Source organism: Salmo salar, chromosome 09, assembly GCF_965601325.2.
Source record: "Salmo salar chromosome 09, fSalSal1, whole genome shotgun sequence".
NCBI classification, from domain to species: domain Eukaryota; kingdom Metazoa; phylum Chordata; class Actinopteri; order Salmoniformes; family Salmonidae; genus Salmo; species Salmo salar.
Window position 1 is genome coordinate 92,662,007 of NC_138299.1, and position 144,179 is coordinate 92,806,185.

The window sequence follows — 144,179 nt, forward strand, 5'->3', positions numbered from 1 at the left end:
TACTGGGTATGTCATGTTCAGTTATAATTAATAGATTTTGTTTAACTGATTGAACACACTTTTGTTTTGTACTCATATATTTGTGGTGTGGTTTTCATATTAGCCCATTTGGTCTTCCAACCTCACCTGCATACTGTTTTTATCAGTTTTTCATCTGCACTGTTTTGTCATTCACTTCTTTCCTTTGCAAATAAATAAAACCTAAAACCCTAGAGAGAGGTCTCAAATATCACTTTCATTTGTATCCCCTGTAGCTTTACAATTGCAAAGTTAGTTGCTGTTTCAGTCATGTCTTTGGCCATGTTCCTGTGGGTTATACAAAATCCCCCTATAGATTGGTTGACATATAATTCCACCCACAATGCAGGTGATGGCTGCATGGTGCAGTTGGTGAGAAGCAACTGCAGCGACTTCATCAAAACACATGATTTCTGTAAAGTTCATGCAGTCAGCATGTATCCTCACATTTTCTTCCACCCCAATTAGTAGTTATAGTCTTGTCCCATCACTGCAACTCCCATACGGACTCAAAGGTTGAGAGCCGTGCATCCTCCGAAACACAAACCCACACTGCCCGCTTAACCTGGAAGGCAGCCCCACCAATGTGTTGGAGGAAACACAGTACAGCTGGCAACTGAAGTCAGCATACCTGCACTGGAACCCACTACAAAGAGTTGCTAGAGCACAATGCGACAAGGACATCCTGGAACGCCAAACCCTTTCCTAACCCAGATGACATGGCCTGGGATTGAACCCAGGCCTGAAGTGATGCCTCTAGCACTGCAATGCAGTGCCTTCAACCTCTGCGCCACTCAAGAGGCCCTGTATTCTGACATTTTTATATCCATAATACAACACACTTTGAAAGGCGGTGACCATCAACTTGACAAAAGTGATCTGCTTAAACACACCCTATAGTGCATTGAAGCCAAATTAAGTTGGTTAAGATGTCCTTTCACGGATACATTCGCAGTTTGAGCTACTCCAATAAGTGAAGTTGCAGGCTAGCTCAGTGCTGCCCCCTCTCATTAATAAGTAACTCAAGTTGAAGACCGACCAGGGTACTCCAGGCCGCTATTAGCAACTCAATTATTCGTATAAATCAAATCAAATTTTATTAGTCACATGCGCCAAGTACAACAGGTGTAGATCTTACAGTCAAATGCTTACTTACGAGCACCTAACCAACAAATACGGATAAGAATAAGAAATAAAAGTAACAAGTAATTAAAGAACTGGAGTAAAATAACAATAGCGAGACTATATACAGGGGGGTACCAGTACATAGTCAATAGTACATCGTTGAGGTAATATGTACATGTAGGTAGAATTAATAAAGTGCCTATGCATTGATGATAATAACAGAGAGTAGCAGCAGTGCAGAAGCCTCTTGGACCTAGACTTGGCGTGCCGGTACCGCTTGCCGTGCGGTAGCAGAGAGATCAGTCTATGGGGTGACTGGGGTCTTTGACAATTTTTAGGCCCTTCCTATGTCACCGCCTGGTATAGAGGTTCTGGATGGCAGGAAGCTTGGCCCCAGTGATGTACTGGGCCATTTGCACTACCCTCTGTAGTACCTTGCGGTCGGAGGCCGAACAGTTGCCACATCAGGCAGTGATGCAACCAGTCAGGACGCTCTCGATGGTGCAGCTGTAGAACCTTTTGAGGATCTGAGGACCCATGCCAAGTCTTTTCAGTCTCCTGAGGGGGAATAGGTTTTGTTGTGCGCTCTTCACGACTATCTTGGTGTGCTTGGACCATGTTAGTTTGTTGGTGATGTGGACACCAAGGAACTTGAAGCTCTCAACCTGCTCCACTGCAGCCCCGTTGATGAGAATGGGGGCGTGCTCAGTCCTCTTTTTCCTGTAGTCCACAATCATCTCCTTTGTCTTGATCATGTTGAGGGAGAGGTTGTTGTCCTGGCACCACACAGCCAGGTCTCTGACCTCCTCCTTATAGGCTGTCCCAGTACTCCTCAATGCCATCGGAAGAATCCCAGAACATATTCCAGTCTGTGCTAGCAAAACTGTCTTGTAGCTTAGCATCTACTTTATCTGACCACTTTTTTATTGATCTAGTCACTGACCCTTCCTGCTTTCATTTTCGCTTGTAAGCAGGAATCAGGAGAATAGAATTATGGTCAGATTTGCCAAATGGAGGGCGATGGAGAGCTTTGTATGCGTCTCTGTGTGTCATGGGCGTCGTAAGGATTGGACCAAGGCGCAGCGGGTAAAGTGCTCATCTTCTTAATTTATTTAAAGAAAAAACACTTAAACAAAATAAACAAAACGACGAAACAGTTCCGTAAGGCAACACAGGCTATACAGGAAAACAACCACCCACAAAACACAAGTGAAACAAACCCCAACTAAATATGGCCTCCAATTAGAGGCAATGACAACCAACTGCCTCTAATTGGAATTCCTACCAAAACCCCAACATAGAAATAGAAAACTTGATTTAAACATAAAAATAGAAATCATAGAACCTAAACCAAAAACACCGAAACAAACAAAACAAACACCCCCTGCCACGCCCTGACCAAACTACAATGACAAATAACCCCTTTTACTGGTCAGGACGTGACACTGTGTGTGGAGTAAAGGTGGTCCAGAGTTGCTTTTCCCTCTGGTTGCACATTTAACATGCTGATAGAAATTTGGTAAAACAGATTTAAGTTTCCCCTGCATTAAAGTCCCCGGCTACTAGGAGCGCCGCTTCTGGGTGAGCGTTTTATTGTTTGCTTTTGGCGGAATACAGCTCATTCAGTGCTGTCTTAGTGCCAGCCTCTGACTGTGATGGTATGTAAATAGCTATCAAAAATACAGAAGAAAACTCTCTAGGTAGGTAGTGTGGTCTACAGTTTATCATGAGATACTCAACCTCAGGCGAGCAATATCTCGAGACTTCCTTAGATATCGTGCACCAGCTGTTATTTACAAAAATGCAAAGTCCGCCGCCCCTTGTCTTACCAGACACCGCAGTTCTATCCTGCCGGTACAGTGTATCACCAGCCAGCTGTATGTTGATACTGTCGTCGTTCAGCCACGTCTCCGTGAAGCATAAAATATGCTATGCTTTGCTAGCAGAATGAAAGTGTCACGGCAGAGGGGGTTTATTCGATCGCCTACGAATTCTCAGAAGGCAGCCTGCCCTCCGGCCCCTTTTCTCTGCCTCCTCTTCACGCAAATCATGGGGATCTGGGCCTGTTCCCGAGAAAGCAGTATATCGTTCGCGTCGGCCTCGTCAGGCTTGTTAAAGGAAAAAAAGGATTCTGCCAGTCCGTGGTGGGTAATCGCAGTCCTCGGTCATAAGAGACGGTAGCAGCAACATCATGTACAAAATTAGTAACAAAATAAGTTACAAACAACACAAATAAACAAACAAAAAAACACAATCGGTTGGGGGCACATAAAACGTCTGCCTTCTTCTCCGGCACCTTCTCCGGCACCATCTTCTGTGTGCGATTTTAAAATAAGTTTTTCAATGACAAACATCTGGTGTATTAGAAGCAATTATTGGTACCATGATTGTCCTCAAAATATATTTTTTATTTCCTCAAAGATTGACATTTTTACATTCACTATAGGGGATCCTGTTTTCTTCAAACAATGTCTGCAGTACCACGGTCGGCCTTCAAATTCCATGGCTTCAATAAGAGGGGGCAGTCATTCTCCCCTGCAAGCAAGTCTGTTTACTTGGTTAGCAAGGCAACTACTGTACTTTAGACAGTGTTTGCCCTAGGGGAAAAAAAACAAAAAAACGGAAATGTTTGTAAAACAAGAAATTAATTACAAGAAGTAATGTGGTATATTTCTTATTCATTTCATTTTTGTGACCTGTGTCTTTTAACCAATGTATTTTAAAATAAATAATTTACATAACATAGTAAAAACAAATAAACAGTTTTACAACTGAACATCACTAATCAACAAAGTGCCTGCCCTGGCACAAAATGTGTGAACTATATTATTATAGTTCAGGGCTCCAGGCTGACATTTTTTACAAGGAGTACATAATTTCCTACTCAGTATAAATGTAAAATCACAGAAGTACATCTAGGGGCACAATGGAAGCATTTCATTTCATTGATGAATTAATGACATTTTTTTGTGTTCCATGTTCAATCAAGCACAATGTAGGCTACCCTTAAAGAGTAACTTTTATGATTATTATTATTATAATGTACATTTTTTATTAGTTAGAGTGAAACACGTCAATTATGGTCTTTCTGTTGACAGTTCATTACAAAAGGGATGTATTATAGTCTTTTAGTATTAAATCTAGCTGTTTTCACACCTAGCGGTTCAACTCTACCATTGAAATCGTGATGTAAAGGCATCTCAAGGGAGGGGTTCGGTATGAAATACACTCCCTTCTAGATGTGCTGGGTGGTACCACCGCAAGGCTTACTATAAAAGCAGGTGACAGTGTACCTTATTTGGCAATGGTCTTGGTAAGTGGAGTGTGCCAATATATTTAGCATGATGCTTCCTTGACCAGACTACTGACGTTACACAACATTCAAAAGGCAGTAAGGCACATTTCCGCATATGAACAAATTCAACATTTTTGTTTACCATTTCATACATATATAATGTTTGTGCTTTTACGAAGAAAAATGACATGTAGGCTATGAGGATTATATGTTTATATTCATAGCCACAGCCATTGTAACAAGAACTAGATGACAATGGTGGTCATATCAACTCATATTTATTCCTGTTATGGCTGATTAGCGTAGCAGTCTGTTAAAGCAGTTGGCTCATAGTTAAATGGCTGTGAGCTCTAATCCCACATGGGCCACATATTATTATTATTATATTTTTATATATTTTATTTACAACATTCATCCTGTGCTCACACACTTCCAATTCTGAAAAGTGAAAGTGTACCTGTGAGAGGGTTCACCCTGGTAGTAGTTGTAGGTTTTTATACAGTACCCAATGAGCAATCTGTGAGTTCATTTGACCATTGGAAAAATACCTACTGCATAAAGACTGCAATGCGGGTTGGATTGAATTGAGCCCCTAATATTCATTTTCAAGATGATGAATGCACTTTTCTTCCCAACACAATACCTCAATAAATGTGAGTCCGCATTTCAGACTTTTTTTGGAGGGTTTTGAATTTTCACTGCAAGTGGTAATAGATGTCAGGAACTCAACACCTTACCACTGTCAACTGTCCAGAGCCATATTTACTCACGATGCACAACATTTTATTATCAGAGCGTGCCAGTGGACTTCTGCTAAGTATGCTTTAGTGAGAAAGTGTTGGGATCAGGTACAACTACGTTTACCCACCCACAACCTCTCACCTGAATGCATTTTTTTTTTACTTGAAAGGATTGGGGAAAGGCTGAAATTGGGGTTGAGATTTATCCTTTAACAGTTGAGTCATTAGCTGAGACAAAAATGTTAAACTGCCCCCTGCTAGTGAAATGTACCCACCTATGACAAAATCTACCCGCATTTGGTGGGTGTTCATTTCCCACCCTGGTCCAGACCCATAGTGTTTAAGGTATCTAACTAATGTCACATGACACTCTTGTCCCAACACATAGAGCCTTCTGGTGCAGGTAGGATCCAGACATGAACACATAGAGCCTTCTGGTGCAGGTAGGATCCAGACATGAACACATAGAGCCTTCTGGTGCAGGTAGGATCCAGACATGAACACATAGAGCCTTCTGGTGCAGGTAGGATACAGACATGAACACATAGAGCCTTCTGGTGCAGGTAGGATCCAGACAGAGCTTTTACAGCAGCGGAAAGAAGCTTTCAGCCTCAACGACTTAACAGTGTCAACTAGCGCCAGGTTAAGGCAATGCACATTACAGTAAACATAGAAAGCATGTTTAGCCTCTCCCTTATTCTGGCTGCCTCTCATCACTGATGATCCATCATAACCTTGCCAAACAAGATGGGGTCTTTACTCTAGGCCATGTCTTTCCAGGCAGTGGATTATTTCTTCTGTTAGTCCTTCTGCATCTAAACGGGTGGCTTGTTGGAAGCCTAGGAAGCTTTCATGCACGGACCCATTGTAGTAGTACCTTAGTACCAATAATAGCTGCTCCTTCCTTTGGTTTCTTCAGCATTGACTGAGAACACTCTTGTCTTGTATAGGTGGTGTGTTTTACATTACCTGTTGCTTAAAATGTTTTCATTACCACTGGGTCATGCTTTGTGATCTCTGCTAAAAAGGTTCCCCTTATTAACGGACTCCTCTGTCTCACTGTGACCCCTTTGTGCAATATTTTGCGTTGCCGTCAAGAGAAGTACTTCAGCCTCTGTTGTTATGTACATGTGATTCTGTTTGACTTTTATCTGGTACTCCTCCTCTATGGAATCAAACAGGATTTCTGGAAATATTTCCTTCTTATGCTCAGTCCATGCAAACGTGGCGTTGACATGACTCTCTGACTTCTCCTGTACTTTAAACCCAGTGTCTTTGTACACTGCGACATTTTGAAGGCAGATTCTGGGGCATTTGGCAGGGAGAAATGTCTACATGCAAAACACTCTGGTGCCAAGAGTCATTGAATGGCTTCCTCCGGTTACCTTGCATAGTTATTGGAAAGCCCTTAAACTGAGGATGTGCTGGACCTGCTGCTCTGGACTGTGAAACATCTGCAAATTATACATGATCACGATTAGTAAAGTACAAGGCCAGGTTGTGCTTATAGGCTTTAGACCACCTGCAGGGAAAGTGTGTTTGTGTGTGTGTGTGTGTGTGTGTGTGTGTGTGTGTGTGTGTGTGTGTGTGTGTGTGTGTGTGTGTGTGTGTGTGTGTGTGTGTGTGTGTGTGTGTGTGTGTGTGTGTGTGTGTGTGTGTGTGTGTGTGTGCGCATGTGTAGGACATGCAGTGAAGTGTGCTCTTGTGTCAAGCGTGCATTGCGCCCATTGTCTTCTGAACTGAAAACAGGAAACTCCTCTTCATGAGGGCAGGAGGGTTCTGCACCGGCATATTCTCCTCGCCAGTGTGTATACGGGATAATCAACGAGGGGCTATTCGTTCTCTGGAAAATAATGCACAACGTGAAAGCATTATTTTACAGAGAACGCATAGAGCCCTGAGTTGATTATTCTGCTTATACCACGGCTATAATTGAACACATTTGCCGCTAGAAATGTGTTTGTTTGCTTGTTGGAATGCACTGAGGTAACTACAGAAGCTAGCAACTTTACTATAATCAGCTGAATGAGAGACAATGAGAACCCTCCAACAGGGTCTGCATATCAGGGCATGTCAAGTGGCGACAGTGACGATGACCGGGAGGCTCATTATAGAAGTAAATGACCTTATATGATTTGGGATTGCTGATTGGACGGTTAGTGGGTTAACATAATAAACAAATATATTGCCAAGGTGTAGAGCAGGGATGTCTTGTGCCCACAGCAATCGTAGGGGGGGTTGAAGTTTTGTGGCTCTGAGAGATTGAAAGGAGAGAAAGAGAGAGAGAAAGAAAGACGAAGAAAGTGAGAGAGAGAGAGAGAGAGAGAGAGAGAAAGAAAGAAAGAAAGATGAAGAAAGTGAGAGAGACAGAGAGAGAGAGAAAGGCGCCTCTCTACATCCGTCTATTGTCTTGTTTCCTCTCCGCTCTGTTATGGACTTGGCTTCCTCTCTCCGCTTCACTCAGAACAAAACACAACACAGCCCAGACTCTGTCATGTTACTGTTACTATAGGTTAACACAACACAGTCCAGACTCTGTCATGTTACTGTTACTATAGGTTAACACAACACAGTCCAGACTCTGTCATGTTACTGTTACTATAGGTTAACACAACACAGTCCAGACTCTGTCATGTTACTGTTACTATATATTAACACAACACAGTCCAGACTCTGTCATGTTACTGTTACTATATATTAACACAACACAGTCCAGACTCTGTCATGTTACTGTTACTACAGGTTAACACAACACAGCCAGACTCTGTCATGTTACTGTTACTATAGGTTAACACAACACACCCAGACTCTGTCATGTTACTGTTACTATAGGTTAACACAACACAGTCCAGACTCTGTCATGTTACTGTTACTATAGGTTAACACAACACAGTCCAGACTCTGTCATGTTACTGTTACTATAGGTTAACACAACACAGTCCAGACTCTGTCATGTTACTGTTACTACAGGTTAACACAACACAGTCCAGACTCTGTCATGTTACTGTTACTATAGGTTAACACAACACAGTCCAGACTCTGTCATGTTACTGTTACTATAGGTTAACACAACACAGTCCAGACTCTGTCATGTTACTGTTACTATAGGTTAACACAACACAGTCCAGACTCTGTCATGTTACTGTTACTACAGGTTAACACAACACACCCAGACTCTGTCATGTTACTGTTACTATAGGTTAACACAACACAGTCCAGACTCTGTCATGTTACTGTTACTACAGGTTAACACAACACAGTCCAGACTCTGTCATGTTACTGTTACTACAGGTTAACACAACACAGTCCAGACTCTGTCATGTTACTGTTACTATAGGTTAACACAACACAGTCCAGACTCTGTCATGTTACTGTTACTACAGGTTAACACAACACAGTCCAGACTCTGTCATGTTACTGTTACTATAGGTTAACACAACACAGTCCAGACTCTGTCATGTTACTGTTACTACAGGTTAACACAACACAGTCCAGACTCTGTCATGTTACTGTTACTACAGGTTAACACAACACAGTCCAGACTCTGTCATGTTACTGTTACTACAGGTTAACACAACACAGTCCAGACTCTGTCATGTTACTGTTACTACAGGTTAACACAACACAGTCCAGACTCTGTCATGTTACTGTTACTACAGGTTAACACAACACAGTCCAGACTCTGTCATGTTACTGTTACTATAGGTTAACACAACACAGTCCAGACTCTGTCATGTTACTGTTACTACAGGTTAACACAACACAGTCCAGACTCTGTCATGTTACTGTTACTATAGGTTAACACAACACAGTCCAGACTCTGTCATGTTACTGTTACTATAGGTTAACACAACACAGTCCAGACTCTGTCATGTTACTGTTACTATAGGTTAACACAACACACCCAGACTCTGTCATGTTACTGTTACTGTAGGTTAGCTCAACACACACACCCCACACACACACACACACACACACACACACACACACACACACACACACACACACACACACACACACACACACACACACACACACACACACACACACACACACACACACACACACACACACACACACTCAGGGTTACACACACACAGGGTTACACACACACAGAGAGCTTTGTTTTTGTGAAATTTCAGGACTTTTTGGGGAGTAAGAAACCCTACCTGTAACCCTTATCCTAACCTAACCCTAAACTTAACTTAACCCAAACCTTAAAACTTGGCAGCACATTCGGGTGAATTGTTAGGTTATTGGGGTCCTGATATTGTAGGAAACCACATACACACACACGCATACACACCCACGCATACACACACACCCACGCATACACACACACACACACACACACACACACACACACACACACACCCACACACACACACACACACACACACACACACACACACACACACACACACACACACACACACACACACACACCGTGGCCTGCACAGCCAATCCTGAATTCTGTGGTCACATGTTCAGTGTGTTATTCTTTCTCAGGGTGACTTTGTCAAGGCTCACTGGGACCAGGGATACACAATCAGGTCCAGAGTTTATATTTAACCAAGCTATCAGGGGGAAAACACAGAGAAACACAGTCACACACTCACTCACACTCACCCACACAGACACACGCACACACACATACATGCACACACACAACGAAGAATACACAGCAGTGGGTTTATAATTTGTCTACAGAGAAAGCTCAGAAAGTGATAGAGTAAATGGTTGAGAAAGAGAGAGAGAGAGACAGTGAAATAAAACAGAGGAGAGAGAAGAGAGAGAGAGAGAGAGACAGAGAGACAGAGAAAGAAAACAGAGGAGAGAGAAGAGAGAGAGAGGGAGAGAGAGAGCGAGAGTGAAGAGAAAGATGAGATACAGAGAGAGAGAAGAGAGAGCATGAGAGGACAGAGAGAGAGAATCAGTGGTTCATGGTTGTGAGTTCTGTGGTCCACTCATCAACCAAGAGTTCACAAAATAGGACAAACACCAAATTGAGACTCCGCATAAAACACCAAATAAAGCATATAAAGCAAAATTAGGCCGATATTATCAAAATCCAGAAAAGCCATCACCTACAGAGAGATGAACCTGGAGAAGAGTCTCCTAAGCAAGCTGGTCCCGGGGCTCTGTTCACAAACACAAACAGACCCCACAGAGCCCCAGAACAGCAACACATTTAGACCCAACCAAATCATGAGAAAACAAAAAGATAATTACTTGACACATTGGAAAGAATTAACAAAAAAAGAAAGCAAATGAATGCTATTTGGCCCTAAACAGAGAGTACACAGTGGCAGAATACCTGACCACTGTGACTGACCCAAACTGAAGGAAAGCTTTGACTATGTACAGACTCAGTGAGCATAGCCTTGGCATTGACAAAGGCTGCTGTAGGCAGACCTGGCTCTCAAGAGAAGACAGGCTATGTGCACACTGCCCACAAAATGAGGTGGAAACTGAGCTGCACTTCCTAACCTCCTGCCAAATGTATGACCATATTAGAGGCACATATTTCCCTCAGATTACACAGATCCACAGGGAATTCGAATGAACAAACCCAATTTTGTTAAACTCCCATATCTACTGGGTGAAATACCACAGTGTGACATCACAGCAGCAAGATTTGTGACTTGTTGCCACAAGAAAAGGGCAACCAGTGAAGAACAAACACCATTGTAAATACAACCCATATTCATGCTTATTTATTTTCCCTTTTGTACTTGAACTATTTGCACATAATATGACATCTGAAATGTGTTTATTATTTTGGAACTTCTTTGAGTGTAATGCTTACTGTTAATTTTTATTGTTTATTTCACTTTTGTTTAATATCTACTTCACTTGCTTTGGCAATGTTATCATATGTTTCCCATGCCAATAAAACTCTTAAATTGAGAAAAAGAGAGAGAGAGCTGTCTCTGTCCCGTGATCATCACCAGAGTCGTGGACTCGAGTCACAAATTTGCTGACTTTAGACTCAACTTGATAGAAAATAAAATAACTTGAGACTTGACTTGGACATGGTGCCTCAAGACTTCGGGACTCGACTTTGACTTGAGACCGATGACATGAAATTATCTGGCCAGGTTTTGTAACTTTTTGTGGCATAGAGTCTTGGTGGATTACACTCCACGCAGCCTGAGACAGTAACCGCAGCATGTGTCGTAAGACTCATCACTAGTTAACACACCAACAGTCATAATTATGGCTAAACCCTGCCCAATTCTACAATTTCTCCTGTTAAAATTGTATTTTGAATCTAACCTTAACCTTAAAACTAACCTTAACCACACTGCTAACATTAACCCTAACCTTAACCACACTGCTAACCTTATGCCTAACCCTAACCTTAAATTAAGTAGATTTGTTTCCCAAATGTTTCTGTTGTTGCCAGTTTTGATGTTGTGACCGTGGAATCTGAGTTTATTGCTGTTATCTAGTGGAAACCCTGTCCCATAGAAGTTGGAGGGGGAGGAGTTTCAGTACTTCCTCAGTTGTCAGAGTCATGCTGCCCCTGACATACACACAGTCTCTTCTCACAAACATACTCTGTTCTCACACACTGTCACACACTCTTTCTCACACACTGTCAGACACTCTCTCACGGCTGAAATCACTGCTGTCCATTGCTCTATCCAAACACAGGAACAGGGACAGGAGCAGAATGACTGTGCTTTAGCCTGGCGGATGGGAAAGTTTCCCTCACTGGGCAGTGAACAGACTGAGGACACACTGGGACTACTGTACTGGACTACTGTACCAATACCACCCTCATGAGGAATGAAGTGACAGGAGAGAACAGACAGCAGGACAGAGGTGAGACACTCTTCTCTCTAACTATCTGTCTGTATTCATTGAGTATGTTTAAGTTCCACTTTGTCTTGAACTTATACTGTGTGTGTGTGTTTGTCCTACTCTCTCTCAATTCAACTTAATTCAGTTCAAAGGGCTTTATTGGCATGGGAAATATGTTTACATTGCCAAAGCAAGTGAAATAGGTAATAAACAGTGAAATAAATAATAAAAAATGAACATTAAACATTACACTCACAAAAGTTCCTAAGGAATAGAGACATTTCAAATGTCATATTATGGCTTCATACAATTACAGTGGTCTCTTTCCTCTCCTCTCTCCTCTCTCTCTCTCTCTCTCTCTCTCTCTCTATCTGTCGCTCTCTCGCTCTCTCTCTAAAATGTTTACTGAGTGTGTATCACTGGTGTGCAATTGGAGTGTGTGTGTTTTGTGAATGTTTATTAAACTACTTTCACCCCTACTCTTCAAGAGGGAAAAAAATGTAGACTGGACTCTCTCTCTCTCTCTCTCTCTGTCTCTCTCACTGTCTCTCTCTCTCTCGCTCACTCTCTGTCTCTCTCTCTCACTCTGTCTCTCTCTCCTTGCCATCTGAGGACATAGGCAATAAAAGAGATCAATGGATAATGTGTGATCGTTAGACTATGATTTGCAGTAGATAAGTGTGTGTGTTTCTCTGTGTTAGCCACTGTACTGTAGTGAGGGGATATCTCAGCTGTAGTTCAGTCACAGACACACAGGCGTGTGTTGTTCCAGGGGGTTAGGCTAAACTTAGAGCCCCCTGTCTGTCTCATATTACCCCTGTCCCTCACTGACATCCATTTCATACACGCTTTCCCCACAGCCATACAGTTGAACCCATAGCCCAGCTATATAGGTTTGAGGTTTATGAAGGTTCTTAGGCTTCATATTGGCATCAAAAGTTCTGTAACAATGATATTCTATTGATCTAGAATCCCAATTAGAATAATTGTGCTAACATGGAGGGAAGTTTAAAAGAAATCTGTCAGTTTTTCTGACTCTGCTCTTCTCCATTGCTCCTCATTGACATCCATGAACTGTTAACCTCTTGAGTAGTTTAGAATGTTAACTGTTCTGCTGGCAGCAACGTTCATTACAGAATGCCACGGAATGAGAATGAGTTAGCGTGTCATTGTGATGTCATCAAATTGAATGCATTAGAACATTCCGCAACGTACGGATGACATTTCCTGATCATGATTCCCTACTACGGGACTGAAAACACCTTACATAAATGCGGAAGCATTTCTGCAAATGTATCTTTGAATGTAACAACGTCTAGCTAGATCAACAGCAGCCAAGGTGTTTGGAGGGCATTGTGACTTAGTCTACATTAGAATCAGATGATTGATTTGTCTGTGACATGATGATGAAGATATGGGTATAAATCCTCTGTTGGACAACAGTTTGTCGTTTCAACATGCTGTGCTCCAGCCTGTGTAATAAGGAGCTCAGGAGCCTGCCTTCCTGGGGCCTCTCTATTCCCTATAGTGTAGTGTACTACTTTTGGTCAGGGCCGATAGGGCTTTTGACCAGATAGAGCTCTGGTCTAAAGTAGTGCACTACATAGGGAATAGGGTACCATTTGGGAGTCAACCTGCTCTATTAGATCTCTCTGTAATGTGTCTGTCGGTGTCTGGAAACAGAGTGTTGTTTCTCCTGTAAAGAGCCTCAGGCTGTTTACAGCTGTCTGACTCACAAGACACACTGATTCAATCAGGACATGGCCTTCGTCCTAAATTGCACCTTATTCCCTATATAGTGCACTACTTTTGACCAGGACCCATAAGGCTCTGGCCAAAAGTAGTGCACTACATAGGGAATAGGGAGCAATTTGGGACTCAACCGTGGATGCCTCAATGGAGTGACCGGTGTTGTTTCTAGAGAAAGAGCATTTTCATCCTCGTTTTCTTGACTTTAGCATGGAAATAATGGATGACAGAGAGAGGGAGAGAGAAGTGGAAAGTAGGCAATGAGGGTTTGATTAGTTATGCCCTACCTACCCCATTCCTTACCCCTACACTGTTAAAATAGAAAGACTCAAAACACCATCATTGAGTACTGAAACCATGAAAAGTAGTGCACCTAAGCTGAGGTCTTTGAATTGAAACCCCACTGTGTGTTGATACATACAGTAGAATGTGGTTTAAAACAGAATGGAAGTACTCTGAAACAGTACTGCGGCAGACATTTGAATTAATCACAAGGTACACTCTGGTAACATTGGTGTTTTTTAAGAGAGAGTTGGGAACTTGTGAAAACACCTTTTGGGGGTTTCAGAACATGTAAAAGGCAGCATCCAAATCACACAAAATTATTTTTCAGACTGTCTCTCTCATACATTCATTTCCAGTGACACATTTTATAAATGTATTGAGATTAATAGACAGAGCTATCATATTTGTCCACAGTTTGCTGAAATATGTTCAAATGTTAAAGAGGACACGGGAAATTGAATACTTTTCCTAGGGTAGGCAATGGCAGTAATTAATACTACATCTGCCAGGCTCATTGTGAGGTTATAAATTATGTTACATTCAAAATGTTTAGGATTATGTAAGGTAACATATAGCAGAGATAACATGTTCAATTTATGGCAGAGATAAAATGTCCAACTTATAGCAGAGATAAAATGTTCAACTTATAGCAGAGATAACATGTTAAACTTATGGTAGAGATAAAATGTTCAACTTATAGCAGAGATAACATGTCCAACTTATAGCAGAGACATGTTCAACTTATAGCAGAGATAACATGTCCAACTTATAGCAGAGACATGTTCAACTTATAGCAGAGATAACATGTCCAACTTATAGCAGAGACATGTCCAACTTATAGCAGAGATAACATGTCCAACTTATAGCAGAGATAACATGTCCAACTTATAGCAGAGATAACATGTCCAACTTATGGCAGAGATCATATGCTCAACTTATAGCAGAGATAACATGTCCAACTTATAGCAGAGATAACATGTCCAACTTATAGCAGAGACATGTCCAACTTATAGCAGAGATAACATGTCCAACTTATAGCAGAGATAACATGTCCAACTTATAGCAGAGACATGTCCAACTTATATCAGAGATAACATGTCCAACTTATAGCAGAGATAACATGTCCAACTTATAGCAGAGACATGTCCAACTTATAGCAGAGACATGTCCAACTTATAGCTGAGATAACATGTCCAACTTATAGCAGAGACATATCCAACTTATATCAGAGATAACATGTCCAACTTATAGCAGAGATAACATGTCCAACTTATAGCAGAGACATGCCCTGCGGCGCCAACTTATAGCAGAGACGTCCAACTTATATCAGAGACGTCCAACTTATAGCAGAGACAGTCCAACATGCGGCGTCCAACTTATAGCAGAGACATGTCCAACTTATAGCAGAGATAACATGTCCAACTTATAGCGAGCAGCCACATGCGGCATCCAACTTATAGCAGAGATAACATGTCCAACTTATAGCAGAGATAACATGTCCAACTTATAGCAGAGATAACATGTCCAACTTATAGCAGAGATAACATGTCCAACTTATAGCAGAGATAACATGTCCAACTTATAGCAGAGATAACATGTCCAACTTATAGCAGAGACATATCCAACTTATAGCAGAGATAACATGTCCAACTTATAGCAGAGACATATCCAACTTATAGCAGAGATAACATGTCCAACTTATAGCAGAGATAACATTTACAGCATAAAGCTGGTATGTGCGTGACAATATGAATTTGAACCCGGGTCTCCTGCTTGTCAAAACACTGTCCAAAACACTGACTCAGCCAGTCTTCAGACTTAACTGTTGTGATGAACCACCGTTGTTACACTGAGCACATGGGGCCCTATTCAGACTTGTGATATACAGACTTAACATGGACTTGAGTCTATAAAACATGGCCTTTTTTTTTTTACATAAGTCCATATTAAGTCAACAGATCTCAAGTCTGAATAAGATTCCAACTTTATTTTCAATGCTTTATTTAGACAGAAAAAGGAATTCACTCAACAAGAACGTGTGTTTTGTGTAGCATTTCAGACGCTAATGGGTGCTATGCTAGAAGCCAAGGCAAGCTGCAATTTTCATTCAATTATCATTTATTTGTTTTTGTTGCAAATGAAGGCCTGCTTTTTCATTAATACTGCATGCTTGAGTTTATCAACAGGCCATATAAGAGAAGGGAATTTAACAATTAGAGAAGGGAATAAACAATTAGAGAAGGGAATAAACAATATGAAAAGGGAATAAACAACAAGAGAAGGGAATAAACAACAAGAGAAGGGAATAAACATCAAGAGAAGGGAATAAACAATTAGAGAAGGGAATAAACAATATGAAAAGGGAATAAACAACAAGCGAAGGGAATAAACAACAAGAGAAGGGAATAAACATCAAGAGAAGGGAATAAACAATTAGAGAAGGGAATAAACAATATGAAAAGGGAATAAACAACAAGCGAAGGGAATAAACAACAAGAGAAGGGAATAAACATCAAGAGAAGGGAATAAACAATTAGAGAAGGGAATAAACAATATGAAAAGGGAATAAACAACAAGAGAAGGGAATAAACATCAAGAGAAGGGAATAAACATCAAGAGAAGGGAATAAACAACAAGAGAAGGGAATAAACAACAAGAGAAGGGTTATAAACATCAAGAGAAGGGAATAAACAACAAGAGAAGGGAATAAACAACAAGAGAAGGGAATAAACAACAAGAGAAGGGAATAAACAACAAGAGAAGGGAATAAACAACAAGAGAAGGGAATAAACAAGAAGAGAAGGGAATAAACAACAAGAGAAGGGAATAAACAACAAGAGAAGGGAATAAACAACAAGAGAATGGAATAAACAACAAGAGAAGGGAATAAACAACAAGAGAAGGGAATAAACAACAAGGGATCCAGAGGGAATAAACAACAAGAGAAGGGAATAAACAACAAGAGAAGGGAATAAACAACAAGAGAAGGGAATAAACAAGAAGAGAAGGGAATAAACAACAATAGAAGGGAATAAACAACAAGAGAAGGGAATAAACAACAAGAGAAGGGAATAAACAACAAGAGAAGGGAATAAACAACAAGAGAAGGGAATAAACAACAAGAGAAGGGAATAAACAACAAGAGAAGGGAATAAACAACAAGAGAAGGGAATAAACAACAAGGGATCCGAAGGGAATAAACAACAAGAGAAGGGAATAAACAACAAGAGAAGGGAATAAACAACAAGAGAAGGGAATAAACAACAAGAGAAGGGAATAAACAACAAGAGAAGGGAATAAACAACAAGAGAAGTGAATCCCATTTACAGGAATTGGAAACTCGAAACACCATAATAGTTTTTTAAACCTTTCTGTTAGTGCTCCCTGTCCGTGGCATGGTGTTGCCCAACTCTTGATTAAGTAGTGTTACAACACACCATGTCATGTTTCAAAACATCTCAGGATGATGTTTCAATACTCTAAGTTTGTGCAGCTCAGTTGCCACTAGTTTTGTGTTTCAAAGCGTTTTATTTGAACACCGTAGCATCCTCCCACAATGTACAGCACTCAAGCTTTCGGCCAATCAGAACTCCCCATCTGATCCCAGTCCCTGTCCCTATGGGCGGGTATTAACGATGCATCTGAGTAGTAGAGCTGATCTAGGATCAGGTTCCCCCTGTCTATAAAATCGTATTCATTATGATCTGAAAGACTAAACTGATCCTCAGTCAGCACTCCTAGATCAGCACCGCTTTGTGACCTTGCAGAGAGTAGGATGGTGTTTCCCCTGATCATGGGAAAGGTTTGTTTTGTGTTGTCCCCTCTACTGGTTATGAGTGGGGGAGGGTAAGCTGATCTTAGACCTGTGCCCAGTAACCTCTTGTAGAGTGACCTTGTAGCCTGCTGCACTCTGCTGGCATTCTCTTACAGTTGGTCAGCACTACTCTGTCTCAGCAGCACAAACAGTGGGGTCTCTCTCTCTCTCTCTCTCTCACACACACACACACACACACACACACACACACACACACACACACACACACACACACACACACACACACACACACACACACACACACACACACACACACACACACACACACACACACACACACACACATACACACACACACACACACATTCTCTCTCACTAACCACCCCACTCACACATGCCATCAGAAAAGAGTGCTTTGTGTATTCACAGACTGGGCAGCCGCGAGAGAGAGAGAGAGAGAGAGAGAGGGAGAGAGAGGTGTGTGGGTGGTGGAGGGGGGAGAGAGGGAGAGATGAATTTCCAGAGAAAGAGGAGAGAGAGAGAGAGAGAGAGAGAGAGGATTGTAGTAGAGGATAGACGGGGTTAGAGAGATACAGGAAGAAGCTCTAAAGAGACTTAACTGGAGAGAGAACGAAAGTGACAGATCAGACATCCAACACAGGAGAGAGAGAGAGATCAGAAAAAGAGAAAGTGAGAAAGAGAGATCAGAGCAGGAAAGAGAGAGAGAGATCAGAACGAGAGAGAGAGAGATCAGAGCAGGAGAGAAAAAGAGAGAGCTGTCTCTGAGGACAGACAGAGCCAGACCACCAGACAGTCAGTCTGAATGCTTAGTAGCTGAGAGCTGTGCTGAGAGCTGCGGCTGTTGGCAGCATTGATTTCTGGGAGCTGTAAGCTGCTGGTACACATGGCGTGGTGCTGTTGCACTCCTCTCCGGGCCTCCTCGTCCTCCTGCTGCTCTCCGCTTCTCAAACGCTGCCCTCTCTTCCCAGGTTGGTTCCACTTCACCCTGCCGTCTGTACCCACAGCCTGTAGCTGAGGCTAGTCGGTCACTGACATGAGAAGACAGAGAGCAGTAAACTCTCTCGTTCAGACAGATACTGCTGCTGTAGGTATATCTATATGATATGGGTAACAGGCTATCCCATGAAGGTATAGTATAGTACAGGGCATGGTGTGTCAGTGTGACGCTGTGTTAGGTGGTGTTTGATTGTGCTTGTTGTGTGTACTGTAGTTGCAGTCCTGTCACTCATATTGTTACTAAACTGTATAGTTTGTTGTGTTCTGTGTCTCAGGGCAGGATAACGGACCAGTCAATCATTGTGTATTGTCTTGTCTTCATGCTTTGTCCTGTGTAGAGAGTCTCTCTGCTATGTTGGGTAATATTACCACTATTACGACAAGGTCAAAAAGCATGAAGACAATTTTGACATTGACTGTCAGCTGGAGCTTACCAATACAGTTTTGTATACAATACACAAAGGCTTACCGTTGTTTTGTTCCATTTACAGGGCATGCTTGTCCTCGTCTGAGTGTGTTCTAGTCTGAATGTTCTCTCGTCTTGCTGAGCTGTTGTTTCATTGGTAACGTTCAGTGTTGTGTGGGGTTTTGGCTGATGATGTCAGTGCAGATGTTTGTCTGTGGGTCATTGTGTGACCTATCTGCTTCTTGCCATTGTGTTTCCCATCCCCTGTCAACCCTTACCACAGCGTTTCCCAATCCTGGTCCCTGGACCCCAGGGGGTGCACGTTTTGGATTTTGCCCTAGCACCACACATCTACATCTAATAATCAACTCATCATCAAGCTTTGATTATTTGAACCAGGTGTGTAGTGCTAGTATCTGTCTGTAGACCAGGGTGGCTGGTAAGGCCATAGTGTTAGTATCTGTCTCTAGATCAGGGTGGCTGGTGAGGCCATAGTGTTAGTATCTGTCTCTAGATCAGGGTGGCTGGTAAGGCCATAGTGCTAGTATCTGTCTCTAGATCAGGGTGGCTGGTAAGGCCATAGTGTTAGTATCTGTCTCTAGATCAGGGTGGCTGGTAAGGCCATAGTGTTAGTATCTGTCTCTAGATCAGGGTGGCTGGTAAGGCCATAGTGTTAGTATCTGTCTCTAGATCAGGGTGGCTGGTAAGGCCATAGTGTTAGTATCTGTCTCTAGATCAGGGTGGCTGGTAAGGCCATACTGCTAGTATCTGTCTCTAGATCAGGGTGGCTGGTGAGGCCATAGTGTTAGTATCTGTCTCTAGATCAGGGTGGCTGGTGAGACCATAGTGTTAGTATCTGTCTCTAGATCAGGGTGGCTGGTAAGGCCATAGTGCTAGTATCTGTCTCTAGATCAGGGTGGCTGGTGAGGCCATAGTGTTAGTATCTGTCTCTAGATCAGGGTGGCTGGTGAGGCCATAGTGTTAGTATCTGTCTCTAGATCAGGGTGGCTGGTAAGGCCATAGTGTTAGTATCTGTCTGTAGCTCAGGGTGTCTGGTGAGGCCATAGTGTTAGTATCTGTCTCTAGATCAGGGTGGCTGGTAGGCCATAGTGCTAGTATCTGTCTCTAGATCAGGGTGGCTGGTAGGCTAGTATCTGTCTCTAGATCAGGGTGGCTGGTAAGGCCATACTGCTAGTATCTGTCTCTAGATCAGGGTGGCTGGTGAGGCCATAGTGTTAGTATCTGTCTCTAGATCAGGGTGGCTGGTGAGGCCATAGTGTTAGTATCTGTCTCTAGATCAGGGTGGCTGGTAAGGCCATAGTGTTAGTATCTGTCTGTAGATCAGGGTGTCTGGTGAGGCCATAGTGTTAGTATCTGTCTCTAGATCAGGGTGGCTGGTAAGGCCATAGTGCTAGTATCTGTCTCTAGATCAGGGTGGCTGGTAAGGCCATAGTGTTAGTATCTGTCTCTAGATCAGGGTGGCTGGTAAGGCCATAGTGTTAGTATCTGTCTCTAGATCAGGGTGGCTGGTGAGACCATAGTGTTAGTATCTGTCTCTAGATCAGGGTGGCTGGTAAGGCCATAGTGTTAGTATCTGTCTCTAGATCAGGGTGGCTGGTAAGGCCATAGTGTTAGTATCTGTCTCTAGATCAGGGTGGCTGGTGAGGCCATAGTGTTAGTATCTGTCTCTAGATCAGGGTGGCTGGTAAGGCCATAGTGCTAGTATCTGTCTCTAGATCAGGGTGGCTGGTAAGGCCATAGTGTTAGTATCTGTCTCTAGATCAGGGTGGCTGGTAAGGCCATAGTGTTAGTATCTGTCTCTAGATCAGGGTGGCTGGTAAGGCCATAGTGTTGTTAGTATCTGTCTGTAGACCAGGGTGTCTGGTGAGGCCATAGTGTTAGTATCTGTCTCTAGATCAGGGTGGCTGGTGAGGCCATAGTGTTAGTATCTGTCTCTAGATCAGGGTGGCTGGTGAGACCATAGTGTTAGTATCTGTCTCTAGATCAGGGTGGCTGGTAAGGCCATAGTGTTAGTATCTGTCTCTAGATCAGGGTGGCTGGTAAGGCCATAGTGCTACTATCTGTCTCTAGATCAGGGTGGCTGGTGAGGCCATAGTGCTAGTATCTGTCTCTAGATCAGGGTGGCTGGTGAGGCCATAGTGTTAGTATCTGTCTGTAGACCAGGGTGGCTGGTAAGGCCATACTGCTATGGCAAAAACAAACATTTGCAACCTTTGGGCTCCCCAGGACCAGGATTGGGAAGCGCTATCAAACGATGTCTGATGGCTAGCTGCTTTTCTTGTAAAGACGATACATGTCTGTTTACTATTTGCTGTTTGACATGTTTGTGATACAACATTTTCAACCAACACAATTTTCCTTCAGGACTAGTAAATCTATCCTTCCTGGTATCCTTCCCCTCATCAGACTATTGATGGAGATATAAGGAGAGGAATCCACTTTAGACAATTGACATGCACCCCTTGATGGTGTTTACTACTTTGTGTTACACTAATCTCCTTCCCCCTCCCAGACATTTACAGATGTATGTTAAACTAATCTCCTGGATAGGTACTTTATCAGCTAACCACATCATAATCTATAGCAATCTGGTGCCCGACGGCACAGTCGATGACGTGGCGTGCAACCATTGGTTGATGCATGCAACGTCTGATCAGGGGAAAGCGACCATATACTGATGTGTGTCACACTTATCTCCTTCCCCCCTCCCAGACATCTCCCCTGCTGAGCTGGATGCACTATGGAGGGAACCACCGTACACGCTAGCGGGAACCAATGAGCACTTCACAGGAAATGATGTTACGAATCGAGGTAGAGTACAGTAAAAAAGCCTTCGATGACCTTCACAAAACATCCAGCTGATTCTATCCCAATTATGTTCCTCCTTCCCATGTCCTGCATGAGCTATATTGCCCAGACTAATTTGGAGTTTGAATGCTTCTGGATTTGTACTGTAGCAAACAATGAAACATTGTATTACGCTGTAGCCTAAACAACATAACAGTGGTCATTTAAGTGGGAGGATTCTTTCTGGCTGCTCGAGAGTATTCTTTCAGGCTGTTGTGTCATGCCACCGGTCACCGGTCAGTCCCAGATTGAGGATGTGTTTGGGACATCCTCTCTGTACAATGGGACAACAACATGGGGAAGCCAGCCCAGCCGCTCATAAAGCCTTTGTGTGTGTGTGTGTTTCTGTGTTTGTGTGTCGGGGGGGTGTGTCTGTGCTGTGTGTGTGTGTGTGTGTCTGTGTTTGTTTGTCGTGTGTGTGTGTGTGTGTGTGTGTGTGTGTGTGTGTGTGTGTGTGTGTGTGTGTGTGTGTGTGTGTGTGTGTGTGTGTGTGTGTGTGGTGGGTGTGTGCGTGTGTGTGTGTGAACACGTGTGTGTGAAGCCGTCACCGGTCACAAAGCCCTGTCAGGACAACCAGAGCAGGTCATTATATTGTAATAGACCATCTGGGAGCTGTAGTACGGTAATAGATGTGTGGGCTATGATAGACTCTTCATGTCCTGTTGATGTTCTGGAGAAACAAACTCAGCACTATTGAAACCCTCATCAGCTGGATCAAAGAATATACTGTACACCAGCAGATATGCAACTTTAGTGTGCATGTTCTCTCATAAGTAACATAGACAAACTACCAATTCTGTCACTTTGTCTCGTTACCTTGACTGGTTTGCATTCCAGAAGGATAGACAATGAAGCAATGTGGACACTAAATGATGGTAAATGCTGGTGTCACAGTTGTCTAAAGGATCGGACCAAAGTGCAGCATGGTTGTAGTTCCACATATGTATTTAATCCGTGAACCTATACAATACATCAAATAACTGAAATATACAAAAACAACAAACCGTGACGCAGAGGAGAAACAAACACTACTCACAAATAATCACCCACAAAAACAGGTGGGACAAACATCACCTTAAATATGACCTCCAATTAGAGACAACGATGACCAGCTGCCTCTAATTGGAGATCATACCAAACAAAACCAACATATAAATACAACACTAGAAACTGAACATAGAAATACAAAACATAGACAAACACCCCCTGTCACGCCCTGACCTACTCTACCATAGAAAATAACCACTTACTATGGTCAGGACGTGACTGCTAGGGTTGTTTTGTAGACATGTCCACTATTTGGTCTCCATCCCCCTTCATAGTTGTCACACAACAAGGTTGATGGATGATCTTGAACTTGCTTACAGAGCACATGTTGCTGAAAGTCTTTTTTTTAAATCAACCCCCAAACAACTGTATCACCCCCTTCCTTCCTGAGGGATCCTCTGACCTGACCTCTGTGTCCTGGTTTCTCCAGGGGAGGAGGAGGGTCCGGGGGTGGAGTCTGGAGAAGGGGAGGTGGAGCTGGACAGTTACTGGACAAGGAAGGAGGCGTTCACCAGAGGAAGCACCGTGTCACTGGCCATGGGAGAGAGGTTCTCCTCAGGTACTGTTCTACTCACAGATACTCTGTACGGATGTGTTCCAAATGGCACCCGATTACCTATAGGTGCTACTTTTGACCCATACGATGCTATTTGGGACAGCCAGGGTGTTTATCTCTCTATTCCTGCTAGGGATGTGCTAACTGCTAATGTAGTGTTAACAGCTGCTGGTCATGGCTGTGAGGTGGGATGCTTATTGTGGATATGTTGGTGTTGATGCTATCACAGCATCTCTACTGTATCCTGTCTCTATTCTATTCAGTCGTCTAGATCATTACTTTATCATTCATGTTGTCTGTTTGTATGTCAGAATCCTGCAAGAAAACTGATGACTCTTCATCTTCCCTTAACGTTAATGTTGCAGTAGACACAGCTACTTAGCTACTCTATGATAATCTGTGACTTTCCTCCAGCAGGTTCCTGTCTAGCTCTCTCCTAAATGGACCTAATGTTAAACGGTCCCTTTTAAACGTCCACTAAGAGTCACTCAAGGCTGTAATAGATCTGTTATTCCTTGTCTAACACTGAGACACTCAATGAGCTCACTGAGCTCTGTAATACACTCCCTGAGAATGGCTCTGTAATACACTCACTGAGAATGGCTCTGTAATACACTCCCTGAGAATGGCTCTGTAATACACTCCCTGAGAATGGCTCTGTAATACACTCACTGAGAATGGCTCTGTAATACACTCACTGAGAATGGCTCTGTAATACACTCACTGAGAATGGCTCTGTAATACACTCACTGAGAATGGCTCTGTAATACACTCCCTGAGAATGGCTCTGTAATACACTCCCTGAGAATGGCTCTGTAATACACTCCCTGAGAATGGCTCTGTAATACACTCACTGAGAATGGCTCTGTAATACACTCACTGAGAATGGCTCTGTAATACACTCCCTGAGAATGGCTCTGTAATACACTCCCTGAGAATGGCTCTGTAATACACTCACTGAGAATGGCTCTGTAATACACTCACTGAGAATGGCTCTGTAATACACTCACTGAGAATGGCTCTGTAATACACTCACTGAGAATGGCTCTGTAATACACTCACTGAGAATGGCTCTGTAATACACTCACTGAGAATGGCTCTGTAATACACTCACTAAGAATGGCTCTGTAATACACTCACTTACCTTTATCGAAAAGTCACATAAACAGCTTTACCTCTGCATATTGACCTCTACATGACAATATCACAGTATTAGTCAATACGCCTACCGGTGATGTCGAGACTGACAGTGTGTGTGTGTGCACGTGTGCATATGTGCGTGTGTACATGCGTTTGTGTGTGTGTGTTGTGTGTGTGTTTGTGTGTATGTAGACGTGGTTCTAGTGTTCAGCGGTCGGCGGTGCTCAGGTGTAATACCTGACTCTGAACTACAGGAAGCGCTCCGTACCAGACTCAGGGTCGTCGAGAGCAACAGTCAGGACGTCATCCAACTCTTCAAGGTTAGTCACAGGTCATAGGTCAGGGGTTAGAAGTTAGAGGTCAAGGCATGCCGAAACAGATGACCTCACCTAGACCAAAGGTGCAGTCCCAACCAGTGTCCTGCTAAAAGTATTTTCTCCCTGATGTAGGGGCCAGGAATCGGTTTAACATAAAGGTGACCTCTGCATCCTCTCTGCTCCTTCATCAATGTCTTTGGTTCTTCTGCCTCCGTACAGGACCTGTCTGCCCGTCTGCTGTCTGTCCACGCTGAGAAGGACAGCTTTGTCATCACCTTCAAGACTGTAGAGGAGATGTGGAAGTTCTCTACCTACCTGGCTCTGGGTATGCTGTACTATCCTAGTCTACCTGACCTGGATGAAACTCTCATTAACATAGTCTGATAGCTGATTATTATGTCCAGCCTGGTTAGAAGTTGCCAATAGGCACAGATCTAGGATCAGCGTCCCCGCACCCAATCCTAATGAATCGACCTGGAAAAAACAGGCCTTACATAAGGATGAAGGGACAACTTCCTCTTACTTTGTTGTTTGTCTAGGCTATGTGGCGTGGTGAAACGTATGAACACCATATGCCATGTTATAAATACCTTATGACATGTTATGAACATATTATGTGTATTTTGTATGTCCAGGCTATGTGGCGCGGTGCCTGGAGAATTTCCTATGTGACCAGTCATTCTGGCTGGACACTGAGCTACTGAGGGACCTGGAGATCACTGTGACTGTTGACGAGGAACACCTGGCCACACTCTACCTGGGACTGCTGCTGCAGGAGGGTGAACGAACACCTTATGAACTCTTTATAAACACCCTATGAACACCTTATGAACACCTTATGACATATTATAACCATATTATGAACAACACCTGGCCACACTACCTGGGACTGCTGCTGCAGAAGGGTTGGGATAGACACTTGAACTCCTTATGACAGGTTATGAACACCATATCAGCATCTTATGAAGTCTTTATAGACATCACTCCAGTGTTAATTTGCTAAATTGTAATTACTTTGCTACTATGGCCTATTTATTGCCTTACCTCCTCACGCCATTTGCACACAATGTATATAGACTTTCTTTTTTTTCTATTGTGTTATTGACTGTACGCTTGTTATTCCCATGTGTAACTCTGTGTTGTTGTTTGTGTCGCACTGCTTTGCTTTATCTTGGCCAGGTCGCAGTTGTAAATGAGAACTTGTTCTCAACTAGCCTACCTGGTTAAATAAAGGTGAAATAAAAAATAATTAAAAACATCTAATGAACAGTTTACAAACTACTAATGGACACGTTATGAAGACATTATACACTCTACGAACTCCTTATGGACACGTTATGAAGACATTATACACTCTACGAACTCCTTATGGACACGTTATGAAGACATTATACACTCTACGAACTCCTTATGGACACGTTATGAAGACATTATACACTCTACGAACTCCTTATGGAACAGAAAAACAACCACAGTGCCCTTTTTCACTATACAGTTTGTCAGCCATTAACTTAAAATACTTTAGAGAGCTATTTTCCTACCCTGCATTTCCATTTCCATTGTAGGCATACTGTTTTAAGAGGAAGCACTGTTCTCCCTAATGGCTGAGAGGAATCAATAGCCAGTGACAGGAAGGCGTGTGTATGATGAGAATGGATTTTTAAAACAGTATTCTGTGACGTAGGACAGAGCCTCAGTTCCATGAAAAGATCCTTTAGTTCTGTCGAATGTTAATTCTTTACAGAAACCTGCATCTGGTGTGGTGTTCCTTTGCATGTTATTCACCTGTATGTATCTCTCTCCCCTAGGTTCGTTCTTTGCCAAGGCGCTGGTGAGCAGTGGTGAGCATAGTGATGAGGAAGAGGAGCTGTGTTTCAGACGTAACGACTTGCTCATGGTTAGAGACACGGGGCAGGACAGTCACTGGGAGGGCACCCTTCTCTCCACCGGGCAACATGGACTAGTGCCTGTCAACACCATGCAGCCGCTGCCATACCCCTTCTACCAGTGAGTTACCTAGTCTCTATCCCCTAAATTATACCCCTTCTACCAGTGAGTTACCTAGTCTCTACCCCCTAACTTATACCCCTTCTACCAGTGAGTTACCTAGTCTCTATCCCCTAACTTATACCCCTTCTACCAGTGAGTTACCTAGTCTCTACCCCTAACTTCTACCCCTTCTACCAGTGAGTTACCTAGTCTCTACCCCCTAACCCATACCCCTTCTACCAGTGAGTTACCTAGTCTCTATCCCCTAACTTATACCCCTTCTACCAGTGAGTTACCTAGTCTCTATCCCCTAACTTATACCCCTTCTACCAGTGAGTTACCTAGTCTCTATCCCCTAACTTCTACCCCTTCTACCAGTGAGTTACCTAGTCTCTATCCCCTAACCCATACCCCTTCTACCAGTGAGTTACCTAGTCTCTATCCCCTAACTTCTACCCCTTCTACCAGTGAGTTACCTAGTCTCTATCCCCTAACTTATACCCCTTCTACCAGTGAGTTACCTAGTCTCTACCCCTAACTTCTACCCCTTCTACCAGTGAGTTACCTAGTCTCTACCCCTAACCCATACCCCTTCTACCAGTGAGTTACCTAGTCTCTACCCCCTAACCCATACCCCTTCTACCAGTGAGTTACCTAGTCTCTATCCCCCCTACTACCTAGTCCTACCTACCCCCCCTTCTACCAGTGAGTTACCTAGTCTCTACCCCCTAACCCATACCCCTTCTACCAGTGAGTTACCTAGTCCTACCCCTAACCTACCCTTCTACCAGTGAGTTACCTAGTCCTACCCCTAACTACCCTTCTACCAGTGAGTTACCTAGTCTCTATCCCCTAACTTATACCCCTTCTACCAGTGAGTTACCTAGTCTCTACCCCCTAAACCTTCATACCCCTTCTACCAGTGAGTTACCTAGTCTCTACCCCCTAACTTATACCCCTTCTACCAGTGAGTTACCTAGTCTCTACCCCCTAACCCATACCCCTTCTACCAGTGAGTTACCTAGTCTCTATCCCCTAACTTATACCCCTTCTACCAGTGAGTTACCTAGTCTCTATCCCCTAACTTCTACCCCTTCTACCAGTGAGTTACCTAGTCTCTACCCCTAACCCATACCCCTTCTACCAGTGAGTTACCTAGTCTCTATCCCCTAACTTCTACCCCTTCTACCAGTGAGTTACCTAGTCTCTACCCCCTAACCCATACCCCTTCTACCAGTGAGTTACCTAGTCTCTATCCCCTAACTTCTACCCCTTCTACCAGTGAGTTACCTAGTCTCTATCCCCTAACTTATACCCCTTCTACCAGTGAGTTACCTAGTCTCTATCCCCTAACTTCTACCCCTTCTACCAGTGAGTTACCTAGTCTCTACCCCTAACTTCTACCCCTTCTACCAGTGAGTTACCTAGTCTCTATCCCCTAACTTATACCCCTTCTACCAGTGAGTTACCTAGTCTCTACCCCTAACTTCTACCCCTTCTACCAGTGAGTTACCTAGTCTCTACCCCCTAACCCATACCCCTTCTACCAGTGAGTTACCTAGTCTCTATCCCCTAACTTATACCCCTTCTACCAGTGAGTTACCTAGTCTCTATCCCCTAACTTATACCCCTTCTACCAGTGAGTTACCTAGTCTCTATCCCCTAACTTCTACCCCTTCTACCAGTGAGTTACCTAGTCTCTATCCCCTAACTTATACCCCTTCTACCAGTGAGTTACCTAGTCTCTATCCCCTAACTTATACCCCTTCTACCAGTGAGTTACCTAGTCTCTATCCCCTAACTTCTACCCCTTCTACCAGTGAGTTACCTAGTCTCTACCCCCTAACCCATACCCCTTCTACCAGTGAGTTACCTAGTCTCTACCCCTAACCCATACCCCTTCTACCAGTGAGTTACCTAGTCTCTATCCCCTAACTTATACCCCTTCTACCAGTGAGTTACCTAGTCTCTACCCCCTAACCCATACCCCTTCTACCAGTGAGTTACCTAGTCTCTATCCCCTAACTTATACCCCTTCTACCAGTGAGTTACCTAGTCTCTATCCCCTAACTTCATACCCCTTCTACCAGTGAGTTACCTAGTCTCTATCCCCCTAACACTTCATACCCCTTCTACCAGTGAGTTACCTAGTCTCTATCCCCTAACTTATACCCCTTCTACCAGTGAGTTACCTAGTCTCTACCCCTAACCCATACCCCTTCTACCAGTGAGTTACCTAGTCTCTACCCCTAACCCATATCCCTTCTACCAGTGAGTTACCTAGTCTCTATCCCCTAACTTATACCCCTTCTACCAGTGAGTTACCTAGTCTCTACCCCCTAACTTCTACCCCTTCTACCAGTGAGTTACCTAGTCTCTACCCCTAACCCATACCCCTTCTACCAGTGAGTTACCTAGTCTCTACCCTAACTCCCCCTCCAGTGAGTTACCTAGTCTCTACCCCTAACCCCCTTCTACCAGTGAGTTACCTAGTCTCTATCCCCTAACTTATACCCCTTCTACCAGTGAGTTACCTAGTCTCTATCCCCTAACTTCTACCCCTTCTACCAGTGAGTTACCTAGTCTCTATCCCCTAACTTCTACCCCTTCTACCAGTGAGTTACCTAGTCTCTATCCCCTAACTTATACCCCTTCTACCAGTGAGTTACCTAGTCTCTATCCCCTAACTTCTACCCCTTCTACCAGTGAGTTACCTAGTCTCTATCCCCCTAAACCTTCATACTCCCTTCTACCAGTGAGTTACCTAGTCTCTATCCCCTAACTTATACCCCTTCTACCAGTGAGTTACCTAGTCTCTATCCCCTAACTTATACCCCTTCTACCAGTGAGTTACCTAGTCTCTATCCCCTAACTTATACCCCTTCTACCAGTGAGTTACCTAGTCTCTATCCCCTAACTTCTACCCCTTCTACCAGTGAGTTACCTAGTCTCTACCCCTAACTTCTACCCCTTCTACCAGTGAGTTACCTAGTCTCTATCCCCTAACTTATACCCCTTCTACCAGTGAGTTACCTAGTCTCTACCCCTAACTCTACCCCTTCTACCAGTGAGTTACCTAGTCTCTACCCCTAACTTCTACCCCTTCTACCAGTGAGTTACCTAGTCTCTATCCCCTAACTTCTACCCCTTCTACCAGTGAGTTACCTAGTCTCTACCCCCTAACCCATACCCCTTCTACCAGTGAGTTACCTAGTCTCTACCCCTAACCCATATCCCTTCTACCAGTGAGTTACCTAGTCTCTATCCCCTAACTTATACCCCTTCTACCAGTGAGTTACCTAGTCTCTACCCCCTAACCCATACCCCTTCTACCAGTGAGTTACCTAGTCTCTACCCCCTAACCCATACCCCTTCTACCAGTGAGTTACCTAGTCTCTATCCCCTAACTTATACCCCTTCTACCAGTGAGTTACCTAGTCTCTATCCCCTAACTTATACCCCTTCTACCAGTGAGTTACCTAGTCTCTACCCCTAACCCATACCCCTTCTACCAGTGAGTTACCTAGTCTCTACCCCTAACCCATACCCCTTCTACCAGTGAGTTACCTAGTCTCTATCCCCTAACCTTCATACCCCTTCTACCAGTGAGTTACCTAGTCTCTACCCCCTAACCTCATACCCCTTCTACCAGTGAGTTACCTAGTCTCTACCCCCTAACCCATACCCCTTCTACCAGTGAGTTACCTAGTCTCTATCCCCTAACTTCTACCCCTTCTACCAGTGAGTTACCTAGTCTCTACCCCCTAACCCATACCCCTTCTACCAGTGAGTTACCTAGTCTCTACCCCCTAACTTCTACCCCTTCTACCAGTGAGTTACCTAGTCTCTACCCCTAACATACCCCTTCTACCAGTGAGTTACCTAGTCTCTACCCCCTAACCTGTACCCCTTCTACCAGTGAGTTACCTAGTCTCTATCCCCTAACTTCTACCCCTTCTACCAGTGAGTTACCTAGTCTCTACCCCCTAACCCATACCCCTTCTACCAGTGAGTTACCTAGTCTCTATCCCCTAACTTATACCCCTTCTACCAGTGAGTTACCTAGTCTCTACCCCTAACTTATACCCCTTCTACCAGTGAGTTACCTAGTCTCTATCCCCTAACTTCTACCCCTTCTACCAGTGAGTTACCTAGTCTCTACCCCTAACCCATACCCCTTCTACCAGTGAGTTACCTAGTCTCTACCCCTAACCCATACCCCTTCTACCAGTGAGTTACCTAGTCTCTACCCCCTAACCCATACCCCTTCTACCAGTGAGTTACCTAGTCTCTACCCCCTAACCTCATACCCCTTCTACCAGTGAGTTACCTAGTCTCTACCCCTAACCCATACCCCTTCTACCAGTGAGTTACCTAGTCTCTATCCCCCTAACCTTCATACCCCTTCTACCAGTGAGTTACCTAGTCTCTACCCCCTAACTTCTACCCCTTCTACCAGTGAGTTACCTAGTCTCTATCCCCTAACCCATACCCCTTCTACCAGTGAGTTACCTAGTCTCTACCCCCTAACTTATACCCCTTCTACCAGTGAGTTACCTAGTCTCTATCCCCTAACCCATACCCCTTCTACCAGTGAGTTACCTAGTCTCTACCCCCTAACCCATACCCCTTCTACCAGTGAGTTACCTAGTCTCTACCCCCTAACCCATACCCCTTCTACCAGTGAGTTACCTAGTCTCTATCCCCTAACTTCTACCCCTTCTACCAGTGAGTTACCTAGTCTCTACCCCTAACCCATACCCCTTCTACCAGTGAGTTACCTAGTCTCTACCCCTAACCCATACCCCTTCTACCAGTGAGTTACCTAGTCTCTACCCCCTAACCCATACCCCTTCTACCAGTGAGTTACCTAGTCTCTATCCCCTAACCCATACCCCTTCTACCAGTGAGTTACCTAGTCTCTATCCCCTAACTTATACCCCTTCTACCAGTGAGTTACCTAGTCTCTACCCCCTAACCCATACCCCTTCTACCAGTGAGTTACCTAGTCTCTATCCCCTAACCCATACCCCTTCTACCAGTGAGTTACCTAGTCTCTACCCCCTAACCCATACCCCTTCTACCAGTGAGTTACCTATTCCCTAACCCCTAACCCATACCACCATCTACCAGTGAGTCACATTACATCCTATGCTGTATGTACACCTTATAACATGACACAGTGACATACTCAGTCACACTATAAGCTATCAACCTCTATCCTTCATTTTCACACTTGTATTTCCTCTTGCCTCAAATTTTGTAGGGAAATATGGCAGCCATTTTGTCCCAAGCTGATGTGTTTCCTGTTTGTGTAGGTGGTTCCTGAGGAAGCACTCTGACTGTGCCGGATGCTCCCCTTCAGAGAGAGGACAATTTGACCACCCTATAGGTGAGGCCCTTACCCTAAACCTAAGCCTAAACCTAACCCTAAACCTAACCCTAAACCTAACCCTTCAGAGAGAGAACAGTTTGACAACCCTATAGGTGAGGCCCTTACCCTAAACCTAAGCCTAAACCTAACCCTAAACCTAACCCTAAACCTAACCCTAAACCTAACCCTTCAGAGAGAGGACAGTTTGATCACCCTATAGGTGAGGCCCTTACCCTAAACCTAACCCTAAACCTAACCCTAAACCTAACCCTAAACCTAACCCTTCAGAGAGAGGACAGTTTGATCACCCTATAGGTGAGGCCCTTACCCTAACCCTAAACCTAACCCTAAACCTAACCCTAAACCTAACCCTTCAGAGAGAGGACAGTTTGATCACCCTATAGGTGAGGCCCTTACCCTAAACCTAACCCTAAACCTAACCCTAAACCTAACCCTAAACCTAACCCTTCAGAGAGAGGACAGTTTGATCACCCTATAGGTGAGGCCCTTACCCTAACCCTAAACCTAACCCTAAACCTAACCCTAAACCTAACCCTTCAGAGAGAGGACAGTTTTATCACCCTATAGGTGAGGCCCTTACCCTAAACCTAACCCTAAACCTAACCCTAAACCTAACCCTAAACCTAACCCTTCAGAGAGAGGACAGTTTGATCACCCTATAGGTGAGGCCCTTACCCTAAACCTAACCCTAAACCTAACCCTAAACCTAACCGTAAACCTAACCCTTCAGAGAGAGGACAGTTTGATCACCCTATAGGTGAGGCCCTTACCCTAAACCTAACCCTAAACCTAACCCTAAACCTAACCCTTCAGAGAGAGGACAGTTTGATCACCCTATAGGTGAGGCCCTTACCCTAAACCTAACCCTAAACCTAACCCTAAACCTAACCCTTCAGAGAGAGGACAGTTTGATCACCCTATAGGTGAGGGCAGGAACCTTCTATATACACCACACCACACTCATGCCATGGCCAGTGTTCAATACAAATACTAGATATTTCCTCCAACCGCCTCCTCTCTCCCCTCCCCCTGCAGTAACCGGATCCTGTGAGGCTGTAGTGGACCACAACCCAGTAGGTTCTGATGAGCTCCAGCTGAGTCAAGGTGACCTGATTGAAATAGAGGGGATGCTACTCCGAGGTCTGGACCTGTTCATAGGAACACACTGCTCTACAGGAAACACCGGCTTCGTACACAAGGCTCACGTCAAGCCACTCAATGCCAAACCACTGTAAGAGCAATACATTTCAATTTAAAATGTTTAGTCATTTAGTAGACACTCTTATCCAGAGCGACTTGCAGTTAGTGCATTCATCTTCAGATAGCTAGGTGAGACAACCACATATCACAGGCCTATTAACACACTTTTCCTCAATAAAGTAGCTGTCAGCAAAGTCAGAGCTAGAAGTGGGGGGTCGAGGTGAGGAGGGGGATTATTTAAGATACTCTTTGAAGAGGCAGGGTTTCAGGGGGTTTCGGAAGATGGGCAGGGACTGTTGTCCTAGCTTCAGGGGGAAGCTGGTTTCACCAACACGGTGCCAAGACAGAGAAGAGCTTGGACTGGGCTAAGCGGGAGCTGCCCTCCCGTAGAGGTGGAAGGGCCAAGAGATCAGATGCAGCAGAACGAAGAGCTTGGGTTAGGGTGTAGGGTTTGAGCATAGGGAGGGGCAGTTCCTCTTGCTGTTCTGTAGGTAAGCACCATGGTCTTGTAGTGGATGCGAGCTTCGACTGGAAGCCAGTGGAATGTGCGAAGGAGCGGGGTGACATGGGAGAACTTGAGAAGGTTGAAAACCAGGCGGGCTGCAGCGTTCTGGATAAGTTGCATGGGTTTGATGGAATAACAACATTACAATACCAAACCACTGTAAGAGCAATACATGCTGTAACAGCATTTCAATACCAAACCACTGTGAGGGCAATACATAACAGCATTTCAATACCAAACCACTGTGAGGGCTATAGATAACAGCATTACAATACCAAACCACTGTGAGGGCAATACATAACAGCATTTCAATACCAAACCACTGTGAGGGCAATACATAACAGCATTTCAATACCAAACCACTGTGAGGGCAATACATAACAGCATTTCAATACCAAACCACTGTGAGGGCAATACATAACAGCATTTCAATACCAAACCACTGTGAGGGCAATAGATAACAGCATTACAATACCAAACCACTGTGAGGGCAATACATAACAGCATTACAATACCAAACCACTGTGAGGGCTATAGATAACAGCATTTCAATACCAAACCACTGTGATGGCTATAGATAACAGCATTTCAATACCAAACCACTGTGAGGGCAATACATAACAGCATTTCAATACCAAACCACTGTGAGGGCTATAGATAACAGCATTACAATACCAAACCACTGTGAGGGCTATAGATAACACCATTACAATACCAAAACACTGTGAGGGCTATAGATAACAGCATTACAATACCAAACCACTGTGAGGGCTATAGATAACAGCATTACAATACCAAACCACTGTGAGGGCTATAGATAACAGCATTACAATACCAAACCACTGTGAGGGCTATAGATAACAGCATTACAATACCAAACCACTGTGAGGGCTATAGATAACAGCATTACAATACCAAACCACTGTGAGGGCTATAGATAACAGCATTACAATACCAAACCACTGTGAGGGCTATAGATAACAGCATTACAATACCAAACCACTGTGAGGGCTATAGATAACAGCATTACAATACCAAACCACTGTGAGGGCTATAGATAACAGCATTACAATACCAAACCACTGTGATGGCTATAGATAACAGCATTACAATACCAAACCACTGTGAGGGCTATAGATAACAGCATTACAATACCAAACCACTGTGAGGGCTATAGATAACAGCATTACAATACCAAACCACTGTGAGGGCAATAGATAACAGCATTACAATACCAAACCACTGCGAATAATATTATGAACTTATCATCTTTTTGCTGTGAACAGTTATTTTTAACACAAAGACTTTTTGTTTCCACAATTATGTGTTCACAAATTATTTGTGCACAATCTAATTTTCTAAATATCAATTTTCTTTCAGAACATGTATTTATTCACCCCTCAACTGTTCTCAGTCTTCTAGGAACAGTTAGGACAGTGGACAACGTGTCATGTTTTCTTATTCTGTTCACATTTACCTGGTCTATCTGTTTATCTGTTGTCAATAGTAGTGGCTTCAGGTGGCGGGATGGAGTGATGGCAGGATGGAGGAGTAGAGAGATGGAGAGGGCAGGGATGGAAGGATTTATGGTTGCAGAGGGGTGTAGGGGTAAAGGGAGGGAGGTGTAGAGAGATGGAGGGGTGGGGGGATGGAAGGATGGAGGGTTGGATAGAGGGATGGAAGGGTGGAGGGATGGAGGGGTGGTTGAGAGCAGTCATGTGGGTGATAATGCTTTCTTTGTCTCTCTCCCCCTCCTTCTCTCTGCTCTCTCACTGTCGCTCTCTCTCCCTCCTTCTCAGAGACGGACAACTGGTGTTTCTGAGTGAGGAGGAACGTGCGTCAATGGCCCAGATTAACCCCTGCAGTAGTGAACCCAGAGACAGCGGCCTCCTAGAGAGACTCTTCTCCTCTGACATCAGTACTGTCTACAGACTAGGTAGGAGAGGATCCCTTAGTCTATACAGTATAGAGAATTACTGAGTACTTTCACACTACTGTAGGCAGGGAACCACTGTGTTATACTGAGGACTGTCAGACTATTATAGGTAAGGAACCACTGTGTTATACTGAGTACTTTCACACTACTGTAGGCAGGGAACCACTGTGTTATACTGAGGACTGTCAGACTATTATAGGTAAGGAACCACTGTGTTATACTGAGTACTTTCACACTACTGTAGGCAGGGAACCACTGTGTTATACTGAGTACTGTCAGACTATTGTCGGTAAGGAACCACTGTGTTATACTGAGTACTTTCACACTACTGTAGGCAGGGAACCACTGTGTTATACTGAGTACTGTCAGACTATTATAGGTAAGGAACCACTGTGTTATACTGAGTACTTTCACACTACTGTAGGCAGGGAACCACTATGTTATACTGAGTACTGTCAGACTATTATCGGTAAGGAACCACTGTGTTATACTGAGTACTTTCACACTACTGTAGGTAGGGAACCACTTTGTTATACCATTCCTGAATTAAATCGCTTTAGCTGGCATGTTGCGGTTTATTCATTGTTTAATTATTCAAGGCTCCCTTTGTTATTTCATTTTGTAACTAAAATGCTTGACTGTATTTAAAGACCTGTACTGTCTGCTTTGCCAATAGGTAAGTTATGCTAAAATAGCTACAGTACACAGGACCCTTAGGCCTACAGCCCCATTTCATTTCAATAACTTAGCTTCACAAAGATGCCCTCTGCTGGTCAAACTAGCATCAACTAGCATAAATGGAAACAATGGCTGACAGTTAAATAATGTGCCATAGAATTCTGCATGAGCCCGCAAGCTGTGCTACATTACGAAGCAACATTTAAAGGAAGAACCACTGTATGTGAAACACTAGTTAAATATATATTTCTTCCCACAGATAGACTGGATCAGTCTGATTTTACATACATCAGAAACCAACCAAAACAAGGTTAGTAATACGTTATCTATTAACAAGGTAATAAGATATTTATCAAAGTTAATACTTTGTTTATCAGATTGTTAATACAACCTCAGCTGAATGGTAGAAGATTGTTTAGAGGTCAATATATCCTTCTGTCTCAGTCAAAGCCAATATTTTTTTTTCTCTGACAGCTGTAGATGTTTTGGAAACAACAGAATAAGTAGGCCAGAACACTAAAAGGGGAACTCTATACATAGTCAAACTCTTTACTTTTCTTCCCTGAGGAGAGAAGGAAACTAATAATGTTTCAGTTTTTGCTTACATTTCATTTTACAAGGGACAGGGGCGTAACTTTCACTGGGGATGCCCATTCCGAAATTGCATTTTTATCATTGGAATGTGATACAAAATGAGGCAACAGTGTGCTTTAGGACCATGCAGACTCCCCTGAGCAGTAGGGTAGGCTGTTTGGAGTGTTTATCCGACTGGATAAAATTAAAAAAAACGTATAAAACCAAAGTTGCGCCCATGACAAGGGAGATAATATTTTATTATTTTGTTGAATTGGCACATATTGCAGCACCAAGCTGAACTGCAAGTACAAGCTTCCTTGACTGCTAGGACAGTCAAGGAAGTTTCATAGCTACATTTCTAATGTACAGTACATGGGGTTTCACATACAGTGTACCTAAACCTTTATATTCAGTGTTCATATCTTTCTCTCTCAGAGCATAAGCCCCCCGCCAGCGCCCGGCAGTCCATCATCTCAGAGAAGAGTGACGCTACACCCCCCTACCACTCCTCCCCCCGCCCCTCCCTCTCTCACTCCTCGCCCCGCCCCTCCTTCTACGCCTCCCAGAATGCTTTGGGGCGTGGCGGTGACGGGGAGTTGCTGTCCTTCAGTCTGGACGACACCTTCAGAGAGATGAATGAGTTCCAGGAAGACCCGGCCCTTTTCCTGGAGGAGGGGAGCTGGGAGGGGGTGGAGTCAGAGGTCTGTGACCCAACCCTGACTCTGCTCAACATGCATCACTTCCAGGTGAGAGGTCAAAGGACCACTGTTTTGTAATTTAAGAGATTTAGGGGTTTGTGTCTGGTTTGTATAGTTGTGTTTGTTTGTTCATTCACTGTTGATTGGCAATAAAGTAGTCTATTATATTCATTTTCCATCCTCCTCTCCTCTCCTCTCCTCTCCTCTCCTCTCCTCTCCTCTCCTCTCCTCTCCTCTCCTCTCCTCTCCTCTCCTCTCCTCTCCTCTCCTCCTCTCCTCTCCTCTCCTCCTCTCCTCTCCTCCAGGAGGACTTCCTGCCCCTCTATGACCTAAACCACTCCTTCCTGTGGCTGACGTTCTCAGGACAGAGTGAGGATGAGCTACTGGGCCATCTGGAGGTTGTCAGGGAGGGGGCCAAGAGAACGGGCATGGCCTGGGCACACCGACGGGCATGCTTCCTACTGGGGAGGCTCTGCGCCAAGAAGCTCAAGTACTCCCAGGTAAGGCAGAAGGGAGGAACACTGGAGTATGTACACATATGGACACAGCACATGCACACACACATTTATGCATACACACACAAACACACATGTATAATATGTTAATTTAAGAGCACATAAGAGCACAGTTAATTTAAGAGCACACATATTATGAGTGTGCTCTTAAATGAACTGAAATGTTAATCTCCCACCCCTCTCTCCCAGGCCCGTGTGTATTACGAGGAAGCCCTTGGCGTCTCTGTTGACGGTTTCTCTGACCTCCCTCTCCTCATCGCCCTGTACACCAACCTCACAGCCATCTACCTCAAACAGAAGATGGCCGACAAGCTGCCCCCGACCCTGGAGAAGGCCAGTGCTCTGCTCCTCTGTCTCCCCAGACACACCTTCACCTCCCTGGATGAGTTTGAGCTGCTGAAGCTGGTGCTGCGGAGGTCTGTGGTGGAAGGGGACAAACACCTGGAGGCACGGGTCTGCTACCTCACTGCCAGCCTCTTCCTCCTCCTTAGGTTGGTGTTGTCTGTGTTGTCAAAGCTCCCAAATGGAATCCTATAGCCTATATAGTGCAATTCTTTTAACCAGGTCCCATAGTGCTCTTGTCAAAAATAGTGCATTATATAGTGAATAGGGTGCCATATTGGACACACTCTATGTCCTTTGTTTCGATATATCTGTGAAAAGTTTGTTATAAATCAAATATATAGTTATTATTTTTACGATTATGAACATAGAAAGATAGATGACGCCCTGCCCTTCGTGGAGCGTCTCCAGTTCCTTACTGTTACCCTGTCTGCTGAGGAGGGACGCCCCATCGCCCCCCTGGACCTCAACTGGCTCCTGTCCCGGCTCTACCACCGTAAATACATGCCCTACCTGGCCCTGGCATCACTCAGCCTGGACTCTGGACAGGACCACTCACTACAGGACGCCTTCCACAGGATAGAACTGTTCAGCAGGAACTCGGTAGGCTATGGTTTGTTTGTTAGGCCATCACATTCTAATATTCCAAAAACAAATGACATATTGATACAAAGTATACAACAGACACACTGGAAATATCCAACACAACCAAAAAATTATAAATAACATATGACTCTTTAAATGTTTTACATGTACATTTTCCATAGGTGCGTCTGAATCCGCGATGGAAAGAGGGGACGTCCCTTCTCCCCGCCCAGATCGTGGTGTATCTTCAGCAGGCTCTGGCCATTGCAGAGCGTGGTGAGGACCTTAAGACCCAGAGAGACCTGTGTCTGGGCTTGGCCTGTGTGTACCAGCAACACGGCGCCCTGGTGAAGGCCCTGCCCTGTGCCCAGCAGGCTGTACAGACCGGGGGAGGTATCAACGAGGAGGAGGGGTTCGAGGCTTCAGTACTGTTGGGATGGTTGTTAGTCCTGACGGGACAGCCTGAGAGGGCACAGAACACCCTACAGCCACTACTGCAGTCTCTACAGGTAACTACAGTCTCTATAGGTAACTGCAGTCTCTACAGGTAACTACAGTCTCTACAGTTGACTGCAGTCTCTACAGGTAACTACAGTCTCTACAGGGAACTGCAGTCTCTACAGGTAACTACAGTCTCTACAGGTAACTACAGTCTCTACAGCTAACTGCAGTCTCTACAGGTAACTGCAGTCTCTACAGGTAACTGCAGTCTCTAAGGGTAACTGCAGTCTCTACAGGTAACTACAGTCTCTACAGGTAACTGCAGTCTCTACAGGTAACTACAGTCTCTACAGGTAACTGCAGTCTCTACAGGTAACTGCTGTCTCTACAGGTAACTACAGTCTCTACAGGTAACTGCAGTCTCTATAGGTAACTACAGTCTCTACAGGTAACTACAGTCTCTACAGGTAACTGCAGTCTCTACAGGTAACTACAGTCTCTACAGGTAACTGCAGTCTCTACAGGTAACTACAGTCTCTATAGGTAACTACAGTCTCTACAGGTAACTACAGTCTCTACAGGTAACTGCAGTCTCTACAGGTAACTGCAGTCTCTACAGGTAACTGCAGTCTCTACAGGTAACTACAGTCTCTACAGGTAACTACTAAAGGTAACTAACTACATTACAGATATCTCTAAACTATTGTGAGTATCATTACCATAGTCAACATTGACCCCTAGTCCCTATCCGCTGCACATTTGCTTAGCTCTGAAAGAACTGGTCAGATTTAAGGAACAAGGTAGCAGCTCTGCCTTGCCACCTGCTCGTGTTACAGTAGTTTTTAACAGGAGTAGTAAAGATCTTGTAATCAATGAATAAATCAAACCTCTATCTCCTCTCTTCTCTTTCAGGGAACCGACAGCCCGACCCAGGTGGGAGTGGTCCACAACCTGCTGGCTCTGTGTCTGCGGCGGCAGGGTCACATCCCAGAGGCCGGCAGCCACCTCCACCACGCCCTCACCATCTCCAGGGAGAGTGGCAACCAGAGGAACCAGGCCCTGGCCCTCGCCAACCTGGGCTGCCTGGCACTGGGCGTGGGGGCACCCACACTGGCAGAAGGATTCCTATTTAGGTCAGCAAGGAGGGAGTGTGTGTGTGTGTGTGTGTGTGTGTGTGTGTGTGTGTGTGTGTGTGTGTGTGTGTGTGTGTGTGTGTGTGTGTGTGTGTGTGTGTGTGTGTGTGTGTGTGTGTGTGTGTGTGTGTGTGTGTGTGTGTGTACAGTAGGTGGATGCTTACATCCGTGAGTGTTATGGTTGTAAAATGATTAATCCTTTACAGGTTGTGTTAGAATGTTAGTGTCTGTATCTCTACATGGTTGTAACCTGCTGAGTGGGACTGGTCTGTATCTCTACATGGTTGTAACCTGCTGAGTGGGACTGGTCTGTATCTCTACATGGTTGTAACCTGCTGAGTGGGACTGGTCTGTATCTCTACATGGTTGTAACCTGCTGAGTGGGACTGGTCTGTATCTCTACATGGTTGTAACCTGCTGAGTGGGACTGGTCTGTATCTCTACATGGTTGTAACCTGCTGAGTGGGACTGGTCTGTATCTCTACATGGTTGTAACCTGCTGAGTGGGACTGGTCTGTATCTCTACATGGTTGTATCCTGCTGAGTGGGACAGGTCTGTATCTTTACATGGTTGTAACCTGCTGAGTGGGACTGGTCTGTATCTCTACATGGTTGTAACCTGCTGAGTGGGACTGGTCTGTATCTCTACATGGTTGTAGCCTGCTGAGTGGGACTGGTCTGTATCTCTACATGGTTGTAACCTGCTGAGTGGGACTGGTCTGTATCTCTACATGGTTGTAACCTGCTGAGTGGGACTGGTCTGTATCTCTACATGGTTGTAACCTGCTGAGTGGGACTGGTCTGTATCTCTACATGGTTGTAGCCTGCTGAGTGGGACTGGTCTGTATCTCTACATGGTTGTAACCTGCTGAGTGGGACTGGTCTGTATCTCTACATGGTTGTAGCCTGCTGAGTGGGACTGGTCTGTATCTCTACATGGTTGTAGCCTGCTGAGTGGGACTGGTCTGTATCTCTACATGGTTGTAACCTGCTGAGTGGGACTGGTCTGTATCTCTACATGGTTGTAGCCTGTTGAGTGAGTGGAACTGTTTCCTACTATATTTCCCTCAGGTCTCTGTGGTTGTTCCTGGAGATCTGGGAGAGTCCCGTTGACGAGGAGCACGTCCAGACCTACCTATGGCTGGGGCGGAGCTACAAGGACAGGGGGAGGAGCCAGGACGTCAGGCTGTGTTATGAGATGGGCCTCCTCATATCCCTCCAGGCCAGGAACCTCCACAGTGAGTTACCTTAACCCTAACCCTCCACACCAGGAACCTCCACAGTGAGTTACCTTAACCCTAACCCTCCACACCAGGAACCTACCCAGTCAGTTACCTTAACCCTAACCCTCCACACCAGGAACCTACCCAGTGAGTTACCTTAACCCTAACCCTCCACACCAGGAACCTACCCAGTGAGTTACCTTAACCCTAACCCTCCACACCAGGAACCTACCCAGTGAGTTACCTTAACCATAACGCTCCACACCAGGAACCTACACGTTAATTACTGTCCGAACCCTAACCCTCCACACCAGGAACCTACACGTTTAATAATACTGTCAAAACGAACCCTAACCCTCCACACCAGGAACCTACACGTTTAATAATACTGTCAAAACGAACCCTAACCCTCCACACCAGGAACCTACACGTTTAATAATACTGTCAAAACGAACCCTAACCCTCCACACCAGGAACCTACACGTTTAATAATACTGTCAAAACGAACCCTAATCCTCCACACCAGGAACCTACACGTTTAATAATACTGTCAAAACGAACCCTAATCCTCCACACCAGGAACCTACACGTTTAATAATACTGTCAAAACGAACCCTAAGCCTCCACACCAGGAACCTACACGTTTAATAATACTGTCAAAACGAACCCTAATCCTCCACACCAGGAACCTACACGTTTAATAATACTGTCAAAACGAACCCTAACCCTCCACACCAGGAACCTACACGTTTAATAATACTGTCAAAACGAACCCTAACCCTCCACACCAGGAACCTACACGTTTAATAATACTGTCAAAACGAACCCTAACCCTCCACACCAGGAACCTACACGTTTAATAATACTGTCAAAACGAACCCTAACCCTCCACACCAGGAACCTACACGTTTAATAATACTGTCAAAACGAACCCTAACCCTCCACACCAGGAACCTACACGTTTAATAATACTGTCAAAACGAACCCTAACCCTCCACACCAGGAACCTACACGTTTAATAATACTGTCAAAACGAACCCTAACCCTCCACACCAGGAACCTACACGTTTAATAATACTGTCAAAACGAACCCTAACCCTCCACACCAGGAACCTACACGTTTAATAATACTGTCAAAACGAACCCTAACCCTCCACACCAGGAACCTACACGTTTAATAATACTGTCAAAACGAACCCTAACCCTCCACACCAGGAACCTACACGTTTAATAATACTGTCAAAACGAACCCTAACCCTCCACACCAGGAACCTACACGTTTAATAATACTGTCAAAACGAACCCTAATCCTCCACACCAGGAACCTACACGTTTAATAATACTGTCAAAACGAACCCTAACCCTCCACACCAGGAACCTACACGTTTAATAATACTGTCAAAACGAACCCTAACCCTCCACACCAGGAACCTACACGTTTAATAATACTGTCAAAACGAACCCTAACCCTCCACACCAGGAACCTACACGTTTAATAATACTGTCAAAACGAACCCTAACCCTCCACACCAGGAACCTACACGTTTAATAATACTGTCAAAACGAACCCTAATCCTCCACACCAGGAACCTACACGTTTAATAATACTGTCAAAACGAACCCTAACCCTCCACACCAGGAACCTACACGTTTAATAATACTGTCAAAACGAACCCTAATCCTCCACACCAGGAACCTACACGTTTAATAATACTGTCAAATCGAACCCTAATCCTCCACACCAGGAACCTACACGTTTAATAATACTGTCAAAACGAACCCTAATCCTCCACACCAGGAACCTACACTTTTAATAATACTGTCAAAACGAACCCTAACCCTCCACAACAGGAACCTACACGTTTAATAATACTGTCAAAACGAACCCTAACCCTCCACACCAGGAACCTACACGTTTAATAATACTGTCAAAACGAACCCTAACCCCCTCCACACCAGGAACCTACACGTTTAATAATACTGTCAAAACTAACCCTAACCCTCCACACCAGGAACCTACACGTTTAATAATACTGTCAAAACGAACCCTAACCCTCCACACCAGGAACCTACACGTTTAATAATACTGTCAAAACGAACCCTAATCCTCCACACCAGGAACCTACACGTTTAATAATACTGTCAAAACGAACCCTAACCCTCCACACCAGGAACCTACACGTTTAATAATACTGTCAAAACTAACCCTAACCCTCCACACCAGGTACCTACACGTTTAATAATACTGTCAAAACGAACCCTAACCCTCCACACCAGCAACCTACACGTTTAATAATACTGTCAAAACGAACCTTAACCCTCCACACCAGGAACCTACACGTTTAATAATACTGTCAAAACGAACCCTAACCCTCCACACCAGGAACCTACACGTTTAATAATACTGTCAAAACGAACCCTAACCCCCTCCACACCAGGAACCTACACGTTTAATAATACTGTCAAAACTAACCCTAACCCTCCACACCAGGAACCTACACGTTTAATAATACTGTCAAAACTAACTCTAACCCTCCACACCAGGAACCTACACGTTTAATATTTCTGTCAAAATGAACCCTAATCCTCCACACCAGGAACCTACACGTTTAATAATACTGTCAAAACGAACCCTAACCCTCCACACCAGGAACCTACACGTTTAATAATACTGTCAAAACGAACCCTAAACCTCCACACCAGGAACCTACACGTTTAATAATACTGTCAAAACGAACCCTAACCCTTCACACCAGGAACCTACACGTTTAATAATACTGTCAAAACGAACCCTAATCCTCCACACCAGGAACCTACACGTTTAATAATACTGTCAAAACGAACCCTAACCCTCCACACCAGGAACCTACACGTTTAATAATACTGTCAAAACGAACCCTAACCCTCCACACCAGGAACCTACACGTTTAATAATACTGTCAAAACGAACCCTAACCCTCCACACCAGGAACCTACACGTTTAATAATACTGTCAAAACGAACCCTAACCCTCCACACCAGGAACCTACACGTTTAATAATACTGTCAAAACGAACCCTAACCCTCCACACCAGGAACCTACACGTTTAATAATACTGTCAAAACGAACCCTAACCCTCCACACCAGGAACCTACACGTTTAATAATACTGTCAAAACGAACCCTAATCCTCCACACCAGGAACCTACACGTTTAATAATACTGTCAAAACGAACCCTAACCCTCCACACCAGCAACCTACACGTTTAATAATACTGTCAAAACGAACCCTAACCCTCCACACCAGGAACCTGCACGTTTAATAATACTGTCAAAACGAACCCTAACCCTCCACACCAGGAACCTACACGTTTAATAATACTGTCAAAACGAACCCTAATCCTCCACACCAGGAACCTACACGTTTAATAATACTGTCAAAACGAACCCTAACCCCCTCCACACCAGGAACCTACACGTTTAATAATACTGTCAAAACTAACCCTAACCCTCCACACCAGGAACCTACACGTTTAATAATACTGTCAAAACTAACCCTAACCCTCCACACCAGGAACCTACACGTTTAATATTTCTGTCAAAATGAACCCTAATCCTCCACACCAGGAACCTACACGTTTAATAATACTGTCAAAACGAACCCTAACCCTCCACACCAGGAACCTACACGTTTAATAATACTGTCAAAACGAACCCTAACCCTCCACACCAGGAACCTACACGTTTAATAATACTGTCAAAACGAACCCTAATCCTCCACACCAGGAACCTACACGTTTAATAATACTGTCAAAACGAACCCTAATCCTCCACACCAGGAACCTACACGTTTAATAATACTGTCAAAACGAACCCTAACCCTCCACACCAGGAACCTACACGTTTAATAATACTGTCAAAACGAACCCTAACCCTCCACACCAGGAACCTACACGTTTAATAATACTGTCAAAACGAACCCTAATCCTCCACACCAGGAACCTACACGTTTAATAATACTGTCAAAACGAACCCTAACCCTCCACACCAGGAACCTACACGTTTAATAATACTGTCAAAACGAACCCTAACCCTCCACACCAGGAACCTACACGTTTAATAATACTGTCAAAACGAACCCTAATCCTCCACACCAGGAACCTACACGTTTAATAATACTGTCAAAACGAACCCTAACCCTCCACACCAGGAACCTACACGTTTAATAATACTGTCAAAACGAACCCTAACCCTCCACACCAGGAACCTACACGTTTAATAATACTGTCAAAACGAACCCTAACCCTCCACACCAGGAACCTACACGTTTAATAATACTGTCAAAACGAACCCTAACCCTTCACACCAGGAACCTACACGTTTAATAATACTGTCAAAACGAACCCTAATCCTCCACACCAGGAACCTACACGTTTAATAATACTGTCAAAACGAACCCTAACCCTCGACACCAGGAACCTACACGTTTAATAATACTGTCAAAACGAACCCTAACCCTCCACACCAGGAACCTACACGTTTAATAATACTGTCAAAACGAACCCTAACCCTCCACACCAGGAACCTACACGTTTAATAATACTGTCAAAACGAACCCTAACCCTCCACACCAGGAACCTACACGTTTAATAATACTGTCAAAACGAACCCTAACCCTCCACACCAGGAACCTACACGTTTAATAATACTGTCAAAACGAACCCTAATCCTCCACACCAGGAACCTACACGTTTAATAATACTGTCAAAACGAACCCTAACCCTCCACACCAGGAACCTACACGTTTAATAATACTGTCAAAACGAACCCTAACCCTCCACACCAGGAACCTACACGTTTAATAATACTGTCAAAACGAACCCTAACCCTCCACACCTGGAACCTACACGTTTAATAATACTGTCAAAACGAACCCTAACCCTCCACACCAGGAACCTACACGTTTAATAATACTGTCAAAACGAACCCTAACCCTCCACACCAGGAACCTACACGTTTAATAATACTGTCAAAACGAACCCTAACCCTCCACACCAGGAACCTACACGTTTAATAATACTGTCAAAACGAACCCTAACCCTCCACACCAGGAACCTACACGTTTAATAATACCGTCAAAACGAACCCTAACCCTCCACACCAGGAACCTACACGTTTAATAATACTGTCAAAACGAACCCTAACCCTCCACACCAGGAACCTACACGTTTAATAATACTGTCAAAACGAACCCTAACCCTCCACACCAGGAACCTACACGTTTAATAATACTGTCAAAACGAACCCTAACCCTCCACACCAGGAACCTACACGTTTAATAATACTGTCAAAACGAACCCTAACCCTCCACACCAGGAACCTACACGTTTAATAATACTGTCAAAACGAACCCTAACCCTCCACACCAGGAACCTACACGTTTAATAATACTGTCAAAACGAACCCTAACCCTCCACACCAGGAACCTACACGTTTAATAATACTGTCAAAACGAACCCTAAACCTCAACACCAGGAAACTACACGTTTAATAATACTGTCAAAACGAACCCTAACCCTCCACACCAGGAACCTACACGTTTAATAATACTGTCAAAACGAACCCTAACCCTCCACACCAGGAACCTACAAGTGTAATAATACTGTCAAAACGAACCCTAACCCTCCACACCAGGAACCTACACGTTTAATAATACTGTCAAAACGAACCCTAATCCTCCACACCAGGAACCTACACGTTTAATAATACTGTCAAAACGAACCCTAACCCTCCACACCAGGAACCTACACGTTTAATAATACTGTCAAAACGAACCCTAACCCTCCACACCAGGAACCTACACGTTTAATAATACTGTCAAAACGAACCCTAACCCTCCACACCAGGAACCTACACGTTTAATAATACTGTCAAAACGAACCCTAACCCTCCACACCAGGAACCTACACGTTTAATAATACTGTCAAAACGAACCCTAACCCTCCACACCAGGAACCTACACGTTTAATAATACTGTCAAAACGAACCCTAATCCTCCACACCAGGAACCTACACGTTTAATAATACTGTCAAAACTAACCCTAACCCTCCACACCAGGAACCTACACGTTTAATAATACTGTCAAAACGAACCCTAACCCTCCACACCAGGAACCTACACGTTTAATAATACTGTCAAAACGAACCCTAACCCTCCACACCAGGAACCTACACGTTTAATAATACTGTCAAAACGAACCCTAACCCTCCACACCAGGAACCTACACGTTTAATAATACTGTCAAAACTAACCCTAACCCTCCACACCAGGAACCTACACGTTTAATAATACTGTCAAAACGAACCCTAACCCTCCACACCAGGAACCTACACGTTTAATAATACTGTCAAAACGAACCCTAACCCTCCACACCAGGAACCTACACGTTTAATAATACTGTCAAAACGAACCCTAACCCTCAACACCAGGAAACTACACGTTTAATAATACTGTCAAAACGAACCCTAACCCTCCACACCAGGAACCTACACGTTTAATAATACTGTCAAAACGAACCCTAATCCTCCACACCAGGAACCTACACGTTTAATAATACTGTCAAAACGAACCCTAACCCTCCACACCAGGAACCTACACGTTTAATAATACTGTCAAAACGAACCCTAACCCTCCACACCAGGAACCTACACGTTTAATAATACTGTCAAAACGAACCCTAATCCTCCACACCAGGAACCTACACGTTTAATAATACTGTCAAAACGAACCCTAATCCTCCACACCAGGAACCTACACGTTTAATAATACTGTCAAAACGAACCCTAATCCTCCACACCAGGAACCTACACGTTTAATAATACTGTCAAAACGAACCCTAACCCTCCACACCAGGAACCTACACGTTTAATAATACTGTCAAAACGAACCCTAATCCAAAACCTAACATTAACGCTAGTTCAACTAAACTAAGAAAGACAACAACCAATGACGATTATTGCATGTAAATCAAAAGTAGCCACTATCAGTCCTCTGTCCTCTCTCTCTCTCTCTAGGTCAGATGGTGGTGGCTAAAGTCCTGAGTCGTCACTATGCTGACATGCTGCTGTATGGACAGAGTATCCTCTACTATGAGCACTGTGTGTCTGTGTCCAGGGACCTGAAGGACAAGAGACTAGAGGGAGAATATCTAGAGATCCTCAGCAGCCTCTACCTCTCCCTCAATACTGAGAAGTAGGTTTATATATCTGTCTGTCTGTCTCTACCTCTCCCTCAATACTGAGAAGTAGGTTTATATATCTCTGTCTGTCTCTACCTCTCCCTCAATACTGAGAAGTAGGTTTATATATCTCTGTCTGTCTCTACCTCTCCCTCAATACTGAGAAGTAGGTTTATATATCTGTCTGTCTGTCTCTACCTCTCCCTCAATACTGAGAAGTAGGTTTATATATCTCTGTCTGTCTCTACCTCTCCTCAATACTGAGAAGTAGGTTTATATATCTGTCTGTCTGTCTCTAACTCTCCCTCAATACTGAGAAGTAGGTTTATATATCTCTGTCTGTCTCTACCTCTCCCTCAATACTGAGAAGTAGGTTTATATATCTGTCTGTCTCTACCTCTCCCTCAATACTGAGAAGTAGGTTTATATATCTGTCTGTCTGTCTCTACCTCTCCCTCAATACTGAGAAGTAGGTTTATATATCTGTCTGTCCCTCAATACTGAGAAGTAGGTTTATATCTCTGTCTGTCTCTACCTCTCCCTCAATACTGAGAAGTAGGTTTATATATCTGTCTGTCTGTCTCTACCTCTCCCTCAATACTGAGAAGTAGGTTTATATATCTGTCTGTCTCTACCTCTCCCTCAATACTGAGAAGTAGGTTTATATATCTCTGTCTGTCTCTACCTCTCCCTCAATAATGAGAAGTAGGTTTATATATCTCTGTCTGTCTCTACCTCTCCCTCAATACTGAGAAGTAGGTTTATATATCTGTCTGTCTGTCTCTACCTCTCCCTCAATACTGAGAAGTAGGTTTATATATCTCTGTCTCTCTCTACCTCTCCCTCAATACTGAGAAGTAGGTTTAAATATCTATCTGTCTGTCTCTACCTCTCCCTAAATACTGAGAAGTAGGTTTATATATCTGTCTGTCTGTCTCTACCTCTCCCTCAATACTGAGAAGTAGGTTTATATAGCTCTGTCTGTCTCTACCTCTCCCTCAATACTGAGAAGTAGGTTTATATATCTGTCTGTCTCTACCTCTTCCTCAATACTGAGAAGTAGGTTTATATATCTGTCTGTCTGTCTCTACCTCTCCCTCAATACTGAGAAGTAGGTTTATATATCTCTGTCTGTCTCTACCTCTCCCTCAGTACTGAGAAGTAGGTTTATATATCTGTCTGTCTGTCTCTACCTCTCCCTCAATAGTGTGAAGTAGGTTTATATATCTGTCTGTCCCTCAATACTGAGAAGTAGGTTTATATATCTGTCTGTCCCTCAATACTTTGAAGTAGGTTTATATATCTCTGTCTGTCTCTACATCTCCCTCAATACTGAGAAGTAGGTTTATATATCTCTGTCTGTCTCTACCTCTCCCTCAATAATGAGAAGTAGGTTTATATATCTCTGTCTGTCTCTACCTCTCCCTCAATACTGAGAAGTAGGTTTGTATATCTGTCTGTCTGTCTCTACCTCTCCCTCAATACTGAGAAGTAGGTTTATATATCTGTCTGTCTGTCTCTACCTCTCCCTCAATACTGAGAAGTAGGTTTAAATATCTGTCTGTCTGTCTCTACCTCTCCCTCAATACTGAGAAGTAGGTTTATATATCTGTCTGTCTCTACCTCTCCCTCAATACTGAGAAGTAGGTTTATATATCTCTGTCTGTCTCTACCTCTCCCTCAATACTGAGAAGTAGGTTTATATATCTCTGTCTGTCTCTACCTCTCCCTCAATACTGAGAAGTAGGTTTAAATATCTGTCTGTCTGTCTCTACCTCTCCCTAAATACTGAGAAGTAGGTTTATATATCTGTCTGTCTGTCTCTACCTCTCCCTCAATACTGAGAAGTAGGTTTATATATCTGTCTGTCTCTACCTCTCCCTCAATACTGAGAAGTAGGTTTATATATCTGTCTGTCTGTCTCTACCTCTCCCTCAATACTGAGAAGTAGGTTTATATATCTGTCTGTCTGTCTCTACCTCTCCCTCAATACTGAGAAGTAGGTTTATATATCTCTGTCTGTCTCTACCTCTCCCTCAATACTGAGAAGTAGGTTTATATATCTGTCTGTCTGTCTCTACCTCTCCCTCAATACTGAGAAGTAGGTTTATATATCTGTCTGTCTGTCTCTACCTCTCCCTCCATACTGAGAAGTAGGTTTATATATCTCTGTCTGTCTCTACCTCTCCCTCAATACTGAGAAGTAGGTTTATATATCTCTGTCTGTCTCTACCTCTCCCTCAATACTGAGAAGTAGGTTTATATATCTGTCTGTCCCTCAATACTGTGAAGTAGGTTTATATATCTGTCTGTCTCTACCTCTCCCTCAATACTGAGAAGTAGGTTTATATATCTCTGTCTGTCTCTACCTCTCCCTCAATACTGAGAAGTAGGTTTATATATCTGTCTGTCTGTCTCTATCTCTCCCTCAATACTGAGAAGTAGGTTTATATATCTCTGTCTGTCTCTACCTCTCCCTCAATACTGAGAAGTAGGTTTATATATCTGTCTGTCTGTCTCTACCTCTCCCTCAATACTGAGAAGTAGGTTTATATATCTGTCTGTCCCTCAATACTGAGAAGTAGGTTTATATATCTGTCTGTCTGTCTCTACCTCTCCCTCAATACTGAGAAGTAGGTTTACATATCTGTCTGTCTGTCTCTACCTCTCCCTCAATACTGAGAAGTAGGTTTATATATCTGTCTGTCTGTCTCTACCTCTCCCTCAATACTGAGAAGTAGGTTTATATATCTCTGTCTGTCTCTACCTCTCCTCAATACTGAGAAGTAGGTTTATATATCTGTCTGTCTCTACCTCTCCCTCAATACTGAGAAGTAGGTTTATATATCTGTCTGTCTGTCTCTACCTCTCCCTCAATACTGAGAAGTAGGTTTATATATCTGTCTGTCCCTCAATACTGAGAAGTAGGTTTATATCTCTGTCTGTCTCTACCTCTCCCTCAATACTGAGAAGTAGGTTTATATATCTGTCTGTCTGTCTCTACCTCTCCCTCAATACTGAGAAGTAGGTTTATATATCTGTCTGTCTCTACCTCTCCCTCAATACTGAGAAGTAGGTTTATATATCTCTGTCTGTCTCTACCTCTCCCTCAATACTGAGAAGTAGGTTTATATATCTGTCTGTCTCTACCTCTCCCTCAATACTGAGAAGTAGGTTTATATCTCTGTCTGTCTGTCTCTACCTCTCCCTCAATACTGAGAAGTAGGTTTATATATCTCTGTCTGTCTCTACCTCTCCCTCAATACTGAGAAGTAGGTTTATATATCTGTCTGTCTGTCTCTACCTCTCCCTCAATACTGAGAAGTAGGTTTATATATCTGTCTGTCTGTCTCTACCTCTCCCTCAATACTGAGAAGTAGGTTTATATATCTCTGTCTGTCTCTACCTCTCCCTCAATACTGAGAAGTAGGTTTATATATCTCTGTCTGTCTCTACCTCTCCCTCAATACTGAGAAGTAGGTTTATATATCTGTCTGTCCCTCAATACTGTGAAGTAGGTTTATATATCTGTCTGTCTGTCTCTACCTCTCCCTCAATACTGAGAAGTAGGTTTATATATCTCTGTCTGTCTCTACCTCTCCCTCAATACTGAGAAGTAGGTTTATATATCTGTCTGTCTGTCTCTATCTCTCCCTCAATACTGAGAAGTAGGTTTATATATCTCTGTCTGTCTCTACCTCTCCCTCAATACTGAGAAGTAGGTTTATATATCTGTCTGTCTGTCTCTACCTCTCCCTCAATACTGAGAAGTAGGTTTATATATCTGTCTGTCCCTCAATACTGAGAAGTAGGTTTATATATCTGTCTGTCTGTCTCTACCTCTCCCTCAATACTGAGAAGTAGGTTTATATATCTGTCTGTCTGTCTCTACCTCTCCCTCAATACTGAGAAGTAGGTTTATATATCTGTCTGTCTGTCTCTACCTCTCCCTCAATACTGAGAAGTAGGTTTATATATCTCTGTCTGTCTCTACCTCTCCCTCAATACTGAGAAGTAGGTTTATATATCTCTGTCTGTCTCTACCTCTCCCTCAATACTGAGAAGTAGGTTTATATATCTCTGTCTGTCTCTACCTCTCCCTCAATACTGAGAAGTAGGTTTATATATCTGTCTGTCTGTCTCTACCTCTCCCTCAATACTGAGAAGTAGGTTTATATATCTGTCTGTCTGTCTCTACCTCTCCCTCAATACTGAGAAGTAGGTTTATATATCTGTCTGTCTCTACCTCTCCCTCAATACTGAGAAGTAGGTTTATATATCTGTCTGTCTGTCTCTACCTCTCCCTCAATACTGAGAAGTAGGTTTATATATCTGTCTGTCCATCAATACTGAGAAGTATGTTTATATCTCTGTCTGTCTCTACCTCTCCCTCAATACTGAGAAGTAGGTTTATATATCTGTCTGTCTGTCTCTACCTCTCCCTCAATACTGAGAAGTAGGTTTATATATCTGTCTGTCTCTACCTCTCCCTCAATACTGAGAAGTAGGTTTATATATCTCTGTCTGTCTCTACCTCTCCCTCAATACTGAGAAGTAGGTTTATATATCTGTCTGTCTCTACCTCTCCCTCAATACTGAGAAGTAGGTTTATATATCTCTGTCTGTCTCTACCTCTCCCTCAATACTGAGAAGTAGGTTTATATATCTGTCTGTCTGTCTCTACCTCTCCCTCAATACTGAGAAGTAGGTTTATATATCTCTGTCTGTCTCTACCTCTCCCTCAATACTGAGAAGTAGGTTTATATATCTGTCTGTCTGTCTCTATCTCTCCCTCAATACTGAGAAGTAGGTTTATATATCTCTGTCTGTCTCTACCTCTCCCTCAATACTGAGAAGTAGGTTTATATATCTGTCTGTCTGTCTCTACCTCTCCCTCAATACTGAGAAGTAGGTTTATATATCTGTCTGTCCCTCAATACTGAGAAGTAGGTTTATATATCTGTCTGTCTGTCTCTACCTCTCCCTCAATACTGAGAAGTAGGTTTATATATCTGTCTGTCTGTCTCTACCTCTCCCTCAATACTGAGAAGTAGGTTTATATATCTGTCTGTCTGTCTCTACCTCTCCCTCAATACTGAGAAGTAGGTTTATATATCTCTGTCTGTCTCTACCTCTCCTCAATACTGAGAAGTAGGTTTATATATCTGTCTGTCTCTACCTCTCCCTCAATACTGAGAAGTAGGTTTATATATCTGTCTGTCTGTCTCTACCTCTCCCTCAATACTGAGAAGTAGGTTTATATATCTGTCTGTCCCTCAATACTGAGAAGTAGGTTTATATCTCTGTCTGTCTCTACCTCTCCCTCAATACTGAGAAGTAGGTTTATATATCTGTCTGTCTGTCTCTACCTCTCCCTCAATACTGAGAAGTAGGTTTATATATCTGTCTGTCTCTACCTCTCCCTCAATACTGAGAAGTAGGTTTATATATCTCTGTCTGTCTCTACCTCTCCCTCAATACTGAGAAGTAGGTTTATATATCTGTCTGTCTCTACCTCTCCCTCAATACTGAGAAGTAGGTTTATATCTCTGTCTGTCTGTCTCTACCTCTCCCTCAATACTGAGAAGTAGGTTTATATATCTCTGTCTGTCTCTACCTCTCCCTCAATACTGAGAAGTAGGTTTATATATCTGTCTGTCTGTCTCTACCTCTCCCTCAATACTGAGAAGTAGGTTTATATATCTGTCTGTCTGTCTCTACCTCTCCCTCAATACTGAGAAGTAGGTTTATATATCTGTCTGTCTGTCTCTATCTCTCCCTCAATACTGAGAAGTAGGTTTGTATATCTCTGTCTGTCTCTACCTCTCCCTCAATACTGAGAAGTAGGTTTATATATCTGTCTGTCTGTCTCTACCTCTCCCTCAATACTGAGAAGTAGGTTTATATATCTGTCTGTCCCTCAATACTGAGAAGTAGGTTTATATATCTGTCTGTCTGTCTCTACCTCTCCCTCAATACTGAGAAGTAGGTTTATATATCTGTCTGTCTGTCTCTACCTCTCCCTCAATACTGAGAAGTAGGTTTATATATCTGTCTGTCTGTCTCTACCTCTCCCTCAATACTGAGAAGTAGGTTTATATATCTCTGTCTGTCTCTACCTCTCCTCAATACTGAGAAGTAGGTTTATATATCTGTCTGTCTCTACCTCTCCCTCAATACTGAGAAGTAGGTTTATATATCTGTCTGTCTGTCTCTACCTCTCCCTCAATACTGAGAAGTAGGTTTATATATCTGTCTGTCCCTCAATACTGAGAAGTAGGTTTATATCTCTGTGTGTCTCTACCTCTCCCTCAATACTGAGAAGTAGGTTTATATATCTGTCTGTCTGTCTCTACCTCTCCCTCAATACTGAGAAGTAGGTTTATATATCTGTCTGTCTCTACCTCTCCCTCAATACTGAGAAGTAGGTTTATATATCTCTGTCTGTCTCTACCTCTCCCTCAATACTGAGAAGTAGGTTTATATATCTGTCTGTCTCTACCTCTCCCTCAATACTGAGAAGTAGGTTTATATCTCTGTCTGTCTGTCTCTACCTCTCCCTCAATACTGAGAAGTAGGTTTATATATCTCTGTCTGTCTCTACCTCTCCCTCAATACTGAGAAGTAGGTTTATATATCTGTCTGTCTGTCTCTACCTCTCCCTCAATACTGAGAAGTAGGTTTATATATCTGTCTGTCTGTCTCTACCTCTCCCTCAATACTGAGAAGTAGGTTTATATATCTCTGTCTGTCTCTACCTCTCCCTCAATACTGAGAAGTAGGTTTATATATCTCTGTCTGTCTCTACCTCTCCCTCAATACTGAGAAGTAGGTTTATATATCTGTCTGTCTGTCTCTATCTCTCCCTCAATACTGAGAAGTAGGTTTATATATCTCTGTCTGTCTCTACCTCTCCCTCAATACTGAGAAGTAGGTTTATATATCTGTCTGTCTGTCTCTACCTCTCCCTCAATACTGAGAAGTAGGTTTATATATCTGTCTGTCCCTCAATACTGAGAAGTAGGTTTATATATCTGTCTGTCTGTCTCTACCTCTCCCTCAATACTGAGAAGTAGGTTTATATATCTGTCTGTCCATCAATACTGAGAAGTATGTTTATATCTCTGTCTGTCTCTACCTCTCCCTCAATACTGAGAAGTAGGTTTATATATCTGTCTGTCTGTCTCTACCTCTCCCTCAATACTGAGAAGTAGGTTTATATATCTGTCTGTCTCTACCTCTCCCTCAATACTGAGAAGTAGGTTTATATATCTGTCTGTCTGTCTCTACCTCTCCCTCAATACTGAGAAGTAGGTTTATATATCTGTCTGTCTCTACCTCTCCCTCAATACTGAGAAGTAGGTTTATATATCTCTGTCTGTCTCTACCTCTCCCTCAATACTGAGAAGTAGGTTTATATATCTGTCTGTCTCTACCTCTCCCTCAATACTGAGAAGTAGGTTTATATCTCTGTCTGTCTGTCTCTACCTCTCCCTCAATACTGAGAAGTAGGTTTATATATCTCTGTCTGTCTCTACCTCTCCCTCAATACTGAGAAGTAGGTTTATATATCTGTCTGTCTGTCTCTACCTCTCCCTCAATACTGAGAAGTAGGTTTATATATCTGTCTGTCTGTCTCTACCTCTCCCTCAATACTGAGAAGTAGGTTTATATATCTCTGTCTGTCTCTACCTCTCCCTCAATACTGAGAAGTAGGTTTATATATCTCTGTCTGTCTCTACCTCTCCCTCAATACTGAGAAGTAGGTTTATATATCTGTCTGTCTGTCTCTATCTCTCCCTCAATACTGAGAAGTAGGTTTATATATCTCTGTCTGTCTCTACCTCTCCCTCAATACTGAGAAGTAGGTTTATATATCTGTCTGTCTGTCTCTACCTCTCCCTCAATACTGAGAAGTAGGTTTATATATCTGTCTGTCCCTCAATACTGAGAAGTAGGTTTATATATCTGTCTGTCTGTCTCTACCTCTCCCTCAATACTGAGAAGTAGGTTTATATATCTGTCTGTCCATCAATACTGAGAAGTATGTTTATATCTCTGTCTGTCTCTACCTCTCCCTCAATACTGAGAAGTAGGTTTATATATCTGTCTGTCTGTCTCTACCTCTCCCTCAATACTGAGAAGTAGGTTTATATATCTGTCTGTCTCTACCTCTCCCTCAATACTGAGAAGTAGGTTTATATATCTCTGTCTGTCTCTACCTCTCCCTCAATACTGAGAAGTAGGTTTATATATCTGTCTGTCTCTACCTCTCCCTCAATAATGAGAAGTAGGTTTATATATCTCTGTATGTCTCTACCTCTCCCTCAATACTGAGAAGTAGGTTTATATATCTCTGTCTGTCTGTCTCTACCTCTCCCTCAATACTGAGAAGTAGGTTTATATATCTGTCTGTCTGTCTCTACCTCTCCCTCAATACTGAGAAGTAGGTTTATATATCTCTGTCTCTCTCTACCTCTCCCTCAATACTGATAAGTAGGTTTAAATATCTGTCTGTCTGTCTCTACCTCTCCCTAAATACTGAGAAGTAGGTTTATATATCTGTCTGTCTGTCTCTACCTCTCCCTCAATACTGAGAAGTAGGTTTATATACTCTGTCTGTCTCTACCTCTCCCTCAATACTGAGAAGTAGGTTTATATATCTGTCTGTCTGTCCCTACCTCTCCCTCAATACTGAGAAGTAGGTTTATATCTCTGTCTGTCTGTCTCTACCTCTCCCTCAATACTGAGAAGTAGGTTTATATATCTCTGTCTGTCTCTACCTCTCCCTCAATACTGAGAAGTAGGTTTATATTTCTCTGTCTGTCTCTACCTCTCCCTCAATACTGAGAAGTAGGTTTATATATCTGTCTGTCCCTCAATACTGAGAAGTAGGTTTATATCTCTGTCTGTCTCTACCTCTCCTCAATACTGAGAAGTAGGTTTATATATCTCTGTCTGTCTCTACCTCTCCCTCAATACTGAGAAGTAGGTTTATATATCTCTGTCTGTCTCTACCTCTCCCTCAATACTGAGAAGTAGGTTTATATATCTGTCTGTCTCTACCTCTCCCTCAATACTGAGAAGTAGGTTTATATCTCTGTCTGTCTCTACCTCTCCCTCAATACTGAGAAGTAGGTTTATATATGTGTCTGTCTGTCTCTACCTCTCCCTCAATACTGAGAAGTAGGTTTATATATCTGTCTGTCTGTCTCTACCTCTCCCTCAATACTGAGAAGTAGGTTTATATATCTCTGTCTGTCTCTACCTCTCCCTCAATACTGAGAAGTAGGTTTAAATATCTGTCTGTCTGTCTCTACCTCTCCCTAAATACTGAGAAGTAGGTTTATATATCTCTGTGTGTCTCTACCTCTCCCTCAATACTGAGAAGTAGGTTTATATATCTGTCTGTCTGTCTCTATCTCTCCCTCAATACTGAGAAGTAGGTTTATATATCTCTGTCTGTCTCTACCTCTCCCTCAATACTGAGAAGTAGGTTTATATATCTGTCTGTCTGTCTCTACCTCTCCCTCAATACTGAGAAGTAGGTTTATATATCTGTCTGTCCCTCAATACTGAGAAGTAGGTTTATATATCTGTCTGTCTGTCTCTACCTCTCCCTCAATACTGAGAAGTAGGTTTATATATCTGTCTGTCTGTCTCTACCTCTCCCTCAATACTGAGAAGTAGGTTTATATATCTGTCTGTCTGTCTCTACCTCTCCCTCAATACTGAGAAGTAGGTTTATATATCTCTGTCTGTCTCTACCTCTCCTCAATACTGAGAAGTAGGTTTATATATCTGTCTGTCTCTACCTCTCCCTCAATACTGAGAAGTAGGTTTATATATCTGTCTGTCTGTCTCTACCTCTCCCTCAATACTGAGAAGTAGGTTTATATATCTGTCTGTCCCTCAATACTGAGAAGTAGGTTTATATCTCTGTCTGTCTCTACCTCTCCCTCAATACTGAGAAGTAGGTTTATATATCTGTCTGTCTGTCTCTACCTCTCCCTCAATACTGAGAAGTAGGTTTATATATCTGTCTGTCTCTACCTCTCCCTCAATACTGAGAAGTAGGTTTATATATCTCTGTCTGTCTCTACCTCTCCCTCAATACTGAGAAGTAGGTTTATATATCTGTCTGTCTCTACCTCTCCCTCAATACTGAGAAGTAGGTTTATATCTCTGTCTGTCTGTCTCTACCTCTCCCTCAATACTGAGAAGTAGGTTTATATATCTCTGTCTGTCTCTACCTCTCCCTCAATACTGAGAAGTAGGTTTATATATCTGTCTGTCTGTCTCTACCTCTCCCTCAATACTGAGAAGTAGGTTTATATATCTGTCTGTCTGTCTCTACCTCTCCCTCAATACTGAGAAGTAGGTTTATATATCTGTCTGTCTGTCTCTATCTCTCCCTCAATACTGAGAAGTAGGTTTATATATCTCTGTCTGTCTCTACCTCTCCCTCAATACTGAGAAGTAGGTTTATATATCTGTCTGTCTGTCTCTACCTCTCCCTCAATACTGAGAAGTAGGTTTATATATCTGTCTGTCCCTCAATACTGAGAAGTAGGTTTATATATCTGTCTGTCTGTCTCTACCTCTCCCTCAATACTGAGAAGTAGGTTTATATATCTGTCTGTCTGTCTCTACCTCTCCCTCAATACTGAGAAGTAGGTTTATATATCTGTCTGTCTGTCTCTACCTCTCCCTCAATACTGAGAAGTAGGTTTATATATCTCTGTCTGTCTCTACCTCTCCTCAATACTGAGAAGTAGGTTTATATATCTGTCTGTCTCTACCTCTCCCTCAATACTGAGAAGTAGGTTTATATATCTGTCTGTCTGTCTCTACCTCTCCCTCAATACTGAGAAGTAGGTTTATATATCTGTCTGTCCCTCAATACTGAGAAGTAGGTTTATATCTCTGTCTGTCTCTACCTCTCCCTCAATACTGAGAAGTAGGTTTATATATCTGTCTGTCTGTCTCTACCTCTCCCTCAATACTGAGAAGTAGGTTTATATATCTGTCTGTCTCTACCTCTCCCTCAATACTGAGAAGTAGGTTTATATATCTCTGTCTGTCTCTACCTCTCCCTCAATACTGAGAAGTAGGTTTATATATCTGTCTGTCTCTACCTCTCCCTCAATACTGAGAAGTAGGTTTATATCTCTGTCTGTCTGTCTCTACCTCTCCCTCAATACTGAGAAGTAGGTTTATATATCTCTGTCTGTCTCTACCTCTCCCTCAATACTGAGAAGTAGGTTTATATATCTGTCTGTCTGTCTCTACCTCTCCCTCAATACTGAGAAGTAGGTTTATATATCTGTCTGTCTGTCTCTACCTCTCCCTCAATACTGAGAAGTAGGTTTATATATCTCTGTCTGTCTCTACCTCTCCCTCAATACTGAGAAGTAGGTTTATATATCTCTGTCTGTCTCTACCTCTCCCTCAATACTGAGAAGTAGGTTTATATATCTGTCTGTCTGTCTCTATCTCTCCCTCAATACTGAGAAGTAGGTTTATATATCTCTGTCTGTCTCTACCTCTCCCTCAATACTGAGAAGTAGGTTTATATATCTGTCTGTCTGTCTCTACCTCTCCCTCAATACTGAGAAGTAGGTTTATATATCTGTCTGTCCCTCAATACTGAGAAGTAGGTTTATATATCGTCTGTCTGTCTCTACCTCTCCCTCAATACTGAGAAGTAGGTTTATATATCTGTCTGTCCATCAATACTGAGAAGTATGTTTATATCTCTGTCTGTCTCTACCTCTCCCTCAATACTGAGAAGTAGGTTTATATATCTGTCTGTCTCTACCTCTCCCTCAATACTGAGAAGTAGGTTTATATATCTGTCTGTCTGTCTCTACCTCTCCCTCAATACTGAGAAGTAGGTTTATATATCTGTCTGTCTGTCTCTACCTCTCCCTCAATACTGAGAAGTAGGTTTATATATCTGTCTGTCTGTCTCTACCTCTCCCTCAATACTGAGAAGTAGGTTTATATATCTCTGTCTGTCTCTACCTCTCCTCAATACTGAGAAGTAGGTTTATATATCTGTCTGTCTCTACCTCTCCCTCAATACTGAGAAGTAGGTTTATATATCTGTCTGTCTGTCTCTACCTCTCCCTCAATACTGAGAAGTAGGTTTATATATCTGTCTGTCCCTCAATACTGAGAAGTAGGTTTATATCTCTGTCTGTCTCTACCTCTCCCTCAATACTGAGAAGTAGGTTTATATATCTGTCTGTCTGTCTCTACCTCTCCCTCAATACTGAGAAGTAGGTTTATATATCTGTCTGTCTCTACCTCTCCCTCAATACTGAGAAGTAGGTTTATATATCTCTGTCTGTCTCTACCTCTCCCTCAATACTGAGAAGTAGGTTTATATATCTGTCTGTCTCTACCTCTCCCTCAATACTGAGAAGTAGGTTTATATATCTGTCTGTCTGTCTCTACCTCTCCCTCAATACTGAGAAGTAGGTTTATATATCTCTGTCTGTCTCTACCTCTCCCTCAATACTGAGAAGTAGGTTTATATATCTGTCTGTCTGTCTCTACCTCTCCCTCAATACTGAGAAGTAGGTTTATATATCTGTCTGTCTGTCTCTACCTCTCCCTCAATACTGAGAAGTAGGTTTATATATCTCTGTCTGTCTCTACCTCTCCCTCAATACTGAGAAGTAGGTTTATATATCTCTGTCTGTCTCTACCTCTCCCTCAATACTGAGAAGTAGGTTTATATATCTGTCTGTCTGTCTCTACCTCTCCCTCAATACTGAGAAGTAGGTTTATATATCTCTGTCTGTCTCTACCTCTCCCTCAATACTGAGAAGTAGGTTTATATATCTGTCTGTCTGTCTCTACCTCTCCCTCAATACTGAGAAGTAGGTTTATATATCTGTCTGTCCCTCAATACTGAGAAGTAGGTTTATATATCTGTCTGTCTGTCTCTACCTCTCCCTCAATACTGAGAAGTAGGTTTATATATCTCTGTCTGTCTCTACCTCTCCCTCAATACTGAGAAGTAGGTTTATATATCTGTCTGTCTGTCTCTACCTCTCCCTCAATACTGAGAAGTAGGTTTATATATCTGTCTGTCTCTACCTCTCCCTCAATACTGAGAAGTAGGTTTATATATCTCTGTCTGTCTCTACCTCTCCCTCAATACTGAGAAGTAGGTTTATATACTCTGTCTGTCTCTACCTCTCCCTCAATACTGAGAAGTAGGTTTAAATATCTTCTGTCTGTCTCTACCTCTCCCTCAATACTGAGAAGTAGGTTTATATACGTCTGTCTGTCTCTACCTCTCCCTCAATACTGAGAAGTAGGTTTATATATCTCTGTCTGTCTCTACCTCTCCCTCAATACTGAGAAGTAGGTTTATATATCTCTGTCTGTCTCTACCTCTCCCTCAATACTGAGAAGTAGGTTTAAATATCTGTCTGTCTGTCTCTACCTCTCCCTAAATACTGAGAAATAGGTTTATATATCTGTCTGTCTGTCTCTACCTCTCCCTCAATACTGAGAAGTAGGTTTATATATCTGTCTGTCTCTACCTCTCCCTCAATACTGAGAAGTAGGTTTATATATCTGTCTGTCTGTCTCTACCTCTCCCTCAACACTGAGAAGTAGGTTTAAATATCTGTCTGTCTGTCTCTACCTCTCCCTAAATACTGAGAAGTAGGTTTATATATCTGTCTGTCTCTACCTCTCCCTCAATACTGAGAAGTAGGTTTATATATCTGTCTGTCTCTACCTCTCCCTCAATACTGAGAAGTAGGTTTATATATCTCTGTCTGTCTCTACCTCTCCCTCAATACTGAGAAGTAGGTTTATATATCTGTCTGTCTGTCTCTACCTCTCCCTCAATACTGAGAAGTAGGTTTATATATCTGTCTGTCTGTCTCTACCTCTCCCTCAATACTGAGAAGTAGGTTTATATATCTCTGTCTGTCTCTACCTCTCCCTCAATACTGAGAAGTAGGTTTATATATCTCTGTCTGTCTCTACCTCTCCCTCAATACTGAGAAGTAGGTTTATATATCTGTCTGTCCCTCAATACTGTGAAGTAGGTTTATATATCTCTGTCTGTCTCTACCTCTCCCTCAATACTGAGAAGTAGGTTTATATATCTCTGTCTGTCTCTACCTCTCCCTCAATACTGAGAAGTAGGTTTATATATCTGTCTGTCTGTCTCTATCTCTCCCTCAATACTGAGAAGTAGGTTTATATATCTCTGTCTGTCTCTACCTCTCCCTCAATACTGAGAAGTAGGTTTATATATCTGTCTGTCTGTCTCTACCTCTCCCTCAATACTGAGAAGTAGGTTTATATATCTGTCTGTCCCTCAATACTGAGAAGTAGGTTTATATATCTGTCTGTCTGTCTCTACCTCTCCCTCAATACTGAGAAGTAGGTTTATATATCTGTCTGTCTGTCTCTACCTCTCCCTCAATACTGAGAAGTAGGTTTATATATCTCTGTCTGTCTCTACCTCTCCTCAATACTGAGAAGTAGGTTTATATATCTGTCTGTCTCTACCTCTCCCTCAATACTGAGAAGTAGGTTTATATATCTGTCTGTCTGTCTCTACCTCTCCCTCAATACTGAGAAGTAGGTTTATATATCTGTCTGTCCATCAATACTGAGAAGTATGTTTATATCTCTGTCTGTCTCTACCTCTCCCTCAATACTGAGAAGTAGGTTTATATATCTGTCTGTCTGTCTCTACATCTCCCTCAATACTGAGAAGTAGGTTTATATATCTGTCTGTCTCTACCTCTCCCTCAATACTGAGAAGTAGGTTTATATATCTCTGTCTGTCTCTACCTCTCCCTCAATACTGAGAAGTAGGTTTATATATCTCTGTATGTCTCTACCTCTCCCTCAATACTGAGAAGTAGGTTTATTTATCTGTCTGTCTGTCTCTACCTCTCCCTCAATACTGAGAAGTAGGTTTATATATCTCTGTCTCTCTCTACCTCTCCCTCAATACTGATAAGTAGGTTTAAATATCTGTCTGTCTGTCTCTACCTCTCCCTAAATACTGAGAAGTAGGTTTATATATCTGTCTGTCTGTCTCTACCTCTCCCTCAATACTGAGAAGTAGGTTTATATAGCTCTGTCTGTCTCTACCTCTCCCTCAATACTGAGAAGTAGGTTTATATATCTGTCTGTCTGTCTCTACTCTCCCTCAATACTGAGAAGTAGGTTTATATATCTCTGTCTGTCTCTACCTCTCCCTCAGTACTGAGAAGTAGGTTTATATATCTGTCTGTCTGTCTCTACCTCTCCCTCAATACTGTGAAGTAGGTTTATATATCTGTCTGTCCCTCAATACTGAGAAGTAGGTTTATATATCTGTCTGTCCCTCAATACTTTGAAGTAGGTGTATATATCTCTGTCTGTCTCTACCTCTCCCTCAATACTGAGAAGTAGGTTTAAATATCTGTCTGTCTGTCTCTACCTCTCCCTCAATACTGAGAAGTAGGTTTATATATCTGTCTGTCTCTACCTCTCCCTCAATACTGAGAAGTAGGTTTATATATCTCTGTCTGTCTCTACCTCTCCCTCAATACTGAGAAGTAGGTTTATATATCTCTGTCTGTCTCTACCTCTCCCTCAATACTGAGAAGTAGGTTTAAATATCTGTCTGTCTGTCTCTACCTCTCCCTAAATACTGAGAAGTAGGTTTATATATCTGTCTGTCTGTCTCTACCTCTCCCTCAATACTGAGAAGTAGGTTTATATATCTGTCTGTCTCTACCTCTCCCTCAATACTGAGAAGTAGGTTTATATATCTGTCTGTCTGTCTCTACCTCTCCCTCAATACTGAGAAGTAGGTTTAAATATCTGTCTGTCTGTCTCTACCTCTCCCTAAATACTGAGAAGTAGGTTTATATATCTGTCTGTCTGTCTCTACCTCTCCCTCAATACTGAGAAGTAGGTTTATATATCTGTCTGTCTCTACCTCTCCCTCAATACTGAGAAGTAGGTTTATATATCTGTCTGTCTGTCCCTACCTCTCCCTCAATACTGAGAAGTAGGTTTATATCTCTGTCTGTCTGTCTCTACCTCTCCCTCAATACTGAGAAGTAGGTTTATATATCTCTGTCTGTCTCTACCTCTCCCTCAATACTGAGAAGTAGGTTTATATTTCTCTGTCTGTCTCTACCTCTCCCTCAATACTGAGAAGTAGGTTTATATATCTGTCTGTCTGTCTCTACCTCTCCCTCAATACTGAGAAGTAGGTTTATATATCTGTCTGTCTGTCTCTACCTCTCCCTCAGTACTGAGAAGTAGGTTTATATATCTGTCTGTCCCTCAATACTGAGAAGTAGGTTTATATCTCTGTCTGTCTCTACCTCTCCCTCAATACTGAGAAGTAGGTTTATATATCTCTGTCTGTCTCTACCTCTCCCTCAATACTGAGAAGTAGGTTTATATATCTCTGTCTGTCTCTACCTCTCCCTCAATACTGAGAAGTAGGTTTATATATCTGTCTGTCTCTACCTCTCCCTCAATACTGAGAAGTAGGTTTATATCTCTGTCTGTCTCTACCTCTCCCTCAATACTGAGAAGTAGGTTTATATATGTGTCTGTCTGTCTCTACCTCTCCCTCAATACTGAGAAGTAGGTTTATATATCTGTCTGTCTGTCTCTACCTCTCCCTCAATACTGAGAAGTAGGTTTATATATCTCTGTCTGTCTCTACCTCTCCCTCAAAACTGAGAAGTAGGTTTAAATATCTGTCTGTCTGTCTCTACCTCTCCCTAAATACTGAGAAGTAGGTTTATATATCTGTCATTCTGTCTCTACCTCTCCCTCAATACTGAGAAGTAGGTTTATATATCTCTGTCTGTCTCTACCTCTCCCTCAATACTGAGAAGTAGGTTTATATATCTGTCTGTCTCTACCTCTCCCTCAATACTGAGAAGTAGGTTTATATATCTGTCTGTCTCTACCTCTCCCTCAATACTGAGAAGTAGGTTTATATATCTGTCTGTCTGTCTCTACCTCTCCCTCAATACTGAGAAGTAGGTTTATATATCTCTGTCTGTCTCTACCTCTCCCTCAGTACTGAGAAGTAGGTTTATATATCTGTCTGTCTGTCTCTACCTCTCCCTCAATACTGTGAAGTAGGTTTATATATCTGTCTGTCCCTCAATACTGAGAAGTAGGTTTATATATCTGTCTGTCCCTCAATACTTTGAAGTAGGTTTATATATCTCTGTCTGTCTCTACATCTCCCTCAATACTGAGAAGTAGGTTTATATATCTCTGTCTGTCTCTACCTCTCCCTCAATAATGAGAAGTAGGTTTATATATCTCTGTCTGTCTCTACCTCTCCCTCAATACTGAGAATTAGGTTTGTATATCTGTCTGTCTGTCTCTACCTCTCCCTCAATACTGAGAAGTAGGTTTATATATCTGTCTGTCTGTCTCTACCTCTCCCTCAATACTGAGAAGTAGGTTTAAATATCTGTCTGTCTGTCTCTACCTCTCCCTCAACACTGAGAAGTAGGTTTAAATATCTGTCTGTCTGTCTCTACCTCTCCCTAAATACTGAGAAGTAGGTTTATATATCTGTCTGTCTCTACCTCTCCCTCAATACTGAGAAGTAGGTTTATATATCTGTCTGTCTCTACCTCTCCCTCAATACTGAGAAGTAGGTTTATATATCTCTGTCTGTCTCTACCTCTCCCTCAATACTGAGAAGTAGGTTTATATATCTGTCTGTCTGTCTCTACCTCTCCCTCAATACTGAGAAGTAGGTTTATATATCTGTCTGTCTGTCTCTACCTCTCCCTCAATACTGAGAAGTAGGTTTATATATCTCTGTCTGTCTCTACCTCTCCCTCAATACTGAGAAGTAGGTTTATATATCTCTGTCTGTCTCTACCTCTCCCTCAATACTGAGAAGTAGGTTTATATATCTGTCTGTCCCTCAATACTGTGAAGTAGGTTTATATATCTCTGTCTGTCTCTACCTCTCCCTCAATACTGAGAAGTAGGTTTATATATCTCTGTCTGTCTCTACCTCTCCCTCAATACTGAGAAGTAGGTTTATATATCTGTCTGTCTGTCTCTACCTCTCCCTCAATACTGAGAAGTAGGTTTATATATCTCTGTCTGTCTCTACCTCTCCCTCAATACTGAGAAGTAGGTTTATATATCTGTCTGTCTGTCTCTACCTCTCCCTCAATACTGAGAAGTAGGTTTATATATCTCTGTCTGTCTCTACCTCTCCCTCAATACTGAGAAGTAGGTTTATATATCTCTGTCTGTCTCTACCTCTCCCTCAATACTGAGAAGTAGGTTTATATATCTGTCTGTCTGTCTCTACCTCTCCCTCAATACTGAGAAGTAGGTTTATATATCTCTGTCTGTCTCTACCTCTCCCTCAATACTGAGAAGTAGGTTTATATATCTGTCTGTCTCTACCTCTCCCTCAATACTGAGAAGTAGGTTTATATATCTGTCTGTCTCTACCTCTCCCTCAATACTGAGAAGTAGGTTTATATATCTGTCTGTCTGTCTCTACCTCTCCCTCAATACTGAGAAGTAGGTTTATATATCTCTGTCTGTCTCTACCTCTCCCTCAATACTGAGAAGTAGGTTTATATATCTCTGTCTGTCTCTACCTCTCCCTCAGTACTGAGAAGTAGGTTTATATATCTGTCTGTCCCTCAATACTGAGAAGTAGGTTTATATATCTGTCTGTCTGTCTCTACCTCTCCCTCAATACTGAGAAGTAGGTTTATATATCTGTCTGTCCATCAATACTGAGAAGTATGTTTATATCTCTGTCTGTCTCTACCTCTCCCTCAATACTGAGAAGTAGGTTTATATATCTGTCTGTCTGTCTCTACATCTCCCTCAATACTGAGAAGTAGGTTTATATATCTGTCTGTCTCTACCTCTCCCTCAATACTGAGAAGTAGGTTTATATATCTCTGTCTGTCTCTACCTCTCCCTCAATACTGAGAAGTAGGTTTATATATCTCTGTATGTCTCTACCTCTCCCTCAATACTGAGAAGTAGGTTTATTTATCTGTCTGTCTGTCTCTACCTCTCCCTCAATACTGAGAAGTAGGTTTATATATCTCTGTCTCTCTCTACCTCTCCCTCAATACTGATAAGTAGGTTTAAATATCTGTCTGTCTGTCTCTACCTCTCCCTAAATACTGAGAAGTAGGTTTATATATCTGTCTGTCTGTCTCTACCTCTCCCTCAATACTGAGAAGTAGGTTTATATAGCTCTGTCTGTCTCTACCTCTCCCTCAATACTGAGAAGTAGGTTTATATATCTGTCTGTCTGTCTCTACTCTCCCTCAATACTGAGAAGTAGGTTTATATATCTCTGTCTGTCTCTACCTCTCCCTCAGTACTGAGAAGTAGGTTTATATATCTGTCTGTCTGTCTCTACCTCTCCCTCAATACTGTGAAGTAGGTTTATATATCTGTCTGTCCCTCAATACTGAGAAGTAGGTTTATATATCTGTCTGTCCCTCAATACTTTGAAGTAGGTGTATATATCTCTGTCTGTCTCTACCTCTCCCTCAATACTGAGAAGTAGGTTTAAATATCTGTCTGTCTGTCTCTACCTCTCCCTCAATACTGAGAAGTAGGTTTATATATCTGTCTGTCTCTACCTCTCCCTCAATACTGAGAAGTAGGTTTATATATCTCTGTCTGTCTCTACCTCTCCCTCAATACTGAGAAGTAGGTTTATATATCTCTGTCTGTCTCTACCTCTCCCTCAATACTGAGAAGTAGGTTTAAATATCTGTCTGTCTGTCTCTACCTCTCCCTAAATACTGAGAAGTAGGTTTATATATCTGTCTGTCTGTCTCTACCTCTCCCTCAATACTGAGAAGTAGGTTTATATATCTGTCTGTCTCTACCTCTCCCTCAATACTGAGAAGTAGGTTTATATATCTGTCTGTCTGTCTCTACCTCTCCCTCAATACTGAGAAGTAGGTTTAAATATCTGTCTGTCTGTCTCTACCTCTCCCTAAATACTGAGAAGTAGGTTTATATATCTGTCTGTCTGTCTCTACCTCTCCCTCAATACTGAGAAGTAGGTTTATATATCTGTCTGTCTCTACCTCTCCCTCAATACTGAGAAGTAGGTTTATATATCTGTCTGTCTGTCCCTACCTCTCCCTCAATACTGAGAAGTAGGTTTATATCTCTGTCTGTCTGTCTCTACCTCTCCCTCAATACTGAGAAGTAGGTTTATATATCTCTGTCTGTCTCTACCTCTCCCTCAATACTGAGAAGTAGGTTTATATTTCTCTGTCTGTCTCTACCTCTCCCTCAATACTGAGAAGTAGGTTTATATATCTGTCTGTCTGTCTCTACCTCTCCCTCAATACTGAGAAGTAGGTTTATATATCTGTCTGTCTGTCTCTACCTCTCCCTCAGTACTGAGAAGTAGGTTTATATATCTGTCTGTCCCTCAATACTGAGAAGTAGGTTTATATCTCTGTCTGTCTCTACCTCTCCCTCAATACTGAGAAGTAGGTTTATATATCTCTGTCTGTCTCTACCTCTCCCTCAATACTGAGAAGTAGGTTTATATATCTCTGTCTGTCTCTACCTCTCCCTCAATACTGAGAAGTAGGTTTATATATCTGTCTGTCTCTACCTCTCCCTCAATACTGAGAAGTAGGTTTATATCTCTGTCTGTCTCTACCTCTCCCTCAATACTGAGAAGTAGGTTTATATATGTGTCTGTCTGTCTCTACCTCTCCCTCAATACTGAGAAGTAGGTTTATATATCTGTCTGTCTGTCTCTACCTCTCCCTCAATACTGAGAAGTAGGTTTATATATCTCTGTCTGTCTCTACCTCTCCCTCAAAACTGAGAAGTAGGTTTAAATATCTGTCTGTCTGTCTCTACCTCTCCCTAAATACTGAGAAGTAGGTTTATATATCTGTCATTCTGTCTCTACCTCTCCCTCAATACTGAGAAGTAGGTTTATATATCTCTGTCTGTCTCTACCTCTCCCTCAATACTGAGAAGTAGGTTTATATATCTGTCTGTCTCTACCTCTCCCTCAATACTGAGAAGTAGGTTTATATATCTGTCTGTCTCTACCTCTCCCTCAATACTGAGAAGTAGGTTTATATATCTGTCTGTCTGTCTCTACCTCTCCCTCAATACTGAGAAGTAGGTTTATATATCTCTGTCTGTCTCTACCTCTCCCTCAATACTGAGAAGTAGGTTTATATATCTCTGTCTGTCTCTACCTCTCCCTCAGTACTGAGAAGTAGGTTTATATATCTGTCTGTCCCTCAATACTGAGAAGTAGGTTTATATATCTGTCTGTCTGTCTCTACCTCTCCCTCAATACTGTGAAGTAGGTTTATATATCTGTCTGTCCCTCAATACTGAGAAGTAGGTTTATATATCTGTCTGTCCCTCAATACTTTGAAGTAGGTTTATATATCTCTGTCTGTCTCTACATCTCCCTCAATACTGAGAAGTAGGTTTATATATCTCTGTCTGTCTCTACCTCTCCCTCAATAATGAGAAGTAGGTTTATATATCTCTGTCTGTCTCTACCTCTCCCTCAATACTGAGAATTAGGTTTGTATATCTGTCTGTCTGTCTCTACCTCTCCCTCAATACTGAGAAGTAGGTTTATATATCTGTCTGTCTGTCTCTACCTCTCCCTCAATACTGAGAAGTAGGTTTAAATATCTGTCTGTCTGTCTCTACCTCTCCCTCAATACTGAGAAGTAGGTTTATATATCTGTCTGTCTCTACCTCTCCCTCAATACTGAGAAGTAGGTTTAAATATCTGTCTGTCTGTCTCTACCTCTCCCTCAATACTGAGAAGTAGGTTTAAATATCTGTCTGTCTGTCTCTACCTCTCCCTCAATACTGAGAAGTAGGTTTATATATCTCTGTCTGTCTCTACCTCTCCCTCAATACTGAGAAGTAGGTTTAAATATCTGTCTGTCTGTCTCTACCTATCCCTAAATACTGAGAAGTAGGTTTATATATCTGTCTGTCTGTCTCTACCTCTCCCTCAATACTGAGAAGTAGGTTTATATATCTGTCTGTCTCTACCTCTCCCTCAATACTGAGAAGTAGGTTTATATATCTGTCTGTCTGTCTCTACCTCTCCCTCAATACTGAGAAGTAGGTTTATATCTCTGTCTGTCTGTCTCTACCTCTCCCTCAATACTGAGAAGTAGGTTTATATCTCTGTCTGTCTCTACCTCTCCTTCAATACTGAGAAGTAGGTTTATATATCTCTGTCTGTCTCTACCTCTCCCTCAATACTGAGAAGTAGGTTTATATATCTCTGTCTGTCTCTACCTCTCCCTCAATACTGAGAAGTAGGTTTATATATCTGTCTGTCTCTACCTCTCCCTCAATACTGAGAAGTAGGTTTGTATATCTGTCTGTCTGTCTCTACCTCTCCCTCAATACTGAGAAGTAGGTTTATATATCTGTCTGTCTCTACCTCTCCCTCAATACTGAGAAGTAGGTTTATATATCTGTCTGTCTCTACCTCTCCCTCAATACTGAGAAGTAGGTTTAAATATCTGTCTGTCTGTCTCTACCTCTCCCTCAATACTGAGAAGTAGGTTTATATATCTCTGTCTGTCTCTACCTCTCCCTCAATACTGAGAAGTAGGTTTAAATATCTGTCTGTCTGTCTCTACCTCTCCCTCAATACTGAGAAGTAGGTTTATATATCTGTCTGTCTGTCTCTACCTCTCCCTCAATACTGAGAAGTAGGTTTATATATCTGTCTGTCTCTACCTCTCCCTCAATACTGAGAAGTAGGTTTATATATCTGTCTGTCTGTCTCTACCTCTCCCTCAATACTGAGAAGTAGGTTTATATCTCTGTCTGTCTGTCTCTACCTCTCCCTCAATACTGAGAAGTAGGTTTATATCTCTGTCTGTCTCTACCTCTCCTTCAATACTGAGAAGTAGGTTTATATATCTCTGTCTGTCTCTACCTCTCCCTCAATACTGAGAAGTAGGTTTATATATCTCTGTCTGTCTCTACCTCTCCCTCAATACTGAGAAGTAGGTTTATATACTCTGTCTGTCTCTACCTCTCCCTCAATACTGAGAAGTAGGTTTATATATCTGTCTGTCTGTCTCTACCTCTCCCTCAATACTGAGAAGTAGGTTTATATATCTGTCTGTCTGTCTCTACCTCTCCCTCAATACTGAGAAGTAGGTTTATATATCTGTCTGTCTGTCTCTACCTCTCCCTCAATACTGAGAAGTAGGTTTATATCTCTGTCTGTCTCTACCTCTCCTTCAATACTGAGAAGTAGGTTTATATATCTCTGTCTGTCTCTACCTCTCCCTCAATACTGAGAAGTAGGTTTATATATCTCTGTCTGTCTCTACCTCTCCCTCAATACTGAGAAGTAGGTTTATATATCTGTCTGTCTCTACCTCTCCCTCAATACTGAGAAGTAGGTTTATATATCTGTCTGTCTGTCTCTACCTCTCCCTCAATACTGAGAAGTAGGTTTATATATCTGTCTGTCTCTACCTCTCCCTCAATACTGAGAAGTAGGTTTATATATCTGTCTGTCTCTACCTCTCCCTCAATACTGAGAAGTAGGTTTAAATATCTGTCTGTCTGTCTCTACCTCTCCCTCAATACTGAGAAGTAGGTTTATATATCTCTGTCTGTCTCTACCTCTCCCTCAATACTGAGAAGTAGGTTTAAATATCTGTCTGTCTGTCTCTACCTATCCCTAAATACTGAGAAGTAGGTTTATATATCTGTCTGTCTGTCTCTACCTCTCCCTCAATACTGAGAAGTAGGTTTATATATCTGTCTGTCTCTACCTCTCCCTCAATACTGAGAAGTAGGTTTATATATCTGTCTCTCTGTCTCTACCTCTCCCTCAATACTGAGAAGTAGGTTTATATCTCTGTCTGTCTGTCTCTACCTCTCCCTCAATACTGAGAAGTAGGTTTATATCTCTGTCTGTCTCTACCTCTCCCTCAATACTGAGAAGTAGGTTTATATATCTCTGTCTGTCTCTACCTCTCCCTCAATACTGAGAAGTAGGTTTATATATCTCTGTCTGTCTCTACCTCTCCCTCAATACTGAGAAGTAGGTTTATATATCTGTCTGTCTCTACCTCTCCCTCAATACTGAGAAGTAGGTTTGTATATCTGTCTGTCTGTCTCTACCTCTCCCTCAATACTGAGAAGTAGGTTTATATATCTGTCTGTCTGTCTCTACCTCTCCCTCAATACTGAGAAGTAGGTTTATATATCTGTCTGTCTGTCTCTACCTCTCCCTCAATACTGAGAAGTAGGTTTATATCTCTGTCTGTCTCTACCTCTCCCTCAATACTGAGAAGTAGGTTTATATATCTCTGTCTGTCTCTACCTCTCCCTCAATACTGAGAAGTAGGTTTATATATCTCTGTCTGTCTCTACCTCTCCCTCAATACTGAGAAGTAGGTTTATATATCTGTCTGTCTCTACCTCTCCCTCAATACTGAGAAGTAGGTTTATATATCTGTCTGTCTGTCTCTACCTCTCCCTCAATACTGAGAAGTAGGTTTATATATCTGTCTGTCTGTCTCTACCTCTCCCTCAATACTGAGAAGTAGGTTTATATATCTCTGTCTGTCTCTACCTCTCCCTCAATACTGACAAGTAGGTTTATATATCTCTGTCTGTCTCTACCTCTCCCTCAATACTGAGAAGTAGGTTTAAATATCTGTCTGTCTGTCTCTACCTCTCCCTCAATACTGAGAAGTAGGTTTATATACTCTGTCTGTCTCTACCTCTCCCTCAATACTGAGAAGTAGGTTTATATATCTGTCTGTCTGTCTCTACCTCTCCCTCAATACTGAGAAGTAGGTTTATATATCTGTCTGTCTGTCTCTACCTCTCCCTCAATACTGAGAAGTAGGTTTATATATCTCTGTCTGTCTCTACCTCTCCCTCAATACTGAGAAGTAGGTTTATATATCTGTCTGTCTGTCTCTACCTCTCCCTCAATACTGAGAAGTAGGTTTATATATCTGTCTGTCTTTCTCTACCTCTCCCTCAATACTGAGAAGTAGGTTTATATATCTGTCTGTCTGTCTCTACCTCTCCCTCAATACTGAGAAGTAGGTTTATATATCTGTCTGTCCCTCAATACTGAGAAGTAGGTTTATATCACTGTCTGTCTCTACCTCTCCTTCAATACTGAGAAGTAGGTTTATATATCTCTGTCTGTCTCTACCTCTCCCTCAATACTGAGAAGTAGGTTTATATATCTCTGTCTGTCTCTACCTCTCCCTCAATACTGAGAAGTAGGTTTATATATCTGTCTGTCTCTACCTCTCCCTCAATACTTTGAAGTAGGTTTATATATCTCTGTCTGTCTCTACCTCTCCCTCAATACTGAGAAGTAGGTTTATATATCTCTGTCTGTCTCTACCTCTCCCTCAATACTGAGAAGTAGGTTTATATATCTGTCTGTCTCTACCTCTCCCTCAATACTGAGAAGTAGGTTTATATCTCTGTCTGTCTCTACCTCTCCCTCAATACTGAGAAGTAGGTTTATATATGTGTCTGTCTGTCTCTACCTCTCCCTCAATACTGAGAAGTAGGTTTATATATCTGTCTGTCTGTCTCTACCTCTCCCTCAATACTGAGAAGTAGGTTTATATATCTCTGTCTGTCTCTACCTCTCCCTCAAAACTGAGAAGTAGGTTTAAATATCTGTCTGTCTGTCTCTACCTCTCCCTAAATACTGAGAAGTAGGTTTATATATCTGTCATTCTGTCTCTACCTCTCCCTCAATACTGAGAAGTAGGTTTATATATCTCTGTCTGTCTCTACCTCTCCCTCAATACTGAGAAGTAGGTTTATATATCTGTCTGTCTCTACCTCTCCCTCAATACTGAGAAGTAGGTTTATATATCTGTCTGTCTGTCTCTACCTCTCCCTCAATACTGAGAAGTAGGTTTATATATCTCTGTCTGTCTCTACCTCTCCCTCAGTACTGAGAAGTAGGTTTATATATCTGTCTGTCTGTCTCTACCTCTCCCTCAATACTGTGAAGTAGGTTTATATATCTGTCTGTCCCTCAATACTGAGAAGTAGGTTTATATATCTGTCTGTCCCTCAATACTTTGAAGTAGGTTTATATATCTCTGTCTGTCTCTACATCTCCCTCAATACTGAGAAGTAGGTTTATATATCTCTGTCTGTCTCTACCTCTCCCTCAATACTGAGAAGTAGGTTTATATATCTCTGTCTGTCTCTACCTCTCCCTCAATACTGAGAAGTAGGTTTATATATCTGTCTGTCTCTACCTCTCCCTCAATACTTTGAAGTAGGTTTATATATCGTCTGTCTGTCTCTATCTCTCCCTCAATACTGAGAAGTAGGTTTATATATCTCTGTCTGTCTCTACCTCTCCCTCAATAATGAGAAGTAGGTTTATATATCTCGTGTCTGTCTCTATCTCTCCCTCAATACTGAGAAGTAGGTTTGTATATCTGTCTGTCTGTCTCTACCTCTCCCTCAATACTGAGAAGTAGGTTTATATATCGTCTGTCTGTCTCTACCTCTCCCTCAATACTGAGAAGTAGGTTTATATATCTGTCTGTCCCTCAATACTGAGAAGTAGGTTTATATATCTCTGTCTGTCTCTACCTCTCCCTCAATACTGAGAAGTAGGTTTATATATCTCTGTCTGTCTCTACCTCTCCCTCAATACTGAGAAGTAGGTTTATATATCTCTGTCTGTCTCTACCTCTCCCTCAATACTGAGAAGTAGGTTTATATATCTGTCTGTCTCTACCTCTCCCTCAATACTTTGAAGTAGGTTTATATATCTCTGTCTGTCTCTATCTCTCCCTCAATACTGAGAAGTAGGTTTATATATCTCTGTCTGTCTCTACCTCTCCCTCAATAATGAGAAGTAGGTTTATATATCTCTGTCTGTCTCTATCTCTCCCTCAATACTGAGAAGTAGGTTTGTATATCTGTCTGTCTGTCTCTACCTCTCCCTCAATACTGAGAAGTAGGTTTATATATCTCTGTCTGTCTCTACCTCTCCCTCAATACTGAGAAGTAGGTTTATATATCTGTCTGTCCCTCAATCCTGAGAAGTAGGTTTATATATCTCTGTCTGTCTCTACCTCTCCCTCAATACTGAGAAGTAGGTTTATATATCTGTCTGTCTCTACCTCTCCCTCAATACTGAGAAGTAGGTTTATATATCTGTCTGTCTGTCTCTACCTCTCCCTCAATACTGAGAAGTAGGTTTAAATATCTGTCTGTCTGTCTCTACCTCTCCCTCAATACTGAGAAGTAGGTTTATATATCTGTCTGTCTCTACCTCTCCCTCAATACTGAGAAGTAGGTTTATATATCTCTGTCTGTCTCTACCTCTCCCTCAATACTGAGAAGTAGGTTTATATATCTGTCTGTCCCTCAATCCTGAGAAGTAGGTTTATATATCTCTGTCTGTCTCTACCTCTCCCTCAATACTGAGAAGTAGGTTTATATATCTGTCTGTCTCTACCTCTCCCTCAATACTGAGAAGTAGGTTTATATATCTGTCTGTCTGTCTCTACCTCTCCCTCAATACTGAGAAGTAGGTTTAAATATCTGTCTGTCTGTCTCTACCTCTCCCTCAATACTGAGAAGTAGGTTTATATCTCTGTCTGTCTCTACCTCTCCCTCAATACTGAGAAGTAGGTTTATATATGTGTCTGTCTGTCTCTACCTCTCCCTCAATACTGAGAAGTAGGTTTATATATCTGTCTGTCTGTCTCTACCTCTCCCTCAATACTGAGAAGTAGGTTTATATATCTCTGTCTGTCTCTACCTCTCCCTCAAAACTGAGAAGTAGGTTTAAATATCTGTCTGTCTGTCTCTACCTCTCCCTAAATACTGAGAAGTAGGTTTATATATCTGTCATTCTGTCTCTACCTCTCCCTCAATACTGAGAAGTAGGTTTATATATCTCTGTCTGTCTCTACCTCTCCCTCAATACTGAGAAGTAGGTTTATATATCTGTCTGTCTCTACCTCTCCCTCAATACTGAGAAGTAGGTTTATATATCTGTCTGTCTGTCTCTACCTCTCCCTCAATACTGAGAAGTAGGTTTATATATCTCTGTCTGTCTCTACCTCTCCCTCAGTACTGAGAAGTAGGTTTATATATCTGTCTGTCTTTCTCTACCTCTCCCTCAATACTGTGAAGTAGGTTTATATATCTGTCTGTCCCTCAATACTGAGAAGTAGGTTTATATATCTGTCTGTCCCTCAATACTTTGAAGTAGGTTTATATATCTCTGTCTGTCTCTACATCTCCCTCAATACTGAGAAGTAGGTTTATATATCTCTGTCTGTCTCTACCTCTCCCTCAATACTGAGAAGTAGGTTTATATATCTCTGTCTGTCTCTACCTCTCCCTCAATACTGAGAAGTAGGTTTATATATCTGTCTGTCTCTACCTCTCCCTCAATACTTTGAAGTAGGTTTATATATCTCTGTCTGTCTCTATCTCTCCCTCAATACTGAGAAGTAGGTTTATATATCTCTGTCTGTCTCTACCTCTCCCTCAATAATGAGAAGTAGGTTTATATATCTCTGTCTGTCTCTATCTCTCCCTCAATACTGAGAAGTAGGTTTGTATATCTGTCTGTCTGTCTCTACCTCTCCCTCAATACTGAGAAGTAGGTTTATATATCTCTGTCTGTCTCTACCTCTCCCTCAATACTGAGAAGTAGTTTTATATATCTGTCTGTCCCTCAATACTGAGAAGTAGGTTTATATATCTCTGTCTGTCTCTACCTCTCCCTCAATACTGAGAAGTAGGTTTATATATCTCTGTCTGTCTCTACCTCTCCCTCAATACTGAGAAGTAGGTTTATATATCTCTGTCTGTCTCTACCTCTCCCTCAATACTGAGAAGTAGGTTTATATATCTGTCTGTCTCTACCTCTCCCTCAATACTTTGAAGTAGGTTTATATATCTCTGTCTGTCTCTATCTCTCCCTCAATACTGAGAAGTAGGTTTATATATCTCTGTCTGTCTCTACCTCTCCCTCAATAATGAGAAGTAGGTTTATATATCTCTGTCTGTCTCTATCTCTCCCTCAATACTGAGAAGTAGGTTTGTATATCTGTCTGTCTGTCTCTACCTCTCCCTCAATACTGAGAAGTAGGTTTATATATCTCTGTCTGTCTCTACCTCTCCCTCAATACTGAGAAGTAGGTTTATATATCTGTCTGTCCCTCAATCCTGAGAAGTAGGTTTATATATCTCTGTCTGTCTCTACCTCTCCCTCAATACTGAGAAGTAGGTTTATATATCTGTCTGTCTCTACCTCTCCCTCAATACTGAGTAGTAGGTTTATATATCTGTCTGTCTGTCTCTACCTCTCCCTCAATACTGAGAAGTAGGTTTAAATATCTGTCTGTCTGTCTCTACCTCTCCCTCAATACTGAGAAGTAGGTTTATATATCTGTCTGTCTCTACCTCTCCCTCAATACTGAGAAGTAGGTTTATATATCTCTGTCTGTCTCTACCTCTCCCTCAATACTGAGAAGTAGGTTTATATATCTCTGTCTGTCTCTACCTCTCCCTCAATACTGAGAAGTAGGTTTATATATCTCTGTCTGTCTCTACCTCTCCCTCAGTACTGAGAAGTAAGTTTATATATCTGTCTGTCTGTCTCTACCTCTCCCTCAATACTGAGAAGTAGGTTTATATATCTGTCTGTCTGTCTCTACCTCTCCCTCAATACTGAGAAGTAGGTTTATATATCTGTCTGTCTGTCTCTACCTCTCCCTCAATACTGAGAAGTAGGTTTATATATCTGTCTGTCTGTCTCTACCTCTCCCTCAATACTGAGAAGTAGGTTTATATATCTGTCTGTCCCTCAATACTGAGAAGTAGGTTTATATCTCTGTCTGTCTCTACCTCTCCTTCAATACTGAGAAGTAGGTTTATATATCTCTGTCTGTCTCTACCTCTCCCTCAATACTGAGAAGTAGGTTTATATATCTCTGTCTGTCTCTACCTCTCCCTCAATACTGAGAAGTAGGTTTATATATCTGTCTGTCTCTACCTCTCCCTCAATACTGAGAAGTAGGTTTATATCTCTGTCTGTCTCTACCTCTCCCTCAATACTGAGAAGTAGGTTTATATATGTGTCTGTATGTCTCTACCTCTCCCTCAATACTGAGAAGTAGGTTTATATATCTGTCTGTCTGTCTCTACCTCTCCCTCAATACTGAGAAGTAGGTTTATATATCTCTGTCTGTCTCTACCTCTCCCTCAAAACTGAGAAGTAGGTTTAAATATCTGTCTGTCTGTCTCTACCTCTCCCTAAATACTGAGAAGTAGGTTTATATATCTGTCATTCTGTCTCTACCTCTCCCTCAATACTGAGAAGTAGGTTTATATATCTCTGTCTGTCTCTACCTCTCCCTCAATACTGAGAAGTAGGTTTATATATCTGTCTGTCTCTACCTCTCCCTCAATACTGAGAAGTAGGTTTATATATCTGTCTGTCTGTCTCTACCTCTCCCTCAATACTGAGAAGTAGGTTTATATATCTCTGTCTGTCTCTACCTCTCCCTCAGTACTGAGAAGTAGGTTTATATATCTGTCTGTCTGTCTCTACCTCTCCCTCAATACTGTGAAGTAGGTTTATATATCTGTCTGTCCCTCAATACTGAGAAGTAGGTTTATATATCTGTCTGTCCCTCAATACTTTGAAGTAGGTTTATATATCTCTGTCTGTCTCTACATCTCCCTCAATACTGAGAAGTAGGTTTATATATCTCTGTCTGTCTCTACCTCTCCCTCAATACTGAGAAGTAGGTTTATATATCTCTGTCTGTCTCTACCTCTCCCTCAATACTGAGAAGTAGGTTTATATATCTGTCTGTCTCTACCTCTCCCTCAATACTGAGAAGTAGGTTTATATATCTGTCTGTCTCTACCTCTCCCTCAATACTTTGAAGTAGGTTTATATATCTCTGTCTGTCTCTACCTCTCCCTCAATACTGAGAAGTAGGTTTATATATCTCTGTCTGTCTCTACCTCTCCCTCAATACTGAGAAGTAGGTTTATATATCTGTCTGTCTCTACCTCTCCCTCAATACTGAGAAGTAGGTTTATATCTCTGTCTGTCTCTACCTCTCCCTCAATACTGAGAAGTAGGTTTATATATGTGTCTGTCTGTCTCTACCTCTCCCTCAATACTGAGAAGTAGGTTTATATATCTGTCTGTCTGTCTCTACCTCTCCCTCAATACTGAGAAGTAGGTTTATATATCTCTGTCTGTCTCTACCTCTCCCTCAAAACTGAGAAGTAGGTTTAAATATCTGTCTGTCTGTCTCTACCTCTCCCTAAATACTGAGAAGTAGGTTTATATATCTGTCATTCTGTCTCTACCTCTCCCTCAATACTGAGAAGTAGGTTTATATATCTCTGTCTGTCTCTACCTCTCCCTCAATACTGAGAAGTAGGTTTATATATCTGTCTGTCTCTACCTCTCCCTCAATACTGAGAAGTAGGTTTATATATCTGTCTGTCTGTCTCTACCTCTCCCTCAATACTGAGAAGTAGGTTTATATATCTCTGTCTGTCTCTACCTCTCCCTCAGTACTGAGAAGTAGGTTTATATATCTGTCTGTCTGTCTCTACCTCTCCCTCAATACTGTGAAGTAGGTTTATATATCTGTCTGTCCCTCAATACTGAGAAGTAGGTTTATATATCTGTCTGTCCCTCAATACTTTGAAGTAGGTTTATATATCTCTGTCTGTCTCTACATCTCCCTCAATACTGAGAAGTAGGTTTATATATCTCTGTCTGTCTCTACCTCTCCCTCAATACTGAGAAGTAGGGTTATATATCTCTGTCTGTCTCTACCTCTCCCTCAATACTGAGAAGTAGGTTTATATATCTGTCTGTCTCTACCTCTCCCTCAATACTTTGAAGTAGGTTTATATATCTCTGTCTGTCTCTATCTCTCCCTCAATACTGAGAAGTAGGTTTATATATCTCTGTCTGTCTCTACCTCTCCCTCAATAATGAGAAGTAGGTTTATATATCTCTGTCTGTCTCTATCTCTCCCTCAATACTGAGAAGTAGGTTTGTATATCTGTCTGTCTGTCTCAACCTCTCCCTCAATACTGAGAAGTAGGTTTATATATCTCTGTCTGTCTCTACCTCTCCCTCAATACTGAGAAGTAGGTTTATATATCTGTCTGTCCCTCAATATTGAGAAGTAGGTTTATATATCTCTGTCTGTCTCTACCTCTCCCTCAATACTGAGAAGTAGGTTTATATATCTGTCTGTCTCTACCTCTCCCTCAATACTGAGAAGTAGGTTTATATATCTGTCTGTCTGTCTCTACCTCTCCCTCAATACTGAGAAGTAGGTTTAAATATCTGTCTGTCTGTCTCTACCTCTCCCTCAATACTGAGAAGTAGGTTTATATATCTGTCTGTCTCTACCTCTCCCTCAATACTGAGAAGTAGGTTTATATATCTCTGTCTGTCTCTACCTCTCCCTCAATACTGAGAAGTAGGTTTATATATCTCTGTCTGTCTCTACCTCTCCCTCAATACTGAGAAGTAGGTTTATATATCTCTGTCTGTCTCTACCTCTCCCTCAGTACTGAGAAGTAAGTTTATATATCTCTGTCTGTCTCTACCTCTCCCTCAATACTGAGAAGTAGGTTTATATATCTCTCTCTTTCTCTACCTCTCCCTCAATACTGAGAAGTAGGTTTATATATCTGTCTGTCTGTCTCTACCTCTCCCTCAATACTGAGAAGTAGGTTTATATATCTGTCTGTCTGTCTCTACCTCTCCCTCAATACTGAGAAGTAGGTTTATATATCTGTCTGTCCCTCAATACTGAGAAGTAGGTTTATATCTCTGTCTGTCTCTACCTCTCCTTCAATACTGAGAAGTAGGTTTATATATCTCTGTCTGTCTCTACCTCTCCCTCAATACTGAGAAGTAGGTTTATATATCTCTGTCTGTCTCTACCTCTCCCTCAATACTGAGAAGTAGGTTTATATATCTGTCTGTCTCTACCTCTCCCTCAATACTGAGAAGTAGGTTTATATCTCTGTCTGTCTCTACCTCTCCCTCAATACTGAGAAGTAGGTTTATATATGTGTCTGTCTGTCTTTACCTCTCCCTCAATACTGAGAAGTAGGTTTATATATCTGTCTGTCTGTCTCTACCTCTCCCTCAATACTGAGAAGTAGGTTTATATATCTCTGTCTGTCTCTACCTCTCCCTCAAAACTGAGAAGTAGGTTTAAATATCTGTCTGTCTGTCTCTACCTCTCCCTAAATACTGAGAAGTAGGTTTATATATCTGTCATTCTGTCTCTACCTCTCCCTCAATACTGAGAAGTAGGTTTATATATCTCTGTCTGTCTCTACCTCTCCCTCAATACTGAGAAGTAGGTTTATATATCTGTCTGTCTCTACCTCTCCCTCAATACTGAGAAGTAGGTTTATATATCTGTCTGTCTGTCTCTACCTCTCCCTCAATACTGAGAAGTAGGTTTATATATCTCTGTCTGTCTCTACCTCTCCCTCAGTACTGAGAAGTAGGTTTATATATCTGTCTGTCTGTCTCTACCTCTCCCTCAATACTGTGAAGTAGGTTTATATATCTGTCTGTCCCTCAATACTGAGAAGTAGGTTTATATATCTGTCTGTCCCTCAATACTTTGAAGTAGGTTTATATATCTCTGTCTGTCTCTACATCTCCCTCAATACTGAGAAGTAGGTTTATATATCTCTGTCTGTCTCTACCTCTCCCTCAATACTGAGAAGTAGGTTTATATATCTCTGTCTGTCTCTACCTCTCCCTCAATACTGAGAATTAGGTTTGTATATCTGTCTGTCTGTCTCTACCTCTCCCTCAATACTGAGAAGTAGGTTTATATATCTGTCTGTCTGTCTCTACCTCTCCCTCAATACTGAGAAGCAGGTTTTAATATCTGTCTGTCTGTCTCTACCTCTCCCTCAATACTGAGAAGTAGGTTTATATATCTCTGTCTGTCTCTACCTCTCCCTCAATACTGAGAAGTAGGTTTATATATCTGTCTGTCTGTCTCTACCTCTCCCTCAATACTGAGAAGTAGGTTTATATATCTGTCTGTCTGTCTCTACCTCTCCCTCAATACTGAGAAGTAGGTTTAAATATCTGTCTGTCTGTCTCTACCTCTCCCTCAATACTGAGAAGTAGGTTTATATATCTGTCTGTCTCTACCTCTCCCTCAATACTGAGAAGTAGGTTTAAATATCTGTCTGTCTGTCTCTACCTCTCCCTCAATACTGAGAAGTAGGTTTATATATCTCTGTCTGTCTCTACCTCTCCCTCAATACTGAGAAGTAGGTTTAAATATCTGTCTGTCTGTCTCTACCTATCCCTAAATACTGAGAAGTAGGTTTATATATCTGTCTGTCTGTCTCTACCTCTCCCTCAATACTGAGAAGTAGGTTTATATATCTGTCTGTCTCTACCTCTCCCTCAATACTGAGAAGTAGGTTTATATATCTGTCTGTCTGTCTCTACCTCTCCCTCAATACTGAGAAGTAGGTTTATATCTCTGTCTGTCTGTCTCTACCTCTCCCTCAATACTGAGAAGTAGGTTTATATCTCTGTCTGTCTCTACCTCTCCTTCAATACTGAGAAGTAGGTTTATATATCTCTGTCTGTCTCTACCTCTCCCTCAATACTGAGAAGTAGGTTTATATATCTCTGTCTGTCTCTACCTCTCCCTCAATACTGAGAAGTAGGTTTATATATCTGTCTGTCTCTACCTCTCCCTCAATACTGAGAAGTAGGTTTGTATATCTGTCTGTCTGTCTCTACCTCTCCCTCAATACTGAGAAGTAGGTTTATATATCTGTCTGTCTGTCTCTACCTCTCCCTCAATACTGAGAAGTAGGTTTAAATATCTGTCTGTCTGTCTCTACCTCTCCCTCAATACTGAGAAGTAGGTTTATATATCTGTCTGTCTCTACCTCTCCCTCAATACTGAGAAGTAGGTTTATATATCTGTCATTCTGTCTCTACCTCTCCCTCAATACTGAGAAGTAGGTTTATATATCTCTGTCTGTCTCTACCTCTCCCTCAAAACTGAGAAGTAGGTTTAAATATCTGTCTGTCTGTCTCTACCTCTCCCTAAATACTGAGAAGTAGGTTTATATATCTGTCATTCTGTCTCTACCTCTCCCTCAATACTGAGAAGTAGGTTTATATATCTCTGTCTGTCTCTACCTCTCCCTCAATACTGAGAAGTAGGTTTATATATCTGTCTGTCTCTACCTCTCCCTCAATACTGAGAAGTAGGTTTATATATCTGTCTGTCTGTCTCTACCTCTCCCTCAATACTGAGAAGTAGGTTTATATATCTCTGTCTGTCTCTACCTCTCCCTCAGTACTGAGAAGTAGGTTTATATATCTGTCTGTCTGTCTCTACCTCTCCCTCAATACTGTGAAGTAGGTTTATATATCTGTCTGTCCCTCAATACTGAGAAGTAGGTTTATATATCTGTCTGTCCCTCAATACTTTGAAGTAGGTTTATATATCTCTGTCTGTCTCTACATCTCCCTCAATACTGAGAAGTAGGTTTATATATCTCTGTCTGTCTCTACCTCTCCCTCAATACTGAGAAGTAGGTTTATATATCTCTGTCTGTCTCTACCTCTCCCTCAATACTGAGAATTAGGTTTGTATATCTGTCTGTCTGTCTCTACCTCTCCCTCAATACTGAGAAGTAGGTTTATATATCTGTCTGTCTGTCTCTACCTCTCCCTCAATACTGAGAAGCAGGTTTAAATATCTGTCTGTCTGTCTCTACCTCTCCCTCAATACTGAGAAGTAGGTTTATATATCTCTGTCTGTCTCTACCTCTCCCTCAATACTGAGAAGTAGGTTTATATATCTGTCTGTCTGTCTCTACCTCTCCCTCAATACTGAGAAGTAGGTTTATATATCTGTCTGTCTGTCTCTACCTCTCCCTCAATACTGAGAAGTAGGTTTAAATATCTGTCTGTCTGTCTCTACCTCTCCCTCAATACTGAGAAGTAGGTTTATATATCTGTCTGTCTCTACCTCTCCCTCAATACTGAGAAGTAGGTTTAAATATCTGTCTGTCTGTCTCTACCTCTCCCTCAATACTGAGAAGTAGGTTTATATATCTCTGTCTGTCTCTACCTCTCCCTCAATACTGAGAAGTAGGTTTAAATATCTGTCTGTCTGTCTCTACCTATCCCTAAATACTGAGAAGTAGGTTTATATATCTGTCTGTCTGTCTCTACCTCTCCCTCAATACTGAGAAGTAGGTTTATATATCTGTCTGTCTCTACCTCTCCCTCAATACTGAGAAGTAGGTTTATATATCTGTCTGTCTGTCTCTACCTCTCCCTCAATCCTGAGAAGTAGGTTTATATCTCTGTCTGTCTGTCTCTACCTCTCCCTCAATACTGAGAAGTAGGTTTATATCTCTGTCTGTCTCTACCTCTCCTTCAATACTGAGAAGTAGGTTTATATATCTCTGTCTGTCTCTACCTCTCCCTCAATACTGAGAAGTAGGTTTATATATCTCTGTCTGTCTCTACCTCTCCCTCAATACTGAGAAGTAGGTTTATATATCTGTCTGTCTCTACCTCTCCCTCAATACTGAGAAGTAGGTTTGTATATCTGTCTGTCTGTCTCTACCTCTCCCTCAATACTGAGAAGTAGGTTTATATATCTGTCTGTCTGTCTCTACCTCTCCCTCAATACTGAGAAGTAGGTTTAAATATCTGTCTGTCTGTCTCTACCTCTCCCTCAATACTGAGAAGTAGGTTTATATATCTGTCTGTCTCTACCTCTCCCTCAATACTGAGAAGTAGGTTTATATATCTGTCATTCTGTCTCTACCTCTCCCTCAATACTGAGAAGTAGGTTTATATATCTCTGTCTGTCTCTACCTCTCCCTCAAAACTGAGAAGTAGGTTTAAATATCTGTCTGTCTGTCTCTACCTCTCCCTAAATACTGAGAAGTAGGTTTATATATCTGTCATTCTGTCTCTACCTCTCCCTCAATACTGAGAAGTAGGTTTATATATCTCTGTCTGTCTCTACCTCTCCCTCAATACTGAGAAGTAGGTTTATATATCTGTCTGTCTCTACCTCTCCCTCAATACTGAGAAGTAGGTTTATATATCTGTCTGTCTGTCTCTACCTCTCCCTCAATACTGAGAAGTAGGTTTATATATCTCTGTCTGTCTCTACCTCTCCCTCAGTACTGAGAAGTAGGTTTATATATCTGTCTGTCTGTCTCTACCTCTCCCTCAATACTGTGAAGTAGGTTTATATATCTGTCTGTCCCTCAATACTGAGAAGTAGGTTTATATATCTGTCTGTCCCTCAATACTTTGAAGTAGGTTTATATATCTCTGTCTGTCTCTACATCTCCCTCAATACTGAGAAGTAGGTTTATATATCTCTGTCTGTCTCTACCTCTCCCTCAATACTGAGAAGTAGGTTTATATATCTCTGTCTGTCTCTACCTCTCCCTCAATACTGAGAATTAGGTTTGTATATCTGTCTGTCTGTCTCTACCTCTCCCTCAATACTGAGAAGTAGGTTTATATATCTGTCTGTCTGTCTCTACCTCTCCCTCAATACTGAGAAGTAGGTTTAAATATCTGTCTGTCTGTCTCTACCTCTCCCTCAATACTGAGAAGTAGGTTTATATATCTCTGTCTGTCTCTACCTCTCCCTCAATACTGAGAAGTAGGTTTATATATCTGTCTGTCTGTCTCTACCTCTCCCTCAATACTGAGAAGTAGGTTTATATATCTGTCTGTCTGTCTCTACCTCTCCCTCAATACTGAGAAGTAGGTTTAAATATCTGTCTGTCTGTCTCTACCTCTCCCTCAATACTGAGAAGTAGGTTTATATATCTGTCTGTCTCTACCTCTCCCTCAATACTGAGAAGTAGGTTTAAATATCTGTCTGTCTGTCTCTACCTCTCCCTCAATACTGAGAAGTAGGTTTATATATCTCTGTCTGTCTCTACCTCTCCCTCAATACTGAGAAGTAGGTTTAAATATCTGTCTGTCTGTCTCTACCTATCCCTAAATACTGAGAAGTAGGTTTATATATCTGTCTGTCTGTCTCTACCTCTCCCTCAATACTGAGAAGTAGGTTTATATATCTGTCTGTCTCTACCTCTCCCTCAATACTGAGAAGTAGGTTTATATATCTGTCTGTCTGTCTCTACCTCTCCCTCAATACTGAGAAGTAGGTTTATATCTCTGTCTGTCTGTCTCTACCTCTCCCTCAATACTGAGAAGTAGGTTTATATATCTGTCTGTCTGTCTCTACCTCTCCCTCAATACTGAGAAGTAGGTTTAAATATCTGTCTGTCTGTCTCTACCTCTCCCTCAATACTGAGAAGTAGGTTTATATATCTGTCTGTCTCTACCTCTCCCTCAATACTGAGAAGTAGGTTTATATATCTGTCATTCTGTCTCTACCTCTCCCTCAATACTGAGAAGTAGGTTTATATATCTCTGTCTGTCTCTACCTCTCCCTCAAAACTGAGAAGTAGGTTTAAATATCTGTCTGTCTGTCTCTACCTCTCCCTAAATACTGAGAAGTAGGTTTATATATCTGTCATTCTGTCTCTACCTCTCCCTCAATACTGAGAAGTAGGTTTATATATCTCTGTCTGTCTCTACCTCTCCCTCAATACTGAGAAGTAGGTTTATATATCTGTCTGTCTCTACCTCTCCCTCAATACTGAGAAGTAGGTTTATATATCTGTCTGTCTGTCTCTACCTCTCCCTCAATACTGAGAAGTAGGTTTATATATCTCTGTCTGTCTCTACCTCTCCCTCAGTACTGAGAAGTAGGTTTATATATCTGTCTGTCTGTCTCTACCTCTCCCTCAATACTGTGAAGTAGGTTTATATATCTGTCTGTCCCTCAATACTGAGAAGTAGGTTTATATATCTGTCTGTCCCTCAATACTTTGAAGTAGGTTTATATATCTCTGTCTGTCTCTACATCTCCCTCAATACTGAGAAGTAGGTTTATATATCTCTGTCTGTCTCTACCTCTCCCTCAATACTGAGAAGTAGGTTTATATATCTCTGTCTGTCTCTACCTCTCCCTCAATACTGAGAATTAGGTTTGTATATCTGTCTGTCTGTCTCTACCTCTCCCTCAATACTGAGAAGTAGGTTTATATATCTGTCTGTCTGTCTCTACCTCTCCCTCAATACTGAGAAGTAGGTTTAAATATCTGTCTGTCTGTCTCTACCTCTCCCTCAATACTGAGAAGTAGGTTTATATATCTCTGTCTGTCTCTACCTCTCCCTCAATACTGAGAAGTAGGTTTATATATCTGTCTGTCTGTCTCTACCTCTCCCTCAATACTGAGAAGTAGGTTTATATATCTGTCTGTCTGTCTCTACCTCTCCCTCAATACTGAGAAGTAGGTTTAAATATCTGTCTGTCTGTCTCTACCTCTCCCTCAATACTGAGAAGTAGGTTTATATATCTGTCTGTCTCTACCTCTCCCTCAATACTGAGAAGTAGGTTTAAATATCTGTCTGTCTGTCTCTACCTCTCCCTCAATACTGAGAAGTAGGTTTATATATCTCTGTCTGTCTCTACCTCTCCCTCAATACTGAGAAGTAGGTTTAAATATCTGTCTGTCTGTCTCTACCTATCCCTAAATACTGAGAAGTAGGTTTATATATCTGTCTGTCTGTCTCTACCTCTCCCTCAATACTGAGAAGTAGGTTTATATATCTGTCTGTCTCTACCTCTCCCTCAATACTGAGAAGTAGGTTTATATATCTGTCTGTCTGTCTCTACCTCTCCCTCAATACTGAGAAGTAGGTTTATATCTCTGTCTGTCTGTCTCTACCTCTCCCTCAATACTGAGAAGTAGGTTTATATCTCTGTCTGTCTCTACCTCTCCTTCAATACTGAGAAGTAGGTTTATATATCTCTGTCTGTCTCTACCTCTCCCTCAATACTGAGAAGTAGGTTTATATATCTCTGTCTGTCTCTACCTCTCCCTCAATACTGAGAAGTAGGTTTATATATCTGTCTGTCTCTACCTCTCCCTCAATACTGAGAAGTAGGTTTGTATATCTGTCTGTCTGTCTCTACCTCTCCCTCAATACTGAGAAGTAGGTTTATATATCTGTCTGTCTGTCTCTACCTCTCCCTCAATACTGAGAAGTAGGTTTAAATATCTGTCTGTCTGTCTCTACCTCTCCCTCAATACTGAGAAGTAGGTTTATATATCTGTCTGTCTCTACCTCTCCCTCAATACTGAGAAGTAGGTTTATATATCTGTCTGTCTGTCTCTACCTCTCCCTCAATACTGAGAAGTAGGTTTATATCTCTGTCTGTCTGTCTCTACCTCTCCCTCAATACTGAGAAGTAGGTTTATATATCTGTCTGTCTGTCTCTACCTCTCCCTCAATACTGAGAAGTAGGTTTATATATCTGTCTGTCTGTCTCTACCTCTCCCTCAATACTGAGAAGTAGGTTTATATATCTGTCTGTCCCTCAATACTGAGAAGTAGGTTTATATCTCTGTCTGTCTCTACCTCTCCTTCAATACTGAGAAGTAGGTTTATATATCTCTGTCTGTCTCTACCTCTCCCTCAATACTGAGGAGTAGGTTTATATCTCTGTCTGTCTCTACCTCTCCCTCAATACTGAGAAGTAGGTTTATATCTCTGTCTGTCTCTACCTCTCCCTCAATACTGAGAAGTAGGTTTATATATCTGTCTGTCTGTCTCTACCTCTCCCTCAACACTGAGAAGTAGGTTTATATATCTCTGTCTGTCTCTACCTCTCCCTCAATACTGAGAAGTAGGTTTATATATCTCTGTCTGTCTCTACCTCTCCCTCAATACTGAGAAGTAGGTTTAAATATCTGTCTGTCTGTCTCTACCTCTCCCTAAATAATGAGAAGTAGGTTTATATATCTGTCTGTCTCTACATCTCCCTCAATACTGAGAAGTAGGTTTATAGATCTCTGTATGTCTGTCTCTACCTCTCCCTCAATACTGAGAAGTAGGTTTATATATCTGTCTGTCCCTCAATACTGAGAAGTAGGTTTATATATCTGTCTGTCTGTCTCTACCTCTCCCTCAATACTGAGAAGTAGGTTTATATATCTGTCTGTCCCTCAATACTGAGAAGTAGGTTTATATATCTCTGTCTGTCTCTACCTCTCCCTCAATACTGAGAAGTAGGTTTATATATCTCTGTCTGTCTCTACCTCTCCCTCAATACTGAGAAGTAGGTTTATATATCTCTGTCTGTCTCTACCTCTCCCTCAATACTGAGAAGTAGGTTTATATATCTGTCTGTCTCTACCTCTCCCTCAATACTTTGAAGTAGGTTTATATATCTCTGTCTGTCTCTATCTCTCCCTCAATACTGAGAAGTAGGTTTATATATCTCTGTCTGTCTCTACCTCTCCCTCAATAATGAGAAGTAGGTTTATATATCTCTGTCTGTCTCTATCTCTCCCTCAATACTGAGAAGTAGGTTTGTATATCTGTCTGTCTGTCTCTACCTCTCCCTCAATACTGAGAAGTAGGTTTATATATCTCTGTCTGTCTCTACCTCTCCCTCAATACTGAGAAGTAGGTTTAAATATCTGTCTGTCTGTCTCTACCTATCCCTAAATACTGAGAAGTAGGTTTATATATCTGTCTGTCTGTCTCTACCTCTCCCTCAATACTGAGAAGTAGGTTTATATATCTGTCTGTCTCTACCTCTCCCTCAATACTGAGAAGTAGGTTTATATATCTGTCTGTCTGTCTCTACCTCTCCCTCAATACTGAGAAGTAGGTTTATATCTCTGTCTGTCTGTCTCTACCTCTCCCTCAATACTGAGAAGTAGGTTTATATCTCTGTCTGTCTCTACCTCTCCTTCAATACTGAGAAGTAGGTTTATATATCTCTGTCTGTCTCTACCTCTCCCTCAATACTGAGAAGTAGGTTTATATATCTCTGTCTGTCTCTACCTCTCCCTCAATACTGAGAAGTAGGTTTATATATCTGTCTGTCTCTACCTCTCCCTCAATACTGAGAAGTAGGTTTGTATATCTGTCTGTCTGTCTCTACCTCTCCCTCAATACTGAGAAGTAGGTTTATATATCTGTCTGTCTGTCTCTACCTCTCCCTCAATACTGAGAAGTAGGTTTAAATATCTGTCTGTCTGTCTCTACCTCTCCCTCAATACTGAGAAGTAGGTTTATATATCTGTCTGTCTCTACCTCTCCCTCAATACTGAGAAGTAGGTTTATATATCTGTCATTCTGTCTCTACCTCTCCCTCAATACTGAGAAGTAGGTTTATATATCTCTGTCTGTCTCTACCTCTCCCTCAAAACTGAGAAGTAGGTTTAAATATCTGTCTGTCTGTCTCTACCTCTCCCTAAATACTGAGAAGTAGGTTTATATATCTGTCATTCTGTCTCTACCTCTCCCTCAATACTGAGAAGTAGGTTTATATATCTCTGTCTGTCTCTACCTCTCCCTCAATACTGAGAAGTAGGTTTATATATCTGTCTGTCTCTACCTCTCCCTCAATACTGAGAAGTAGGTTTATATATCTGTCTGTCTGTCTCTACCTCTCCCTCAATACTGAGAAGTAGGTTTATATATCTCTGTCTGTCTCTACCTCTCCCTCAGTACTGAGAAGTAGGTTTATATATCTGTCTGTCTGTCTCTACCTCTCCCTCAATACTGTGAAGTAGGTTTATATATCTGTCTGTCCCTCAATACTGAGAAGTAGGTTTATATATCTGTCTGTCCCTCAATACTTTGAAGTAGGTTTATATATCTCTGTCTGTCTCTACATCTCCCTCAATACTGAGAAGTAGGTTTATATATCTCTGTCTGTCTCTACCTCTCCCTCAATACTGAGAAGTAGGTTTATATATCTCTGTCTGTCTCTACCTCTCCCTCAATACTGAGAATTAGGTTTGTATATCTGTCTGTCTGTCTCTACCTCTCCCTCAATACTGAGAAGTAGGTTTATATATCTGTCTGTCTGTCTCTACCTCTCCCTCAATACTGAGAAGCAGGTTTAAATATCTGTCTGTCTGTCTCTACCTCTCCCTCAATACTGAGAAGTAGGTTTATATATCTCTGTCTGTCTCTACCTCTCCCTCAATACTGAGAAGTAGGTTTATATATCTGTCTGTCTGTCTCTACCTCTCCCTCAATACTGAGAAGTAGGTTTATATATCTGTCTGTCTGTCTCTACCTCTCCCTCAATACTGAGAAGTAGGTTTAAATATCTGTCTGTCTGTCTCTACCTCTCCCTCAATACTGAGAAGTAGGTTTATATATCTGTCTGTCTCTACCTCTCCCTCAATACTGAGAAGTAGGTTTAAATATCTGTCTGTCTGTCTCTACCTCTCCCTCAATACTGAGAAGTAGGTTTATATATCTCTGTCTGTCTCTACCTCTCCCTCAATACTGAGAAGTAGGTTTAAATATCTGTCTGTCTGTCTCTACCTATCCCTAAATACTGAGAAGTAGGTTTATATATCTGTCTGTCTGTCTCTACCTCTCCCTCAATACTGAGAAGTAGGTTTATATATCTGTCTGTCTCTACCTCTCCCTCAATACTGAGAAGTAGGTTTATATATCTGTCTGTCTGTCTCTACCTCTCCCTCAATACTGAGAAGTAGGTTTATATCTCTGTCTGTCTGTCTCTACCTCTCCCTCAATACTGAGAAGTAGGTTTATATCTCTGTCTGTCTCTACCTCTCCTTCAATACTGAGAAGTAGGTTTATATATCTCTGTCTGTCTCTACCTCTCCCTCAATACTGAGAAGTAGGTTTATATATCTCTGTCTGTCTCTACCTCTCCCTCAATACTGAGAAGTAGGTTTATATATCTGTCTGTCTCTACCTCTCCCTCAATACTGAGAAGTAGGTTTGTATATCTGTCTGTCTGTCTCTACCTCTCCCTCAATACTGAGAAGTAGGTTTATATATCTGTCTGTCTGTCTCTACCTCTCCCTCAATACTGAGAAGTAGGTTTAAATATCTGTCTGTCTGTCTCTACCTCTCCCTCAATACTGAGAAGTAGGTTTATATATCTGTCTGTCTCTACCTCTCCCTCAATACTGAGAAGTAGGTTTATATATCTGTCATTCTGTCTCTACCTCTCCCTCAATACTGAGAAGTAGGTTTATATATCTCTGTCTGTCTCTACCTCTCCCTCAAAACTGAGAAGTAGGTTTAAATATCTGTCTGTCTGTCTCTACCTCTCCCTAAATACTGAGAAGTAGGTTTATATATCTGTCATTCTGTCTCTACCTCTCCCTCAATACTGAGAAGTAGGTTTATATATCTCTGTCTGTCTCTACCTCTCCCTCAATACTGAGAAGTAGGTTTATATATCTGTCTGTCTCTACCTCTCCCTCAATACTGAGAAGTAGGTTTATATATCTGTCTGTCTGTCTCTACCTCTCCCTCAATACTGAGAAGTAGGTTTATATATCTCTGTCTGTCTCTACCTCTCCCTCAGTACTGAGAAGTAGGTTTATATATCTGTCTGTCTGTCTCTACCTCTCCCTCAATACTGTGAAGTAGGTTTATATATCTGTCTGTCCCTCAATACTGAGAAGTAGGTTTATATATCTGTCTGTCCCTCAATACTTTGAAGTAGGTTTATATATCTCTGTCTGTCTCTACATCTCCCTCAATACTGAGAAGTAGGTTTATATATCTCTGTCTGTCTCTACCTCTCCCTCAATACTGAGAAGTAGGTTTATATATCTCTGTCTGTCTCTACCTCTCCCTCAATACTGAGAATTAGGTTTGTATATCTGTCTGTCTGTCTCTACCTCTCCCTCAATACTGAGAAGTAGGTTTATATATCTGTCTGTCTGTCTCTACCTCTCCCTCAATACTGAGAAGTAGGTTTAAATATCTGTCTGTCTGTCTCTACCTCTCCCTCAATACTGAGAAGTAGGTTTATATATCTCTGTCTGTCTCTACCTCTCCCTCAATACTGAGAATTAGGTTTATATATCTGTCTGTCTGTCTCTACCTCTCCCTCAATACTGAGAAGTAGGTTTATATATCTGTCTGTCTGTCTCTACCTCTCCCTCAATACTGAGAAGTAGGTTTAAATATCTGTCTGTCTGTCTCTACCTCTCCCTCAATACTGAGAAGTAGGTTTTTTATATCTGTCTGTCTCTACCTCTCCCTCAATACTGAGAAGTAGGTTTAAATATCTGTCTGTCTGTCTCTACCTCTCCCTCAATACTGAGAAGTAGGTTTATATATCTCTGTCTGTCTCTACCTCTCCCTCAATACTGAGAAGTAGGTTTAAATATCTGTCTGTCTGTCTCTACCTATCCCTAAATACTGAGAAGTAGGTTTATATATCTGTCTGTCTGTCTCTACCTCTCCCTCAATACTGAGAAGTAGGTTTATATATCTGTCTGTCTCTACCTCTCCCTCAATACTGAGAAGTAGGTTTATATATCTGTCTGTCTGTCTCTACCTCTCCCTCAATACTGAGAAGTAGGTTTATATCTCTGTCTGTCTGTCTCTACCTCTCCCTCAATACTGAGAAGTAGGTTTATATATCTGTCTGTCTGTCTCTACCTCTCCCTCAATACTGAGAAGTAGGTTTAAATATCTGTCTGTCTGTCTCTACCTCTCCCTCAATACTGAGAAGTAGGTTTATATATCTGTCTGTCTCTACCTCTCCCTCAATACTGAGAAGTAGGTTTATATATCTGTCATTCTGTCTCTACCTCTCCCTCAATACTGAGAAGTAGGTTTATATATCTCTGTCTGTCTCTACCTCTCCCTCAAAACTGAGAAGTAGGTTTAAATATCTGTCTGTCTGTCTCTACCTCTCCCTAAATACTGAGAAGTAGGTTTATATATCTGTCATTCTGTCTCTACCTCTCCCTCAATACTGAGAAGTAGGTTTATATATCTCTGTCTGTCTCTACCTCTCCCTCAATACTGAGAAGTAGGTTTATATATCTGTCTGTCTCTACCTCTCCCTCAATACTGAGAAGTAGGTTTATATATCTGTCTGTCTGTCTCTACCTCTCCCTCAATACTGAGAAGTAGGTTTATATATCTCTGTCTGTCTCTACCTCTCCCTCAGTACTGAGAAGTAGGTTTATATATCTGTCTGTCTGTCTCTACCTCTCCCTCAATACTGTGAAGTAGGTTTATATATCTGTCTGTCCCTCAATACTGAGAAGTAGGTTTATATATCTGTCTGTCCCTCAATACTTTGAAGTAGGTTTATATATCTCTGTCTGTCTCTACATCTCCCTCAATACTGAGAAGTAGGTTTATATATCTCTGTCTGTCTCTACCTCTCCCTCAATACTGAGAAGTAGGTTTATATATCTCTGTCTGTCTCTACCTCTCCCTCAATACTGAGAATTAGGTTTGTATATCTGTCTGTCTGTCTCTACCTCTCCCTCAATACTGAGAAGTAGGTTTATATATCTGTCTGTCTGTCTCTACCTCTCCCTCAATACTGAGAAGCAGGTTTAAATATCTGTCTGTCTGTCTCTACCTCTCCCTCAATACTGAGAAGTAGGTTTATATATCTCTGTCTGTCTCTACCTCTCCCTCAATACTGAGAAGTAGGTTTATATATCTGTCTGTCTGTCTCTACCTCTCCCTCAATACTGAGAAGTAGGTTTATATATCTGTCTGTCTGTCTCTACCTCTCCCTCAATACTGAGAAGTAGGTTTAAATATCTGTCTGTCTGTCTCTACCTCTCCCTCAATACTGAGAAGTAGGTTTATATATCTGTCTGTCTCTACCTCTCCCTCAATACTGAGAAGTAGGTTTAAATATCTGTCTGTCTGTCTCTACCTCTCCCTCAATACTGAGAAGTAGGTTTATATATCTCTGTCTGTCTCTACCTCTCCCTCAATACTGAGAAGTAGGTTTAAATATCTGTCTGTCTGTCTCTACCTATCCCTAAATACTGAGAAGTAGGTTTATATATCTGTCTGTCTGTCTCTACCTCTCCCTCAATACTGAGAAGTAGGTTTATATATCTGTCTGTCTCTACCTCTCCCTCAATACTGAGAAGTAGGTTTATATATCTGTCTGTCTGTCTCTACCTCTCCCTCAATACTGAGAAGTAGGTTTATATCTCTGTCTGTCTGTCTCTACCTCTCCCTCAATACTGAGAAGTAGGTTTATATCTCTGTCTGTCTCTACCTCTCCTTCAATACTGAGAAGTAGGTTTATATATCTCTGTCTGTCTCTACCTCTCCCTCAATACTGAGAAGTAGGTTTATATATCTCTGTCTGTCTCTACCTCTCCCTCAATACTGAGAAGTAGGTTTATATATCTGTCTGTCTCTACCTCTCCCTCAATACTGAGAAGTAGGTTTGTATATCTGTCTGTCTGTCTCTACCTCTCCCTCAATACTGAGAAGTAGGTTTATATATCTGTCTGTCTGTCTCTACCTCTCCCTCAATACTGAGAAGTAGGTTTAAATATCTGTCTGTCTGTCTCTACCTCTCCCTCAATACTGAGAAGTAGGTTTATATATCTGTCTGTCTCTACCTCTCCCTCAATACTGAGAAGTAGGTTTATATATCTGTCATTCTGTCTCTACCTCTCCCTCAATACTGAGAAGTAGGTTTATATATCTCTGTCTGTCTCTACCTCTCCCTCAAAACTGAGAAGTAGGTTTAAATATCTGTCTGTCTGTCTCTACCTCTCCCTAAATACTGAGAAGTAGGTTTATATATCTGTCATTCTGTCTCTACCTCTCCCTCAATACTGAGAAGTAGGTTTATATATCTCTGTCTGTCTCTACCTCTCCCTCAATACTGAGAAGTAGGTTTATATATCTGTCTGTCTCTACCTCTCCCTCAATACTGAGAAGTAGGTTTATATATCTGTCTGTCTGTCTCTACCTCTCCCTCAATACTGAGAAGTAGGTTTATATATCTCTGTCTGTCTCTACCTCTCCCTCAGTACTGAGAAGTAGGTTTATATATCTGTCTGTCTGTCTCTACCTCTCCCTCAATACTGTGAAGTAGGTTTATATATCTGTCTGTCCCTCAATACTGAGAAGTAGGTTTATATATCTGTCTGTCCCTCAATACTTTGAAGTAGGTTTATATATCTCTGTCTGTCTCTACATCTCCCTCAATACTGAGAAGTAGGTTTATATATCTCTGTCTGTCTCTACCTCTCCCTCAATACTGAGAAGTAGGTTTATATATCTCTGTCTGTCTCTACCTCTCCCTCAATACTGAGAATTAGGTTTGTATATCTGTCTGTCTGTCTCTACCTCTCCCTCAATACTGAGAAGTAGGTTTATATATCTGTCTGTCTGTCTCTACCTCTCCCTCAATACTGAGAAGTAGGTTTAAATATCTGTCTGTCTGTCTCTACCTCTCCCTCAATACTGAGAAGTAGGTTTATATATCTCTGTCTGTCTCTACCTCTCCCTCAATACTGAGAAGTAGGTTTATATATCTGTCTGTCTGTCTCTACCTCTCCCTCAATACTGAGAAGTAGGTTTATATATCTGTCTGTCTGTCTCTACCTCTCCCTCAATACTGAGAAGTAGGTTTAAATATCTGTCTGTCTGTCTCTACCTCTCCCTCAATACTGAGAAGTAGGTTTATATATCTGTCTGTCTCTACCTCTCCCTCAATACTGAGAAGTAGGTTTAAATATCTGTCTGTCTGTCTCTACCTCTCCCTCAATACTGAGAAGTAGGTTTATATATCTCTGTCTGTCTCTACCTCTCCCTCAATACTGAGAAGTAGGTTTAAATATCTGTCTGTCTGTCTCTACCTATCCCTAAATACTGAGAAGTAGGTTTATATATCTGTCTGTCTGTCTCTACCTCTCCCTCAATACTGAGAAGTAGGTTTATATATCTGTCTGTCTCTACCTCTCCCTCAATACTGAGAAGTAGGTTTATATATCTGTCTGTCTGTCTCTACCTCTCCCTCAATACTGAGAAGTAGGTTTATATCTCTGTCTGTCTGTCTCTACCTCTCCCTCAATACTGAGAAGTAGGTTTATATATCTGTCTGTCTGTCTCTACCTCTCCCTCAATACTGAGAAGTAGGTTTAAATATCTGTCTGTCTGTCTCTACCTCTCCCTCAATACTGAGAAGTAGGTTTATATATCTGTCTGTCTCTACCTCTCCCTCAATACTGAGAAGTAGGTTTATATATCTGTCATTCTGTCTCTACCTCTCCCTCAATACTGAGAAGTAGGTTTATATATCTCTGTCTGTCTCTACCTCTCCCTCAAAACTGAGAAGTAGGTTTAAATATCTGTCTGTCTGTCTCTACCTCTCCCTAAATACTGAGAAGTAGGTTTATATATCTGTCATTCTGTCTCTACCTCTCCCTCAATACTGAGAAGTAGGTTTATATATCTCTGTCTGTCTCTACCTCTCCCTCAATACTGAGAAGTAGGTTTATATATCTGTCTGTCTCTACCTCTCCCTCAATACTGAGAAGTAGGTTTATATATCTGTCTGTCTGTCTCTACCTCTCCCTCAATACTGAGAAGTAGGTTTATATATCTCTGTCTGTCTCTACCTCTCCCTCAGTACTGAGAAGTAGGTTTATATATCTGTCTGTCTGTCTCTACCTCTCCCTCAATACTGTGAAGTAGGTTTATATATCTGTCTGTCCCTCAATACTGAGAAGTAGGTTTATATATCTGTCTGTCCCTCAATACTTTGAAGTAGGTTTATATATCTCTGTCTGTCTCTACATCTCCCTCAATACTGAGAAGTAGGTTTATATATCTCTGTCTGTCTCTACCTCTCCCTCAATACTGAGAAGTAGGTTTATATATCTCTGTCTGTCTCTACCTCTCCCTCAATACTGAGAATTAGGTTTGTATATCTGTCTGTCTGTCTCTACCTCTCCCTCAATACTGAGAAGTAGGTTTATATATCTGTCTGTCTGTCTCTACCTCTCCCTCAATACTGAGAAGTAGGTTTAAATATCTGTCTGTCTGTCTCTACCTCTCCCTCAATACTGAGAAGTAGGTTTATATATCTCTGTCTGTCTCTACCTCTCCCTCAATACTGAGAAGTAGGTTTATATATCTGTCTGTCTGTCTCTACCTCTCCCTCAATACTGAGAAGTAGGTTTATATATCTGTCTGTCTGTCTCTACCTCTCCCTCAATACTGAGAAGTAGGTTTAAATATCTGTCTGTCTGTCTCTACCTCTCCCTCAATACTGAGAAGTAGGTTTATATATCTGTCTGTCTCTACCTCTCCCTCAATACTGAGAAGTAGGTTTAAATATCTGTCTGTCTGTCTCTACCTCTCCCTCAATACTGAGAAGTAGGTTTATATATCTCTGTCTGTCTCTACCTCTCCCTCAATACTGAGAAGTAGGTTTAAATATCTGTCTGTCTGTCTCTACCTATCCCTAAATACTGAGAAGTAGGTTTATATATCTGTCTGTCTGTCTCTACCTCTCCCTCAATACTGAGAAGTAGGTTTATATATCTGTCTGTCTCTACCTCTCCCTCAATACTGAGAAGTAGGTTTATATATCTGTCTGTCTGTCTCTACCTCTCCCTCAATACTGAGAAGTAGGTTTATATCTCTGTCTGTCTGTCTCTACCTCTCCCTCAATACTGAGAAGTAGGTTTATATCTCTGTCTGTCTCTACCTCTCCTTCAATACTGAGAAGTAGGTTTATATATCTCTGTCTGTCTCTACCTCTCCCTCAATACTGAGAAGTAGGTTTATATATCTCTGTCTGTCTCTACCTCTCCCTCAATACTGAGAAGTAGGTTTATATATCTGTCTGTCTCTACCTCTCCCTCAATACTGAGAAGTAGGTTTGTATATCTGTCTGTCTGTCTCTACCTCTCCCTCAATACTGAGAAGTAGGTTTATATATCTGTCTGTCTGTCTCTACCTCTCCCTCAATACTGAGAAGTAGGTTTAAATATCTGTCTGTCTGTCTCTACCTCTCCCTCAATACTGAGAAGTAGGTTTATATATCTGTCTGTCTCTACCTCTCCCTCAATACTGAGAAGTAGGTTTATATATCTGTCTGTCTGTCTCTACCTCTCCCTCAATACTGAGAAGTAGGTTTATATCTCTGTCTGTCTGTCTCTACCTCTCCCTCAATACTGAGAAGTAGGTTTATATATCTGTCTGTCTGTCTCTACCTCTCCCTCAATACTGAGAAGTCGGTTTATATATCTGTCTGTCTGTCTCTACCTCTCCCTCAATACTGAGAAGTAGGTTTATATATCTGTCTGTCCCTCAATACTGAGAAGTAGGTTTATATCTCTGTCTGTCTCTACCTCTCCTTCAATACTGAGAAGTAGGTTTATATATCTCTGTCTGTCTCTACCTCTCCCTCAATACTGAGGAGTAGGTTTATATCTCTGTCTGTCTCTACCTCTCCCTCAATACTGAGAAGTAGGTTTATATCTCTGTCTGTCTCTACCTCTCCCTCAATACTGAGAAGTAGGTTTATATATCTGTCTGTCTGTCTCTACCTCTCCCTCAACACTGAGAAGTAGGTTTATATATCTCTGTCTGTCTCTACCTCTCCCTCAATACTGAGAAGTAGGTTTATATATCTCTGTCTGTCTCTACCTCTCCCTCAATACTGAGAAGTAGGTTTAAATATCTGTCTGTCTGTCTTTACCTCTCCCTAAATAATGAGAAGTAGGTTTATATATCTGTCTGTCTCTACATCTCCCTCAATACTGAGAAGTAGGTTTATAGATCTCTGTATGTCTGTCTCTACCTCTCCCTCAATACTGAGAAGTAGGTTTATATATCTGTCTGTCCCTCAATACTGAGAAGTAGGTTTATATATCTGTCTGTCTGTCTCTACCTCTCCCTCAATACTGAGAAGTAGGTTTATATATCTGTCTGTCCCTCAATACTGAGAAGTAGGTTTATATATCTCTGTCTGTCTCTACCTCTCCCTCAATACTGAGAAGTAGGTTTATATATCTCTGTCTGTCTCTACCTCTCCCTCAATACTGAGAAGTAGGTTTATATATCTCTGTCTGTCTCTACCTCTCCCTCAATACTGAGAAGTAGGTTTATATATCTGTCTGTCTCTACCTCTCCCTCAATACTTTGAAGTAGGTTTATATATCTCTGTCTGTCTCTATCTCTCCCTCAATACTGAGAAGTAGGTTTATATATCTCTGTCTGTCTCTACCTCTCCCTCAATAATGAGAAGTAGGTTTATATATCTCTGTCTGTCTCTATCTCTCCCTCAATACTGAGAAGTAGGTTTGTATATCTGTCTGTCTGTCTCTACCTCTCCCTCAATACTGAGAAGTAGGTTTATATATCTCTGTCTGTCTCTACCTCTCCCTCAATACTGAGAAGTAGGTTTATATATCTGTCTGTCCCTCAATCCTGAGAAGTAGGTTTATATATCTCTGTCTGTCTCTACCTCTCCCTCAATACTGAGAAGTAGGTTTATATATCTGTCTGTCTCTACCTCTCCCTCAATACTGAGAAGTAGGTTTATATATCTGTCTGTCTGTCTCTACCTCTCCCTCAATACTGAGAAGTAGGTTTAAATATCTGTCTGTCTGTCTCTACCTCTCCCTCAATACTGAGAAGTAGGTTTATATATCTGTCTGTCTCTACCTCTCCCTCAATACTGAGAAGTAGGTTTATATATCTCTGTCTGTCTCTACCTCTCCCTCAATACTGAGAAGTAGGTTTATATATCTGTCTGTCCCTCAATACTGAGAAGTAGGTTTATATATCTGTCTGTCTGTCTCTACCTCTCCCTCAATACTGAGAAGTAGGTTTATATATCTCTCTCTGTCTCTACCTCTCCCTCAATACTGAGAAGTAGGTTTATATATCTGTCTGTCTGTCTCTACCTCTCCCTCAATACTGAGAAGTAGGTTTATATATCTGTCTGTCTGTCTCTACCTCTCCCTCAATACTGAGAAGTAGGTTTATATATCTGTCTGTCTCTACCTCTCCCTCAATACTGAGAAGTAGGTTTATATATCTGTCTGTCTGTCTCTACCTCTCCCTCAGTACTGAGAAGTAGGTTTATATATCTCTGTCTGTCTCTACCTCTCCCTCAATACTGAGAAGTAGGTTTATATATCTCTGTCTGTCTCTACCTCTCCCTCAGTACTGAGAAGTAAGTTTATATATCTCTGTCTGTCTCTACCTCTCCCTCAATACTGAGAAGTAGGTTTATATATCTCTCTCTTTCTCTACCTCTCCCTCAATACTGAGAAGTAGGTTTATATATCTGTCTGTCTGTCTCTACCTCTCCCTCAATACTGAGAAGTAGGTTTATATATCTGTCTGTCTGTCTCTACCTCTCCCTCAATACTGTGAAGTAGGTGTATATATCTCTACCTGTCCCTCAATACTGAGAAGTAGGTTTACATCTCTGTCTCAATTTTTATCTCTCTCTCTGTCTTTCACTCTGTGTTTCTATCTCCTTCTCTCTCCTATCAACACTGCAAAATAACTTATTTGGAATTAATTACTGTTTTGCTATTCTCAGGTCTTCGAGGAAGTCACTGGACTACACTAAGCAGTGTCTGAGGATTAATAAAGTTATTCAATTCAAACAGATCATCAAGGAAGTCTCTGGACTACAGTAAGCAGAGTCTGCGTATCTCCATTGACCTGGGGAAGAGAGAGGAAGAGTCAGAGACGTGGCTTCAGGTGGGACGCATCTACTACCTCATCCATGAAGACGAACTGGCTGACATGTACCTACAGGTGAGTCCAGAGAGAAAGGGGGAAGAGAGAAAGGGGGAAGAGAGAAAGGTACAGAGAGAGATCTATTACCTCATCCACAAAGATTAACTGGTTGACATGTACCACCATGCGAGAGGGGGAGGGATGGAGAAGAAGGAGTAGAGACGGCAAAGAGGAGAGTGAAAGATAGAAGAGGAGAGAAAGAGGGAAGTAAATTAGTGTCTCTATGTGTGTCTGCATGAACATGAACATTATGGACTCTTATCAGTCAACAAACACAGTGATAACCATCTTCTCCCCATACCTGACCTATAATCACACTGGATCATATCATCTTCATAGCACGTTTTATCATATGACGTCACAATCTCTGTCTCTCTATAAACCTTGTTTCCAACATCATGCGTTGCATGATTCAAATGCCAAACAAGAAGGTAAGAGTTTAATGAATTATATGTCCCATGTTATAGTACTGGTACTTCGGCATTTTCCAAAATGTAAATATCATACGAGACGTTCCCTCACAGCATTGGATCAATATGGTGATGTATTGATTATGGATTGATTCTGATTGACTTGCAGGCAGCAGTGAAGACAGCCCTGAGGATGAATGACCCTCGCTTCGCCATGAGTATCTACGAGGAGGCAGGAGACATCTTCTTCAAAGGCCACAGGAACAAACTGGCATCACTGCCCTTCTACAGGGTGTGGATGAGAGGATGTTATTGAATTGAACTTTATTGATCACCAGGGGAGGAAATTAGGTTTTGGAGTGTCCATCACCTCCATGAGATTACAGATTGTTATGACTTATTGGTATCATGTATTTCAAAGTCACTTTTTGTATAATAGTTTCAATTCAATTGGAAAATGAGTGACACTTAAGATTTTAATTGGACTAGTGTGCCATTTTACACACATTTAGAACAGGCTTTATACCCTGGCCAGAGCCTGTTAAAAGCAACACATTATAACAGGCTTGTCTTTATACTCTGGCCTGAACCTGTTAAAAGCAACATATTATAACAGGCTTGTCTTTATACCCTGGCCTGAGCCTGTTAAAAGCAACACATTATAACAGGCTTGTCTTTATACCCTGGCCTGAGCCTGTTAAAAGCAACACATTATAACAGGCTTGTCTTTATACCCTGGCTTGAGCCTGTTAAAAGCAATACATTATAACACCAGTGGTCTTGTTTTAGGACGGAAGTCTCCCGTTTGCTCGGAGCATCCATGACGTCCACTCAGAGTTCAGACTGCTGAGTAAACTGACTGAATTACTGATGACCCAGGAAGAGCATGACGAGGCTCTACAGTACGCCATTCTGGCTGTACAGATCAGTACCAAAACAGGTAATGTAGGGAGGGGGGGGGGGGGAGAGGCACTTTTATCACCCGGACCGGGATTTGAAGCAGCAACCCTTCGGCTTCCAGCTACTGGTCTGCTTCCTATAACCAGGACTACCAATCTTAGTTAGAATCTGTTCATTCCATTCATGTAGATAACCATCCTGCTACGTTATTGTCCTCCAGGTGTGTGTGTGAACGAGCGCGCAGCGTACCACCGCCTGGCTACGGTGTACTACAGTCTGGAGCAGTATGAGATGACAGAGAACTACTACCTCAAGTCTCTGTCTCTCAGCCCTGCTGTTCTGCAGCACCCCCTGGAGGCTAGATACTACACCAAGCTCTACTGCAGGCTGGGGGACATGACGCTGCACAAACTAAAGGTAAAGGCTCCGGCTCTGGAGGGCAGAAGTACAGATGATTGTCTTTACTATCGGGTAGTTCATTAATCTGTATAGGCTTTCCAGTTTAATAGCACTACAGCATGTGAGAGAGAGGGAGAAAGAGAGCAGGAGAGAGAGATAGCAGTGGTGAAAAAAGTACCCATTGTCATTCTTAGGTAAAAGTAACGATACCTTAACAGAAAATGACTCAAGTAAAAGTCACCCAGTAAAATACTACTTCAGTAAAATTCTGATGTTCTTGTTTTTTTATTTACAGATAGTCAGGAGGGGCACACTCCAACACTCAGACAATTTACAAATTAAGCATTTATGTTTAGTGAGTCCTCCAAATGAGAGTCAGTAGGGATAAGCATATCAAGGCACAAGGCGAGACCCAAATGCAGACACAGGAGGCAGATGGTTGGAGTCTTACAATGTTTAATAATCCAAAGGGGTAGGCAAGACAATGGTCGTGGACAGGCAAAGGCAAAAAGGTCAAAACCATATCAGAGTCCAGGAGGTACAGAGTGGCAGACAGGCCCATGGTCAATGCAGGCTGAATGGTCAGGCAGGCCGGTACAAAGTCCAGAAACAGGCAAGGGTCAAAACCGGGAGGACTAGAATAAGGAGAATGCAAAAAGCAGGAGAACGGGAAAACCGCTGGTTGACTTGGAAACATACAAGACGAACTGGCACAGAGAGACAGGAAACACAGGGATAAATACACTGGGGAAAATAAGCGACACTTGGAGGGTGTGGAGACAATCACAAGGACAGGTGAAACAGATCAGGGCGTGACAAAGCAGGGATGTTCTCTTGATAAGTGCTTGAATTATACAATTTTCCTGTCCTGCTAAGCATTCAAAATATAACGAGTACTTTTGGGTGTCAGGGAAAATGTATGGAGTAAAAAGTACAGATTTTCTTTAGGAATGTCGTGAAGTAAAAGTAAAAGTTGTCAAAAATATAAAAAGTAAAGTACAGATACTCCAAAAAAACGACTTAAGTAGGACTTTAAAGTATTTTTACTTAAGTACTTTACACCACTGATAGATTGTAACAAACCCTTTTACGCTATTAATGAATACATTACCTAAAAGGCCAATTATTCCCAACACCTCTGTTCCCCCCCCCCCTCTCCTCCATCTCCCCCGCCCTCCTTCTCCCCAGGATACCTATGACTCGGTGGGCTACTTCCAGCTGGCTCTAGCTGCTGCCTTGGAGGACCGTGGCAACCCACAGGCGCTATATGTGGTCTACATGAAGCTGGCAGAGATCCATGCCAACCACATGCCAGACCCACTGCTCTGCCAGGCTTACAGGGACAGGGCACAGAGCCTGAGGAGGGAACTCTCTGGGCTGGAAGAGATGGATGGGAGGGAAGGAGAGACAGAGGAGTGGAGAGGAGAGATGGAGGGCAGAGGAGGAGAGATGGAGATGGAGGGAAGAGAAGAGACGGAGGGGAGAGGAGAAGAGACAGAAGAGAGAGGAGGAGTGACATGTGATACAGACCTGGAGACGAGAAACACAGACATGGAGACTGAGCCAGAGACTGGATACAGTGAGCATACAGATACTATCCCCAAAGAGGCTATTGACATGGACAGTGCACGTAGCTTGAGGTTGGAGCCTGCTGGACGACAGGACATGGAGGGGAGAGACACAGAGGGACAACACACAGGACTTGGAGACATGGAGAGGGGAGACACAGAGGGACAACATACAGGACTTGGCGACATGGAGAGGGGAGAGACAGAGATAGGACACCCAGACACTACAGAGAAACAGCATCCAGTTACCGAAAATAGAGAAACAGAGACTGAATGTGGTGACTCTATCGATGCAGAAGCAAATTCCAAAGATGCTAACTGTAAGGATAGCAGTCACACCAATGCAGATAGCCATGAAGCCGATTCTGATGTGTTTAAAGGAGACAGAGAAACCAGTAATTCAAATCCAGAAAAGATCCTCCCAGAGGCTACTCACACAGACCAAGACACTGACAGTACAGACACAAGCCCTTGTCAAGCAGACGTTGAACACATACAGAATGACTATACAACAACAAGCAGTGCATTTGTAGACACTACAATAACAGAGGACACTGACAGTATAGACAGAATACCTTGTGACCCTAACAACACTGAGACTATGCCAACAGACACATGCATCAAACATAGCGATTCAACGGCCACAGACACAGATACAGACACACCCTACAAAGACAGCCCTACAGACAGCAGTCACACAGACACAGATACAGACATAGACTCCTCTCAAAGACAGACACAGAGGTAACCCACAAAGACAGCTCTACAGACAGCAGTCACACAGACACAGATACAGACATAGACTCCTCTCAAAGACAGACACAGAGGTAACCCACAAAGACAGCTCTACAGACACGGAAATGTTATTGATGTTGATCGTGCAAACAGTAACGTTAGAAAGACAGACAGACGCTGTTCAGCCACAGACTGAGCAGGATGATGATAGATCTGTTCACACCCTTACAGATACTCTCCATAAAGATAGTATCAGTCCTACAGACACCACACAGACAAAGATGTCGGCCATCTTTACTCTGGTCTACTGTAGCAATGACAGTGTTTTTGTTTTTTTTACATTAATATTATGTCTGTGTGTAATTATGACTGTGTAACTTTTCTGTAGTTTACATACTCTGTATATTACAGAGGTTTATCAAGCTTTTGTAAATATGTAGTTTTTATAACTGAATTAAAGTTATGTATGACTTGAGCTTTGTTTGTTTTGTATTATTCAGTTGTAAGGATTCATCAACCAACACTAACATACAGTACAAACTCAAAATAACAAACACATCATTTAATCTATTCAATATTTCTAAGTACTTTGTATATCACTGGCCAATACATAATAAACTTCAACATATCAGGCCATATTATCACAGAAATATTCAATGAATAAAGATATTAGGAAAATATCCTCCATTTTTTTTTATGGAACAATCCAAATACTGAGCGGGCACACCTGCTGGAGAGTGCTCCTGTGATAAGTCCACAAACAGTCCACTAACAGTCCACTAACAGTCCACAAACAGTCCACGGTGGTGGGGAGTAGGCAGGCAGCCATCATTTGGACATTTTAAATCTAAAAACCAATGGGTCAAATGCAACCAACAGGCAGACTTAACGCACAGCACTGGGATTCCTTAAAACAATACTAACGGGAGATGACATGCACCAGTGTGTTAAAACAAACTTGCTTACAAGTTATAATGGATGACATACTGTATTAGACTAGTTATTCATGGATGACATACTGCATTAGACTAGTTATTCATGGAAGACATACTCGATTAGACTAGTTATTAATGGACGACATACTGTATTAGACTAGTTATTAATGGATGACATACTCTATTAGACTAGTTATTAATGGAAGACATACTGTATTAGACTAGTTATTAATGGAAGACATACTGTATTAGACTTGTTATTAATGGATGACATAAATTGGAACTGGAAAGTACGTATACTCGATGAGCCAGTGTTTTGGATGCAATTGTTAGCAAAACAAACATTAACACATACAATTTCCATACACCATCACACAACAGGTTGAAGTCAAGAGGGGTTTCTTTACAAGGATGCCATCAATGGGTTCCCAAATATGAACGGATAGATGGCACCCACATCGCCATAAAAGCACGGCCCCCAAACAAGTTCAACTATGTGAACAGAAAAGGCTTCCACTCTTAATGTGCAGATGCTAGGTTGTGATGCGTAAAATACACTGCTGAATGGTGGCAAATTGGCCAGGTGGAACGCACAACTCTTTCAGTCTGCAGAACAGCCATGTTGGCCAGGTGGAACGCACGACTCCTTCAGTCTGCAGAACAGCCATGTTGGCCAGGTGGAACGCACGACTCCTTCAGTCTGCAGAACAGCCATGTTGGCCAGGTGGAACGCACGACTCCTTCAGTCTGCAGAACAGCCATGTTGGCCAGGTGGAACGCACGACTCCTTCAGTCTGCAGAACAGCCATGTTGGCCAGGTGGAACGCACGACTCCTTCAGTCTGCAGAACAGCCATGTTGGCCAGGTGGAACGCACGACTCCTTCAGTCTGCAGAACAGCCATGTTGGCCAATAAGCCAACAGGTGGGAGCTGTTGAGGATGGATGGCTTATTGGTCAGTGTTGCCTACTTATGTGAAGTACTGTATATTTGCCATTGCTAAAGCAATTTGAATTGTGCACGTGACTTTCCCCACAGTCCTGTTATTGTGATTCATCCCTTTTTCAGTTGTATATCACAGCCTCCCGGTTTCCACCAATCAGAAGGCCCGAAAGCACATTTGGACTCTGACCCCTTCCACTCCAGGTAAGAGTGGCTGTGGTTGTCGGCAGATGAAGACGCACGTTTGGCTACCGGCCATGTTATCTGTGTGTTTACTAGGAATATTCTGTGTGCATCCAGAAAGTGAGGTGTTTGTTTCCAGTTGTGGGTTTTATGCTGTCAGCAATGTTCAGTCCCAAATAGTTGCTTCCCTACATTTGTAACTGTGCATACTGTACTGTGTAACATGCAGCTAATTTGTATGTATATTTCAGATACAACATCTGCATGTTGTTTATATTGTCTGTGCCAGCATTCACTAGTACTATGGACAGTTCTAGAACCAAATAGACGTTTCAGAGACAGTTCTTGAGGCTTGCACATGCACAGAGTAATTTACAACCCTGTGGCACCAGGGCAGATCAGATAAGCTCTCCACCAGTCAAGAGAGAGTCTAGCCTGTCAGAGTTATTAGTTTCTCTCTCACCAGAGAAATGTTTATATGTTTTGTTGATGTATATGTGCTGGTATATGAATATCCTTTTCATTCCTGTTATATATTCCTATTGCAGGTGTAAAGGACGTCACACTGCTTGCTTAGAGAGTACCACTTCGTCCCGGTTCGGACCATACCTGGCGCAAACTCGGGACCTCTGCCTCGCAAACACACGAGACCATCCACCCTCAAGCTTCTTCGCTAGCTGAAGAGGCAACGCAAGCTAGACACTTCAGGTTCAGGAGTAAGTTTCTCACATGGGGTGGCAGGTAGCCTAGTGGTTAGAGTGTTGGGCCAGTAACCGAAAGGTTGCAGGATCGAATCCCCAAACTGACAAGGAAAAAATATGTAATTCTGCCCCTGAGCAAGGCAGTTAAACCGCTGTTCCCTGGGCGCTGTGGATGTCGATTAAGGCAGCCCCCGCACCTCTCTGATTCCAGCCAGCTGCTCAGATGGGTGAGGGCATACCAGCTAACTGCTCTGATGGGTGATGGCATACCAACCAACCCCTCAGAAGGGTGAGGGCATACCAGCCAACTGCTCAGAAGGGTGAGGGCATACCAGCCAACTGCTCAGATGGGTGAGTGCATACCAGCCAACCCCTCAGATGAGTGAGGGCATACCAGCCAACCAATGACCTGCCACTGGCATTAAACAAAGCATGTGTGTCCATGTATGCTGATGATTCAACCATAAAAGCATCAGCAACCGCAGCTAACTGAAACACTTAACTAAGAGTTGCAGTCTGTTTTGGAATGGGTGACCACTAATAAACTGGTTCTGAAGAGCATTGTATTTGGTACAAATCATTCCTTAAGTGGTAGACCTCAGCTGAATCTGATAATGAATTGTGTGGCGTTTGTCATATGCGTCGTAATGATCGGACCAAACTTCAGCGGGGATGTGAATCATCTTCTTGATTTATCAAAGAAATGAACACTGAACAAAAGAACGACAAAACTGTCCTGTAATTTACATAGACTATACATGGGACAACCACCCACCAACACAAGAGAAAATAAACCCACTTAAATATGGCCTCCAATTAGAAGCAACGAGAACCAGCTGCTTCTAATTGGAGTTTGTTCCCAAAACTAACATAGAAATAGAAAAACTAGAAAACCCACATAGAAATAGAAAACATAGAAGAAAAACCAAAAACCCCGACACACACAAAACAGGACATGACAGTACCCCCCCCCCATCCCCCCCCCCCCCCCCCCAAAGGTGCAGTCCCCGGATGCACCTGAAACAAAAAACGAACAAAACAATAACCCCAAAAGGGAGGGAGGGAAGGGAGGGTGGCCAGCGTCACCGATGGTTCCTGTGCTACACCCCCCCTTCCCAAACCTCCCCCCACGGAGGTGGCTCTGGCTCCGGGCTTAATCTCCACTCTAACCTGTCCACCCCTGCTGAAGGCTCAGGGCTGTAGCCCACCGCTGAAGGCTGAGGGCTGAGGGCCGACTCTGGCTGCGCCGGACTGGCGGGCCGACTCTGGCTGCGCCGGACTGGCGGGCCGACTCTGGCTGCGCCGGACTGGCGGGCCGACTCTGGCTGCGCCGGACTGGCGGGCCGACTCTGGCGGTTCCCGGACTGTGGGCCGTCGCCGGAAGCACTGGACGGGGAACTGTCGCCAGAAGCTCTAGACGGGGCACTGTCGCCGGAAACTCTAGACGGGGCACTGTCGCCGGAAGCTCTAGACGGGGCACTGTCGCCGGAAACTCTAGACGGGGCACTGTCGCCGGAAACTCTAGACGGGGCACTGTCGCCGGAAACTCTAGACGGGGACTGCTCACTGAAGGCCTGATGCGTGGGACTGGCTTTGGAGGCGCCAGACTAGGGATGCGCACCACAGGGCTAGTGCGAGGAGCAGGAACTGGATACACTGGGCCTTGACTACACACTGGAGGTCTGGAGCGCACAGCCTGCACAACCTGTCCTGGCTGGATTTTTTCTGTAGCCCGGCACGGGCGGAGTACTGGCACAGGGCGAACTGGGCTGTGCTAAGGCAAGATGGCTGCCGTGCGTAGAGCAGGCACAGGGTAGCCTGCGCCCAGGAGACGCACTGGTGGCCAGATGTATTGCTCAGGCATACTTCTCCCTGGCTGGATGCCCACTCTAGCATGGCACCTGCGGGGGGCTGGTATCGCTCGCACCGGACTGTGTGTGCGGATGGGCGAGACCTTGCGCCTGACCTAGCCAATCTTCCCATGTGCCCCCACCCCAACATTTTTTGGGGGCTGCCTCTCAGGCTTCCTTGCCAGCCGTGTTCCCGCATAACGTTCCCGGTCCTCTCCAGCCTTCCTCCATGGTCCTTCTCCAGCTAGTATCTCCTCCCAGGTCCATGACTCCTTATACTCCTCCTGCTGCTCCTTCCTCCGCTGCTTGGTCCTCTTATGGTGGGAGGTTCTGTCATGTGCGTCGTAATGATCGGACCAAACTGCAGCGGGGATGTGAATCATCTTCTTGATTTAGTAAAGAAATGAGCACTGAACAAAAGAACGATGAAAAACTGTCCTGTAAGGTACATAGACTGTACATGGAACAACCACCCACCAACACAAGAGAAAATAAACCCACTTAGATATGGCCTCAAATTAGAAGCAACGAGAACCAGCTGCTTCTAATTGGAGTTTATTCCCAAAACTAACATAGAAATAGAAAAACTAGAAAACCCACATAGAAATAGAAAACATAGAACAAAAACCAAAAACCCCGACACACACAAAACAAACACCCCCTGCCACGCCCTGACCAAACTACAATAACAAATAACCCCTTTTACTGGTTAGGACATGACAGCGTTGAACAAATTGAGGAGACTAAATTACTCGGCGTTACCTTAGATTGTAAACTGTCATAGTCAAAACATATAGATTCAATGGTTGTAAAGATGGGGAGAGGTCTGTCCGTAATAAAGAGATGTTCTGTTTTTTTGACACCACACTCCAAAAAGCAAGTTCTGCAGGCTCTAGTTTTGTCTAATCTTGATTATTGTCCAGTCGTGTGGACCAGTGCTGCAAGGAAAGACCTTGTTAAGTTGCAGCTGGCCCAGAACAGAGCGGCACGTTTTGCTCTTCATTGTAATCAGAGGGCTGATATAAATACTATGCATGCCAGTCTCTCTTGGCTAAGAGTTGAGGAGAGACTGACTGCATCACTTCTTTTTATAAGAAACATTAATGTGTTGAGAATCCCAAATTGTTTGCATAGTAAACTTACACACAGGTCTGACACTCACACTTACCCCACCAGACATGCCACCAGAGGTATTTTCATAGTCCCCAAATCCAGAACAAATTCATGAAAACGTACAGTATTATGTAGAGCCTTATTGCATTGAACTTCCTTCCATCTCAAATTGATCAAATAAACAGCAAACCTGGCTTCCAAAAACAGATAAAGCAACACCTCGCGGCACAACGCCTCTCATCTATTTGACCTAGATAGTTTGTGTATATGTATTGATATGTAGGCTACGTGTGCCTTTTTAAAAATGTATGTAGTTCTGTCCTTGAACTGTTCTTGTCTATTGATGTTCTGTATTATGTCATTCTGTATTATGGTTCATGTTTTGTGTGGACCCCAGGAAGAGTAGCTGCTGCTTTTGCAACAGCTAATGGGTATCCTAATAAAATACCAAATACCAGAAATACCAAACCGCTCAGACGGGTGAGGGCCATCCGCTCAGACGGGTGAGGGCATACCAGCGAACGGCTCAGACGGGTGAGGGCATACCAGCCAACTGCTCAGATGGGTGAGAGCATACCAGCCAACCGCTCAGATGGGTGAGGGCATACCAGCCAACCCCTCAGATGGGTGAGGGCCTACCAGCTAACCGCTCAGACTGGTGAGGGCCTACCAGCTAACAGCTCAGATGGGTCAGTGCCTTTAAGGAGGATTAATATGAGCTTTGCTCAACTTCTGGTCTTCTGGCCTATCTGGTCTCAAAGGCTATCGAGGAGAGGTGGTGAGGAGAAGGAAAGTGGACAAAAATTGTGCTTGATGAAATGAAACTCTCCTTCTCTATTCGCGCTTCATCAGGCAAATTACATTTACAGGATGGAATCCCAGAATAAATGTATAAGGTGATAACAACAAATGTAGGTAGTTGTGCAAGATATTTTATAGATAAAAGTAGCATATCGTTTTTTAAATGTTTGCATGCTTTTCTCCTTTTCTCTTCCATGAAGGACTAATGGCGCTTTCAAGAACACTGGGAATTCTGAAAAAAACAAGATCAAAACATGATGTCAGTTATCTTCACGTCGGATAGTCGGAGCTCTAGAACGATGCCAGAGTGTCCGACTTGGAATTCCGAGTTGGAAGACCATTCAAAACTATTTCTTCCAGTTGGTGCTTGTTTTTTTCCAAGTACCCAGTTGTGTTGAATGCACTAAAATCGGAAGTCGGAGATTTCCGAGATCCCAGTTGTTTTGAACGTGCTTCCTCGCCAAAAGGAGGCTATCAAGGATTGGAGGACTGTCTTCTCTTTTCCTACTGACAAATTGACATGCTCCTCAACCACTTACTGGTTTCTGGTCAAGGAGGAGAGAAGACGGAGGAGAGAGGACGAAGGACAGATTTTTGCCCATATGAGGCCATATCAAATCAAATCAAATGTATTTATATAGCCCTTCTTACATCAGCTGATATCTCAAAGTGCTGTAGAGAAACCCAGCCTAAAACCCCAAACAGCAAGCAATGCAGGTGTAGAAGCACGGTGGCTAGGAAAAACTCCCTAGAAAGGCCAAAACCTAGGAAGAAACCTAGAGAGGAACCAGGCTATGAGGGGTGGCCAGTCCTCTTCTGGCTGTGCCGGGTGGAGATTATAACAGAACATGGCCAAGATGTTCAAATGTTCATAAATGACCAGCATGGTCAAATAATAATAATCACAGTTGTCGAGGGTGTAACAAGTCAGCACCTCAAGAGTAAATGTCAGTTGGCTTTTCATAGCCGATCATTGAGAGTATCTCTACCGCTCCTGCTGTCTCTAGAGAGTTGAAAACTGCAGGTCTGGGACAGGTAGCACGTCCGGTGAACAGGTCAGGTTTCCATAGCCGCAGGCAGAACAGTTGAAACTGGAGCAGCAGCACGGCCAGGTGGACTGGGGACAGCAAGGAGTCATCATGTCAGGTAGTCCTGAGGCATGGTCCTAGGGCTCAGGTCCTCTGAGAGAGAGAAAGAAAGAAAGAGAGAAAGAGAGAATTAGAGAGAGCATACTTAAATTCACACAGGACACCGGATAAGACAGGAGAAATACTTCAGATATAACAGACTGACCCTAGCCCCCCGACACATAAACTACTGCAGCATAAATACTGGAGGCTGAGACAGGAGGGGTCAGGAGACACTGTGGCCCCATCCGACGATACCCCCGGACAGGGCCAAACAGGAAGGATATAACCCCACCCACTTTGCCTAAGCACAGCCCACAGGAAGACCACGTCAGTGACTCAACCCACTCAAGTGATGCACCCCTCCTAGGGACGGCATGGAAGAACACCAATAAGCCAGTGACTCAGCCCCTGTAATAGGGTTAGAGGCAGATAATCCCAGTGGAGAGAGGGGAACCGGCCAGGCAGAGACAGCAAGGGCGGTTCGTTGCTCCAGAGCCTTTCCGTTCACCTTCAGACTACACTCAATCATAGGACCCACTGAAGAGATGAGTCTTCAGTAAAGACTTCAAGGTTGAGACCTAGTCTGCATCTCTCACATGGGTAGGCAGACTATTCCATAAAAATTGAGCTCTATAGGCAAAGCCCTGCCTCCACCTGTTTGCTTAGAAATTCTAGGGACAATTAGGAGGCCTGCGTCTTGTGACCGTAGCGTACGTGTAGGTATGTACGGCAGGACCAAATCGGAAAGATAGGTAGGAGCAAGCCCATGTAATGCTTTGTAGGTTAGCAGTAAAACCTTGAAATCAGCCCTTGCCTTAACAGGAAGCCAGTGTAGGGAGGCTAGCACTGGAGTAATATGATCAAATTTTTGGGTTCTAGTCAGGATTCTAGCAGCCGTATTTAGCACTAACTGAAGTTTATTTAGTGCTTTATCCGGGTAGCCGGAAAGTAGAGCATTGCAGTAGTCCAAACTAGAATTAACAAAAGCATGGATACATTTTTCTGCATCATTTGTGGACAGAAAGTTTCAGATTTTTGCAATGTTACGTAGATGGAAAAAAGCTGCCCTTGAAACAGTCTTGATATGTTCTTCAAAAGAGAGATCAGGGTCCAGAGTAACGCCGAGGTCCTTCACAGTTTTATTTTAGACGACTGTACAACCATCAAGATTATTTGTCAGATTTAACAGAAGATCTCTTTGTTTCTTAGTGGCCAATAGTGGTTGCCAATGAGATCAGCTGTGCAGGTGATCTTAGTGCGTATTGATGGTTTACCGAGAGATCACCTCGTCATATGGACAATTTGATTTGATTAGCTAGCTAGCTACATAGTTATCTTTGCTGTCTTTGTATCAAGGATAAAGGTGTAGCTTTGAGAAACTAACAAGGTTAGCTAGCCAGCTGTATTGGTTCGCAGCGACGCAGCGACGCCGTTTTCCAAACGGCGTCAACACCACAACACCACAGCCACTGCTAGCTAGCTAACTTCACCAATTAGCAGTACTGTAGAAATGAAATACATTACAACGGAACGTTTTGATTAGTGTAATGTTAGCTAGCTACATAGTTGTCTTTGTATCAAAGATAAAGGTAAATGCAGCCATTGCTAGCTAGCCAACTCTACCAGCTAGCAGTACTGTATCATTTTTAGTCAATAAGATTTTTGCAGCGTAAGCTTCACTTTCTGAACTTTCGAGATGTGTAGTCCACTTGTGTAGCTAGCAGGACTGACTTTGTGTTAGCTACTGATGCAATGTTAGCATTTCTAATCGCGAGTGATCTTTTATATACAAATATGGGGCATGTCAGGCTTATGGGACATATGCTTGACAACGCTTGAAACGTTACAACATGAACAAACATTAACAAACATTTGCAGTCTGGCTTGAAATGAGTAGACAGGAAAGGAGTGTGTGCTCTCCAGTGATTATTGTCACATGATTTATTTATTTATTCACCTATTTCTTCATTCATTTGACAAAAAATGTTGTGGTAAAAGCCCCTAGAAGAGTCTACACTGTCACGATCAAATGTACACATTGTTGTGTAGTACTTTAACCAGTAGAGATCGTTGTTGTGCTGCTTGATCTCACTAAGCCGGTATGTAACCTGTTGTTTCACCACTTGATGGCAGTATACTATAATGTACTGTATGTCGAGTCCTGGATCCAGCACCTCTCTATTGGCAAGAGCTTCTGGGGAAGGAGACAGAGAGATCAGAGATAGAGAGAGAAGTTTATTATTCTCTGAACAGGTTTGACAGTGACCCAGACTGAGTTGGAAACAGTCCTCTCAGGTTGATCACATGATCACATGATCTGTTCTGCTGGACATTATTTCCATAACAAGAAACGTCCATCCAGAGGCAGGTGTGTTCTCCTGCAGAGTTACAGTACTCTCTTGTTTCACATCACATAGACAAGAGAGTTTCTTGAATCATGACTTGAAGAGTGTTTTGCATGCAGAGACCTAAAGGTACTGTCTGAGCTTTAGTGATCAGGACTGTGCATGTTTGTAATGAAGAAATCAATACTATTGAGTCAGTATCATATTTGGAGAGGGTCACAAATCTTGCTGCTGTGATTGCACACTGTGGTCTCTCTCTCTCTCTCTCTCTCTCTCTCTCTCTCTCTCTCTGTTGTGTTACTCTGTATGCACAGACTTGACTGATGTCTATATAAGCCAGGTAAAACAGTGTTTGCATGCAGGGCTGCATTGACATCCCTCTTTTCTATACTAGAACTGTTGTACTGCTGCCTTGTGTCTTCATTCACCAGAGGAAAATGTTCAGTGAACAGTTCCTTTGGGCCTGCCATATTCCCTGTTTTAGGAGATGTGAGGAGATGCGTGGTATTAGCAGTGGGCTGTTTTGTTCCAGTGAAAATAAAATATTTTACACACTCCCTTTTTTAGAAAACTGCCAACTCCATACAACTCCATAGAACAGCATCTAAACAGTACGTGGGTGATGTGTGCTGGACATGAGCACATCACATGAGGTGCAGACTGAGTGTGCTGTTTCATTTCTCTCTTTTGCTCCCTAATCTCTCCCCCCCTCTCTCCTTCTCCCCTCTCTCCTTTTTCATTGTGCTGATACTGGGTAGGCAGTGGGTATGTGTGAGTGACAGCAGAGTGGAGGAGTTTTGGAAACACTGTAGTGGTTAGCAGAATAGTGATGACTGGTGCTGAGAGAGGTGGAATTGACCCCCACACTCTTTCTCTCTACATACAACGCGCGCACACACACACACACACACACACACACACACACACACACACACACACACACACACACACACACACACACACACACACACACACACACACACTTAAAACACCTGCTGTAAGGGTATAGGCCTACCTCCCACTACTCATTTTACAAAGGTGCACAATGTGCTGTACTTTGGAATGCTATTGTGTAACAACTTAAAGACATGCTCCGGTACTTTGTCAACTAGTAATTATGTTTTAAACCTCCCGCTTTGGGCTGGATGTATCAATGTGTAGTTCATATATGCATAATCTATGAGCAGAAATTACTGTTTTACCTCAATTAGCCACAAATTCCCTAGTTTGAAAGCAACTGTTTTCTGGAAGCTGTGCAGTGCCATTTCCCCTAGCAATTCGAGTTCTAGCCAATGAGCCCTCAGCCCCTTGCCATCTGAGTGACAGTAACAAGATGCACATGCAATAGAGCAAGAGACGGAGCAATGACGTGGTGCACATACAGTATGTGATGTGCAATTTTTGAGGACCACTTTTGGCTCGTGGGCGCTACTTTCAGATCTACTGGCTCAAAAGCATTCAAAAGTACTGGAGAATCCCTTTAATGTAGCTCATTGTTGATCATAACTGGCTTTTTGTTTATGTTGTTCTTGATGAAAACATTGATAGCCAACATGTCCTTGGGGACATCAGGGACAGGGACATAGTGGATTGGTCACGGTTTGGTTAGTGAGAAGGGTTTGTGAACATGCTGTGACAGTACATGTCCCCTTCCTACTCTCTCCTTTCCCCTATCACTCCATCCCTCTGTTGTTTCCCTGAGGAAATCACTCTCTTTTTATGCTCTGATGTCTTTCACTGTCTCAGTAGATAAATGTATTAATCACATCAACGCACGCACGCACGCACGCACGCCCGCACGCACGCATGCACACACACAAACACAGACACACAAGCTCTGTGTTTCAGTTTGAAACCTTATCCCAGCTCTGTGTTTCAGTTTGAAACCTTATCCCAGCTCTGTGTTTCAGTTTTAAACCTTATCCCAGCTCTGCATTTCAAGTGGGGTGATTGACAACGAGATACGGTTCCCAATGAGGGAATGAAAGCTCTGTCCTCTCTCTGTGAACTTACTGTAGCCAAGGCAAATACACTTACAACCTCTTAATTGGCTAAACACCAGCGCTTCATTATGACACTTCCATTATCTATTGCTATGTTCCACCCTTTTCTCTTCTGCGATGTCATCCAGACTGTCTTTTTTGTGTTTGTTGTGAACAACAATAGAATGTTCATGATTTAACTTGTTGGGGGTAGGGGGCAGTATTGACACGGCCGGATAAAAAACGTACCCGATTTAATCTGGTTACTACTCCTGCCCAGTAACTAGAATATGCATATAATTATTGGCTTTGGATAGAAAATACCCTAAAGTTTCTAAAACTGTTTGAATGGTGTCTGTGAGTATAACAGAACTCATATGGCAGGCAAAAACCTGAGAAGATTCCTTACAGGAAGTGCCCTCTCTGACAAGATCTTGTTCTTCTTGTCTCTGTTTATTGAAGACTGAGGATCTTTGCTGTAACGTGACACTTCCTACGGCTCCCATAGGCTCTCAGAGCCCGGGAAAAAGCTGAATGATATCGAGGCAGCCCCAGGCTGAAACACATTTACGCTTTTGGCAAGTGGCCGATCAGAGGACAATGGGCTTAGGCGCGTGCACGAGTCGACCCCGTGCTTTATTTTCTTTCCTCTTTTTACCTAAACGCAGATTCCCGGTCGGAATATTATCGCTTTTTTACGAGAAAAATGGCATAAAAATTGATTTTAAACAGCGGTTGACATGCTTCGAAGTACGGTAATGGAATATTTAGAATTTTTTGGTCACGAAATGTGCCGTGCTTGTCACCCTTCTTTACCCTTTCGGATAGTGTCTTGAACGCACTAACAAAACGCCGCTGTTTGGATATAACTATGGATTATTTGGGACCAAACCAACATTTGTTATTGAAGTAGAAGTCCTGGGAGTGCATTCTGATGAAGAACACCAAAGGTAATAACATTTTTCTTATAGTAAATCTGACTTTGGTGAGTGCTAAACTTGCTGGGTGTCTAAATAGCTAGCCCTGTGATGCCGGGCTAACTACTGAGAATATTGCAAAATGTGCTTTCACCGAAAAGCTATTTTAAAATCGGACATATCGAGTGCATAGAGGAGTTCTGTATCTATAATTCTTAAAATAATTGTTATGCTTTTTGTGAACGTTTATCGTGAGTAATTTAGTACATTTTTTGTAAATTCACCGGAAGTTTGCGAGGGGTATGCTAGTTCTGAACGTCACATGCTAATGTAAAAAGCTGGTTTTTGATATAAATATGAACTTGATTGAACAAAACATGCATGTATTGTATAACATAATGTCCTAGGTGTGTCATCTGATGAAGATCATCAAAGGTTAGTGCTGCATTTAGCTGTGGTTTGGATTTATGTGACATTATATGCTAGCTTGAAAAATGGGTGTCTGATTATTTCTGGCTTGGTACTCTGCTGACATAATCTAATGTTTTGCTTTCGTTGTAAAGCCTTTTTGAAATCGGACAGTGTGGTTAGATTAACGAGAGTCTGGTCTTTAAAATGGTGTAAAATAGTCATATGTTTGAGAAATTGAAGTAATAGCATTTCTAAGATATTTGAATAACGCGCCACAGGATTCCACTGGCTGTTACGTAGGTGGGACGATTTCGTCCCGCCGACCCTAGAGAGGTTAATGTGTGCCAAAGATGGTTCGATGAAAGGCCATTTTTTTCACAGAGGAGTAGGAGGCATCTGGTCTGCCAGAAGTGGCGGAGAATGCGGAAATTTGACAACGTGGTCAGATCAGGGTTGACATATACGTAGCATCAGCATGGACACGTTGATAGCTCAATTTGTCTTGGCCCAACAAGCGCAACAGGCAGTTCAGAAATGAATGCTAGAGGAACAGCGCCTACAAAATGTACACCTGGTTGAGGAAATCAGAAATCTATGAGGAGGAAGGCCTACCGAATCGCATCCAAACCGGTTTTCAATAAAGCTAACGGAGGATGTCGACATGGAAACCAGTTTTAATAAAGCAAACGGAGGACAACGACATGGAAACCAGATTTTTATACAGCTAACGGAGGATGTCGACATGGAAACCAGTTTTTAATAAAGCTAACAAAGGATGTCGACATGGGAACCAGTTTTGAATAAAGCTAACGGAGGACGTCGACATGGGAACCAGTTTTGAATAAAGCTAAAGGAGCATGTCGACCTAGAAACCAGTTTTTAATAAAGCTAACGGAGGATGTCGATATGGAAACCAGTTTTGAATAAAGCTAACGGAGGATGTCGACATGGGAACCAGTTTTTAATAAAGCTAATGGAGGACGTCGACATGGGAACCAGTTTTGAATAAAGCTAACGGAGGATGACGACATGGAAACCAATTGTTAATAAAGCTAACGGAGGATGTCGAAATTGGAACCGGATTTTAATAAAGCTAATGGAGGATGTCGACATGGAAACCAGTTTTTAATAAAGCTAAAGGAGGATGTCGACATTGAAACCAGTTTTAAGTCAAGCTAACGGAGGATGACGACATGGAAACCAATTTTTAATAAAGCTAACGGTGGATGTCGACATGGAAACCAGTTTTCAATAAAGCTAACGGAGGATGTATACATGGAAACCAGTTTTAAATATAGCTAACGGAGGATGTTGACTTGGAAATCAGTTTATAATAAAGCTAACAGAGGATGTCGACATGGAAACCAGTTTTTAGTAAAGCAAACAGAGGATGACGACATGGAAACCACTTTTTAATAAAGCTAACGGAGGATGTCGACATGGGAACCTGTTTTGAATAAAGCTAACGGAGGATGAGGACATGGAAACCAGTTTTTAATAAAGGTAACGGAGGATGAGGACATAGAAACCAGTTTTTAATAAAGCTAACGGACGATGACGACATGGGAACCGGGTTTTAATAAAGCTAACGGAGGATGTCGACATGGAAACAAGTTTTTAATAAGGCTAACGGAGGATGTCGACATGGGAACCAGTTTTGAATAAAGCTAACGGAGGATGTCGACATGGAAACATGTTTTTAGTAAAGCTAACGGAGGATGTCGACATGGAAACCAGTTTTTAATAAAGCTAACGGAGGATGAGGACATGGAAACCAGTTTTGAATAAAGCTAACGGAGCATGTCGACATGGAAACCTCTTTTTAATAAAGCTAACGGAGGATGTCGACATGGAAACCAGTTTTTAATAAAGCTAACTGAGGATGTCGACATGGAAACCAGTTTTAAATAAAGCTAATGGAGGATGTTGACATGGAAACCAGTTTTTAATAAAGCTAACGGAGGATGTCGACATGGAAACCAGTTTTCAGTAAAGCTAACGGAGGATGAAGACATGGAAACCAATTTTTAATAAAGCTAACGGAGGATGTCGACATTGGAACCGGTTTTGAATAAAGCTAACGGAGGATGACGACATGGAAAACAGTTTTTAATAAAGCTAATGGAGGATGAGGACATGGAAACCATTTTTGAATAAAGCTAACGGAGGACAACGACATGAAAACCAGTTTTTAATAAAGCTAACGGAGGATGTCGACATGGAAACCAGTTTTAAATAAAGCTAACGGAGGATGTTGACATGGAAACCAGTTTTCAGTAGCGCTAACGGAGGATGACGACATGGAAACCAATTTTTAATAAAGTTAACGGAGGATATCGACATGGGAACCGGTTTTGAATAAAGCTAACAAAGGATGACGACATGGAGACCAGTTTTTAATAAAGCTCACGAGGATGAGGACACGGAAACCAGTTTTTAAAAAGCTAACGAAGGATGACGACATGGGAACCAGTTTTTAATAAAGCTAACAGAGGATGACGACATGGGAACCAGTTTTTAATAAAGCTAACGAGGATGAAGACATGGAAACCAGATTTTATTTAAAGCGAATGGAGGATGTGGACATGGGAACCAGTTGTTAATAAAGCTAACGGACGATGACGACATGGGAACCAGGTTTTAATAAAGCTAATGGAGGATGTCGACATGGAAACCAGTTTTTAATAAGGCTAACGGAGGATGTCGACATGGGAACCAGTTTTGAATAAAGCTAACGGAGGATGTCGACATGGAAACCAGTTTTTAATGAAGCTAACGGAGGATGACGACATGGGAACCAGTTTTTAATAAAGTTAACGGAGGATGTCATCATGGAAACTAGTTTTTAATAAAGCTAACGGAAGATGTCGACATGGGAACCGGTTTTTAATAAAGCTAACAGAGGATGTCGACATGGAAACCGGTTTTTAACAAAGCTAACGGAGGATGTCGTCATGGGAACCAGTTTTGAATAAAGCTAATGGAGGATGTCGACATGGAAACCAGTTTTTATAAAGCTAATGGAGGATGTCGACATGGAAACCAGTTTTTGATAAGCTAACGGAGGATGTCGACATGGAAACCAGTTTTCAGTAAAGCTAACGGAGGATGACGACATGGAAACCAATATTTAAAAAAGCTAACGGAGGATGTCGACATGGGTACCGGTTTTGAATAAAGCTAACGGAGGATGTCGACATGGGAACCAGTTTTTAATAAAGCTAATGGAGGACGTCGACATGGGAACCAGTTTTGAATAAAGCTAAAGGAGGATGTCGACATGGAAACCAGTTTTTAATAAAGCTAACGGAGGATGTCGACATGGAAACCAGTTTTTATATGAAGCTAACGGAGGATGACGACATGGGAACCAGTTTTTAATAAAGTTAACGGAGGATGTCATCATGGAAACCAGTTTTTAATAAAGCTAACGGAAGATGTCGACATGGGAACCGGTTTTTAATAAAGCTAACAGAGGATGTCGACATGGAAACCGGTTTTTAAGAAAGCTAACGGAGGATGTCGTCATGGGAACCAGTTTTGAATAAAGCTAATGGAGGATGTCGACATGGAAACCAGTTTTTATAAAGCTAATGGAGGATGTCGTCATGGAAACCAGTTTTTGATAAGCTAATGGAGGATGTCGACATGGAAACCAGTTTTCAGTAAAGCTAACGGAGGATGACGACATGGAAACCAATATTTAAAAAAGCTAACGAAGGATGTCGACATGGGTACCGGTTTTGAATAAAGCTAACGGAGGATGTCGACATGGGAACCAGTTTTTAATAAAGCTAATGGAGGACGTCGACATCGGAACCAGTTTTGAATAAAGCTAAAGGAGGATGTCGACATGGAAACCAGTTTTTAATAAAGCTAACGGATGATGTCGACATGGAAACCAGTTTTAAATAAAGCTAACGGAGGATGTCGACATGGAAACCAGTTTTCAGTAAAGCTAACGGAGGATGACGTCATGGAAACCAATTTTTATTAAAGCTAACGAAGGATGTCGACATGAAAACCATTTATTATTAAAGCTAACGAAGGATGTCGACATGGGAACCAGTTTTTAATAAAGCTAACGGAGGATGTCGACATGGGAACCAGTTTTTAATAAAGCTAACGGAAGATGACGACATGGCAACCAGTTTTTATAAAGCTAACGACGATGAAGACATGGAAACCAGTTTTTAATAAAGCGAACGGAGGACAACAACATGGAAACCAGTTTTGAATAAAGCTAACGGAGGATGTCGACATGGAAACTTGTTTTTAATAACGCTAACAGAGGATGTCGACATGGAAACTTGTTTTTAATAACGCTAACAGAGGATGTCGACATGGAACCAGTTTTTAATAAAGCTAACGGAGGATGTCGACCTGGAAACCAGTTTTCGGTAAAGCTAACGGAGGATGTCGACATGGAAACCAGTTTTAAATAAAGCTAACGGAGGATGTCGACATGGAACCGGATTTTAATAAAGCTAACGGAGGATGACGACATGGAAACCAGTTTTTAATAAAGCTAACGGAGGATGTCGACATGGAAACCAGTTTTTAATAAAGCTAACAGAGGACAACGACATGGAAACCAGTTTTGAATAAAGCTAACGGATGATGTCGACATGGAAACCAGATTTTAATAAAGCTAACGGTGGATGTCGACATGGAAACCAGTTTTTAATAAAGCTAATGGAGGATGTCTTCATCGAAACCAGTTTTAAATATAGCTAACGGAGGATGTTGACATGGAAAGCAGTTTTTAATAAAGCTAAAGGAGGATGTCGACATGGAAACCAGTTTTAAGTCAAGCTAACGGAGGATGACGACATGGAAACCAATTTTTAATAAAGCTAACGTTGGATGTCGACATGGAAACCAGTTTTTAATAAAGCTAACGGAGGATGTATACATGGAAACCAGTTTTAAATATAGCTAACGGAGGATGTTGACTTGGAAATCAGTTTATAATAAAGCTAACAGAGGATGTCGACATGGAAACCAGTTTTTAGTAAAGCTAACAGAGGATGACGACATGGAAACCACTTTTTAATAAAGCTAACGGAGGATGTCGACATGGGAACCTGTTTTGAATAAAGCTAATGGAGGATGAGGACATGGAAACATGTTTTTAATAAAGCTAACGGAGGATGAGGACATAGAAACCAGTTTTTAATAAAGCTAACGGACGATGACGACATGGGAACCAGGTTTTAATAAAGCTAACGGAGGATGTCGACATGGAAACCAGTTTTTAATAAGGCTAACGGAGGATGTCGACATGGAAACCAGTTTTTAATAAAGCTAACGGAGGATGTCGACATGGAAACCAGTTATGAATAAAGCTAACGGAGGATGTTGACATGGAAACCAGTTTTTAATAAAGCTAATGGAGGATGTCGACTTGGAAACCAGTTTTTAATAAAGCTAACGGAGGATGTCTTCCTGTTAAGGCAAGGGCTGATTTCAAGGTTTTACTGCTAACCTACAAAGCATTACATGGGCTTGCTCCTACCTATCTTTCTGATTTGGTCCTGCCGTACATACCTACACGTACGCTACGGTCACAAGACGCGGGCCTCCTAATTTTTCCTAGAATTTCTAAGCAAACAGCTGGAGGTAGGGCTTTCTCCTATAGAGCTCCATTTTTATGGAATAGTCTGCCTACCCATGTGAGAGACGCAGACTCAGTCTCAATCTTTAAGTCTTTGCTGAAGACATATCTCTTCAGTAGGTCCTGTGAGTAAGTGTAGTCTGGCCCAGGGGTGTGAAGGTGAACGGAAAGGCTGGAGCAACGAACCGCTCTTGCTGTCTCTGCCTGGCCGGTTTCCCCTCTTTCCACTGGGATTCTCTGCCTCTACCCCTATTACGGGGGCTGAGTCACTGGCTTACTGGTGTTCTTCCATGCCGTCCCGGGGAGGGGTGCGTCACTTGAGTGGGTTGAGTCACTGACGTGGTCTTCCTGTCTGGGTTGGCGTCCCCCCTTGGGCTGTGCCGTGGCGGAGATCTTTGTGGGCTATACTCGGCCTTGTCCCGAGATGGTATGTTGGTGGTTGGAGATATCCCTCCATTGGTGTGGAGGCTGTGCTTTTGCAAAGTGGGTGGGGTTATATCCTACCTGTTTGGCCCTGTCCGGGGGTTTCACCGGATGGGGCAACAGTGTCTCCTGACCCCTCCTGTCTCAGCCTGCAGTATTTATGCTGCAGTAGTTTATGTGTCGGGGGGCTAGGGTCAGTCTGTCACATCTGGAGTATTTCTCTTGTCTTTTTCGGTGTCCTGTGTGAATTTAAATATGCTCTCTCTAAATCTCTATCTCTCTTTCTTTCTTTCTCTCTCTCAGAGGACCTGAGCCCCAGGACCATGCCTCAGGACTACCTGGCTTGATGACTCCTTGCTGTCCCCAGTTCACCTGGCCGTGCTGCTGCTCCAGTTCCAACTGTTCTGCCTGCAGCTATGGAACCCTGACCTGTTCACCGGACGTGCTACCTGTCCCAGACCTGCTGTTTTCAACTCTCTAGAGACAGCAGGAGTGGTAGAGATACTCTCACAGATCGGCTATGAAAAAGCCAACTGACACTTACTCTTGTGTTATTGACTTGTTGCACCCTCGACAACTACTATGATTATTATTATTTGACAATGCTGGTCATTTATGAACATTTGAACATCTAGGCCATGTGCTGTTATAATCTCCACCCGGCACAGCCAGAAAAGGACTGGTCACCCCTCATAGCCTGGTTCCTCTCTAGGTTTCTTCCTAGGTTTTGGCCTTTCTAGGGAGTTTTTCCTAGCCACCGAGCTTCTACACCTGCATTGCTTGTTGTTTGGGGTTTTAGGCTGGGTTTCTGTACAGCACTTTGTGATATCAGCTGATGTAAGAAGGGCTATATAAATACATCTGATTTGATTTGATTTGATGTCGACATGGAAACCATTTTTTAATAAAGCTAACGGAGGATGTCAACATGGGAACCAGATTTGAATAAAGCTAACAGAGGATGACAACATGGGAACCAGTTTTGAATAAAGCTAATGGAGGACAATGACATGGAAACCAGTTTTGAATAAAGCTAACGGAGGATGTCAACATGGAAACCAGTTTTTAATAAAGCTAACGGAGGATGTCGACATGGAAACCAGTTTTCAGTAAAGCTAACGGAGGATGACGACAAGGAAACCAATTTTTAATAAAGCTAACGGAGGATGTCGACATGGGAACCGGTTTTGAATAAAGCTAACGGAGGATGACGACATGGAAACCAGTTTTGAATAAAGCTAACGGAGGATGAGGACATGGAAACCAGTTTTAATAAAGCTAACGGAGGATGACGACATGGGAACCAGTTTTGAATAAAGCTAACGGAGGATGTCGACATGGAAACCAGTTTTTAATAAAGCTAACGGAGGATGTCGACATGGGAACCAGTTTTTAATAAAGCTAACGAGGATGAAGACATGGAAACCAGTTTTTAGTAAAGCTAACGGCGGATGTCGACATGGGAACCAGTTTTTAATAAAGCTAACAGAGGATGTCGACATGGAAACCAGTTTTTAATAAAGCTAACGGAGGATGACGACATGGGAAGCAGTTTTTAATAAAGCTAACAGAGGATGTCGACATGGAAACCAGTTTTTAATAAAGCTAACGGAGGATGTCGACATGGGAACCAGTTTTGAATAAAGCTAACGGAGGATGTCGACATGGGAACCAGTTTTGAATAAAGCTTACGGAGGATGTCGACATGGAAACCAGTTTTTAATAAAGCTAATGGAGGACGTCGACATGGGAACCAGTTTTGAATAAAGCTAACGGAGGATGTCGACATGGAAACCAGTTTTTAATAAAGCTAACGGAGGATGACGACATGGGAAGCAGTTTTTAATAAAGCTAACAGAGGATGCCGACATGGAAACCAGTTTTTAATAAAGCTAACGGAGGATGTCGACATGGGAACCAGTTTTGAATAAAGCTAACGGAGGATGTCGACATGGGAACCAGTTTTGAATAAAGCTTACGGAGGATGTCGACATGGAAACCAGTTTTTAATAAAGCTAATGGAGGACGTCGACATGGGAACCAGTTTTGAATAAAGCTAACGGAGGATGTCGACATGGAAACCAGTTTTTAATAAAGCTAACGGAGGATGTCGACATGGAGACCAAACCAGTTTTTAATAAATTTAAGGGAGGATATTGACATGGAAACCAGTTTTTAATAAAGCTAACTGAGGATGTCGACATGGAAACCAGTTTTTAATAAATCTAACGGAGGATGTTGACATGGGAACCAGTTTTTAATAAAGCTAACGGAGGATGCCGACATGGAAATCTACTTCTGCACGTTTTAATGGACAGTTTTCTGGGAAGGGTGGCCAACGGAGAAGTGGGCGAGTCTTCTGGCCCCGTTCCTGTCCGGAAGGAGTATTATGACCTCAACGTCGAACAGGCGGCTAACCACGATGGTCTCAAACGGGAGATACTCCGCATCTACGGGTACAGTATGGCCCGGCGGACCCAACTGGTCCACAACTGCCGGTTTGTGGCCGATACCTCCCCCCGAGCCCAGATGAGTAACATACTGCACATCACCAGGGTGTGGCTCCTAACCGACGGATCTACCCTCTCCATCATAGACAAAGTGTTCATGGATCGCTTCTTAAGGGCGCTACCCCACGACATGAAGAGTGATGTGTGTCTACACAAGCCCCAGACCTTGGAGGACCCCCTGGGAGCAGTGGAGACTCATCAGAACAGGGCCGAGTCGGGGAACCGTCTGAGGGGACTGCCCGCTGCTAATGACCACAAGGGGATAGAGATTAAAGGAGGTGTTTAAGGCACCCGGGTCGAGAGGAGTCGATGCTATCAGCAAGCCCAGGAGATGAGACGGGCCACGCATCAAACTACGTACGTCACCCCTTGTTGGTTCCAACTTGAACCACCGTCACCCACGGTCCTGGTGAAAGTTGATGGACAAGACACGCAAGCTCAGTTGGGAGTATGGATACGCTCGTAAACACGCGCCTGCTGGCCCAGAGATGTCCATCTCCTGTGCGACACAAAGCGGTATCCGACTGTGCAGGCCAACATCGTTACGCCACAAGGGAGCTGCCAGATGGTGGTGGGTGCCGTACCCGAGTTGTCGGTGTCTGATCAGTGTAAACGTCTTGATCAAACCCCCTGGTCTGCCACAGTATAAATAATACACTTTGTCAACTTTGATTTTCAGCTGTGTGTCTCTCTATCTCTGACGTCTTCTCTGTTTCTGACTTTCTCTCTCCTCTTATGTGTCACTACGTAAATGTAACCTTTGTCACTCTTAGCAGTGTGCACAGTAGATCAGTATTGTCATATGTACTGTACAGAGCAGTTAAAATATGGAATGGTTTGAGGCTCTGACACGTGAACGTCATCAAAATTACCTTGAAAACCACTGAAAATAGATCTGAAGGAAGTTTGTATTTGTCTATTTACATTTTCCATTCTTTTAGTCTATTTTGGGGTCATTATTTTCCTATTCTCTGCCAGAGGATTCTTTGTGAATGTTAGATATTCACTGGAGTGTGTCCAGCGGCCATATTTAACCAGATGAAACAGCAAATAAATACCGTGTTCTCTGGCTTGGAAATGGGAACACTGAATTGCATTACCCATGACAAAGCTTTTACTACTGGCTTGAGATGTATAAAATACAACACATACTAGTAGCTGCCAAAATAAACAAAACACCAACATAAAGTGTCTTAATAGGGTGCTGGGCCACCACGAGCCAGAACAGGTTTAAATGCACCTTGGCATACATTCTACAAGCGTCTGGAACTCCATTGGAGGGATGCGACATCATTCTCCAATGAGAAACACTGTCTCAGGAGCAACTCCAGAATCTCCCGTAAGTGTTCAGTTGGGTTGAGATCTGGTGACTGATGTAGAAACACACACACTTTATACCTCCTATGCTACTTTGCAACCCCTCTTTCAAAGTCACTGTAATTTCTTCTTCTAGCCATGGGCAACTGGGCATTTTTATACGTGACCGTAAGTATAATGGAATGTTTGATGCTTAATTAACTCAGGAACCATACCAGTATGGAAGCACCTACATTCAATAAACACTACATGACCAAAAGTACGTGGACAACTCCTTCAGATGAGCGGATTCAACTATTTCAGCCACACCCGTTGCTGACAGCTGTATAAAATCAACCACATAACCATGCAATCTTCATAGACAAACAATGGCAGTAGAATGGCCCGTACTGAAAAGCTCAGTGACTTTTAAGGTGGCACCGTCATAGGATGCCAGCTTTACAACAGGTCAGTTCATCAAATTTCTGCCCTGCTAGAGCTGCCCCGGTCAACTGTAAGTGCTGTTATTTTGAAGTGGAAATGTCTAGGAGTAACAACGGCTCAGCCGCGAAGTGGTAGGTCACACAAACTCAAAGAACGGGACCGCCGAGTGCTGAAGCGTGCAGCACTTAAAAATCGTGTCCTCGGTTGTAACACTCACTAAAGAGTTCCAAACTGCCTCTGGAAGCAACGTCAGCACAAGAACGGTTTGTCGGGAGCTTCATGAAATGGGTTTCCATGGCCGAGCAGCCGCACACAAGCCTAATTTCACCATGCACATGGCCAAGAATCATCTGGAGTGGTGTAAAGCTCACTGCCATTGGACTCTAGAGCAGTTGAAACGTGATCTCTAGAGTGATGAATCATGCTTTACCATCTGGCAGTCCAACAGACGAATGTGGGTTTGGCGGATGCCAGGATAACGCTACCTGCCCGAATGCATAGTGCCAACTAAGTTTGGTGGAGGAGGAATAATAGTCTGGGGCTGTTTTTCATGGTTCGGGCTGGGTCCCTTAGTTCCATTCTAGACGAGTTTGTGCTTACAACTTTGTGGCAACAGTTTGGGGAAGGCCCTTTCCTGTTTCAGCATGACAATGCCCCCGTGCACAAAGCAAGGTCCATACTGAAATAGTTTGTTGAGATTGGTGTGGATGAACTAGACTGCCCCGCACAGAGCCCTGACCTCAACCCCACCAAACACCTTTGGGATGAATTGGATCACCGACTGCGAGCCAGGCCTAATCGCCCAATATCAGTGCCTGACCTCACTAATGTTCTTGTGGCTGAATGGAAGCATGTTCCCGCAGCAATGTTCCAGCATCTAGCGGAAAGCCTTCCCAGAAGAGTGGAGGCTGTTGTAGCAGCAAAGGGTGGAATACCCTCAATATTAATCCCCATGATTTTGGAATGAGATGTTCGACGAGTAGCTGTCAACATACTAGAGTGTGCTTTGTATGCCTCATTTACTCAAGTGTTTCCTTTAGTTTGGCATTTCACAAGCTAAACTCTAAACTCCCCCCTAGCAGACTGATGCTCAACTCTAAACTCCCCTAGCAGACACTAACGCTAAACTCTAAACTGCCTCCTAGCAGAGACTGACGCTAAACTCTAAACTGCCTCCTAGCAGAGACTGACGCTAAGCAAAGAGCAATGACAATGTTTCATGTTTCATGTTGAATATATCCTCAATGAAATATCCCTTCTCTCCCAGGGTTTGGTGCTGGAGTAACCACACACACGCCTCTCTCTCTGTCTGTCTCTCTCTCTCTCTCCTCAGCTCCCCCTCACCCCCTTTGTCCCTGCGTCCTATCTACAGCACAATATTAAGCTGTTGTTTACTGTAGCATGATTTAGATTGCTGTACCCTGTCAGACAATGCTGTAGAGAGTACATCCGAACAGCGAAGGGATAAACAGAGTTCAAATATAACTATCAAGACTGTCGCTCCATCTGTTGGAGGTCTGAAACACTCACATCAAACCGTAGGGGAGACTGTCATACAGTACAGCTGTTTTTTTCGATTCTTGTTTCTTTTTCTTTTTCAAGTGGTTTAAGATGATTTCTGTTATGAAAAGCACTATAGAAGTTGAATACATTTTTATTAGTTAGTCAATAAAAGTAGTTCAATGTTTACTTCCCAGACAGTTATTTATGAAATCATATGCATTAGTACTCTGAGTGAACTTTGAGTGATTCCATGTACATAATGCTTCTGATATTGAAAGAGAACCTCCATTAGATGAGCTGAGATTCAGAAAGACAAAGACCAGATTAAAACTTGTTTGGGATAAAGGGCAGCATTTTCATGGATGAAATGCGTGCCCAAAGTAAACTGCCTGCTACTCAGGCCCAGAAGCTAGGATATGCATATAATTTGGATAGAACACACTCTAAAGTTTCTAAAACTGTTAAAATAATGTATGTGAGTATAACAGAACTGAAATGGCAGGCGAAACCCCGAGGACAAACCATAAAAATAAAAAATAAAATCATCATACCACTGATTTCAATGGCTGGCACATTTATAATAGGCCGAAATCGTCCCCGATTGCAGTTCCTAGGGCTTCCACTAGATGTCAACAGTCTTTAGAAAGAGTTTCAGGCTGTTTTTTGTAAAAATGAGGGACAAGTTGTAGTTTTTCTAGTGGCTCCCATTTTCGCTGTAGTGTTTCCAAGCGCATGGCCGAGAGAGCACGTTCTTTTTGTTTATCTCCGGTAAAGACAATAACATTTCTCTGTCTTAAATTGTATTGTTTATTTGCGTATTAGGGTACCTAAGGATTGGTTATAAACGTTGATTGACTTGTTTGGATAAGTTTATTGATAACGTTTGGGATTCATTTTGTATGCATTTTGAAGGAAGGAAACCGAGTGAATTATTGACTGAAGCGCGCCAGCTAAACTGAGTTTTTATGGATATAAAGAAGGAATTAATCGAACAAAAGGACCATTTGTAATGTAACTGGGACATTTTGGAGTGCCAACAGAAGAAGATCTTCAAAGGTAAGGCATATATTATATCTCTATTTCTGACTTTCGTGTCGCAACTCCCTGGTTGAAAATGATTTGTTATGCATTTGTGTGCTGGACGCTGTCCTCAGCAACCACATGGTTTGCTTTCGCCATAAAGCCTTTTTGAAATCTGACACCTTGGCTAGATTAACAACAAGTTAAGCTGTATTTTGATGTATTGCACTTGTGATTTCATGAAAGTTTAATATTTATAGTAATTTAATTTGAATTTCGCGCTCTGCAATTTCACTGGCTGTTGGCCAGGTGGCACGCTAATGTCCCACGTATCCCAAATAAGTTTTAAGCAAATTGAAGTGGGTCTAGGGTGACTGGTAGGGTGGAGGTGATATGATCCTTGACGAGTCTCTCAAAGAACTTCATGATGACAGAAGTGAGTGCTACGGGGCAATAGTAAAATTAAGTCAGTTACCTTAGCTTTCTTGGGAACAGGAACAATGGTGGCCATATTCAAGCATGTGGGGACAGCGGACTGGGAAAGGGATTGATTGAATATGTCCGTAAACACACCAGCCAGCTGGTCTGCCCTTGCTCTGAGGACGCGGCTAGGGATGCCATCTGGGCCAGCAGCCTTGCGAGGGTTAACACGTTTAAATGTTAACACGTTTTAATGTTTTACTCATATCGGCCACGGAGGAGAGCCCACAGTCGTCGGTAGTGGATCGCGTCGGTGGCACTGTATTATCCTCAAAGCGTTCAAAGAAGTTGTTTAATTTGTCTGGAAGCAAGACGTTGATGTCCACGACGAGGCTGGTTTTCTTTTTGTAATCCGTGATTGTCTGTACAGTTGTGGCCAAAAGTGTTGAGAATGACACAAATATTAATTTAAACAAAGTTTGCTGCCTCAGTGTCTTTAGATATTTATGTCAGATGTTACTATGGAATACTGAAGTATAATTACAAGCATTTCATAAGTGTCAAAGGCTTTTATTGACAATTACATTAAGTTGATGCAAAGAGTCAATATTTGCAGTGTTGACTCTTCTTTTTCAAGACCTCTGCAATCCACCCTGGCATGCTGTCAATTAACTTCTGGGCCACATCCTGACTGATGGCAGCCCATTCTTGCATAATCAATGCATGGAGTTTGTCAGAATTTGTGGGTGTTTGTTGGTCCACCTGCCTCTTGAGGATTGACCACAAGTTCTCAATGGGATTAAGGTCTGGGGAGCTTCCTGGCCATGGACCCAAATATCGATGTTTTGTTCCCCGATCCACTTAGGTACCCCTTTTGCCTTATGGCAAGGTGCTCCATCATGCTGGAAAAGGCATTGTTTGTCTCCAAACTGTTCCTGGATGGTTGGGAGAAGTTGCTCTCGGAGGATGTGTTGGTACCATTCTTTACTCATGGCTGTGTTCTTAGGCAAAATTGTGAGTGAGCCCACTCTCTTGGCTGAGAAGCAACGGATGCCCCAAACAATCGGAAAGGGGATTCATCAGAGAAAATGACTTTACCCCAGTCCTCAGCAGTCCAATCCCTGGACCTTTTGCAGAATATCAGTCTGTCCCTGATGTTTTTCCTGAAGAGAAGTGGCTTCTTTGCTGCCCTTCTTGACACCAGGCCATCCTCCAAAAGTCTTTGCCTCACTGTGCGTCCAGATGCACTCACACCTGCCTGCTGCCATTCCTGAGCAAGCTCTGTACTGGTGGTACCCCGATCCCGCAGCTGAATCAACTTTAGGAGACGGTCCTGGCACATGCTGGACTTTCTTGGGCGCCCTGAAGCTTTCTTCACAACAATTGAACCGCTCTCCTTGAAGTTCTTGATGATCCGATAAATGGTTGATTTAGGTGCAGTCTTACTGGCAGCAATATCCTTGCCTGTGAAGCCCTTTTTGTGCAAAGCAATGATGACGGCACGTGTTTCCTTGCAGGTAACCATGGGTGACAGAGGAAGAATAATGATTCCAAGCACCACCCTCCTTTTGAAGCTTCCAGTCTGTTATTCGAACTCAATCGGCATGACAGACTGATCTCCAGCCTTGTCCTCATCAACACTCACACCTGTGTTAACGAGAGAATCACTGACATGATGTCAGCTGGTCCTTTTGTGGCAAGGCTGAAATGCAGTGGAAATGTTTTTGGGGGATTCAGTTCATTTGCATGGCAAAGAGGGACTTTGCAATTAATTGCAATTCATCTGATCACTCTTCATAACATTCTGGAGTATATGCAAATTGCCATCATACCAACTGAGGCAGCAGACTGTGAAAATTAATATTTGTGTCATTCTCAAAACTTTTGGCCACGACTGTAGACCCTGCCACATACAGTACATCTCGTGTTTGAGCCGTTGAATTATGACTCCACTTTCTCTCTATACTCACACTTTGCTTGTTTGATTGCCTTACAGAGGGAATAACTACACTGTTTGTATTCGGTAATATTTCCAGTCTCCTTGCCATGATTAAATGCGGTGGTACTTGCTTTCAGCTTTGCGCAAAAGCTGCCATCAATCCAAGGTTTATGAATAGCGAAGGTTTTATAGTCACAGTAGGTACAACATCTCATATACACTTCCTTATAAACTCGCTCACCGAGTCAGCGTATTCGTCAATGTTATTATCTGAGGCTACTCGGAACATATCCTAGTCCATGTGATCGACGCAATCTTGAAGTGTGGAATCTGATTGGTCAGAACAGCGTTGGATAGACCTAAGCACGGGCGCTTCCTGTTTTAGTTTCTGCATATAGTAGGTTAGATTTGCCAAAAGGAGGGTGGGGGAGGGCCTGGTATGCATAACGGAAGCTAGAGTAGCAATGGTCAAGCGTGTTACTCACTCGTGTACAGCAATTCATATGCTGATAGAATTTAGGTAGCTTTGTTCTCAAATTAGCTTTTTTAAAATCCCCAGCTACAATAAACACACCCTCAGGATATATGGTTTCCAGTTTGCATAAAGTTCAGTGAAGTTCCTTGATGTCTGTCTTGGTATCAGCTTGCAGGGGGATATACACGGCAGTGACGATATCCGAGGAGAGTTCCTTTGGGAGATAATACGGTCTGCATTTGATTGTGAGGAATTCTAGGTCAGATGAACAAAAGGACTTGAGTTACTGTATATTGTTACAATTATACTATGAGTCATTAATCATGAAACATACACCCCCGCCCTTCTTCCTACTGGAGAGATGTTTATTCCTGATGCACTGAAAATCCCGTTGGCTGTATGGACTTCGACAGCATGTCCAGCTAGCCATGTTTCCATGAAAAGAGTATGTTACAATCCTTGATATCTCTGGAAAGCAACTCTTGCCTAGATTTTGTCAACTTTGTTGACTAGGGACTGAACATTAGCGAGTAATATACTCATGAGCAGTGGGTGGTGTGCATGCATCAGAAGAACGCTACAGCACCCTCTCCTCCGGCGGCGTTGTTTTTGGTCGGCCTCTGGAATCAGTTCAAGTGCCCTGGGAGGTGCAGACAAAGGATCCGCTTTCAGAAAGTTGCATTCCTGGTCGTAGTGCTGGTTGTGGTGGTAAGTTGACGTCTCTCTGATATCCAATAGTTCTTCCCGGTTGTATGTAATAACACTTAAGGTTTTCTGGGCTAATAATGTAATAGCTCAGTTGGTAGAGCATGGTGTTTGCAACGCCAGGGTTGTGGGTTTGATTCCCACGGGGGGCCAGCACAAGAAAAAAAATGTATGAAATTGTATGAAATGTATGCATTCACTACTGTAAGTCGCTCTGCTAAATGACTAAAATGTAAAACCCCACCTCTAGGGGTGCCACCCGCCGTCACACCTGGTCGAGCCTGACGGGCCGGCCAAGGCATGGGCACTGGACTTGCTGGCTGAGGCGTAGAAGCCCGACGAGCCGGCTGAGGCGTGGGAGCCCGACGAGCCGGCTGAGGCGTGAGAGCCTGACGATCCAGCTGAGGCGTGAAAGCCTGATGGGCCGGCTGAGGCATGACGTGGGATGGGAGCCTGCCGAGCCAACCGAGGCAAGAAAACCTCTCAAGTAAGCTAAGGCGTGGAAGCCCGACGAGCCAGCTGAGGCACCCCCGGCGAGCCATCGGCGACCGCACCCGGAACCAACTTCACCACCAAAAACAAAAATCAAGAACTGCCCGATGCTTCAAATAGTGGTGTCAGCATTCTGTAAGGACCGACACTGGAGACAAGAAGCAAGTACAGGGAGTGAACTTTTAAGTACAGGGAGTGAACTTTTTTACAAGGACAGCAGCTGGACAGGGTGCTAACACGGGGAGCAAACTGAGGAGCAGACAGATATAGAGGGGCAATCAACAAAGTAATGGAGTCGAGGTGAGTCCAATATTGCGCAGATGCACGTAATAATGGTGACAGTTGTGCGTAAAGAACGGCAGCCTGGCGCCCTCGAGCACCAGAGAGGGGAAGCAGGGGCAGGCATGACATTGTATCGAGATCGGTGTGGAAGAACTTGATTGGCCTGCACAGAGCCCTGACCTCAACCCCATCAAACACCTTTGGAATTGATTGGAACACCAACTGTGAGTCAGGCCTAATCACCCAACATCAGCGCCCAACCTCACTAATGTTCTTGTGGCTGAATGGAAGCAAGTCCCCACAGCAATGTTCCAACATCTAGTGGAAAGCCTTCCCATATAAGAGTGGAGGCTGTTATAGCAGCAAAGGAGGGACCAACTCCATATTAATGCCCATGAGTTTGGAATTAAATCTTTGACGAGTAGGTGTCCACATACTTTTGGTCATGTATTGCATCTACCTCTATCACTCCAGTATCCCTGCACATTGTAAATATGGTACTGGAACCGAGCCTGTATTTTAGGGGCTCCTGAGTGGCGCAGCGTTCTAAGGCACTGCATCTCAGTGCTTGAGGCATCACTACAGACTCTGGTTTGATTCCAGGCTGTATCACATCAAGCCATGATTGGGAGTCCCATAGGGCAGCGCACAATTGGCCCAGCGTCATGCGGTTTAGGGTTTGGCCGTGGTAGGCCGTCATTGTAAATAAGAATTTGTTCTTAACTGACTTGCCAAGTTAAATAAAAATAAAAGGTATATAGCCTACTTTCTTGTGTTCTTCTTATTTTCATTTCTTATTTTTTGTTCTACCTTATTGATAAGATAATTGATCTGTTTAAGGTTTTGACTAAAGTATTCCACTCTGAAACCATGTAACTTTGTGAATTGTATTAGAATTATGAGGCTATAATAATGTGTTAAAGACTATAATCCAATACTGTGTGTGAGTAGACTTTTTAAGACTAGGACACTGTTACAATTTCAAAATTAGCAGGGCATAGTTGATAAGACGACCTTGTGAAAGTAACAGGAAAAGGGGCCTCCCTGAGTTAGGGAGGGGAACAACTGCCCGAAAACGGATAGCCGAGCAGAAGATCAGGAGACAGGTAGCAGAAGTGTGATAAAGAATGTATGTGTACTGTGGAAAAATACAGCCGCCTAAAGTGGGGTGGAGTTCTCTACTGATGTGAGTTCGTGTGTGTGTGTGTGTGTGTGTGTGTGTGTGTGTGTGTGTGTGTGTGTGTGTGTGTGTGTGTGTGTGTGTGTGTGTGTGTGTGTGTGTGTGTGTGTGTGTGTGTGTGTGTGTGTGTGTGTGTGCATATAAAAAGACTGTGTCCTCATTTTTAGGCAGAGCTCTCGTAAATAAACATTCTGACCATTGTAAGCTGGGTCTCCGTCTGCTTCATTTAACCAGAATCTTACACCCTCTGGGGGGCAGACTGAGTAGTTTAATTGAAGTTCGGTTTAAGAACATTGATAACTTAATTCACGTAACACTTATGTTATTTTTAGTGCTACATTGATATTGATTACTGCATTATTGGGTTTGGAGCTTGCAAGAAAGGCATTTCACTGTACTTGTGCACGTACAATTTGAAACTTGAAACTAATCCTTCAACCCCTACCCCTCCCTCTCTGCGGATTACTTTGTCAACCGCTTTGAAAAGACGGTTGACGACATCCGCTCCTCATTCACTCAACCTATTGAGTCACTGGTCCCACTCACACAGAAATTCCCTATGCTTTGAAGTCTTTCTCCCCTCTCTCTCCAGGGTCACTCCCCTCCTCAAGAAACCAACACTTGACACCTCTGACGTCCAGTATCCTTTCTTTCTTTTCTTTCCAAAACACTTGAGCATGCTGTCTGTGACCAACTCTCTCACCATCTCTCAGAATGATCGTCTTGATCCTAACCAGTCAGGCTTCAAGACAGGTCACTCAACTGAGACTGCTCTCCTCTGTGTCATGGAGGCTATCTGCACTGCCAAAGCTGACTCTCTCTCCTTTGTTGTCATCCTCTTAGATGTATCCGCTGCCTTCGACACCGTAAACCATCAGATCCTCCTCTCCACCCTCTCAGGGCTGGGGTTCTCAGGCTCTGCACACTTGGATTGCATCTTACCCTGCAGGCCGCTCCTATCAGGTGACATGAAAAGGATCTGTGTCTGCACCACATACTCTCACTACTGGTGACCCCCAAGGCATGGTTCTAGGCTATCTCCTCTTCTTTCTATACACTAAGTCACTCAGCTCCATCATATCCTCACATGGTCTTTCCTATCGTTGCTATGCCGATGACACAAAACTACTTTTCTCCTTCCTCTCTTCTGACACCCAGGTAGCGACGCATCTCTGCATGCCTGGCAGATATCTCAGCTTGGATGTCGGTCCACCACCTCCAGCTCAACCTCAAAAAGATGGAGCTGCTCTTCCTCTCGCTAAGGCCTGCCAGCTCCAAGACCTCTCCATCACGGTTGACAACTCCATGGTTTCCCCATACCAGAGTGCAAAGAACCTTGGCGTGGCCCTGGACAACACCCTGTCATTCTCTGCAAACATCAACTCAGTGACTCGCTCCTGCAGGAGACATCCGTAGAGAATGAGCCTAACTCACGAAGGAAGAGGCACAGGTCCTAATCCAGGCACTTGTCATCTCGCTGTTGGCTTGGCTCCCTGCTTGTGCCATCAAACCCCTGCAAGTTATCCAGAACACCGCAGCCTGTCTGCTATTCAACCTTCCCAAGTTCTCCCATGTCACTCAGCTCCTTCGCTCACTCCACTGGCTTACAGTCGAAGCTCGCATCCACTACAAGACCATGGTACTTGCCTATGGAGAAGCAAGAGGAACTGCCCCTCCCTACCTTCAGGCTATGCTAAAACCCTAAACCCCAACTTGAGTACTCCGTTCTCCCACCTCTGGTCTCTTGGGTCTCTCACCCCTACGGGTGGGCAGCTCTCGCTCAGCCCAGTCTTAGCTCTTCACTGTCCTGGCATCCCAGTAGTGGAACCAGCTTTCTCCTGAAGCTAGGACAGCAAAGTCCTAGCCCATCTTCTGAAAACATCTCAAACCCTGCCTCTTCAAAACGTATCTTAAATACACGTGCGTGTGTGTGTTTGTGTCTGTAAGCAGAAACAGAGAGATAGAGGATAATCAGAGGGAGCATGCCTAAGATCACACTGTACACCAGATAGGACAGACTCACCCTAGCCCCCCGATAAATAGGCTATTTCAGCGTAGTTACTAGGGACTGAGACAGGGGGATTGGGAAACACTGTGGCCCCATCCAAAATTACTCCCGGACAGGGCCAATCAGGCAGGATAAACACCACCCTCTTTGCCAAAGCACACCCCCCACACCACTCAAGGGAAATCAACAGATCACTAACTTACTACCATCAGACAAGGCCGAGTATAGCCTCCGTAATAGGGTCAGAGTCACAGAATCCCAGGAGTGAGTAGAAAGCCGGCCAGGCAGAGACAGCAAGTGTCTTGCCGTTCACATTCAAACTCCTGAGCCACAATCATAGGACCTACTGAAGAGACTTAAAGGTTGAGACCGAGTCTACATCTCACACATGGCTCGGCAGACCATTCCATAAATGAGGTCTATAGGAGAAAGCCCTGCCTCCAGCTGTCTCCTTTGAAATTCTAGGGACAATAAGGAGGCCTGTGTCTTGTGACAATAACGTACGTGTAGGTACATCATGTACGGCAGTGGGAGCAAGTCCATGCAATGCCTTGTAGGTTAATAGTAAAACCTTGAAATCAGGAAGCCAGTTAGTAGGCTAGCACTGGAGAAATTAAATCAAATGTTTTTGTTCTCGTCAAAACATCTAACAAGAAATGGGAGACTAGGGGCTGAGTAGAGGGTAACATAGATGTTGTCTGAAGAGATGGTGTGGGAGTCTGAGTGATGGATGTTCGAGGAGTTTCAGAGAAGTGCAGCTGAGCTGAAGGCACTGAAGAAAAGGTCCCCAGTGGCCAGGAGTCTGATGTTGGGGGTGATAAGGAAGCCGGAGTCAGATGAGTAGAGTGAGTGACAGGGGATTTAGATGTGCAGCATGTCAGATAGGTAAGAAAGAGCCAGGACATGGAGAGATTTGTAGGTGAGCAGTGAAGTTGATGGAGAGTGGATGTGATGTATCAAGATGGCGCAGACAGAGATGGCCGCCTCGCTTCGAGTCCTTCGGAAACTATGCAGTTTGTTACCCAAGGAAATCTTAAGTCTTATTACATACAGCCAGGAAGAACTATTGGATATAAGAGCGACGTCCTCTGTTTGGACTACCACCCAGGACAATGGATCTAATCCCAGAAGCCGACCCAAGACAACAGCGCCGCAGAAGGGGCAGATGGAGCGGCCTCCTGGTCAGGCTCCGTAGACATGCACATCGCCCACCGCTCCCCTGTATACTACTCGCCAATGTCCAGTCACTTGACAACAAGGTAGACGAAATTCGAGCAAGGGTGGCTTTCCAGAGAGACAACAGAGATTGTAACATTCTCTGTTTCACAGAAACATGGCTGTCTCGGGATATGTTGTCGGAATCGGTTCAGCCACTGGGCTTCTCCATGCATCACGCCGACAAGGATAAACACAACTCTTTGGGAAGAGGAAGGGCGGGGGTGTATGTTTCATGATTACTGACTCATGGTGTAATCATAACAATATACAGGAACTCAAGTCCTTCTGCTCACCCGACCTAGAATTCCTCACAATCAAATGCCGGCCATATTACCTTCCAAGAGAATTCTCGTCAGTTATCGTCACAGCTGTGTACATTCCCCCTCAAGCAGACATCAAGATGGCCCTAAAAGAACTTCACTGGACTCTATGTAAACTGGGAACCATGTATCCTGAGGCTGCATTTATTGTAGCTGGGGATTTTAACAAAGCAAATTTGAGAACAAGGCTACCTAAATTCTATCAGCATATTGATTGCACTATGCACAGGTGTAATACACTCGACCACTGCTACCCTAACCTCCGCGATGCATACAAAGCCCTCCCCTGCCCACTCTTCAACAAATCCGACCACAACGCCATCTTGCTCCTACCGTCTTAACGGCAGAAAGTCAAACAGGATGTACCAGTGACTAGAACCATTTAACACTGGTCTGACCAATCGTAATCCACGCTTCAAGATTGTTTTGATCATGTTCTGGTCAGCCTCAGAGAATAACATCGACCAATACGCTGACACAGTAAGTGAATTTATAAGGAAGTGCATTGGAGATGTTGTACCCCTGTGACTATTAAAACCTATCCTAATAAGAAACTGTGGATGGATGGCGGCATTCGCGCAAAAATGAAAGCGTGAACCACTGCATTTAACCACGGAAAGAGGTCTGGGAATGTGGCTGAATATAAACAGTGTAGTTATTCCCTCCGCAAGGCAAACAAATAAGCAAAATGCCTGTGGAGTTGCAATTCAACGGCGCAAACACGAGACGTATGTGGCAGGGTGTACAGGAAATCACGGACTACAAAAAGAAAACCAGCCACGTTGTGGACACCGACGTCACACTTTCTTTGCCCGCTTTGAGGATAATATAGAGCCACCGTCACGGCACGCTAACAAGAACTGCGCCCCCCCCCCCCCCTCCTTCTTCGTGGCCGACGTGAGTAAAACATTTAAACGTGTTAACCCTCGCAAGGCTGCTGGCCCAGACGGCAATCCTAGCCGCGTCATCAGAGCATGCGCAGACCAGCTGGCTGGTGTGTTTACGGACATATTCAATCGCTCCCTATCCAAGTCTGCTGTCCCCGCTTCAAGATGGCCACCATGGTTCCTGTACCCAAGAAGGCAAAGATAACTGAACTAAATGACTACCGCCCCGTAGCACTCACTTCTGTCATCATGAAGTGCTTTGAGAGACTAGTCAAGGATCATATCACCTCCACCTTACCTGACACCCAAGACCCACTTCAGTTTGCATACCGCCCTAACAAGTACACAGATGATGCAATCGCCATCACATTGCCCTGTCCCATCTGGACAAGAGGAATACCTATGTAAGAATGCTGTTCATTGACTACAGCTCAGCATTGAACACCATAGCACCCTCCAGGTCATCATCAAGCTGGAGGCCCTGGGTCTCAACCCCGCCATGTGCAATTGAGTCCTGGTCTTCCTGACGGGCCTCCCCCAGGTCGTGAAGGTAGGAAACAACAGCTCCACCTTGCTGATCCTCAACACTGGGGCCCCACAAGGGTGCGTGCTCAGCCCTCTCCTGTACTCCCTGTTCACCCATGACAGTGTGGCCATGCACGCCTCCAACTCAATAATCAAGTTTTCAGACGACACAACAGTAGTGGCTTGACTACCAACAACGATGAGACAAACTACAGG

The 144,179-nt window shown here is 42.7% G+C and overlaps 1 protein-coding gene across 3 annotated transcripts; it reads left to right on the forward strand.

The window, feature by feature from the left end:
• The first annotated feature begins 11,702 nt into the window (after window positions 1-11,702).
• On the forward strand, window positions 11,703-107,865 carry LOC106612144 (SH3 domain and tetratricopeptide repeat-containing protein 2). Of its 3 annotated transcripts, XM_045724178.2 has the most exons (25): window positions 11,717-12,009; window positions 18,787-18,946; window positions 21,954-22,052; window positions 23,566-23,694; window positions 25,024-25,151; window positions 25,368-25,473; window positions 25,784-25,927; window positions 26,957-27,155; window positions 32,456-32,529; window positions 33,568-33,763; window positions 36,037-36,173; window positions 37,111-37,161; window positions 37,863-38,173; window positions 38,431-38,625; window positions 38,830-39,131; window positions 39,354-39,585; window positions 39,750-40,076; window positions 40,921-41,141; window positions 42,213-42,379; window positions 49,418-49,595; window positions 103,246-103,396; window positions 103,958-104,080; window positions 104,578-104,728; window positions 104,909-105,105; window positions 106,276-107,865. In XM_045724178.2, exons 2-25 carry the CDS (start codon window positions 18,922-18,924, stop codon window positions 107,401-107,403), a joined length of 4,971 nt encoding a protein of 1,656 aa, XP_045580134.2. In that variant the 5' UTR covers window positions 11,717-12,009; window positions 18,787-18,921; the 3' UTR covers window positions 107,404-107,865. The 3 variants fall into 3 exon arrangements, with proteins under 3 accessions (XP_014068535.3, XP_045580134.2, XP_014068533.3); XM_014213060.3 differs by lacking the exon at window positions 18,787-18,946 and having other exon boundaries at window positions 11,703-12,009; XM_014213058.3 differs by lacking the exons at window positions 11,717-12,009; window positions 18,787-18,946 and adding an exon at window positions 18,256-18,786.
• Window positions 107,866-144,179: the final 36,314 nt, after the last annotated feature.

Coding starts and splice junctions, on each gene's coding strand:
- LOC106612144 (XM_014213058.3), top strand. CDS start 18,702: ATGGCGTGGTGCTGTTGCACTCCTCTCCGGGCCTCCTCGTCCTCCTGC. Junction 33,764..36,036: donor CCACTCAATGCCAAACCACT/GTAAGAGCAATA, acceptor CCTCCTTCTCAG/AGACGGACAACTGGTGTTTC. Junction 39,586..39,749: donor AACTGTTCAGCAGGAACTCG/GTAGGCTATGGT, acceptor CATTTTCCATAG/GTGCGTCTGAATCCGCGATG.